The sequence below is a fragment of the Phyllobates terribilis genome, unplaced genomic scaffold, assembly GCF_046119375.1.
Source record: "Phyllobates terribilis strain yellow unplaced genomic scaffold, ASM4611937v1 Scaffold_11__3_contigs__length_659146591, whole genome shotgun sequence".
Lineage (NCBI taxonomy): Eukaryota > Metazoa > Chordata > Amphibia > Anura > Dendrobatidae > Phyllobates > Phyllobates terribilis.
In genome coordinates, this window is record NW_027362771.1 from 503261254 (window position 1) to 503405432 (window position 144179).

A 144179-nucleotide genomic window follows, 5' to 3' on the forward strand; every position below is an offset into this window, starting at 1 on the left:
CTGTAGTAGTGAGAATGTGGACAGAGCAGGAGAAATTGCCGTCCGCACAGCAGGGGAACAGCTGACGTTACTGAACCCCAATAACACGGCAGCAAGTGTTGACTGTGCAGACAGCACTTCCGAGCGCCAACTGGCGGTGTTGGAGCCCAGGGTAAATACTAAAAACGGAGGAGCCAGAGGTGTAATTGGAGCAAGTTTTAAATAAGTAGCACAGTGAATATGGACAGAGCAGGAGAAATTGCCGTGAACACAGCAGGGGAACAGCTGACGTTACTGAACCCCAATAACATGGTAGCAAGTGTTGACTGTGCAGACGGCACTTCCGAGCGCCAACTGGCGGTGCTGGAGCCCAGGGATAAGAATGAAAACAGAGGAGCCAGAGGTGTAATTCGAGCAACTTTAAAATGTGTAGTACAGTGGATGTGGACAAAGCAGGAGAAATTGCCGTCCGCACAGCAGGAGAACAGCTGACGTTACTGAACCCCAATAACACGGCAGCAAGTGTTGACTGTGCAGACGGCACTTCCGAGCGCCAACTGGCGGTGCTGGAGCCCAGGGATAAGAATGAAAACAGAGGAGCCAGAGGTGTAATTCGAGCAACTTTAAAATGTGTAGTACAGTGGATGTGGACAAAGCAGGAGAAATTGCCGTCCGCACAGCAGGAGAACAGCTGACGTTACTGAACCCCAATAACACGGCAGCAAGTGTTGACTGTGCAGACAGCACTTCCGAGCGCCAACTGGCGGTGTTGGAGCCCAGGGTAAATACTAAAAACGGAGGAGCCAGAGGTGTAATTGGAGCAAGTTTTAAATAAGTAGCACAGTGAATATGGACAGAGCAGGAGAAATTGCCGTGAACACAGCAGGGGAACAGCTGACGTTACCGAACCCCAATAACACCGCAGCAAGTGTTGACTGTGCAGACGGCACTTCCGAGCGCCAACTGGCGGTGCTGGAGCCCAGGGATAAGAATGAAAACAGAGGAGCCAGAGGTGTAATTGGAGCAACTTTAAAATCTGTAGTAGTGAGAATGTGGACAGAGCAGGAGAAATTGCCGTCCGCACAGCAGGGGAACAGCTGACGTTACTGAACCCCAATAACATGGTAGCAAGTGTTGACTGTGCAGACAGCACTTCCGAGCGCCAACTGGCGGTGCTGGAGCCCAGGGATAAGAATGAAAACAGAGGAGCCAGAGGAGTAATTGGAGCAACTTTAAAATGTGTAGTACAGTGGATGTGGACAAATCAGGAGAAATTGCCGTCCGCACAGCAGGAGAACAGCTGACGTTACTGAACCCCAATAACACGGCAGCAAGTGTTGACTGTGCAGACGGCACTTCCGAGCGCCAACTGGCGGTGCTGGAGCCCAGGGATAAGAATGAAAACAGAGGAGCCAGAGGTGTAATTCGAGCAACTTTAAAATCTGTAGTAGTGAGAATGTGGACAGAGCAGGAGAAATTGCCGTCCGCACAGCAGGGGAACAGCTGACGTTACTGAACCCCAATAACATGGTAGCAAGTGTTGACTGTGCAGACAGCACTTCCGAGCGCCAACTGGCGGTGCTGGAGCCCAGGGATAAGAATGAAAACAGAGGAGCCAGAGGTGTAATTGGAGCAACTTTAAAATCTGTAGTAGTGAGAATGTGGACAGAGCAGGAGAAATTGCCGTCCGCACAGCAGGGGAACAGCTGACGTTACTGAACCCCAATAACACGGCAGCAAGTGTTGACTGTGCAGACAGCACTTCCGAGCGCCAACTGGCGGTGTTGGAGCCCAGGGTAAATACTAAAAACGGAGGAGCCAGAGGTGTAATTGGAGCAAGTTTTAAATAAGTAGCACAGTGAATATGGACAGAGCAGGAGAAATTGCCGTGAACACAGCAGGGGAACAGCTGACGTTACTGAACCCCAATAACATGGTAGCAAGTGTTGACTGTGCAGACGGCACTTCCGAGCGCCAACTGGCGGTGCTGGAGCCCAGGGATAAGAATGAAAACAGAGGAGCCAGAGGTGTAATTCGAGCAACTTTAAAATGTGTAGTACAGTGGATGTGGACAAAGCAGGAGAAATTGCCGTCCGCACAGCAGGAGAACAGCTGACGTTACTGAACCCCAATAACACCGCAGCAAGTGTTGACTGTGCAGACGGCACTTCCGAGCGCCAACTGGCGGTGCTGGAGCCCAGGGATAAGAATGAAAACAGAGGAGCCAGAGGTGTAATTCGAGCAACTTTAAAATGTGTAGTACAGTGGATGTGGACAAAGCAGGAGAAATTGCCGTCCGCACAGCAGGAGAACAGCTGACGTTACTGAACCCCAATAACACGGCAGCAAGTGTTGACTGTGCAGACAGCACTTCCGAGCGCCAACTGGCGGTGTTGGAGCCCAGGGTAAATACTAAAAACGGAGGAGCCAGAGGTGTAATTGGAGCAAGTTTTAAATAAGTAGCACAGTGAATATGGACAGAGCAGGAGAAATTGCCGTGAACACAGCAGGGGAACAGCTGACGTTACCGAACCCCAATAACACCGCAGCAAGTGTTGACTGTGCAGACGGCACTTCCGAGCGCCAACTGGCGGTGCTGGAGCCCAGGGATAAGAATGAAAACAGAGGAGCCAGAGGTGTAATTGGAGCAACTTTAAAATCTGTAGTAGTGAGAATGTGGACAGAGCAGGAGAAATTGCCGTCCGCACAGCAGGGGAACAGCTGACGTTACTGAACCCCAATAACATGGTAGCAAGTGTTGACTGTGCAGACAGCACTTCCGAGCGCCAACTGGCGGTGCTGGAGCCCAGGGATAAGAATGAAAACAGAGGAGCCAGAGGAGTAATTGGAGCAACTTTAAAATGTGTAGTACAGTGGATGTTGACAAATCAGGAGAAATTGCCGTCCGCACAGCAGGAGAACAGCTGACGTTACTGAACCCCAATAACACGGCAGCAAGTGTTGACTGTGCAGACGGCACTTCCGAGCGCCAACTGGCGGTGTTGGAGCTCAGGGATTACAGTTCAGGTGGTAGAAACATGAACAGAACAGGAGACCTGGATACTGTTGCCAACCAATTATTTATTCTGGAAGAGGACTGGCAAATTCATGAGAGATCCAGGCCTTGTTCATTTTGAGAAAAGTAAGCCGGTCAACGTTATCGGAGGATAGTCGCATGCGACGGTCTGTTAGTACACCACCTGCGGCACTAAAGACGCGTTCCGATAATACACTAGCAGCAGGGCAAGCTAGCACCTCCAGTGCATACTGACTAAGCTCTGGCCATGTATCCAGCTTACAGACCCAAAACTTGAAGGGAGAAGAGCCGTCTGGGAGTACACTAAGAGGGCAAGACATGTAGTCTGTCACCATCTGACGGAAACGTTGCCTCCTGCTGACTGGAGCTGTCTGTGATGGTGTAGACATTTGTGGCGGCGGGGACACAAAACTTTGCCACATTTCGGCCATACTGGTCTTGCCTTGTGCTGAGGCGCTGCTTCTGCTCCCTCTTTGTGCAGAGCTTCCTCCACTGCCTCGACGCACTGAGCTGCTTTGTAAAGCACTAGCAGCACTGCTCTCGGTTGGAATGGAGAACATGATGGAATGCACCAGTGCGTCTTGGTACTCCCGCATTTTACGCTCCCGGTTCAATGGTGTTATGAGGCTTTGTAAGTTGTCCCGGTAGCGAGGATCTAGGAGGGTGGACACCCAATAATCAGCCGTGTTGAGAATGTGGGCGATGCGGCGGTCGTTTCTGAGGCACTGCAGCATGAAATCAACCATGTGCTGCAGACTGCCAACTGGCCAAGAAACGCTGTCCCCTGCTTGAGGCGTGATCTCTGCCTGCTCTGCATCACCCCACCCTCGCTCTAGATACTGACTACTAGAGCATTGTGTACCTCCCTCCTCTGGACAGATGTCTTCCTCATCCATTGACTCCTCCTCATCCTCCTCACAAAGTGTCCCCTGCCTAGGCCTTTGTGAGGAACCACGTTGCGCAGACTGTAGAGAAGCAGATGGCATTTGTGACTCCTCATCCTCCACCTCTTCCAAAACCTCGTCCCTTAGTGCTTGCAGTGTTTTTTCAAGCAGGCAGATAAGGGGGATAGTCATGCTGACTAGTGCATCATCTGCACTCGCCATCCGCGTGGAATAATCGAAGGCACGCAAAACGTGGCAAATGTCCTTCATAGAGGCCCACTCAGTGGTGGTGAAGTGTGAACGGCGCGCACTGCGACTTGTTTGCGCCTGCTGCAGCTGGTACTCCATTACTGCTGCCTGCTGCTCACACAACCTCTCCAACATATGTAACGTTGAATTCCACCTGGTGGGTAGGTCACATATGATGCGATGTTCCGGAAGACATAATCGGCGCTGCAGAGCTGCAATGCGTGATCTTGCATTGCTGGAACGCCGCAAGTGAGCGCACTCTATGCGGACCTTGTGAAGCAGTGCATCAAGATCCGGATAGTCCCTCAAAAAACTCTGCACGACCAAGTTGAGCACATGTGCCAGACATGGGATGTGAGTGAGGTTGCCTAGGCCCAGAGCTGCCACCAGATTTCGGCCATTGTCACACACTACCATGCCTGGCTGGAGATTCGCTGGCACAAACCACACGTCACTCTGCTGCTTGATGGCATTCCAGAGCTCCTGCGCTGTGTGGCTTCGATTCCCCAAAGAAATTAATTTTAATACGGCCTGTTGACGTTTGGCCACGGCTGTGCTCATATCGGTCATCATAACAGGTAACCGTTCACGGGTCGATGTGGAGGTAGACCGTGACGGCTCCTGCAGCGCTGATTCAGAGGAACTGGAGTATGAGGAGGAGTCAATGTGTACAGACTGGATTCCTGCAATCCTTGGAGTTGGCAGAACACGTACAGCGCCACTCTCAAGATCTGTACCCGGCTCCACAACATTTACCCAATGGGCAGTGAGGGAAAGGTATCGTCCCTGTCCATGCTTACTGGTCCACGCATCAGTGGTCAGGTGGACCTTGCTACTGACGGCGTTTTGTAGCGCATGTTTAATTTTTCCCTCCACATGATGTTGCAGGGCAGGGACGGCTTGCCTGCTGAAATAAAAGCGGCTGGGCACGTTGTATTGTGGGACTGCCAATGCCATAAAGTTACGGAATGTGTCAGTCTCCACCAGCCTGAATGATAGCATTTCAAGGGCCAGTAGTTTAGCAATGCCAGCATTCAGAGCCTGTGCTCGGCGGTGGTTTGCCGAGTATGGGCGCCTTTTCTCCCATGCCTGTGCTAACGATGGCTGTAGACTGGCCTGGGAGTGTGAGGATGACTGGGAAAGTGGTGCTGTGGGTGGAATTACACTGTGTCTCTGTACAACAGTGCCAGAGATTCTTCCATGGCGATCCTGTGAGGAAGCCGAACCAGCTGTGTGTGAGCTGGAGGAAGAGGCTACAACACGAGCTGAAGAGGTGGTAGGTGGCGCTGTAGGTTGGCCTAGGTCTTCAGTGTGTTTGTGTAACTCCACCACGTGCTTGGTCCGCACATGTTTCCACATATTTGTGGTATTGAGGTTGCTGACACTTTTCCCTCTTTTCACCTTCTGATTACACAGCTTGCATTTGACAAAGCAAATGTCATCTGCAACTGTGTCAAAAAAGGACCAGGCACTGCAAGTCTTGGGAGCGCCCGCTTTGGATTTTGGAAGAGCCATGCTCCTAATGGGTGCCGAAGTGGAGGCTACAGGCAACCAAGTCTGCCCCCTCCCTCTCCCTCCTTTTTGGGCCGTTCGGGGAATCTCTTCCTCAGAGCTGCTCCCACCACCTTCCTGTCCCTCACGCCATGATGGGTCAAGGACCTCATCATCTACACCACCCTCTTCAAACAACTGCTTCTCCTGGGTAGTCTCGACAGCACAGTACGCACCAGAAAGTGGCACCTGAGTCTCATCATCAGATGCGTACTGAGGTGTGCTGCTGACCATAGGCACTGGCCCACCCGCCTCTTCAGATTCAGAGAGACAAAACGGTTGCGCATCACTGCATACTACCTCTTCTTCAAATTCTCGAATTCTGCTTGGCTGGCCCCCTCTTTCCAAGCCAAGAGATTCAGAGAACAGAAGTAGAGATGGCTCCTGTCCAGGGCTCTCTGACTGCCTGGGCAATTTGGCAGGTGGTGAAGAGACAGATGGGTGCTCTTCAGTGCTCAGGACCTGAGAGGATCTGGAACTAATTGAAGTCGATGCGTTAGCTGCCATCCATCCGACAACGGCTTCAATTTGGTCCTCGCGCAGCAGTGGGGTACGGCTAGCTCCTACAAAGCTGCGCATAAAGGACTGTTCCCTGGTAAAACTGGGGGATGCTGAGTCACTGGTGCCCGCAGCAGGCACAGAATCCCCACGTCCTCTCCCTGCAGGCACAGAATCCTCACGTCCTCTCCCTGCAGAAACTCCACGCCCACGCCCACGACCACGACCACATGCCTTACTCCCTGCCTTCTTCATCTTGGTAGACTGATAAAGATAGGCAGAAAAGTACTAAGGGCTTAGTGTGCTTATTCCTGAACAGCTGCTAACAGGTATAAGAAACACTAATTTTATAAAGTGTGGACTAGACTTTAATATGAGCTAATGTGGCCTACACAACTGTAAAGTGGAGTGTTTGGTGAACTTTATTTAGGTTTTTTTTGTCACAAAAAGACACTGGATGTGCCTAAAGATGTAATAACGATAGTATCACAAACTTTTTGTAGCTATTACAATGTAGGAAGGTAACCTACAATGCAATAGATGAGGCTGCAAAAAATAGGCTAATACTAATCTGGCTGGGGCTGCAGGGCCCAATGCTGCAGAAAGGCTCCTCTATCTACTCCTATATAGTGTGTTTGGAATCAATTTAGCTGAATATGGATGGAACCACCACACTAATAGGAGATATCAGGAAAAATTATGAATTGGCAATAAAGGACAATGTATGAGGCAGTGACACACACTGAGTGCACTACAACCAGACGGGGTTGAAGCACACACTACAGGGTGAGCTGCACTCACACACCAGACCTTGCAGACAGCGGTGAACAGTACAGATGCAGAGCACTGTGCACTAGTGCTGCAAGACGGAAAAAAAATTCTCTATCTACTCCTATATAGTGTGTTTGGAACCAATTTAGCTGAATACAGATGGAACCACCACACTAATAGGAGATATCAGGAAAAATTATGAATTGGCAATAAAGGACAATGTATGAGGCAGTGACACACACTGAGTGCACTACAACCAGACGGGGTTGAAGCACACACTACAGGGTGAGCTGCACTCACACACCAGACCTTGCAGACAGCGGTGAACAGTACAGATGCAGAGCACTGTGCACTAGTGCTGCAAGACGGAAAAAAATTTCTCTATCTACTCCTATATAGTGTGTTTGGAACCAATTTAGCTGAATACAGATGGAACCACCACACTAATAGGAGATATCAGGAAAAATTATGAATTGGCAATAAAGGACAATGTATGAGGCAGTGACACACACTGAGTGCACTACAACCAGACGGGGTTGAAGCACACACTACAGGGTGAGCTGCACTCACACACCAGACCTTGCAGACAGCGGTGAACAGTACAGATGCAGAGCACTGTGCACTAGTGCTGCAAGACGGAAAAAAATTTCTCTATCTACTCCTATATAGTGTGTTTGGAACCAATTTAGCTGAATACAGATGGAACCACCACACTAATAGGAGATATCAGGAAAAATTATGAATTGGCAAAAAAGGACAATGTATGAGGCAGTGACACACACTGAGTGCACTACAACCAGACTTGGCTGAAGCACACACTACAGGGTGAGCTGCACTCACACACACAGACCTTGCAGATAGCGGTGAACAGCACAGGGAACTGTGCACTAGCACTGCAAGGCACAGTGATTTAGAAAGTAGCTTGGGTAAAGCAGTATAGAGCAAATAGGTAGCTAAAACTGTCCCTCAGAACAACAGCGTCCTATCCCTAACTGAATTCACAGCAGAGTGAGCTCAAAATGGCGGCGGTGGCTTTTATAGTGCATCATGACATCATTTCAGCAGCCAATCACAGCCATGCCATTAGTTAAGATGCCTACATGCCTAACAGGATGTGCCCACACTTCTTAGGATCCTCATTGGCTGAATAAAATGAAAATGTCTCATTGCATTATGGGAACTTCCGATTCCGGTATACGATATTGCAATAGTATCGGAATTAAGTATCGGAATTCCGATACCGCGAATATCGGCCGATACCCGATATTTCAGTATCGGAATGCTCAACACTAGTTACTACATAAAGAGCTTAATGTTGAGGTGAGTCTGAGAAAAACATCAGCTGCAATTACTTTAGTAGGCCAGAGGGGCAGCATACAGAGAGATTTCCATGCGATCTTCCCCGGGCAATTCACTTTTTGAATTGGCGAACATCTCTGTAATCTTCTAAATTTTATTTTTGTTTTTCATAATGCCATTTACTAATTTATTAATTATGACAACTTTGTTGTTTATCGTGTAAAAAGGCTGAAAGTAGACAGACATGGGTAATTTGAGTTCGTTTTTATTATGTAGAGCACACTTTTCTAGCTTCCGAAACGTATTTGTTTCGGAACTCGGCCAGCTAGTTAGGTAATGACTCTGGAACGCTTCAACATATCCCAGTGATTCTCAGACTGTTTTTTTTTCGTGACACGTTCACTTCATTTTAGAGATACATTTTGGTCAATATGATTTGTGTTTATTTATGAAAATTATTGTAAATTTGATGAAAAATTTGAAAATTTAGAAATTTTCAAAGTTCGAATTTTTATTGTCTTTAAACCAGATAGTTATATCACAGAAAATGGTTAATAAATAACATTTACCACATGTCTACTTTACATCAGACATGCTATTCAATAACTAGGCCAGCCACAAGCTCCACAGGCACTTTATTTATTCACCACATGCACACCTTCTTTTTGGTACCAAACCCTGCCCTTTTATTTACCCTCTTCTTCCTCTTCATGCCGTCGTTGTAGTGCCAGGGCGGCTCTTCCTGGAAGTCACCTCTTTTTTTGCAATCTGGCAGCAAGGGAAAGTGTCTTTCCTGGTTCCCAATTAAACCAATCAGTATGAATTACAAATCTGCTAAAATGCTGTCCCACTACAATGAGAAAAAGGTGTCATTTGGGGAAGAATGCTCATCTCTCCTTGTGGGGGCTTCATGTCTGCATATCAGCAACTATCATTACTCTGTGGATGCTATAACAATGTTTTTGTTGACTTTCCTTTGAAAAAAAATGTACAGGAGCTGTCATATCTGATCACCTTGGGCAAGAGCCACTATGTTTTACATCTAGTGTGCAATGCGTGAGTATGCAATTACGTTAAAGATGTTTTGTTTATTTCTAAGAAAATAAAAAAATCTCAAGAACAAAAAAATATTTTGTACATGTAAAAGAGCTAAAGGAGATGTCCCAAAAAAGGACTTTTAGAATTAATTATATGGGATCTTCACTTTCCCCCTGAATGGTCGTGTCAGGTCCATGTCTGATCACCACTGAACATGTAGACATACTTACCAACAGTTACAGCACAAAATCTGGGACATTTAAAGGGTTTATCCAAGACTATTCTTTTTACTGTGGTCCTAAAAACTAGACGTCGGCAGTCCAGAAGAGGAAGAGCTGCTCTGTTGATATTGAGCAGTTGAATTACCAGCAGGAGCGGTCAATGACTGCTGTGTGCCGGCACCGGTTAGTTCGCAAGTACCTGCCTAATTTTTTTTTTGCTTGTTTATTTTTATTATGGGCTTAACAACTAATTCCTGGATAATCCTTTAGGTTTTCCTTTCCCCTCCAGCCCTTAAGGTCTTCTTAAAGGTGACATGTCCCCAAAATGTCCAAGAAAGTGAGTTAAACCTCTGTGGGCATCAATAGTAATGGCTGGCACCTCTCTGTTCCCAAGATCAGTCGAGATTATGTCACTAGTTCTCCCTTCTATTACAAAAAGTGGGCACGTGTTATTGTCAACCATCATTGAGGTATTTTCAAAATAATTCTGCATCGAAATTAAAGGAGTTGTTCTGCAAGTGACTGATGAATGGGCCGTGCTGGTGGTCTCTGCGTGAGCTGAATAGTTATGAAGAGGCAAGACAGGTGAAGTGCGGGTGTGGATTTTGAGAAAGAACGAGACAGTAGACAAAGGAGCTAGATAATTAGAATATAGCTAATTATCAAGATCCCGCTGTCCCCAGAGAAACCCAGGTGGAGATAAGTATTAACCCAGCATGAGAGGCAGTGGATCTAATGCATAAAAGTAATAAAACATAAATAACACAATATTAAATTTGGCATTGCCATAATCACACTGACCTACAAAATGATAAGACCGTATATGTGCAGCATGGTGAACAGCGTAAATTTTGGAAATGTAAAAAAAAAAAATTGTGCCATCATCCAAAAAACAAGCCCTCATAGGGTTACATTGAAGCAGAAAAAAAAATGTTAGGGCTCTTTGAATGCAACAATGAAAAGGCGAAAAAGAAAAAATGATTCATCCTTAATGCCAAAAGTTGCTCAGCCCTGAAGGGGTTAAATTATATTTCCGTGGTCTTTTGTGACCATAAACAGAAATGTAAAAAAAAAAAATGTGAAAAACATTCTTTCCTTTAATTTTTCACTGATATTGAACATAAAAGAATAGAAGAATTGACGTAAAAATTAGGGTCCCACATATCATCAAAAAATAGGCAAAAATTATTTCATTATCCGAACATAAAAAAAATCTTAAAACCGCATATATGAATAAACCCGAAAGTGTGCCTCGTCATAAATGAGCTGGTTAAGAAGAACAGTTTCAAGTGTGTGTTTTGTTGTGGGAGCCCAGAACCCTCCAGGCAGTAGGGGGTATGTGTCGTTGGGCCCTGCCCCTGCAGATTTACATGCCTACATGAAGAGAGGGAGACGTTGCCTTTCTTTGTTGGGATCACCATGAAAGTGGAGCTGTCACATATACAATAGGACATATATTTGTGGTGCTGGACAGCCTGCTCATTGGGGGTTAGAGGCACCAACTCCTACTCATACTGCCAACTCCACTGTAGAATGTTTTTAGAATTTCACAACTTTTTCTCATTTGCTTTATGCATTTTATAATAAATGGAAACTGACTATTTCTTCCCTACAGGCTGCTTATGACTCCAGACTTCAAAGTGTTCTCGTATAATAAGAGTCACTTATTTTCTGAGAATCCTCACATTTCTGTAAGTGCTTTTGGTGATTACATAGAATTGGTGATTACATAATACCTATGACATGATCTAGAAATGGCAGAATAGCTCATCTATGAGATTACAAAAATAAGGCCTCATTTATCAAGCAACGAATAGGAGTTCGGCTTTTATTTCTTAAACTGCTTTGGCAAAATAAAAGCTGCACTCTGATTGCAATGGACAAAGAAGCCAGTTTTTCTTGTAGACACGTTTGATGCATCTTTTTTCTCCAGAAATAGTGCCACTTTTGGGAATGGATTGTGTCTGGTATTGCAGCTCAGACACATTTACTTGAAAGGGACTTAGCTGCAATACCAGACAGAACTCATGGACAAAGATGGCACTGTTTCTGGAAAATAGACTCTTTTTTTCTAAGCTCATAATATTCCTTTGAACTCAGGCTGTGCTCAGATTAGTGTTGGTGGCTCTGTCACAAATACTCTAACAATTGACTGGACGTATAAAATAGAAAGCACAAAGAGTTTCTTAACATGGTCTATGGTAAATTTCGATCCTTAAGAGAAGATTTTAGGAACTATGCCTGTGGGGTCAATGTTTGATATGGGCGATGATTCACTAAGCAGTTTTTACCACTTTTCCATTGTAAAACTGCCTGATGTGTTGCAAATCTTGATGCAATTCAAATTTTACAATTTTTCTCGTTTTTATGTCAGTCGTGACAAGCTGCGCCTACTTTTCGAAAAGTGGACGAAGCTTGGCTGATACATCATAATTTACGCTACAGAAGTGAAATGTACTCCAGTCCCTGATTAGAGTATGTTTCTTCTGGTGAGGCATGGCAGCTGAAGGGTGCGCTAAAGTCATTAAGAGGTGCACACTGCTTAGTGAATTTGCCGTATCTACAGTTGTGCTCAAAAGTTTACATACCCCGGCAGAATTTTTCCTTTCTTGGCCTTGTTTCATAGAATATGAATGATAACTCATGGTTGTTGGTTGGGTGAAGCCATTTATCGTCAAACTACTGTGTTTTCTCTTTTTAAATCTTAATGACAACCAAAAACATCCAAATGACCCTGATCAAAAGTTCACATACCCTGGTGATTTTGGCCTGATAACATGCACAGAATTTGACACAAATGGGTTTTAATGGCTACTAAAGGTAACAGAAACAATCAGAGAAGAGGTATAATAGTTATAAGTGCACAAATTCTGCATTTATCACCCAATCCTGGTTTTGCCTCCCACTCCTGAGAAAAAATACAGACCGAATACTGATAGTGGGCCCGTGGCCTAACAATTCAACTCTGCTATGCAAATAAATGTACAATTACTGTAAGTATTGATGTCTCGATCTAATACCCTGATCTATGATGCGTCAGAGTCTGCCCTATGGTCACTACCGTCGTTGCTTAGTCACTATCTCCGCAATAATATGCACAGCAAAGGCCCTAACGGAAGACAATGATGCCACTCCGGTAGGCCGCATGTCTCTTGATGATGAGTCACTTTAGCAATGCGTTACGCTGACCGCCTCTGAAGCAAGGCCCCGGTCCCCACTATATTATACGCCTCAGGTCACAGCTCAAACAACTGTCCGAGTTCCTCTGTCTGGTCTCGCGATCATCTGGGTCCCGTTTGTCTGCCCTCAGAGTTCTGGTTCTGCTCGCATGGTTCTGGCTCTGCTCAAACCGTTCTGGTTCTCCCAGCCACTCTTCCTCAATCCAGACTGAGGTATCGCTTCATTGATATCTCTAGCACTTGTAATTGCTCCATACATCTTTCCTGATATGGCTTCAGCCGTCAACGCCTCCCCCTCTCTGCCCTCCTGGGCCTTTTATAACTCTTAACTGTGACACAGCTATCACATGACCTTCTGTGTCTTCTTATCTCTTCCCCTCAGGAAACACAAGATTTGCTTTACAGTTCCTGCTTGCTCTTTTTTTGTTCCTATTTTGAGAATCTCTGGCCGATGTTTACTTATTTATGCTTCACTGTACATTCAGCTTCAGAAACCCCCAGTTCCCTTACACAGATTCCCAGGACTTAAAAATGGTACATAAGGAACCATGCACTCAGCGCATGTCAAGGAAGTATTTTTTTTTTGCCTGGAAAATTGCTCAAAAAAACGATTCAAAGACTAGTTCTATTCATTACTATTGAAAATTACTTTGCTGTTCATAAGCTCAGGCTTTTGATCATTTTTTCTTAGCTTCAGGTTTCCAAAAATGCAATGGCTCCAATTCATCAAAGCTTTTTTGACAAAATTTTGGCATAAAAAGGTTTGAAAAGTTTCTCAAACACTTTGTGATTTCTGGCATTTTCACACCATTTTTGCCCAGCTTTGACAAAGTGGGAAACATGGAGTAAAATTTATTCTGAGGCACAAACGTACAGTATGTGCACATTACTTCGCTTCTGGCCTGATTCATTAAGAGGTGTATTCCTCTTAATGAATCAGGAACATCGTTCTCCACCCTGTGAAAAATTCCAGTCTTGATGAATTGAAGTACAAATGTTTAAAAGAAGTGACCAAACCATTTTTCGGGCGTTTTCTGCTACGAAGCAGCTCCATAGTTTAGAATGGAAAACAATGGGAATACTTTAGAATTGCCACAAAAGTACCTGGGCATCTGTTTGAGTGTTTTGTAAGCATTTTTGAGACATATTTATCTTGTAAAACGCTGACATTTTACTAATTCCTTAATGGATTTTAAAAAAATATTAGAAAATCGGCCACAAAAAAAAGGTTTCAAAAACACTAAGAAAAGTTAACAAATGATTAAGGTTATGTTCGCACATGTTGGGTTTTTTTACATCACAAATCTGCAGCAAAACTGATCTCTGGCAGGAAATCAGCTGCGTCAAAAATGCAGGTTTTGATGCGTTTTTTCAGCGTTTTTTTCACTGTCCTTCTGTCTCTATTTATGCATGTACATAATGTTCTGTGAAAAAAAAAAGAACCCCATTCTATTTTGCCATCAAAAACGCTGAAAAAACGCTGAAAGAAGTGACATGCTCTATTTTCCAAAAACCCAACTAAGGCGCAAAATACGCAACAACAAAAAAAAACATGATGTGTGAACAGAGAATTCTGGTTTCTCATAGACTTTGCTGGAACTGCAAAAGGAAGCTGAAAATTTGCATAAAAATCTGCAGCCAAAAACGCTGAACATAGCCTTACAGATAAAGCGCCAAGAAAATGTTAAAAAATGCTTTAAGAAAAAGTAAGAAACCACTGAGAAAAAAAAACAACAAACAATTCAGTACAAAAATGCCTCCAAATCGCCCCATAGAAGGAACGTTTCCTGAAGTTGTTTCATCTTGAAAAACTCATAGTTTTTTACTGTCTCAAAATAGTTATGTATAATGTAGAGAAAACAAGAATCCAATGGTTTGGAAATCTGTAATATCCTTTTGTATTCACAACAGAACATGGAACACATGACTCAGTAGTTGAACATTAGACATTTGTCCATTTAATTTGTAAACATTAACTAACTTAAAAAATGATGGCAGTAACATATCTCAAAATAGTTGTGCCTGGGTCATGTCTACCAGTGTGTAGGATCCTCTCTTCTTTTTACAACAATCTGTAAACATCTGGGAAGTGAGGAGAACAATTCCTGGAGTGTTTGGAGAGGAAAGTTGTCTCATTCTTGTCTGATGTAGGATTCTCGCTGCTCAACAGACCTGGGTCTTCTCTACTGGATTTTTCCTTTTAGAATGAGCCAAATGTTTTCTATTGGTGAAAGGTCTGGACTGCAGGCCCAAACTCTCCAGTTGTGATGGATGCAGTATATGATTTAGCATTGTCTTGCTGAAATATGCCTGGCCTTCTCTGAAATAGACATTGTCTGGATGGGAGCATATATTTTTCTAGTCTGCAAGACACGGCATCTGTGGTTTCCATAAAGAATTTCATATTTTGATTCATCTGCCCCAGAACAGTTTTCCATTTTGCTTCATTTTAAATTACTTTTTAACCTAGAGAAGACAGCAACGTTTCTGGACTGTGTTCATATAAAGCTTCTATGTTACATGATAGAGCTTTAATTTACATTTGTGGATTGCACGGAGGACTGTGTCCACAATGATTTCTTGAAATATTCCTAAGCCAATGCAGTGATTTTCAAGACTGATTGATGCCTGTTTTTAATTCAATGCTGCCTGAAGGCCCATAGATTACGAGCATCCAATATGGACAGTCAGCTTCATCCCTTGTGTACACTGATTTCTCCAGAATCTCTGAATCTTTTGATGATATTGTGTACTGTAGATGGTGGAATATTCAAAGTCCTTGCAATTTTACATTGAGGAACATTTTTTAGACGCTATTTTTCACAGATTGTTGAACCTCTGACCATATTTGCTCCTTAGAGACTCTGCCTCTCTAGCCTGCTCTTTTTATACCTGGAGGGAATGGGGATCAATCATGTGACTTAGTAGAAAATTGACCCTTCAGTTGTTTTTCATTAGTACCACTTACTTTTCCAGCTTTTTGTTAACCCTGTACCAACTTTTTTGAGATGTGTTGCTGCCATCAATTTCTAAATGTTTATTTATAGATTTTTTTTAATCAAATGGAAGAATGTCTCATTTTCAACTTCTGATCTGCGTTCTATTGTGAAGAAAATATGGCTATAGGAGATTTCCAAATCATTTCATTCTTGTTTTCTTTACACAGCGTCCCAACTTTTTTAGAATTGGTGTTGAATATTCTGTTAACGGATGAGGTAAAAAATGTATACTGTAATATAATATTAATATACTATAAATATATAGCTAGAGTGCTCCTTAAAGAATTATCTCAATACTGTTTAAAGGGAACCTGCTGTGAATCAGAGCCTGGTGCATGATTGCCGCCAGGTATGTTTTTCACTAAAGTGCTGTGGCATTTCAGAGTAAGCATGGCTTGAAGAGCTGCTCGGTGAACATAGGAATAGATGTGCCTAGTCTACAGCAGTCACGACTGGCTTCTCCCCGTACCGCTCTAGTAGATTGACAGGTCTCTCCCTATGTACAGAGATAGAAGAGACCTGTCAATCCACTAGAGCGGGGCAGGGAGAGACCAGACGCGGGCAGCGCAGGACTAGTGGCAGCTATGGGTTTGGTTTCCAGCTGACTCTTCCAACTATGTTTAATGTGAAATGCCAGAGTGTTTTAGAGAAAAAAGATACTGGGCTGAAATTGAACAGACAGGCTTTAATTCATGTTGTACGTTGTTTGGGCAGCATGAATCGAATGACAAGTTCCCTTTAACTCACTGCTTGTCACTTGCTTTACTGCAGTTCCGTTTTTATAAAACGTATCCTCAAACTGCATGTTCTGTCATGGATGTGCCAACACAGTCCTTACTGGTTTCATATGTGAAGCTGATATGAACTAATCCTCATTTAGTCCATAGGATAAGTGATAAATGTTTGGTCATTAGGGGCCCCACCGATGGGATTTGCACCAATTGCAAGAACTAAGGTTCCCAAGATCTCACTTTCCCTAACTGCACAGCTGGGTTGGAAATGAGAGGCGATAGGTCCTGTGCAATCTCTCTCCAATTAATGTAAAAGGGGAAAAAGTGAAACTCTATTTTCGGCTGGTTCCATCAACCCCATAGATAATGAGTAGTAGCAGGGTTCTTGCTTGACCAGGGCTCCATTTAAGCTCCTCCTGCTTACTGACATAAGGAGGAGTGGGAGGTGGGCCCACCTTTTAATGATCTTGGACATCTCAGCTGTGGCCTCCAGCAACCAGCCTATATCACCTATCCTGGCGAATATCTCATTGGGACAACCCCTTTAATGTACATGTTGGTTGTAGTTATACAGTATGTAATCCTGTCTCTACTTCCTTTAGACCACGTGCTATTATCAAGGATACATAAAAAATCACCCACACTCAGCAGTGGCTATCAACATATGCTCCGGACTCAGGTAACCAAACTTCCCTTGTTGGACAGTTCCGATAGAGAGGGATAGGCTCAATAATCAGAAGATATACCGCTGACTAACAAAGGGAAAACCTAGAAAATGTATCAATAATGTACCTTCATATTGATTAACTTTTTCATTAATTTATATGTTGTATGAAAATTCTCCATGGAAACCATCAACAAGCAGATGAGCTGAGCAAAATGTATTATGTTAAAGTGAACCTGACAGCTGATAGATGCTGCCCGATCCACAAGCAGCAGGAATCAGACTGTGGCTGCACAATTTCAGCCATATATACTTAAAGGATACCTGTCACGTCCCAAAACGCTATTAACCTGCACATATTCGGTTAATCGTTAATAGCATTCTAAAGCTGTGCGGCTGCCGCACTGAAAGCCTGGCTGACAGGAGGCAGGGCCGGTTTTGGACAAACTGGGGTCCTGGAAAAAAGTTAAAAGTGAGGCCCCAAATGCTAACATATTGCACCATCACACAGAAACATTTACATTGCATTTACATGAGCTGAGTTCAGGCCATAAAACAATTGCGATTGACAATATTGAAGTCGTTCGGCACTTGTTTCCTGGCCTCTTTACATAGGCTGATGAAAAATGATGGGCACAGAACAGAGCATATACAAACATGTATACATAGAGCACATACATACAGACACATGTATACAAAGAGCACATACATATATGTATACACAAAGCAAATACATGCTTCTATGCTTACACAACACATACATGCAAACACATAGACACATACATTCACACATGCTATAGAGAATTTACCAGTCTGTCTCCTCTTCTTTAGGTCTTTTAGACTCCCACAGGGTACAGGACCTGTGGTGACATCACAGGCACATGACCATGATTTCACCAAAGATCTTGCTCTTCTCTGAACATGAGAAACTACTCTGGTAATGCAAACTGCTATTATCAATGTAGTTTCTGCTGTAAATGCCAGTGGGTGCCCTGGGCAATTGCCCAATTTTTCACCCACTATTGAACTTTATTCCTCCCGGCAAACTTGAGCTTTCAGTCATGGAGGTGCTGCTTCAGTCATCACTTAGTACATAGTGAACGGTGGCTGTAACCAAGCCCCTGCCCTGCTGACAAACGGCTCTGTACTTATGGATCTGCTTCAAGAGCCACATAAAAAATCTCCATAAGATACCTTATAAGGAGTTTTCTCCTAAATACAATCATTACCAAGTGATATCTCTATCAGTTCCATAAAAATTAATGGAGCGGTATACATACTCTCTATGAACTACCTCTCCATTCACACAGAAGACGTTGGGACCCAGTTCTTGGGATCAGTGGGGGACTCACCAGTCGGACTCCCAATTATCATACATTTATCAGCTATCCTGTAAATAAGTGATGTAGTAGGAAAACCCATGGTTAAAGGTAATCTGTCACCTAATCTGAGAGCAGCATAACGTAGAGAAAGAGACTCTGATTCTAGCGATGTGTCACTTACTGGGCTGCTTGCTGTAGTTTTTATAAAATCACTGATTTATCAGCAGGAGATTAGCACTAGAGGGCTAGTAAACCTGTAGTTCTACGTATCCATGAGCTCTGCATAACTCCACCCCTGATTGGCAGCTTTCTGTGTACACTGTATATGGCCAGAAAGCTGCCAATCAGTGGTGTGGGCGGGGTTATACAGAGCTCAGAATTCAGAGAACTGCTAGATCTGCAGCAGATAAAATACTGATTTCATCAAAATTACAGCAAGCAGCCCAGTAAGTAACACATCGCTGCAATCAGGGTCTCTATCCCTACATCATGCTGCTCTCAGATGGGGGAGTAAAAATCTGGCTTAAAAGTACTTAAAATGTTTTATGGGCTTTTATGTTAAAGATGAGACCCTCACTGTGTGTTTTCTATAGGGGTACCATCTACACAGGTGAGGTTATGTACATTATTGAGCCAGACGGACCTCTGCTGGATTTCAGACACATCATGTACAATATACAACCATCTGGAGATGATATAAAATGTGACCAAAACGTATCCAGTCTGGAAACTGAGGGAGCAAACACCGACAATGCAATGGTATAGTACATAAACTATCTTATCCTCATTCACAGAGCATTTCATAACATTTATGGACATAGACAAAGTCTGAGGCACAAGAAATAGAGTAAAGACGTTTTAACTATTTTAATTGGCGAACTACATAACCAACAACACACCTCCAAATATATTATTGAACCATCATTTGAATGAATTTTTAAATACAATCTTAATAATGACCCTTTTAACGCTTGATGTAATAACCTCAGAGACAAAATGGCTCCAAGCTAGAGCTTTTAAAAACAGGTTGTATATTTTTGGCCAGGCCCGGAGCAAGGGGGATACTGCTCAGGTGAAGGTCGCAGAAAAAGTTGAGATGTTGAATTCTGGACATGCTGCCAACCTCCTGGGTCAGCAGGACAGTTTCCCAATTTTAGGAAAGCCCTGTAGTATCTGGGATGGTTGTGAAGTATGCATGTACAAACATATCGTATTTTTCGGACTATAAGACGCACCGGACCATAAGACGCACCTAGGTTTTAGAGGAGGAAAATAGGGAAAAAAAATTTAAGCAAAAATGTGGTCATGATGCACTGTTATGGGGGAGGGGGTCTGCTGCTGACACCGTCATCCTGGTATACGTGGCCCTCATCCCCATCCTGGTATGCATGGCACCCCTTGATCCCCCATCCTGGTATGCATGGCACCCCTTGATCCCCCATCCTGCCATGCATGGCACCCCTTGATCCCCCATCCTAGCAAGCATGGCACCCCTTGAGCCCCCATCCTGGTATGAATGGCACCCCTTGATCCCCCTTCCTGCTATTCATGGCACCCCTTGAGCCCCCATCCTGGTATGTATGGCACCCCTTAATCCCCCATCCTGGTATGCATGGCACCTCTTGATCCCCCATCCTGGCATGCATGGCACCCCTTGAGCCCACATCCTGGCATGTATGGCACCCCTTGATCCCCCTTCCTGCTATTCATGGCACCCCTTGAGCCCCCACCCCCATCCTGGTATGTATGCCACCCCTTGATCTCCCATCCTGGTATGCATGGCACCCATTGATCCCCCATCCTGGCATGCATGGCACCCCTTGAGCCCCCATCCTGGTATGCATGGCACCCCTTGAGTCCCCATCCTGGTATGCATGGCACCCCTTGATCCCCCATCCTGGTATGCATGGCACCCCTTGATCCCCCATCCTGGTATGCATGGTGACGCGCCCCCTGGGCCATATTCTTTAGGGGGAATATCCGGAGCCGGATCAGATGGGAGTTGTAGTCTTCCGAGTGGCTGTGACCCGGTCCGTGCCCAGGGTGTCAAACTCAGTTGTATGTGGCAGTCCTACAGATGTTAAGTTCTTAATGTCGACTACGCCACCCGTTGTATTGCGGTCACTATGGCCGCCGCTGCAGCAGGGTCCGCTGAGGCTGATGGTGTAGGTGCAGCTTTTGGTGGTATAACCCCCAACGGGTGGGGTATAGCCTCAGGGGGTCAGGTGCAGAGGATGGGGGTTGTGGTGGTGCAGCATAGATGTTAAAGGAAGACAGAGTCGGGTTGTGCAGTTTAGGGTATTTACTCACTGCTGATGTTCCGGTCACTCCAGCTTCAAGTGACCTCCCGAGCCGTGCTGCATCCACCAGGTCCTGGATCCAGCCAACCCCCAAGCGAGTCCGGAGCGTGACCCTGAGCTCTCCTTCTGTCCTTTCTCTGGCCGTCCCCACTATTGATCCACCCAGGTCCAGCTCCCTCGGGCCTTCTGTTGGGAGACCCTTGGCCTTGGGTTCCCTGACCCTCCACGTGGTATGCCTTCGGGGTGGATGTGGTGGGTGGCCGTGGCAGACGCTGCCCACGGCCTCCGGTCTCTGGCTAGGGTGTGTTTTTGCCCCCACCAGCTTGGGTTCCGGTACCCTAATGCCAACTCTTCACCCGCTGATGGACTTTGGGTTCTCAGAGTTCCTTTTCTGTTTCCCCCTCTGGGTCTTTCTTTCTCTGCTCCACTCTCTCTCTCTGGGACTTCTCTGCTCCTCTTCCTGACTCTGACAGACTGACTCCTCTGCAAAGACTGACTGACCCTGTTCTTTGATGGTGCCCACCTTATATACACCCTCTATGTGTGAGCTCAGGCGACCAGCACCCAATGAGCTCCTATCTTTACCCAGGCTGCTCCCCCTATCTGCCCCTACACTACTTGGGATGTACCACCCCCCTCCCACTCCAGCCAGGAACAGACTCGGTCGTACCTGCACATTTCTAAGTGGGAGTACCGTCGGTCTGCTCCTCGGAAATGGGATGTGTGTAGTGCATGCAGCCTACCGAGCTCAGATCCACACTCCATCCTTACCCGGGAGTGGAATATCACACCTCTGGGTTGAGGTGCAATACCCCTGTAGCAGCCGAATCCTCAGGGTGCTACACATGGCACCCCTTGATCCCCCATCCTGGTATGCATGGCACCCCTTGAGCCCCCATCCTGGTATGCATGGCACCCCTTGATCCCCCATCCTGGTATGCATGGCACCCCTTGATCCCCCATCCTGGTATGCATGGCACCCCTTGATCCCCCATCCTGGTATGCATGGCACCCCTTGATCCCCCATCCTGGTATGCATGGCACCCCTTGAGTCCCCATCCTGGTATGCATGGCACCCCTTGATCCCCCATCCTGGTATGCATGGCACCCCTTGAGGCCCCATCACGCTGCCCACGAAAAAAATAAACAATCATACTCACCTCCTCTCTCCCCCAGCGTAGTCCCGCTCTGCTGCCGACACTCTCACTGTGTGAGCCGCGCATGGCATCCCTGCCATGCGCTCTCACACAGTGAAGTGCTGGAATAGTCACTGCTCCCCGCGCTGGGACTGTGTGCGTGGGGAACAGTGACCATTCAGTCTCTTCAATAGCGCACACACTATAGCCGCAGCGCGTCTCCTGCTGCGCTCTGCGGTCAGTGTGCCTGCTATTAAAGACCATGGATATTCACTACAACCCATGGGAGTGAGTTATAGGGAATATTCAGGAGCTTTAATATCGGGCACACTGACCGTAGAGCACAACAGGAGCCGTGCTGTGGCTACAGTGTGCCGTCTATTAAGGAAAATGAATATTCATTGCTCTCCACGCTCATGGGTGTGGGGAGCAGGAAATATTCATTTTCCTTAGTAGCGGGCACAGCGAAGGCTGCAGCGGGCAGCTGCTGCCTCCTGTGCCACGCTGATCCCCTGCTGACGCTCCCTCACAGCCCCACCACGCACAGCCATAGTATATAGTATTCGGACTATAAGACGCACCCCCAACTTTCCTCCAAAATTTTGGCGGAAAAAAGTGCGTCTTATAGTCCGAAAAATATGGTAATATGCATGCTTATCAGCCAATCAACAACTACAATGCTAAATGTTTGGGTGGGTGCAAGAGGGCATAAAGATGGCTTGTCTCACCCGTGTTTGTGACAAAAGAGATAGCAAATTTAATTTGTCAGGTTTGAGTTTTACAGCAAATAAGTAATTTTCCTTTTGGAAACTCAGTGGAAAATAATTTTCTTATCTCACATTGTTATATGATCTGTATTGGTTCTGCAGGAAACAAGTGAACGAAGAACAGCATACTTGGAGCTGTTTATGGTGGTTTCCTACTTACAGGTAGGTGACTGTCAGAAGTGAATGTTTTCTACACAGTATGATATTGATGTGAAATAAACAGTATTACAAGGTGGAAAACACGGGCAAATATGGTTGGAAATATTATTTCAGTAATCGCTAATATCAATAAAGAGTTGCTGATGCTCTCACTCACAGTTTTCTAATAGATTTTGGAACATTACAGGGGGATTCCCACACCCATCCTAAATAGCGTTCGAGAGGTTCAGCGCTGATATTTGGCAATGAGATTCTCATACTGCTGTTCAAGTATTAATTTTAAATCCACCCAAGCTCCTAATAAACAGTTTCTGTGCTGACATCGCTTTTAGCATTAGTTACTAACCCAAGAATTATGAATGAATCCATCTAAATGATTATTTAGAGGCAATCTGCCCCCACTACATTTTTTATTCCCAGCTGTTTAATCCTCTTCTCGGAAGCACTGGCACCAACTGTAGATACCCCATCTTAGAGCAGCATGATGTAGAGGCAGAGACCCTCATTCTAGCGATGTGTCACTTACTGACCTGTTTACTGCACTTTTGATAAAATCATTGATTTCTCTGTTGCAGATCCCCTGAAAAAAAAAATCTTTATTGATGCATGATTAAAACCCCTGAAACAGAGCAAAAAACTCTAGTGATAATCTCCGGCTCTTAAAACAATTATATTATAAAACTACACTAAGCAGCCCAGTAAGTGACACATCATTGGAATAAACATCTCTGTTTCTATATTGTGATGCTCTCACATTAGGTAGTAAAAACTTGATGACAGATTCCCTTTACCAAGCCCAACTAAAATTTGCCACATAATTTAAGGCCAAACATTACAATTTAGTGGATGCATACTCAAAATTTTAAAAGGAATCTGCCAGCAGGCTTTTGCTATGTAATCTGTGATATGCATGATATAGGCGCCGAGAGCCCGATTCCAGTGATGTATCACTTACTGGACTGCTTGATGTAGTTTTGATAAGATCACTGTTTTATCTGCTGTAGATGTAGCTGATCTCTGAATGCTGAGCTATGTATAACCCCGACCACACCGTTGATTCGCAGCTGTCAGGATTCCTGTTATCCTTCTACAGTTTGAGCATCAGTGGCTGCTATTGTTCACCTTAATAATTGTGCTGCAATTCCACTCGTTGCCACTGGAGGCTGCTGCTGTGTTCTGCAATTGCCCTTTACTAAGATTGCAGATTCTGAACTTGTGGAATCCATCTTGTTTTTCCTTTTTGGGCCTACTTAAAGCCGCATGGATCTCTCACTCATTGCTTGAGTATTGTGTCTAGCTGTTAGTCTAGTTCCAGTCTCCAGTTACTGAACATTCTTACCCAGACTGTTCTCACCTATCTATGAATTGTTTCCTACAACTCCTTTCCTAACTCCAAGAACTTCTACTACCACTTGCTGTTCCTGCTTGTGCTTCTTAAGCCACTAGATTCCAGCAGTGCTACGCCAGTATCGTAACAGCAGTTTTCTGTGTACACTCTGCATTTTCAGCAAGCTGACAATCAGTGGTGAGGGGCAAGATTACACTGATTAGCTGGACTGTGGCTGTGCGTTGATGGGGCCATAGACTATAATGGTGCCGGCAGAGCGAACGTGCTCTCTGCTGTGCATCATTTTCAGGCGTATACACCTTCTGAAATCGGACATCCGGACATAGTAGACTGCATCTGAGTGTCCGTCTCCAGTAGGCGTATACGCCCGAAAATTATGCACGAAACAGCGTTTTACATACCATTTACATGTTGCACAGCATTCAAACATAAGCTCCGACGGAGCCACCAAAGGGTGCCGGAACGCGATGTGAAAGCCCCCTTAGTCAGGCAGCTATAATCTCCTGATAAAACACTGACTGTATTGAAACTATAGCACACCGCCTAGTAAGTCAGGGTCTCTTGCTCTGTATTATGTCAGATTAAATAGCAATAACCTGCTGACAGATTCCCTTTGACATGACTGACCTCCAAAACTGCCCGCTTGCCAGTAGCTATAATAAAAAAAGAAGAATCCCAGACAACCACCACAAAGAAGAATCTCAACACCATCTAGGAAAAAAATACATTTTGGAAGTCTAAAAACAAAAGGGAGGGATGTGTGAGAATGTTCTTCTCCTAGTTGGTCCCCTGCACAAAAAAACTTTCATTTGACAGATTTTTCACCAAAAAATGTAGTTCAGTATGAGCCATTGTATTGCTTTGAACATTATATGATGAGATGTGGCAAAATTTACTTTTACAGCTTACAATGAACGGATTTTGTACAGTCCTGCAAAGTATAAAGTGTAATGTTGTTATACCACAAAATCTCCACTTGGAGGCAGTAGATACATGGGAAATGGTTTACGCCGTTCCCAGTACATATTTTTCCTTCCCAAGCTGCATTCCAGTATACAGCATCATTATTTTGCACATGTATAAGTATAGTAATATTTGTCTCTCCAGTTCAAATTCCATGATGAAAATGCCACATCTCTGACTGAGAGCATGCTGGAACTCATTAACCATGTCAATACCGTAAGTACATCAAGAACCTATTGTAGGTGTGCAGAATTCAGTTGTGCTCAAAAGTTTACATACTCCGGCAGAATTTTTCCTTTCTTGGCCTTGTTTCAGAGAATATGAATTATAACAAAAAAAACTTTTTCTCCACTCATGGTTATTGGTTGGGTGAAGCCATTTATTGTCAAACTACTGTGTTTTCTCTTTTTAAATCTTAATGACAACCAAAAACATCCAAATATCCCTGATCAAAAGTTCACATACCCCAGTTCTTAATATCGTGTATTGCCCCCTCTAACATCAATGACAGCTTGAAGTCTTTTGTGGTAGTTGTGGATGAGGTTCTTTATTTTCTCAGATGGTAAAGCGGCCCATTCTTCTTGGCAAAAAGCCTCCAGTTCCTGTAAATTCCTGGGCTGTCTAGCATGAACTGCGCGCTTGAGATCTCCCCAGAGTGGCTCAATGATATTGAGGTCAGGAGACTGAGATGGCCACTCCAGAACCTTCACTTTGTTCTGCTGTAGCCAATGACAGGTCGACTTGGCCTTGTGTTTTGGATCGTTGTCATGTTGGAACATCCAAGTACGTCCCATGCGCAGCTTCCAGGCTGATGAGTGCAAATTTGCCTCCAGTATTTGCTGATAACTTTCTGCATTCAACTTTTACCAAGTTTCCTGTGCATTTGTAGCTCACACATCCCCAAAACATCAGCGATCCACCTCCGTGCTTTACTGTAGGAATGGTGTTCCTTTCATCATAGGCTTTGTTGACCTCTCTCCAAATGTAACGTTAAGGCTGTGTGCCCACGATGCAGATTTAATGCGTTTCTGTGGCGTCATTTCCGCTGCGAAAACGCATTAAAAATGCTTGTTAAGTTGTCTGCCATGTTTCCCAATGATAATCCGCATGTGCTGTGCACATGCTGCCGAAATTTCCGCTGCGGATTATCATTGCGGAAAAATCCGCAGCACAACCATTTCTTGTGCTAAAAGGCGGCGCCATTGACTTGCATTGAACCGCATAACATCCGCATGTATATATGTATGCATGCGGATGTTATGCGGTTCAATGTGAGGATGGTACCCCACTCCATCACTCCAAATTACCTTGTTCCAAAAGTTTTGAGGCTTGTCTCTGTGCTGTTTGGTGTATTGTAGGCGAGATACTATGTGGCATTTGCGCAGTAATGGCTTTCTTCTGGCGACTCGACCATGCAGCCCACATTTTTCTTCAAGTGCCTCCTTACTGTGCATCTTGAAACAGCCACACTGCTAGTTTTCGGAGAGTCCTGAATTTCAGCTGATGTTATTTGTGGGTCTTTATTTGCATCCCGAACAATTTTCCTGGCAGTTGTGGTCAAAATTTTTGTTGGTCTATCTGACCGTGGTTTGGTTTTTACAGAGCCCCTGATTTTCCATTTGTTAATCACAGTTTGTATGCTGCTGACTGGCATTATCAATTCCTTGGATATTTTGTTGTATCCTTTTCCTGTGTTATACAGTTCAACTACCTTTTCCCGTAGATCAGTTGACAATTCTTTTGCTTTTCCCATAACTCACAATCCAGAAACGTCAGTGGCTGGATGAAAGATGCAAGAGTCTGTCTGGATCCCAGAAACTCACTCAGCTTTTATGCACACACACTGATTACAAGCAAACAGGTCACAGGTGAGGATGTTACCTTTAGTAGCCATTCAAACCCATTTGTGTCAAATTCTGTGCATGTTATCAGGACAAAATCACCAGGGTATGTGATCTTTTGATCAGGGTCATTTGGATGTTTTTGGCTGTCATTAAAATTTAAAAAGAGAAAACACAGTAGTTTGACAATAAATGGCTTCACCCAACCAATAACCATGAGTGGAGAAAAAGTTTTTTTGTTATCATTCATATTCTCTGAAACAAGGCCAAGAAAGGAAAAATTCTGCCGGGGTATGTAAACTTTTGAGCACAACTGTATATGCAGAATATAATATTATACTTCACAACGTCCACACTTCAACTGTATCATCTGTAACATACATGTAGAATCTTTATAAAATATAGAGTAACTTTGTCTTATACTTCAGAGTTGTATTCATAATTCTGGTGTTATTTTTTATTAATCTACACATATTGTACAGAAATCATTAACAGGTCAACTTTTTTGCTATACAATACTGCTTCACTACATACAGTGGGTACGGAAAGTATTCAGACTCCTTTAAATTTTTCACTCTTTCTTTCATTGCAGCCATTTGGTAAATTCTAAAAAGTTCATTTTTTTCTCATTAAGGTACACTCTGCACCCCATCTTAACTGAAAACAAAACAGAAATGTAGAAATTTTTGCAAATTTATTAAAAAAGAAAAACTGAAATATCACATGGTCATAAGTATTCAGACCTTTTCAAAGCCCTGCAATTGTCAGTAGAGGTGACAGATTCCCTTCACAAAGTATAGTATAGTAACACACAGTATACATATATACTTTCCATACCCACTGTAGTATTATCATTTATTGAATACTTACCTTCTCTCCACGAATGTCCCTGAGGCTCCTAGAAACAGCAAGATTTCATGGACTCTCGGAACAGAAGGCAAATCTCCAGACCCTGAGAAATATATGCCTAGGTTACGTCTCATTGAGTCCCAAGACTAACTTGTTTCAATGGTTGCAGTTATAGCATTCAGATACAGTATTTTAATATTTTAGTATGGCATGAATATAATATTATACTTGATCCAATTATTATGTTATTGCTTTGTGATATTTCCTTCCCCCTTTTCCCGTTTTTTTCCTTGTTTCCCCATATCTCTCTCCTTTTTGTTATTTAAACCCATTTCATATAATAATTAGAAAATTTTCAATAAAAACAGCTTGAACAAAAGTGGCCAGTATTTGCTATTATTTTTTTCTGCTGTTTACCTGAATATTCAGATTTTTTTTTTTTATTAAATCCGCCATACAGTTCCACAGATATGGGCCTTTCTATTTGGTGCTAATTTTTATGATCTTTACCAAGTGAGTGGTGCTTACGGGATAACTGTTACCCCCTTAGGACCATAAACATTAGCACTAAATAAATAGGGCCATATCTCTGGAACTGTACGGCAGATTGAAAAAAATGTAATACTCGAGAGCAGCCGGAATAAAATAGGAGCAAGAATTGGCCACTTTTGACTCCTGGGATGAGGGGATGTATGCTTAGGTCTGTGTCGGGATTGGTTTGAAATCTGTCTTAAAGGATGTGTAGGTCTACAATCTTCGGATGTGTGGTCGATCGATATGTTTTTAGCGTTTCTGGTGAAGCATCTTTATTTTATGATGTGCTAAAGGGGGGTCATATGTGCTATTTATATTTTAAATACCATAGGTTGGGGTATGCCTTATATAAATGATTGGGGCACGGATTAAAATTTTACCTGATGTACTAAGTGTGCCACTTGTTTATTCCTCTCTTCGGAATATCTCTGACTTCTCTCAAAGTTGGCAAGTATTCATTAATGCCGAGGGACATGAAAATTTTACTTATATATAAAATGAGGTGCGGCAAACTTGCGTGGTAAGCCACAACCTCAGTGTAGGGGTACGCTAACACACTGGCGTAGATTCTCTCATGTGAGAGAATCGGGCCGATTATGCTAATGACACTCAAAGTGAGAGAATCGCATCACAGGTGCAGAGGAGATGGAGAACTTAATTTCTCCATCTTCGCCATTCTCTGAGTCTGCGGATGCCAGACTGCACTAGGATGTCATCGGCATGAGAAAAAAATCACAGATCTGCACTGCCCCATAGTATAATATTGGATGGAGTGCTATCTGATAAAACATTGCATAGCACTCGGCTGTGTTATACGCTCATGTGAGCGAGCCCTGAAACTTGTGACTGTCCAATCCTCCAGACCTCTCACTCTGGACTGGTTCCTCTGCTGGCAGTGAAACCCTTTCTCTCACACGTTTTTGTACAAACACTATTACCCCTCAGGCCCTCAACCATGCAGAAACATACTCCTCATTCACAGTATGGTCATTCCTGGGCTGCAACTCTCCTCATCAGGACTTTCAGTCATCAGATCCTTCAGCCACCAGACACTCGCCACTCCCTCCAGGCAACTACACCTCCTCAGCTGTCAGCTTCTTCTAGCCCTCCCTCGCATCTCGGTCTCTACTACCGAGACACCACATCAGGCCTCTATTCTTCCACAGATATGGATGGCAACAAGGGCAGCTACCAGTAGCGTAACTTGAAGCTTGTGGGCCCCAATGCAAAATCTCCAATGGGGCCCTCAACTAATACAGGTCTACTCAACTAACACATAGTCATAGTCTTTTTATGTGAGGCAAAAGACCTTTGGGGCTCCACTAATCTCCAGGTCCCGGGTGTAATGGTAACCCCTGCACCTATTATAGTTAGGCTACTGGCAGCTACCTATACCTTCTTTCCTCCTCCAGTCACAGAAGCAATTTGTCTTCGGTAACATGGGCCGACAGACAACTTCAGACCTGTCCTCTTCCTATTAACAAGTCACAGCCTCTAGCAGACAGCACAGTTCCTACCCTTTCCACATGCCCCCTGTAACTGACCCAGATTGAAGCAAAGCCAGCCCTTACATTACTACTGTCCCTCCCAGTCTCACTCAGACATGGAGCTTAACTCCTAAATAACTGGGCTGCTGCAGTGTCTGCATGACCCAGCATTCTCCACAGCCACATAACATACACAAAATACAAAGATGGAAAAACATAAACAAGTGCAACGAGCATAAGTTCATGTGCGAATCGGAAAGCGCATAAATTAAAAGATGTGTCTTGTAGGAGAGCTAGCAGAGCAGTGATTCTCACCGCTCTTACTCATTCACCATGTACATAAAAGGCATGACCAGAACCAACAGGTAGGGTGCGTACACCTGAAAACATTTGCATATGTTACCCTGGCATTTGTTTTTTTTTACATATATTCTTTCCTAGGTCTTCCAGGCTTTGAACACACAGATAGTGTTGGTGGGTCTAGAAATCTGGTCCAACGGGAACCTTATTAACACAGAAAGAGGTTCAGGCAATGAGATCCTTTCTGATTTTTTGGAGTGGAAGAATGCATCCTTGGATAATCGGATAACTTATGATGCTGTCGGTTTGTCTTTGTAAGTCAGAAGAAGAGGAATTGTGTAGACTGAGAATAATAAAACTGAATGTAGGCAATATTCAGGTGGGGAGTACATACAGTTTCAATCAAAATTATTCAATCCCCTTTGTAAATTAGGTTTATTATCTGAATTTACAAACTTTCTGCTGTTTGCAATAAACCAATGAAACAAGAACAATTGGGCTGTCTCAACACAACTAATCTAACAAGTGATTTCTCCAAATTCAATGCAAAATGCCACTCAATCATAGAGACCTTCAGCATATAGTATGCCCATTACTGTGCACACTGAAGCCCAAAGTGTCTGCTGCTGCTAAATCTTACTACTACATCCATGGATTGCGGTCTGATTACAGACCACAATGTACAGGCCGGCTGTCGGTCTCCTGACCCGAGTGTGACAGCCTCATAGAAATATATTAAGCTGTAATGTAATGCTCCCGTCGGGAGACCCAGACTAAGATCCAAGGATGTCTGCATCAGCCCTTACTTGAGGGCTTTTGACCACCTGCCTCTTTTACAGTGTTCAGGACATGATCAGATATCAAAGTCTAACATCAGAATAATGCCAATTTGAGGCTAAATACCCTGTCTGAGAAATGACTTTGACAAGTGACTTTGATATCTGACTTTTACAACTGATAATAATAAAAAAAAAAGTTCACCGCACGTTGCTGGGACTTGAACCCAAAACGCTATGTTCAGAAGCCAATGCACTTACCATTGAGCTACACGCTCAGTTGAAGAATTTAGGCATTCTATTTGATTATGTGATTTTCAGTGCAAACCTGTCTGAAACTCATTGGGACTCACGCAGACCTCCTCCATGCTAAATTCAAATGATGTGTGACTTTGATATGTGACTCTGATATCTGACTTTTTTCAAACATCAGAATCAGAATCACAATGACTTTTAGACACCTGAGTATTTTCATGGTAGACCTCATAAGCCAAGAAAAACTACCACCAGCTATCACTTGACCCAATGGCTGACTGGTAAAGCTTCAGCCTCATGTAGTAGAGCTTTGATGTTCAAATCCCAGAAGCAGAAGAACTTTTTTTTTTTAATTATGCTGGTTAGCACACAAACTACAGTGATGTTTTACTTTTAATATCTGACATTCTGATTGTCATCCTGCCATGTTAAGAAAGAGTTTCAGACACGCTGTCTATCTACATGGTAAATCACATAGCCAAAGTAAATTGGGAGGCACTGATTTACTAGATAGCAATTTCCAATTGACTGTACATTTGCATAATGTCTTAGGGAGGGTCTAATGATCAAATTTCTTTATTGTAATTTTTTCTTTCCATCCACCCAAGAAGTGGTTGCAAACTCCAGACCACTAAGAGGAATTCATAGTGACTGCAGACTTATCGGTTTGGCCTGGACAACCCCTTAACATGCCTGTTTTTGCTGCTAGAGAAGGACCATGCCTAGCAAGCAGTGGACTAGTGAGACCCCCTAGTGGTCTGGAGTTTGCAGTCAGTTCTTGGGTGGATAGAAATAAAAATTTACAATAAAGAAATTTGACAATAAACCCCTTCCTAAGAAATTAAGCAAATGTACAGTCACTTGGAAATGGATATATAGTAAATTAGTGCCTCACAATTTACTTTGGCTATGTGATCTACCATGTAAGTAGACAGCGTGTCTGAAACTTTAACACGCCAGGATGCCAATCAGAATGTCATATATTAAAAGTAAAATATCACTGTAGTTTCTGTGCTAACCAGCATAATTAAAAAAAAAAATCTTATGCTCCTGGGATTTGAGCCCCAAAGTTCCACTCTATGAGGCTAAAGCTTTACCATTCAGCCACAGAGTGGATGGAAGTTTTTCTTGGCTTATGAGATTAACCATGAAAATACTTAGGGTGTCAAAAAGTCATTGTGATTCTGATTCTGATGTTTGAAGAAAGTCAAATATCAGAGTCACATATCAAAGTCGCACATCATTTGAATTTGGCTTGGAGGAGGTCTGTGTGAAAGTCCCAATGAGTTTCAGACAGGTTTGCACTGAAAATCACATAATCAAATATAATGCCTAAGATTATTCAATTGAGCGTATAGCTCAATGGTAAGAGTACTGGTTTCTGAATATAGAGTTTTTGGTTCAAGTCCCAGCAGCATGCAGTGAACTTTTTTTTTATTATAACTATCAGTTGTAAAAGTCAGATGTCAAAGTCAGTTGTTAGGGTATTTATCCTCAAACTGACATTATTATGATGTTTGACTTTCATATCTGATCATGTCCTAAAATGGACACTGTACTCTAGAGGATCAGGTGGCAATCAGTGCTAGCCTCCTCTGTCTACCCCTTCCAGGTTTTGTAGCCAATGTCCATATAACTTTCAACTTGTGAACTCTGCTTCTAACTGTATCTTTAGGAACATTTAATACCTTTGTATCCATTTGTAAACTTTTCCTTGCTTAAACAAGGAAATCATCTCTTCTCATAACATTTTTGGACCACTCTCTTATGGAAGCACTTGTATCAAAATTGTTATCCTCTTAATATATTGCAGTCATATTATATCACACTGTGTACTTACAATTAATCATTTTCCATTAGGTCTATGACCTCACACGATTAAAAGCTGAGTAGCTGAATCCTTCTAAGCTATATGTAGAAACAAGTCACTTTTTCCTGCATGACTCATGAGTCACTGCAAACATCCATGGTAGAGGGGAGGAGTGGAACAGCTGGGTCAGCAATGAAAAGGGGGAAGATAAATGCAGGGACAAGAGACTTCCTGTTTCTACATAGAGGAGAGAAAAAAGAAGAATTATCTGGGTAGAAAGGCAAAATGAGAAATTGTAAGTACACAGTGCTATATAATATGATGGCTACAATATATTAAGAGGATAAAAACTTTCATGGGTGTGCTTCTTTAATAATCCAAGAATATAAATGACCTGGACGCCATTGCCCTTGAGGAATAGGCTAAGACTGCCAGAGGCTGGTGTCTGGGTATGCATCACATGTGCAACAGGTCATAACAGCCAGAAGTGCTCTACCAAGTGCTAAACACGCTTGTCATGATGAGTCAGTAAAATTGGCATGTTGTATTCATTTATATTAGTTGCATTGAGCTATATGAATTGTTCTTGTTTCATTAGTTCATTGCAAACAGCAGAAAGTTTGTAAATTTTTCGAATAAACTTAGTTTGCGGTAGGGGTTGAATAATTTTGACTGAAACCGTATGTATGTAAAGGCAACATGAAGGCCAGTGCAAGGCCTGACATGAAAAAGTTCACAGCTGGTGGCTGAGAAGTCGATAGCAGGGGAGCTGTATACATTTTACTATAAGACCTACCCTGCACACTCTGCACCACTCAAATCCATGATTGTATACATGGGATGCTCAGGAAAATATATTCTGGAGAGTGCGATACACATGGAAAGAGAGTAATAAAATATATTGTGTCCATTATAGGAGAGAGAACCAAATGTCATCCTCTGGACTGGCACGTTGGCGTGGGGCCTGTGATCCAGATAACTCGGCATTCATTTCTGTGGTAGGAAATATTAGGACCTGAGACTGGATTTCTCCTTTATTAGCTCATTATGCTTTATATCAGTCATTATTTCCTTCCTGCAGATGAATCAAGATAAACTATTAGTAAGCGCTGCCACTTTTATACATGATTTAGGTCATGTCCTTGGAATGAAGCATGATACATTGGGATGCAGCTGTCAGTCTGGGAAATTAGCTTGTGCTATGGCTGAGGAAGGCATGTAAGTATTCATTTTGGTCAGGGACCTGTACTGTTCATTATAAATTGTTGGAATGTGTTTAGTGCAGCAACTCCATTCCTGTGTATGTAAATGTTCTATTGCTAGGTTTGTGTATTGTCAATAAAGTTAAAAAAAAAAAAACTCCCAGAGGCTCACACACAGAAAAGACCATGTGACTGTGTTCAGTTTCCTGTGTCTGTGCATGAGAGGAGAAGCAGCCTGCTGATGCTGCACAGAGACACTTAAGATATGTGTATTCCTGATTCCACAAAGCCGATCATATCTGTACCTGTTTATAGCTAATCAAAGCTTTGTTCTGTTGTCAACACGCTTTGAGAGTATCCTGAATGATCCGCTGCCAACAGGTTATGTGCCCAGCGTGACACAGAACCCCAGGAGTGACACTGAAGAGTAATACAGCAACAGAAGTCCAAAGCAAAAGCAGCACAGAGCAACAGAGAAGATGTCCACAAGCAGGGATCACTGCAAGTTCTCAGAGCAAAGTCTCACCAATCAGAATTATCAATCTTGGAAATTTAAGGTGAAAAAGCTGCTCATAAGAGAAGGTACGTGGAAATATATGCAGGAACAAGTGCCTCATCCATTACCAGATGATTGGCTAGAGAAGGATCAGAAAGCACAAAGCACTATCTCCCTCAGTGTAGATGATGATCAGATTGTGCATATATGCAAGTGTGCAACTGCAAAAGAGATGTGGGATGAATTACAGAAAGTGCATGAAAGATCAAATCTCAGCAATAAGCTTTATCTCATGAGAAAACTGTATCAGTCTAAGCTAAGTGATGGGCAGAATATGCAGGACTATATAAGAAACACCCTAGAGATTGTGGAGCGTCTCAGGGGCATTGGAGAAGAAATTAAAGACTTTCTTGTTGCTGTACTACTATTAAGTGGTCTTCCAGAAAGTTATGACACACTTGTCACTGCACTAGATGCACAGTCAGATGATGAGCTCACACTAGAATATGTCAAAGGCAAGCTTGTAGATGAATTCAAGTGAAAAACACACAATGTAAGCAGCAGTAATGAATCTAGAGCAGAAACAACATTAAAGACACAGGACTTTCCTAAAAATAAGAGCAATCTAAGGGAAACTCGTGAATGTTTTGTCTGTAGAAAGCCCGACCACCTTAAAGCAGACTGCATAATTTGGAAAGCAAGAATGAGACAGCTTAAAAAGCAGAACAGTGATCAAAAGGTGAAAACAGCTGTAGAGGAAAAGTCTGCATGTGTTGAAACTGCATTTAATACCAGTACAGGCTCATCTGCAAAGCATATGTGGTGTACAGACTCTGGTGCTAGCAGCCATATGACGAATAATAAGGATTTCTTCACTGACCTTGATGAAAGCAAGTTAGAAAAGGTCATCTTAGCTAATGGTCAATATATGACTTTAGAAGGAGTAGGAGATGACTACCACCACTGTCCAGTTTCCTCAGCACAAAGCAGAAAGACCCAGTAAAGGATGTTCTCTATGGTCTCAGTCTTGAAAGCAATCTTCTGTCAGTAAAGAAGCTTATGCAAAAAGGGAATGTAGTTACTTTTAAAGATAACAGCTGTATTATATCAAAGAAGGGTCACACTCTTGCAGAAGGAAAAATCCAAAATGCACTTTATCAGCTAAAATGTAAAGAGTGTACAGTGCTAGACAAGATCTGCATAAGAACTGTATCCATATATGGCACAGACGTCTTGGGCACAGAGACCCAGAAGCAATAAGGAAGCTCGGTCAACTTGCAAATAGTGTGGAAATCAAGCAATGTACTCAAATGATGAAGTGCACTAGCTGTCTTAAAGGGAAAATGTCCAGAAAATCCTTTCCTAAAGTAAGCACCACAAGATCTGCACAGCCACTGGATTTGATACACACAGATGTTTGCGGTCCAATGAGTGTTCAAACTCCAAGCAAGAAAAGATATTTTCTCACATTTATTGATGACTACTCCAGATTTACAGTCGCCTACCTGCTTCACAGTAAGGATGAAGTTCCACAGAAACTTGAAGAATATCTTGCCGTAGTATTTAACAAATTTGGAAGAATGCCAAAAGCCCTGCGTGCAGATAATGGGACTGGATACAAATGGTAAGGTGCAAACCATTTTGAAAAAAGAATGGAATCGTGTTCCAGACTACCATCCCATACAACCCAGAACAGAATGGAATTGCAGAGAGAAATAACTGCACTCTCTGTGAAAGTGGAAGAAGTATATTGTTTGATGCGAATCTACCTACATCGTAATGGGGAGAAGCCATCACGACCGCTTGCTATCTTCAAAACAGACTGCCAGGTAAAGTCACAAATAAAACTTCATATGAGCTATGGAAATGTGAGAAGCCTAACCTGAAGCACCTAAGGATATTTGGAAGCAAAATGATTGTGTATGTTCCCAAAGAAAAACGTTCCAAGTGGGAATCACATGCAAAGCAAGGAGTCCTGGTTGGCTATAGCGAAACTCAAAAGGGATACAGAATCTTGCACCCAGAGACCAACACAGTAACAATCAGCAGAGACATAGTGATTGATGTGGGGAAAGGTGGGTGAAGCTTTGGAGTCATGTTGAGTGTATAGTTTAAAAAATTTCTGGGAATATCTAAGTCTTAGCTCCAACATGTCCCGCCAGGGAAAGCTCACATAAACCCATCGGTTTTTCCAGTAGCAAGTCCTGTTGGCAAGTCTCTGGGTGCAACTTATATATTAAAGAATTCCAACACTTTTATTAGAAAAGTCACATAGTCTCTATATTACCGGCAAATAATAGCTTATAAAATATCATGTGCCATTACATGCTTTATAATCCATACCATTTTACAATTTATTGCGTCTGAGGCTATTCACTTCTGGTTTCATTTACGCAGTATGGTTTAAAAAAGCCACAATCAAGTGCAACCGGGGATGGTGGAGGATGTGGATGAAGGCAAAGAGTAGGGCTATATTTTAGAAGTTTATTTCCCTCTATTGATTTAGAGGACAGATACAGAAGAATATGATAAGGTATTAGCCAATCTGCTCTAAAAGGGAAAAATGTCTTCCTGCTTCTGTCAGTCCGAATCTAATCTATAAAGGGTTGTCCCATAACCAGAATGTAAGGGAAGGAGATAAGAAGGGGGAAAGGAGTGTGTATAAAATAAATCTTTATTATGAAAAATACTAAAATCCACTATAAAAACATATCATAATCACATACGTACTTTGCGGAGGTATATAAGATCACAGTTGTTGAGGCTTATGTGTAATATAAACACACCCGTGATCCAAAATTTAGATGAAGTCTAGTATAAATTATAAATAAATAATTTAGTATGAAATGTGTTGCCTCTAAAATGTGGTAGTAGAATGATCTTCGAAAATAATATTGTTGGATTTATTCCCAAGTCCCTAAGTAGTCATTTTTTGAACATTTTATGTGATTGGTTGACCCACCTGTCAATCATGACAGGGTGTATAAATATCCTGTGGAATGGGCCTATCTCGCCCTTAGAAAAAGCCAGTATCCCGGCGAAACGCACGTCAGGGACACATGTTAGATGAAAGTCAAAGTATAATTTAATAATATAGAAGTCATCCGGAGCCCATGTAACACATCAAATCAGTTTAATTGCAGAACGGTGTGGCAGGCATGCCAACTCTGTCCTAGATACAATTACATGCTGACCTGCTGGCGGCCTTTGAATCACAGGCTTGATCAGCTGTGACATATACTGGGCCAGTGCGGCATACCCTACCCCCACTTTAATAGCTGGCTTGATACCTCTGTGAGGGACCACACCAGTGATGGCCGTGCGGACCGCACTTACATATATGGCTTGCGCGACAAATCCTGGTAGACTTCATCTAAATTTTGGATCACAGGTGTGTTTATATTACACATAAGCCTCAACAACTGTGATCTTATATACCTCCGCAAAGTACATATGTGATTATGATATGTTTTTATAGTGGATTTTAGTATTTTTCATAATAAAGATTTCTTTATACACACTCCTTTCCCCCTTCTTACCCCCTTCCCTTACATTCTAATTGTTAATGGTGGTGTACACTAGTGTCTCTAAACGTCTGATGAGATGTGACAATATTGTTACTTTGTCCCATAACCAACATTACCACCTACTAAAGTGCTATTCGCAAGATACTAAATTGAGAACCTACAGATCGTTGTTCCTGGGACCCTTAGTTATACCGAGAATGGGGCTCTTCAATTGTTGCCTTTGGGACTGCCAGAGAAAGTTGAGTACAGAGTTCAGCTACTTAGGGCAGTCCCATAGACAATGAATGTAGTGGAGGTTGAGCATACACAGAGTTCGGGTCTCAGGATCACTGTGGTTCCCAGAGTTCAGGGCCCCCATCAATCTGTAGTTTATGAATAGGGGATGTTGCCATTTTGGGAGTAACCCTTTAAAAAGATAGCTAGAAAATGATTGTTTGCTAGGTGTCCAGATAACAATCACGAAATCGGGGGACCAAAAATCCTCTGTTTATGGAGCAGTAATGTGCATACATGACCACCAGCGAATGGAGAGGTGGTCATAAATGCACACTACCTCTCTTTTAACACAGTTGAATAAGTTGGACCTTACTAGCATTCCTCTTCTTCACCCATGTACAATTTCCTCTTTCGGCTGGACACCTGTCTGCAAGGCCAGTTTAATAACGGTTACATTATCCCAGGAATCCTCATACAAATCATATCCTTGTGCCCATACACTACCACAATTTATGATGGTCAGCCTCTTTGATTCTCTGTTCTCACCTGATAATGCGCCATTTTCTTTTTTGAACCCGGCACTTGAAGGGGAAGGACTTCTGTGAGATAAAGACAACTTTTCCTAATTTAAACTGAAATCATTCTCCCTTCATTAGGATTTAGTTAAAAAAAACATGGCTATTAGTGGCTCTTGCTCCATAAGCTGCCTATAAACAGAACTCTGATTGTTGTTTTCCTACAGGCTGTCATCTACTTTTAGTGATTGCAGTGTGATAGATATGGAGAAGTTCTATGCAAGTGACAAATCCTCTTGTCTGTGGAATGCTCCCCACTCTGATGTGAGGGTTCAGTGTGGAAACAACATGGTAGAAACTGGGGAAAAGTGCAGCAGTGGCTCAGTAGAGGTTTGTGTCTTTAAAATTGTTGAGACATTTAAAAATGTTGACCCTTGATCGTTCTTCAGGAGTGCACCGCTCCACTGGCTCCTGCTTGCTGTGGGGTGGTGTAGAGAGTTGACACTCGATCGTTCTTTGGGCGTGCACTGCTTCCCTGGCTCCTGCTTGCTGTGGGGCGGTGTAGAGAGTTGACCCTTGATCGTTCTTCAGGAGCACACCCTGACTCCTGCTTGCAGTGTGGTGGTGTAGAGAGTTGACACTTGATCGTTCTTCAGGAGAACACCCTGACTCCTGCTTGCTGTGGGGTGGTGTAGAGAGTTGACCCTTGATCATTCTTCAGGTGCACACCCTGACTCCTGCTTGCTGTGGGGTGGTGTAGAGAGTTGACCCTTGATCGTTCTTCAGGAGCACACCCTGACTCCTGCTTGCTGTGGGGTGGTGTAGAGAGTTGACCCTTGATCTTGATCGTTCTTCAGGAGCACACCCTGACTCCTACTTGCTGTGGGGTGGTGCAGATCTGAAGAGTGAAAGCTCTGGAAGGTGACATGGTTGTGCTGCTGGTCTATATTGTCTACTCTCATATTACAAGCAGAGGCAGTTTGGCTTCTGCACGTTGAGAGGAGCGCAGTGTCAGCGATCTGGCCAGCTACTGAGCAGCACTCACAGGCTTGAGAGCTAAGAGCTGCATGCATAGAAAACCGGTAACCGCTGATAGACTGCAGAGGCGGCCAGTAACCAAGGTATTGAGCAGTAAACTATAGAATTAAAAATCCATCTATTCTTGAGAATAGAGAAATTTTTTTAATAAGAACTAAATTGCAATTTTTTTCCTTTATAAGATAGAAATAACCCCGTCAGCACTTTTAACATTTCTATTTTGCCTGTATTTTCCATAAAATACATAATCTGGAACATCTGTATGTCTGCGCCATTCCAAATTATTCCTCCTAAAAATGTATTAAGAAATCGACTACTGGGTGTCACCATTCTCCTTGTCAATGAGGCGTGTCTTTATAGTCAGCTCTGATTGGACAATGTCAGTCTGTGTAAGTATCACCCAGTTGTCAATTTATTCATAAATTTCAAGGAGAAATATCATGGAGCCGACACAACACAGACTTGTAGGAAACAAAGCTCCAGAATTGTTATTTTATGGGTAATACAAGTCATTTCTAAAACAGTCAAGTCTAAAGTGGCAAGAGAGTCTCTTCTAAGGGAAACTGACCTGACGCCTTGTGTTATTTCACTGTGAGTGAAGTCAGGAGTCTATGAACTGGCACTTGGATTTGTGCTTATAGGAGTATCCCCATCTTGTAATATTAAGGCCTATTGCTATGATATGACATAACGTTACTGACAGTAGGGATATGATCTCTCAGACCCCTGCATATCATGAGCATCAGTATTTTACCTGCACAAAACCACTTTAAACCCCTTATATGCACTAATGACATTTCCATTGGAGATTCTAAAGATCACTGCAAAATGCCTGGGGAGCATTCACCAAGCATCGGGGTCTTTTTGGTCTCACAATCTATGGGTCTCCCATTAATGAGGTCTTTAGAAATGTCAGAATATTCAGAAATATCACTAGCCTGCATGTCACTATTATATTTAAAACATAACTCTTTCTATTGAGACTTTGCATGTTTTTCATTGATTTACCTATACATGTCTAATACTTTACTGTTATTTACAGATATGTCAAAATAATGTGTGCTGTAATCCAGTCACTTGTGAATTGAAGGAGAATGCCACGTGCTCATCAGGGCCATGCTGCCACAAGTGTAAGGTAAGGTTCAGATGGGAGCCTTGAAGACTATGGCACTTTAAAGGGATCATTATAATAACGCACTATCCATATCCCCTGTATGGGCATATGGAATATCACATTCCAAGAACAATAACTTTTTTCATTTTTTTTGTTGAAGTAGCTGTATAAGCCGTTGCTTTTTTGTAGGATGAGTTCTGTTTATCGCAAAAAAAATACCTTTAGCATTAAATTAATGCACAGGTGCACAAATCCGCTATCTGGCCAATATACTTACATATACATGCACAGTTCATCAGCACACTGCGACTAATGAATAAATGAACTCCAATATTGCTGCAAAACTGTAAAACTGTAAGATACTTAGTTTTATTGATCAAAGAGTGCAAAAGCCATCCAACCACGTCGAGGTGACCTTTTAATATGGGTAATCCCTAGCCACTATATGTCTTACCTTTTTATGTGTCAAAACAGTCTCATGTGAATGGGGAGTTAGAAGGAAACCAGGCATGGCTCGCAATTAAAACCTGGGAAAGATGGGTGGGTAAGGGTGCTGAGTAGTGTTGAGTAGAGATGAGCGGTGTTCGACTAGAACTGTTCGCCAATCTCAAATTCGAGCTGTTTTGGGCGGTGTTCGAGTTGTTCGACGAACCCGAACGATTTGCAAAAAATTCGGCTGTTCGAGGTTATGTTCGATAACTGTTCGTGCACCAAAAGCGTGTCCTGCATGTCTGGCGCTATTTAGAGCACCAATCATGCAGGGATTGTCTGCCACTCACTGTAATGCCACAGCCATGGTGGTTGTGGCATTACAGTGATTGCCCAAATCGATGGGAACAGTGCCAACAGTGAAACATGAAAAGCCGGCAATTCAGCAGCGGCATACACCGGTACCCGACAATTTAGAACTGAAAGAATAGAGCTTCACACATAGATTAGATAGATATAAACATGTCAGCCACATATATACGAAGTACAGTGAAAGTGCTGCTTACTGTACTTGTTATTTAGCGTAAAGGATTTATCAAAAAAAATAATAGTGTTTTCATGCACCGTCTCTTTAAAAAAGCCGGCCGGCAATTCAGCATCTGTACCCGACAATTTAGAATAGAAGGAATAGAGAATCACACATAGATTAGATAGATAGAAACATGTCAGTCACATATATATGAAGTATAGTGACAGTGTTGCTTACTGTACTTGTCATTTAGTGTAAAGGATTTATTAAAAAAAATAATAGTGTTTTCATGCACCGTCTCTTTAAGAAAGCCGGCCGGCAATTCAGCATCTGTACCCGACAATTTATAACAGACAGAATAGAGCTTCACACATAGATTAGATAGATAGAAACATGTCAGTCACATATATATGAAGTACAGTGATAGTGTTGGTTACTGTACTTGTCATTTAGTATTAAAATAAAGGATTTATTATTAAAAAAATTGGCGTGGGGTTCCCCTTAATTTTAGGCTCTAGCGGAGGTTAAGCAGACAGCTGGGGCAGATGTTTGAAGCCTGGGAAGGGGGTAATACCCACGAAGCTTCCCAGGCTACTAATATCAGCCCCCAGCTGAATACATAGCCTTTACTAGCTATTAAAATGGGGGACCCCCCCAAAAAAATGACGTGGGGTCCCCCCTAATTTAATAGCTAGCAAAGGCTAGGCAGACAGCTGGGGGCTGATATTAATAGCCCAGGAAGGGAGCCATGAATATTGGCCCCCTCCCAGGCTAGAAACACCAGCCGTCAGCCGCCCCAGAAATGGCGCATTCATAGGATGCGCCAATTCTGGCACTTAGCCTCGCTCTTCCACGCTGCCCTGGTGCGGTGGCAGGGGGTAATAGGGCTGGGGTTGATGTCAGCTTATAATGCCAGCTGACATCAAGCCCAGGTTAGTAATGGAGAGGCATCTATAAGCCACCCCCATTACTAACCCCATAGTCAAAGTTAAAAAAAAACACAAACACCCAGAATAAAGTCCTTTAATTGAAATAAAGACACAATTCTTTATTGCTCTAAATTAAACCATACTTACCATCACGCCCATTCCAGCTGAAGCCAACGATCCCCTGCAATAAAAGAAAAATAATAAAGCAACATCATCCTTACCTTTCCATGGTTCCCACGACAGCTTCAGCTCTGCTACATCGAGATGACAGGCTGGACCACAGCAGAACGCCGCCATCTAGCCTGTCATCCCGCAGACACTGAGAAGCGCAGGCATGCTTGCGCTCCACATTGTCTCTCTGTGACGGCATAAAGATGAGCCGAGGTCATGTCCAATGAACTCGGCTCACCTCATGCACGTCACTTACAGCGTGGGAGAATTCTCACGATGAAGCGCTGAGTGCAGTAGAATTTTCCCACGCTGTCAGTGAGGTGCATGAGGTGAGCTGAGTTCATTGGACATGAGCTCACCTCATGCACGTCACTGACAGCGTGGGAGAATTCTCCTGCACTCAGCACTTCAGCGTGAGAATTTTCCCACGCTGTCAGTGACGTGCATGAGGTGAGCCGAGTTCATTGGACATGACCTCGGCTCATCTTTATGCCGTCACAGCGAGACACTGAGGAGCGCAAGCATGCCTGCGCTTCTCAGTGTCTGCGGGATGACAGGCTGGATGGCAGCGTTCTGCTGCGGTCCAGCCTGTCATCTCGATGTAGCAGAGCTGAAGCTGTCGTGGGAACCATGGAAAGGTAAGGATGAGGTTGGTTTATTATTTTTCTTTTATTGCAGGAGATCGTTGGCTTCAGCTGGAATGGGCGTGATGGTAAGTATAGTTTAATTTAGAACAATAAAGAATTGTGTGTTTATTTCAATTAAAGGACTTTATTCTGGGTGTTGTGTTTTTTTTAAATACTTTACTAGAAATTCATGGCGGTCATGTCTAATACTGGCGTGACCCCATGAATTTTGGGCTTGGGGCCAGCTGATAATACCAAGCTGGCCCTAACCCCTTTATTACCCAGTGAGCCACCGCACCAGGGCCCTGGATGAGTTGGGTACAGCGCCAGAAGATGGCGCTTCTATGAACGCGCCATTTTCCGGGGTGGCTGCGGACTGCAATTTGCAGCGGGGGGGGGGCCCAGAAAGCTTGGGCCTCCCTGCGCTGCAGATTCCAGCCCCCAGCTGCCTAGTTGTACCTGGCTGGACACAAAAACAGGGCGAAGCCCCACGTCAATTTTCTTTAAATTATTTCATGAAATAATTAAGAAAAAAAGGGCTTCCCTATATTGTTGTGTCCGGCCAGGTACAAATAGGCAGCTGGTGGTTGGGGGCAGCCCATTCCTGCCTGCTGTACCTGGCTGGACACAAATATAGTGCGAAGCCCCACTTCAATTTTTTTAAATTATTTCAGGAAATTCATGAAATAATTTAAAAAAAATTGACGTGGGGCTTCGCACTATATTTGTGTCCAGTCAGGTGCAGCAGGCAGGAATGGGCTGCCCCCAACCACCAGCTGCCTATTTGTACCTGGCCGGACACAACAATATAGGGAAGCCCTTTTTTTCTTAATTATTTCATGAAATAATTTAAAGAAAATTGACGTGGGGCTTCGCCCTGTTTTTGTGTCCAGCCAGGTACAACTAGGCAGCTGGGGGCTGGAATCCGCAGCGCAGGGAGGCCCAAGCTTTCTGGGCCCCCCCCGCTGCAAATTGCAGTCCGCAGCCACCCCGGAAAATGGCGCGTTCATAGAAGCGCCATCTTCTGGCGCTGTACCCAACTCATCCAGGGCCCTGATGTGGTGGCTCATTGGGTAATAAAGGGGTTAGGGCCAGCTTGGCATTATCAGCTGGCCCTAAGCCCAAAATTCATGGGGTCACGCCAATATTAGACATGACCACCATGAATTTCTAGTAAAGTATTTAAAAAAAACACAACACCCAGAAAAAAGTCCTTTAATTGAAATAAACACACAATTCTTTATTGTTCTAAATTAAACCATACTTACCATCACGCCCATTTCAGCTGAAGCCAACGATCTCCTGCAATAAAAGAAAAATAATAAAGCAACATCATCCTTACCTTTCCATGGTTCCCACGACAGCTTCAGCTCTGCTACATCGAGATGACAGGCTGGACCGCAGCAGAACGCTGCCATCCAGCCTGTCATCCCGCAGACACTGAGAAGCGCAGGCTTGCTTGCGCTCCACAGTGTCTCTCTGTGAGGGCATCCAGATGAGCCGAGTTAATGTCCAATGAACTCAGCTCACCTCCTGCACGTCACTGACAGCGTGGGAAAATTCTCCTGCACTCAGCGCTTCAGCGTGGGAGAATTCTCACACTGAAGCGCTGAGTGCAGGAGAATTCTCCCACGCTGTCAGTGACGTGCAGGAGGTGAGCTGAGTTCATTGGACATGAGCTCACCTTATGCACGTCACTGACAGCGTGGGAGAATTCTCCTGCACTCAGCGCTTCAGCGTGAGAATTTTCCCACGCTGTCAGTGACGTGCATGAGGTGCGCCGAGTTCATTGGACATGAACTCGTCTCATCTTTATGCCGTCACAGCCAGACACTGCAGAGCGCAAGCATGCCTGCGCTTCTCAGTGTCTGCGGGATGACAGGCTGGATGGCAGCGTTCTGCTGCGGTCCAGCCTGTCATCTCGATGTAGCAGAGCTGAAGCTGTCGTGGGAACCATGGAAAGGTAAGGATGATGTTGCTTTATTATTTTTCTTTTATTGCAGGAGATCGTTGGCTTCAGCTGGAATGGGCGTGATGGTAAGTATGGTTTAATTTAGAACAATAAAGGATTGTGTCTTTATTTCAATTAAAGGACTTTATTCTGGGTGTTTGTGTTTTCTTTTAACTTTGACTATGGGGTTAGTAATGGGGGTGTCTTATAGACGCCTCTCCATTACTAACCTGGGCTTGATGTCAGCTGGCATTATAAGCTGGCATCAACCCCAGCCCTATTACCCCCTGCCACCGCTACAGGGCAGCGTGGAAGAGCGAGGCTAAGTGCCAGAATTGGCGCATCCTATGAATGCGCCATTTCTGGGGCGGCTGACGGCTGGTGTTTCTAGCCTGGGAGGGGGCCAATATTCATGGCTCCCTTCCTGGGCTATTAATATCAGCCCCCAGCTGTCTGCCTAGCCTTTGCTAGCTATTAAATTAGGGGGGACCCCACGTCATTTTTTTGGGGGGGTCCCCCATTTTAATAGCTAGTAAAGGCTATGTATTCAGCTGGGGGCTCATATTAGTAGCCTGGGAAGCTCCGCGGGTATTACCCCCTTCCCAGGCTTCAAACATCTGCCCCAGCTGTCTGCTTAACCTCCGCTAGAGACTAAAATTAAGGGGAACCCCACGCCAATTTTTTTTAATAATAAATCCTTTATTTCAATACTAAATGACAAGTACAGTAACCAACACTATCACTGTACTTCATATATATGTGACTGACATGTTTCTATCTATCTAATCTATGTGTGAGGCTCTATTCCTTCTTGTCTAAATTGTCGGGTACCGGTGTATGCCGCTGCTGAATTGCCGGCCGGCTTTTTTAAAGAAAGCGTCTTCTGAGCAGTTTGTCAGCTTTTGGACACCTTTGAAGGTGTTTTCTATGTGTTTCTATGTGTTTTTGTTTGCCTGCCATTGGTTTTAACGGTGTTCGACGGTGTTCTAAGGTGTTCGACGAACAGTTCGACGAACAGTTCCTCGAACATCCCGGTGTTCGACGAACCGAACCCGAACACTACGGGGGTGGCTCAACACTAGTGTTGAGCGCAAGTGCTCGTTACTCGAGTTTGCCGAGGGTGCTCAGATATGTACAGAGTATCACGGGTGCTCGAGTGACATGTTCGAGTCCCCGCCGCCACTTGTTTCGCAGCTGTTAGACAGCCACAAAACATACAGGATTGCCTGACAAATACGGATACATTGCCAATTTTACTTAGGAAACTGTTGATGTATAAATTATGATGCCTTATACTAACAGGCAGCCTAACAGTCTATTAGGCCATGAGCTATGGCAGACCAGAAGACCATTGCTATGCCTCTGGTTAGGGCATCGTTAGGCCTCTGGTGGCTATAGCAACCATCAGTACCCTCTGTTCACGCTGCAGAAAGTCAATGGAGTGACAGAGGAAGCGATCTCCCTCTGTCACACTCCTTACATGCAGCGGTCGCTATTGATCAGTGCATGTGAAGAGTCTGACAACACACAATTACCTTTGCTAGCAGGGGAAATTAAACACTGTTAAGCTGAGCCCAAAAATCATAATTCTTGTGTAAAGATTCACTGGCTTTTCACGTCTTAATGGAAAGTGGCATATCCATTAGAACGTCAAAGCCAATGAGATGATGGGATGTGGATAATGAAAACAGATATGTTAGCTCAGATGGCAGATTTTCTGAATTGAAGTAGTAGTAGAACCTGTTCCTTGCTATATAAAGTGTATGTATTTTTTTGATGGTGTATATACAGATTAGAAGTCTGGCATTGTTTTTCATTTGTTCCTGCGCCTCTCCGTTGAGGAGATAGGGCCCCATCTTCCTTGTATGTAAATCTAGTTTTCTTATCCAACTGGCCGTGGTCCTCAATGCTTTTTTTTTACAAGAATCTTCATGAAGATCACACCCCCTTCGCTAAAAAAACCCCCTATATTTACATACAGGGAAGAGGAGGTCATATCTCAGTAATAGAGAGGTGCCAGAACAAAAGAAAAACAACTTCAGATTCAGGGGAATAGCACCAATTACACCAGGTAAAATAATAACATATTAATGACAATTGACAGGCCCTTATTAAATAAAGAAACATGAAGCTGGGGCCGTTGACAAACATAAAAGTAATATTAAAAGATGAAATCCAGGAGTCTATTAGAAGCGAGGATAGCAATGTAATGGTAATGGATAGATTATTTTTTTTATAGCTGTGTTTTTTTTAGCTTGCCCCTAAAGGGACAGTATGCAGATCACCCAGAACAGAGTGTGACCTTGCAGAGTATTGTGACGGTAAATCCAGCACCTGTCCTGCAGACGTATACACCCAGGATGGTTCCCCTTGTAATGATGGACAGTCTGTATGCTACAAGAAAAACTGCTATGATTACAATGAACACTGTGAAAGGTTGTTTGGGAAAGGTATGCTAATTCTATCTAACTACCTTATGATATTGCTACTTCTGTCCCTTTCCAGTTGGCACAAGTGGTATCCCAAGAAACAATGGTAAAGTTTAAAAAATACCTTTCCCTGGATACCTTTCCTTCCTTTAGCTGGCGCTGCTCCAATGAGTCAGGAACAGCTTTTCTTTTTCTTCTGTGCCCATGCGTTCCAAACTTAAGCCCCCACGGAAATAAAGATGGGGGCAGGCTCAGAGGCTCTATACACCCGCTCCCGACTTGCGCCATACATGTGTAGTGAATATCAGAAGGGGTTAAAGCTTAAAAATCCAGTGAAAGGTCCTCATTAATTAAGATGTCAGTTTCAATTATGCTAAATGCCTTACACCAGGGGTGGGAAACTAATTTTCTTAAGGGTCCAAATGAGAAACCGTGACTGTTGTTGAGGGCCGAACCAATAGGCTGAAATTAATTCTGCTTAATATTAATTCTAATTATTTTATATCAATTGTATCACTTAATATTGAGCAGAATTAGGTATGCTGATAGCCCCCTTAAATACCATATGCTCACACACATCCCCCCTATATAGAGACCGGACTGGAACAGCCACAGGGCCAGATGTGGCCTGCGGCCCCACTTTGCCCAGGTCTGCCTTATACATTTTATGTCATATTTCTGCAGAGAAGTAGTAAAGCTATAGCCAAAATACATAGGGAGTACTTTCTATCAATGACTGCTAATAACTTTCATAACAGCGTACCCCACCCATATATAATGGACCTGAGACTGTTATAAGTGAATATAGATGATTTTAAAAACAAATCTGTGGTTAATTTGCATTATATTAATACTGTTGAGTAATAAATGTTATTTTCCCTCTTGTAGGTGCCAGTGTGGCTCCTTTTCCCTGCTTTCAGGCAGTGAACACTGCTGGCGACAGGTTTGGAAACTGTGGCATAAATGGCGAGGTGCTTCGGTGCAACATTGAGTATGTTATCATTGCTCATGAGATAAATGCATATTTGCCTAGCTTCCATTATGTGGTCAAGGACAGATCAAGGTTGTTGAACACACCTGAACAAGAAATATGTGTTGGTGGACCCCATCTTAATGGGAATCTTCCAGAAAACACCAATCTGCAGGTTAATAGCATTACTAACCTGCCCGGCGCCTGCACTTAGCCTAACGCTGTGGGGAGAAAATTAACTTTATTCTACTCTGCAGCAGGTGGGTTTCGGTCACGGGGGCGGCACCGGTGCAGGTTCGGTGCTGGCTGTAACCGCGCTCCTGGCCCTGACTGACACTGGCTCTGCATTGGGGTCGCCTGTCAGTCTGTGCCGGGGGTACCCCTGGCATCTACAGTATTATATCAGATACACTGGGCGGACAGCAATGTGAGCAGCCTATTCTTACTTCAGCACTCATGGTAACTTCAGTATTAGATCAGCAGCCTCCTTTTACTTCAGCAACCCTGGTATCTCGAGTATTAGATCAGATACACAGGGCAGGGCAGACAGCAGAGTGAACAGCCTCTTCTTACCTCAGCACCCCTGGAATTTACAGCATTAGATGAGACACACAGGGTGGACAGCAGTGTGAGCAGACTCCTCTTACCTTAGTAAGCCTGGTATCTCCAGTATTAGATTTGATACACAGTGCGGACAGCAGTGTGAACAGCCTTTTCTTACCTCATCACTCATAGTATATCCAGTATTAGATCAGATACACAGGGTGGACAGCAGTGTGAGCAGCCTCTCTTACCTCAGCACCCCTGGTATCTACAGTATTAGATTTGATACACAGGGTGGACAGCAGTGTGAACAGCCTCTTCTTATCTCATTACTCATGGTATCTTCAGTATTAGATCAGATACACAGGGTGGACAGCAGTGTGAACACCCTCTTCTCACCTCAGCACTTGTGGTATCTTCAGTATTAGATCAGATACACACACAGGGTGGACAGCAGTGTGAGCAACCTCCTCTTACCTAAGCAACCCTGTTATCTCCAGTATTAGATCAGAATATCCTCTGCCAGCACATCTTCCTACACATAAAGTGGGCAGAGTTTCCTACTGCAAATGCTCACAGACATCTGTCCTATTAACATGCTAAACAGGTTTCTGTAAGTGTAAAAAGACAGCCGCCATTTGATGTAGTAGTAACATCCATAAGTAAAATGAGTGTTATTTGCTAATTTTCTTTATTAATTTACCATTCCAGAAGAACCACTTTAAATTGTACTTCCTGTGAAACAGCTTTCATTTACATTGATAAAGTGAAGCTAGAATATAATGTGAACATATACAGTGCTGGCCAAAAGTATTGGCACCCCTGCAATTCTGTCAGATAATACTCAGTTTCTTCCTGAAAATGATTGCAATCACAAATTCTTTGGTATTATTCTCTTCATTTAATTTGTCTTTAATGAAAAACACACAAAAAGAATTGTCCTAAAGCCAAATTGGATATAATTCCACACCAAACCTAAAAATGGGGGTGGACAAAAGTATTGGCACCCTTTGAAAAATCATGTGATGCTTTTCTAATTCGTGTAATTAACAGCACCTGTAACTTACCTGTGGCACCTAACAGGTGTTGGCAATAACTAAATCACACTTGCAGCCAGTTAACATGGATTAAAGTTGACTCAACCTCTGTCCTGTGTCCTTGTGTGTACCACATTGAGCATGGCGAAAAGAAAGAAGACCAAAGAACTGTCTGAGGACTTGAGAAACCAAATTGTGAGGAAGCATGAGCAATCTCAAGGCTACAAGTCCATCTCCAAATACCTGAATGTTCCTGTGTCTTCCGTGCGCAGTGTCATCAAGAAGTTTAAAGCCCATGGCACTGTGGCTAACCTCCCTAGATGTGGACGGAAAAGAGAAATTGACGAGAGATTTCAACGCAAGATTGTGCGGATGGTGGATAAAGAACCTCGACTAACATCCAAACAAGTTCAAGCTGCCCTGCAGTCCGAGGGTACAACAGTGTCAACCCGTACTATCCGTCGACGTCTGAATGAAAAGGGACTGTATGGTAGGATACCCAGGAAGACCCCACTTCTTACCCCAAGACATAAAAAAGCCAGGCTGGAGTTTGCCAAAACTTACCTGAGAAAGCCTAAAACGTTTTGGAAGAATGTTCTCTAGTCAGATGAGACAAAAGTAGAGCTTTTTGGGAAAAAGCATCAACATAGAGTGTACAGGAAAAAAAAAGAGGCATTCAAAGAAAAGAACACGGTCCCTACAGTCAAACATGGCGGAGGTTCCCTGATGTTTTGGGGTTGCTTTGCTGCCTCTGGCACTGGACTGCTTGACCGTGTGCATGGCATTATGAAGTCTGAAGACTACCAACAAATTTTACAGCATAATGTAGGGCCCAGTGTGAGAAAGCTGGGTCTCCCTCAGAGGTCATGGGTCTTAGAGCAGGACAATGACCCAAAACACACTTCCAAAAGCACTATAAAATGGTTTTAGAGAAAGCACTGGAGACTTCTAAGGTGGCCAGCAATGAGTCCAGACCTAAATCCCATAGAACACCTGTGGAGAGATCTCAAAATGGCAGTTTGGAGAAGGCACCCTTCAAATATCAGGGACCTGGAGCAGTTTGCCAAGGAAGAATGGTCTACAATTCCAGCAGAGCATTGTAAGAAACTCATTGATGGTTACCGGAAGCGGTTGTTCACAGTTATTTTGGCTAAAGGTTGTGCAACCAAGTATTAGGCTGAGGGTGCCAATACTTTTGTCCGGCACTTTTTTGGAGTTTTGTGTGAAATGATCAATGATTTGTTTTTTGCTTCATTCTCTTTTGTGTTTTTTCCTTGCAAGCAAATTAAATGAAGAGAATAATACCAAAGAATTTGTGATTGCAATCATTTTCAGGAAGAAACTGAGTATTATCTGACAGAATTGCAGGGATGCCAATACTTTTGGCCAGCACTGTATGACCCTAATTTTAGATTGTTTTTGCTCGCAGGGATGTAATGTGTGGACAGATTCAGTGCTACAATGTGAGCAATAACCTCAATCATCACAAACTGGCCTCCTATGTGACTACCCCTGTTGGAGACTTACTGTGCTGGGGTCTCGAATTCCACCATAAAGGATTCTATGACAAAAGTGCTGTGCCAAATGGGGCATTATGTGACAAAGGAAAGGTACTTTTAAAGAAGCCACATTAGTGACCATCTAAAGATCCAGTATGTCTGAAAAAGTTATTTGAAAATGAAAATTGAAAACTAGACAAATTATTAAAAATTGAATTAACTCTTTTTGTTTGGCCAAAGCTTGTTGACTCATAAAAGAGTAACTAAACTTTTATATGGTTTTTCATATTTCAGTGCCCTTATAATTACAATCAGATCGGTGGGAGTCAGGGTGCTGAGACCCTCCCTGATCACTGAAATCCCATCCTCCAGGTGCACATGTCAGCAGATTGGAGCTCACAGCTCGGCCCTGAGCGCCAACAGAGAGCGCTGTACAGATTCAATCGAAAGCACAGGCTCCGTAGCACGTGTGCAGGGAGGAGGGTTTCAGCGATTGTGCCATTAGTGTTAGTAATTGAGATTAAATTAGATATTTTTGTTTAATATTTGTTATTACCTAAATAATTATTTGCACCACACCTTATCCTGAAAGACATTGTGGCCGATTCATCTAAGCTTTTATGGCCAGAAAACTGGAGTAAAAGCTTTGAAAATTTGCTAACTTTTTGCAGAATGTGGAGTTGTGCAAGTTTTGCGACTTTTAGCGTTTTCACAACCGAGTTGGGGCGGGGCAGGACAGTGGATGTGACCAAGCCGCCTGTCAAATTAATCAAATGAAATGCTACTCTTTGCTTGGAGTAGCATTTCTTCTATAGCGCACAGAGGCGTATGCCTCTTAATGAATTCGGCGCCTCCTGTACGCCTTCAAGACTGGCATAGTGCGACTTTGCACTATGCCACTCTTGATGAATCAGTCCCTTTATCCTTATTTCATCTCAAATATTTTTCTTCAGGATACACTTTAGGCCACGTTCACAAATTGAGAATTTGCTTAGTATTTTACCTCCGTATTTGTAAGCCACAGGAATAGTGTAAGGAGGTGGACAGTTGAGAGATTCCCACTGGGGTGTATGCAGGCAGGCACCGCCATCTACTGGTCAAATATCGAAGGATAAAAGAAAATAGCAAGAGCTGCATAAGCAGGAACTTCAAAATTAAATACACGGTTGCTGAGGGGGAGAGATTGGAGGAGACACAAGGTCAGGTGACAGCTGTGGTGCATTTAATAATTAGAGGGAGGGAAGTCAAGAGGAGGTATCAACACCTGGACCTGGAGTTGGAAGTGACCAGGCCTGAGCAAAAAGAACTGAGACACCCGATCCGAGTGAAGGAATTGAGAGACCAGATCCAAGTGAAGGAACCAGGAGATTGGAGCCAGGTGACAAGAAACGGAGGCAAGAGGCAGGAGCTGGGAGATCCAAGCCGAGTGAGCAAGGTCAGGGCCCAGAGAGAGATGACCAGACACAGCAGAGGGGCATTCGTGTGAGCCGACACTTCCAGTGTAGACGTTCGATACAAAGTGGGGACCGGGGCCGTGCTTCAGGGAACGAAGGCAGCCAACAGGGCGGGAGTGAAATGTGACTCATCAATCTGGGACTTACGGCCTAACGGGTAGTATTGTCGACCCCTGTTAGGGCCTGTGTGACGTCTTGTGTTGCCTAGAGAGTGAAGACAGTCATGGACCCAATAGTGACAGTGACGCCCCTTTTGTTAGGGTATTAGGACTAAGACATCACTGACGATAACAGTACAAAGAATCAGAGGAAAATTTTAATAGAAACACGTGCACCACTTTTGCATTTTTTGTCCACTCCTGGTTTTGGCTTACAAATACTGATGTAAAATACTGACCAAATGCTGAACATGTGAATGTGGGTTAAGGATATCAATCCAAAAAAGCCTAGAGGCAGCTCCACAGATTGCATGCCTTTTATTGTGGTCCAGCTGGAAGAGTGGCCAACACATCACCATGGATGACTGGTTAGTGAACAACCTATTTAACATTAGTTCTCTAGTCAGCAAATGTAACTTCTAAAAAAATATATATATTTTATCATGAACTGTTTTGGTGTTTTGACATATTTTTCCGCCCCTGTTAACTTTGTGCCTCCCTAGATAAAGCGAGCGTTATTTGCTAATTAGGAATTGATTTCTAATATTATCTTTATTATGTTTCCATTCTTGCAAAATGTGCTTCTATAATATTAACCCCTTTCTGACGCGGGGCATATTAGTACGTATCTGTGCCCTGGGCCTTTTGGGCCAGATATGTAATAATACGCCCTGGTGATTGTGCCCACACACAAGCTGTGCGGGCGCGATCGCCACCGGGTGTCAGCTGATTGTCACAGCTGACACCCGGTACTATGTGCTAGGAGCGGTCCCGCACTGCTCCCGGCACATTAACCCCCGAAATGCTAAGATTGAAGTCGAACGCAGCATTTCGAGGGCAAGCACCAGTGAGAGCGCCCCCTCTTACCTCTACCCGGCATCCCGTGATGTGTATGCCGGGTCCGGATAGTTGCCATGGTGATGATGACATCCGGGTCACCAGGCATCAGCAAGATAGGTACAGATGCATCTCACAAAATTAGAATATCATCAAAAAGTTAATTAATTTCAGTTCTTCAATCCAAAAAGTGAAACTGATATATTATATAGAGTCATTACAAACAGAGTGATCTATTTCAAGTGTTTCTTTCTGTTAATGTTGATGATTATGGCTTACAGCCAATGAAAACACAAAAGTCATTATCTCAGTAAATTAGAATAATTAACAAAAACACCTGCAAAGGCTTTCTAAGCATTTAAAAAGGTCCCTTAGTCTGTTTCAGTAGGCTCCACAATCATGGGGAAGACTGCTGACTTGACAGATGTCCAGAAGGCAGTCATTGACATACTACACAAGGTCCCAGAGTTCCAATTTTCATTTGGAAATCAAGGTCCCAGAGTCTGGAGGAAGAGTGGAGAAGACACAATCCAAGCTGCTTGAAGTGTAGTGTGAAGTTTCCACAATCAGTGATGGTTTGGGGAGCCATGTCATCTGCTGGTGTAGGTCCACTGTGTTTTATCAAGACCAAAGTCAGCGCAGCCGTCTACCAGGAAATTTTAGAGCACTTAATGCTTCCCTCTGCCGACAAGCTTTTTGGAGATGGAAATTTCAATCTCCAGCAGGACTTGGCCCCTGTCCACAAAGCCAAAAGTACCAATACCTGGTTTGAAAACAACAGTATCACTGTGCTTGATTGGCCAGCAAACTCGCCTGACCTTAACCCCATAGAGAATCTATGGGGTATTGTCAAGAGGAAGATGAGAGACTCCAGACCCAACAATGCAGAGAGCTGAAGGCTGCTATCAAAGCAACCTGGGCTTCCATAAAACCTCAGCAGTGCCACAGGCTGATCGCCTCCATGCCACGCCGCATTGATGCAGTAATTGATGCAAAAGGAGCCCCGACCAAGTATTGAGTGCATTTACTGAACATACATTTCAGTAGGCCAATATTTCGGATTTTAACCCCTTAACAACATTAGACGTACTAATACGCGTCTGTGCCCTGGGACTTAAGAGCCAGACCCGTATTAGTACGTCATCGCGATCGCGTGCGCACACAGGCTGTGCGGGCGCGATCGCCGCCGGGTGTCAGCTGATTGTCACAGCTGACACCCAGGGTTATGTGCAGGGAGCGGTCCCGCACCTCTCCTGGCACATTAACCCCCGCAATGCTGCGATCGAAGTCGATCGCAGCATTGCGGTGGCAAGGGGAGGTGATCGCAGATACCTCCTCTTCCGGTCTCCAGCGCTGTCTGCCGTGGCTTCCAGGATGTTGCCATGACGACCCGATGTCGTCATGACAACATCCGGGTCACCAGACAGCAGGAAGATTTTTTGGACATGCGCAGTGCATCTCCAAACTATCTTCTCCCTGTCCAGCGCTGACAGCCTGCATGGCACAGGGATGGTGCTCCATTCCTATGCCATGCAGGCGATCAGAATAAAAAAAGTGAAAGTCCCATAGTGGGACAAAGTAAAAAAGTATAAAAACTGTCAGAAAGTGAAAAAAAAAAATAAAAAAAATAATACACCAAAAATAAAAATATAATGTACCCATCAATAAATATTATTATAAAAAAAACAATAAAAGTACACATATTTGGTATTGCCACGTCCAGAACGACCTGACCTATAAAACTGTCCCACTAGTTAACCCCTTCAGTGAACACGGTAAAAAAAAAAAAAAACGAAGCGAAAAACAATGCTTTATCACCATACCGCCAAACAAAAAATGGAATAACACGCGATCAAAAAGACGAATATAAATAAAAATGGTACCGCTGAAAACGTCATCTCGTCCCGCAAAAAACAAGCCACCATACAGCTCCATCAGCCGAAAAATAAAAAAGTTATAGCTCTCAGAATAAAGCTATGCTAAAAAATATTTTTTTCTATAAAATTGGTTTTATTATGTAAAAGTGCAAAACATAGAAAAACGATATAAATGTGGTACCGCTGTAAACGTACTGACCCGAAGAATAAAGCTGCCTTATCAATTTTACCACACGCGGAACAGAATAAAAAAAAACAAAAAAAACAATTCCTGAATTGTTGGTTTTTGTTTATTCTGCCTCCCAAAAATCGGAATAGAAAGCGATCAAAAAATGTCACATGCCTGAAAATGGCACCAATAACAACGTCAACTCATCCCGCAAAAAACAAGCCGTCACATGACTGTCTGCCAAAATCTGGAAAAATTATAGCTCTCAAAATATGGCGATGCAAAAACTAGATTTTACAAAAAATGCGTCTTTTAGTGTGTGACAGCTGTCAGTCATAAAAACCCCATATGATTCTGGTATCGCTGTAGTCTCACCGACCCGAAGAATAAGGTCGTCTAATCACTTATACTGCACGAGGAACGGCGTAAAAAATAAACTCTCGGGTTAGGGTTGGGCTAGGGTTAGGGCTAGGGTTGGGGATGGGTTTGGGGTTAGGGTTGTGATGGGGTTGGGATTTTTTTCAAAAGTAAGAAAAAAAGATGACGATATGGCGACTAGTGTTGAGCAAGTGCTCGCTACTTGAGTTTGCATCGGGTGCTCTGGTATGCATTGAGTATCGTGGGTATTTGAGCGACATGCTCGAGTCTCCGCCCCATACGCTTCGCGGCCAAAAAAACTTTGTGGGGATTGCCTGCCATGCACGAGCGATCCCCGCATGTTTTTTTTTTTTGGGTGTCTAATAACCGTGAAACATGCGGGGCAGGGACTCGAGCATGTCACTCGAGCACACGCAGTACATGGTGCATACCTGAGTACCCGATGCAAACTCAAGTAGCGAGCACTTGCACTCAAGACTAATGACAACTTATTCAATATGATGACCTAATTTTATCAAATTCTGTGTCATACCTCTGGGTTCAAAATGTTCACTACACCCCTTAATAAAATCCTTGAGGGGTATAGTTTCCAAAATGGGGTCACTTGTGGGGGAGCTCCACTGTTTAGGCACATCAGGGGCTCTCCAAACGCGACATGGTGTCCGCTAACAAATTGAATGGAAAATCGGCTCAAATTGTTAGCGGATGCCATGTCGCGTTTGGAGAGCCCCTGTGTGCCTAAACATTGGAGCTCCCCCACAAGTGACACCATTTTGGAAACTAGACCACCCAAGGCACCTATCTAGATGCATAGTGAGCACTTTGAACCCTCAGGTGCTTCACAAATTGATTCGTAAAAATGAAAAAGTGAAAAAAAAAAACACTTTTTCATTTTTACTAATCAATTTGTGAAGCACCTGGGGGTTCCAAGTGCTCACTATGCATCTAGATAGGTGCCTTGGGGGGTCTAGTTTCCAAAATGGGGTCACTTGTGGGGGAGCTCCAATGTTTAGGCACACAGGAGCTCTCCAAATGCAACATGGTGTCCGATTACAATTTGAGCCGATTTTCCATTCAATTTGTTAGCGGACACCATGTTGCATTTGGAGAGCCCTGTGTGCCTAAACATTGGAGCTCCCCCACAAGTGACCCCATTTTGGAAACTAGACCCCCCAAGGCACCTATCTAGATGCATAGTGAGCACTTGGAACCCCCAGGTGCTTCACAAATTGATTCGTAAAAATGAAAAGTGGAGAAAAAAAATACTTTTTCATTTTTACGAATCAATTTGTGAAGCACCTGGGGGTTCCAAGTGCTCACTATGCATCTAGATAGATGCCTTGGGGGGTCTAGTTTCCAAAATGGGGTCACTTGTGGGGAGCTCCAATGTTTAGGCACATCAGGAGCTCTCCAAACGCAACATGGCGTCTGCTAATTATTCAAGCAAATTTTACAATCAAAAAGTCAAATGGCGCTCCTTCCCTTCCGAGCCCTGCCGTGCGCCCAAACAGTGATTTTTCCCCACATATGGGGTATCTGCGTGCCCAGGGGAAATTGCACAACAAATTTTGGGGTCCATTTTTTCTTGTTACCCCTGTGAAAATAAAAAAAATTGGGTCTAAAGTAACATTTTTGTGAAAAAAGTTAAATGTTCATTTTTTTCTTCCACATTCAAAAACTTCCTGTGAAGCACCTGAAGGGTTAATAAAGTTCTTGAATGTGGTTTTGAGCACCTTGAGGGGTGCATATTTTAGAATGGTGTCACTTTTGGGTATTTTCTGTCAGCAAGACCTCTCAAAGTGACTTCAAATGTGATGTGGTCCCTAAAAAAATGGTTTTGTAAATTTTGTTGGAAAAATGAGAAATCGCTGGTCAACTTTTAACCCTTATAGCTCCCTAACAAAAAAAAATTTTGGTTCTAAAATTGTGCTGATGAAAAGTACACATGTGGGAAATGTTATTTATTAAGTATTTTGTGTAACATATCTCTCTGATTTAAGGGCATAAAAATTCAAATTTTGAAAATTGCAAAATTTTCAAAATTTTCGCCAACTTTCCATTTTTTTCACAAATAAACGCAAGTGATATCAAAGAAATTTTACCACAATCATGAAGTACAATATGTCACGAAAAAACAATCTCAGAATCAGAGGGATCCGTTGAAGCGTTCCAGAGTAATTACCTCATAAAGTGACAGTGGTCAGAATTGTAAAAATTGGCCTGGTCATTAACGTGCAAACCACCCTCGGGGTTTAAGGGGTTAAAATAATTTTTCAAGCTGTTGTTATAAAGTATTCTAATTTACTGAGATAATGGCTTTTGTGTTTTCATTGGCTGTAAGCCATAATCATCAACATTAACAGAAATAAACACTTGAAATAGATCACTCTGTTTGTAATGACTCTATATAATATATGAGATTCACTTTTTGTATTGAAGAACTGAAATAAATTAACGTTTTGATGATATTCTAATTTAGTGAGATGCACCTGTAGATCGTGCTCAGTGCACAATCTAGTTAGCTTGTGTGTGCAGGGGCTGCAACCTGCACAGCATAGGTTATGATGCTTCATCCTTATGCTGTGCAAGCGATCAGACTCCAAAAAATGAAAGTCACATAGTGGGACAAAGTGTAAAAGTTAAAAAAAAGTCTCAGAAAGTGAACAAAAAAAATTGTAAAAATATAAAAAAAAAAATGAAAAAATAATCCAAAAAAATAAAAATATACTGTACCCATAAATAAATATTATAATGAAAAAAAAACAATAAAAGTACACATATTTGGTATCGCCGCGTCCGTAACGACCTGACCTATAAAAATGTCCCACTAGTTAACCCCTTTAGTGAAAACGGTAAAAAATAAAAAACTAAACAAAAAACATCATACCGCCGAACAAAAAATGGAATAAAACGCGATGAAAAAGACAAAAGTAAATACAAATGGTACCGCAAAAAACGTCATCTTGTCCCGCAAAAAAACAAGCCACCATACAGCTGTATCAGCTGAAAAATAAAAAAGTTATAGCTCTCAGAATAAAGCGATGCAAAAAAAAATTATTTTTTCTATAAAGTAGTTTTTATTGTGTAAAAGTGCCAAAACATAAAAAAAATATAAATATTGTACCGCTGTAAACGTACTGACCCAAAGAATAACACTGCCTTAATTAATTTTACGACACGTGGAGCGGCATAAAAAAAAACCCAAAGACGCAATTCCTGAATTGTTGATTTTTGTTTATTCTGCCTCCCAAAAATCGGAATAGAAAAGGATGAAAAAATGTCACGTGCCTGAAAATGGTACCAATAAAAACGTCAACTTGTCCCGCAAAAAACAAGCCGTCACATGACTCTGTCGGCCGAAATATGGAAAAATTATAGCTCTCAAAATATGGCGATGCAAAAACTAGTCTTTGCAAAAAAAAGGGTTTTTTTAGTGTGTGACAGCTGTCAAACATAAAAAAACTATATGAATCTGGTAACGCTGTAATCGCACCGACCCGAAGAATAAAGTCGTCTAATCACTTCTACTGCACGAAGAAAGGCGTAAAAAATAAACTCTAGGGTTAGGGTTGCTCTAGGGTTAGGGTTGTGCTAGGGTTAGGGTTGTGCTAGGGTTAGGATTGGGCGAGGGTTAGGGTTGGGCTAGAGTCAGGGTTTGGCTAGAGTTAGGGTTGGGCAAGGGTTAGGCCAGGTTTAGGGTAGGGCTAGGGTTGTGCTAGGGTTAGGGTTGTGCTAGGGTTGGCGTTAAGGTTGTGTTGTGGCTGGGATTTTTTCAAAAGTAAAGAAAAAAAATGACGAAGATATGGCGAATAGTGTTGAGCGTAAGTGCTCGCTACTTGAGTTTGCATCGGGTGTCTGGGTATGCACGGAGTATCGAGGGTGCTCGAGTGACATGCTCGAGTCTCCGCCCCATATGTTTTGCAGCTGTTATACAGCCAAAAAAAACCTCGCAGGGATTGCCTGCCATGCACGAGCGATCCCCGCATGTTTTTTTTGGGTGTCTAATAACCGTGAAACATGCTGGGCAGGGACTCGAGCATGTCATTTGAGCACCTGCAATACTTGGTGCATACCTGAGTACCCGATGCAAACTCAAGTAGCGAGCACTTGCACGCAAGACTAATGACAACTTATTCAATATGATGACCTAATGTTATCAAATTCTGTGTCGTACCTCTGAGTTCAAAATGTTCACTACACCCCTTGATAAAATCCTTGAGGGGTCTATTTTCTAAAATGGGGTCACTTGTGGGGGGTTTCCACTATTTAGGCACATCAAGGACTCTCCAAACGCGACATGGCGTCCGCTCTCAATTCCAGCCAATTTTGCGTTCAAAAATTCACACAGTGCTCGTTCCCTTCTGAACCTTGCCGTGCGCCCAAACACTGTATTTTGCCCACATATGGAGTATCGGCGTACTCAGGAGAAATTGCACAAAAGTTTTTGGGGTCCATTTTCTCCTCTTACCCTTGTGAAAATAAAAAATTTGGGGCTAAAACATAATTTTTGTGGAAAAAGTTAGATTTTTCTTATTTTCACGGCACCATGTTATAAACTTCTGTGAAGCACTTGGGGGTTCAGGGTGCTCACCACACATCTACATAAGTTCCCTGAGGTGTCTAGTTTCCAAAATGGTGTCACTTGTGGGGGGTTTCCACTGTTTAGGCACATCAGGGGCTCCCCAAACACAACATGGCATCCGCTAATTATTCAAGCAAATTTTACATTAAAAAAGTGAAATGGCGCTCCTTCCCTTCCGAACCCTGCCGTGCGCCCAAACAGCGGTTTTCCCCCACATATGGGGTATCGGCTTACTCAGGAGAAATTGCAAAACAAATTGCATGGTGCAATTTCTTCTGTTACCCTTATGAAAATGCAAAATTGGGGGCTGAAAAACATTTGTGGGAAAAATGTGAAAATTTTATTTATACGGCTCAATGTTATAAACTTCATTGAAGTACCTGGGGGTTCAAGGTGCTCATCACACATATAGATAAATTCCCTGAGGGGTCTAATTCCAAAATGGTGTCACTTGTGGGGGTTTTCCACTGTTTAGGCACATCAGGGGCTCTCCAAACGCAGCATGGCGTCCGCTAATTATTCAAGCAAATTTTACATTCAAAAAGTCAAATGGTACTCCTTTCCTTCCGAACCCTGACGTGTGTCCAAACAGTGGTTTTCCCCCACATATGGGGTATCTGCATGCTCAGGAGGAATTGCACAACAAATTTTGGGGTCCATTTTTTCCTGATACACTTGCGAAAATAAAAAAATTGGGGTCTAAAGTAACATTTTTGTGAAAAAAGTAAAATGTTCATTTTTTTCTTCTACATTCCAAAAATTCCTGTGAAGCACCTAAAGGGTTAATAAACTTCTTGAGTGTGATTCTGAGCACCTTGGGGGGTGCATTTTTTATAATGGTGTGACTTTTGGGTATTTTCTATCATAAAGGCCCCTCAAAGTGGCTTCAAATGTGATGTGGTCCCTAAAAAATGTATTTTGTTGGAAATATGAGAAATCGCTGGTCAACTTTTAACCCTTATAGCTTCCTAACAAAAAAAAATGTTGGTTCCAAAATTGTGCTGATGTAAAGCAGACATGTGGGAAATGTTATTTTTAACTATTTTGTGTGACATAACTCTCTGATTTAAGGGGATGAAAATTCAAAGTTTGAAAATTGCCAAATTTTCGCCAAATTTCCGTATTTTTTCACAAATAAACGCAATTCATATCGAATAAATGTTACCAATATCATGAAGTACAATATGTCACGAAAAAACTATCTCAGAATCAGTGGGATTCATTGAAGCGTTCCAGAGTAACTACCTCATAGTGACTGTGGTCAGAATTGTAAAAATTGGCCCCGGTCCTTAATGTGCAAACCACCCTCGGGGGTAAAGGGGTTAAACTCAGTGACCTTTTTTTTTTTATTTTTAAGATTTGCATGGATAGAAAATGTGTGGATTTATCAATACTAGAATACGACTGTGACAAACAGAAGTGTGACGGAAAAGGGGTGAGTACAGAGCCCGTGTGTACCAGCAGACCATGTGGCTGCTATTGCTCCTTTACAGAAATCAGGCCATTCTTGTCTGGGCAAATCTTCTTTGAGTCTCAGACCTCATTCAGATGACAGTTTTTCCCATATTTGTTCTATCTGTGTTTTTTCACGGATAAAACGTGTATCCATTACATTCTATGGGGCTGTTCACATGTCCATGTTTTGTGGACCAATAGTCCAAAAAAAAACAGAGATATTCCTGATTTTGATCTGATTCATGGATCAAAATTGACCATTCAGGTCAATGGGTCCGAGAACAAACTGCTGTCATGTGTGTTTTATCTGAGTGCTGTCTGTTTTTTAACATTTTATGGGTAGGAGCAGTTTGGAAAATATATTTGTTTATTTTTTTCATATGAGAAAATCACATATCCCATTGATGGTAACAGCTACACAAACCAGACAATGATGAACATCTGATCCAGGACACTGATAAAAAATAGTACATTTTTTCTTGTATGCTAAAGAGAAAAGGTTCCAAACCAGAGCCTTGTACACCTGATGAAGGCTCAGGTCCGGAGCCGAAATCCGGTTTGTGATTTTGAATCCTAAATAAAAGGTTTACATTTTTTCAACTACCGTATCCTCACCAACGTCATTGGCAGTGCACCAACGTAACCTTTATGTTTTTAATGGAAAAAGGCGGTCTGAATAAGGCCTTAGTGGTGAGAACTTGTGCAGAATTCCCCTCTTCACCACACTGTAAGGAAACGAGAAGTATTTTTATATGCACTTTCCAAATGTAATCATTTACGATGAGACAACCTATTTAATGAAATAGACTTATGTTAAAAGGATTTTGCTGCTTTAACATATTCGCACTTAAAAGAAATGCCTCACTTGTCAGATCGGTGGGCAAGGCAAGGTGTTTGGTTGTTTCTTTAAAGGGGTTGTTCCACAAACAAACTACAATTAGATGTCCGCACGGTCAGACACAGCCATTACACAGTACACAGCAGGGGCACATTTATAAGATTATCTCAGCACAGGAACATTTTATTTAAATACATCCAATTGTGGAAAATTATTATTATTCCAAGATCTATTGATTAAAGTGAACTTTGTTAGTGGAAAACCCCCTTAACGCTCATTGACTTGAATTGAAAGGGTCTTGTTCATGTAAGGTCACATCTCCATTTAGTCATCTCCTAGATGCCTCTTCGTGGAAAGGTAGGAGCCAGGAAGATATCCTTACAGGTGTCTGATATAGTCAAAATATTTCAGGAGATGACAATGACAGTCAAGATAAGGTTAAGCATATTAGGTTTAATAGATTACATAACATGTTGGTTCAGGTGTGCAATAACATGAAGAATTGTCACTGTGATGTGAACTGGGCCCCACCGTACTGCAACCAGAGCGGCTATGGAGGAAGTGTAGATAGTGGACCAGTGACCAAGAACTCCTTTATCAGATATATCGCACCAAAGCAAGCAAGGTCTGCAGGTAAGTACACGCTGTATGTGTTGTGCCAAATAGATTTTCTGCTAAAACAATGAATTAAAGGATTATTTCCATAGAAAACAAATTATCCCCTAATGATAGAATTTCTCTATAATAAGGATTGCAGATATCAAGGTATCATTGTATTCAGCTTCCCATGACCTACACACGTGGTAAAAATTGTTGGTACCCCTCGTTTAATGAAAGAAAACTCACAATGGTCACAGAAATAACTTGAATCTGACAAAAGTAATAATAAATTAAAAATCTATGAAAATGAACAAATGAAAGTCAGCCATTGCTTTTCAACCCTGCTTCCACAGAATTTAAAAAAAATTAAACTCATGAAATAGGCCTGGACAGAAATGATGGTACTCCTGAAAATAATGTGACAAAAGGGACATGTTTAATCAAGTTGTGTCCACTAATTAGCATCACAGGTGTCTACAATCTTTTAATCAGTCAGTGGGCCTGTATATAGGGCTACAGATACTCACTGTGCTGTTTGGTGACATGATGTGTACCACACTCAACATGGACCAGAGAAAACAAAGGAAAGAGTTGTCTCAGGAGATTAGAAAGAAAATTATAGACAAGCATGTTAAAGGTAAAGGTTATAAGACCATCTCCAAGCAGCTTGATGTTCCTGTGACTACAGTTGCACATACTATTCAGAAATTTAAGATCCATGGGACTGTAGCCAACCTCCCTGGACGTGGCCGCAGGAGGAAAATTGATGACAAATTAAAAGAGATGGAAAATACGAATGGTAACAAAAGGGCCCAGGAAAACTTCTAAAGAGATTAAAAGTGAACTTCAAGCTCAAGGAACATCAGTGTCAGATCGCACCATCCGTCGTTGTTTGATCCAAAGTGGACTTCATGGGAGACAACTAAGGAGAGCACCATTGTTGAAAAAAATCATAAAAAAGCCAGACCAGAATTTGCCAAACTCTATGTTGACAAGCCACAAAGCTTCTGGGAGAATATCCTATGAACAGATGAGACAAAAATGGAAGTTTTTGGCAAGGCACATCAGCTCTATGTTCACTGACAGAAAATTTAAGCATATCAAGAAAAGAACACTGTCCCTACTGTGAAACATGGAGGAGGCTCTGTTATGTTCTGGGGCTGCTTTGTTGCATCTGCCACAGGGTAGCTTGAATATGTGCAGGGTACAATGAAATTTTAAGACTATCAAGAGATTCTAGAGAGAAATGTGCTGCCCATTGTCAGAAAGCTTGGTCTCAGTAGCAGGTCATGGGACTTGCAACAGGATAATGACCCAAAACACACAGCTAAAAACACCCGAGAATGGCTAAGAGGAAAACATTGGAATATTCTGAAGTGGCATTCTATGAGCCCTGACCTATTGAGCATCTTTGGAAAGAGCTGAAACATGCCGTCTGGAAAGGGCAACCTTCAAACACAAGAAAACTGGAGCAGTTTGCTCATGAGGAGTCGGCCAGAATACCTGTCGAGAGGTGCAGAAGTCTCATTGACAGTTACATGAATCGTTTGATTGCAGTGATTGCCTCAAAAGGTTGTTCAACAAAATATTAAGAGTACCATCATTTCTGTCCAGGCCTATTTCATGAGTTTTTTTTTTTTTTTTAATTCTGTGGAAGCAGGGTTGAAAAGCAATGTCTGACTTTCATTTGTTCATTTTCAAATATTTTTACTTTATTATTCCTTTTGTCAGATTCAAGTTATCTCTGTGACCATTGTGGTTTTTCTTTCATTAAACGAGGGGTGCCAACAATTTTGATCACGTGTGTACATCCCATATAGACTCTTAGAGGGGTTGATCCTACTCACAGATTCAGATTCAGAGTACTATATCAACTTGGGCTGAAAGGCCACTCTGCCAGGAAGAAGCCATTACTCCAAAAAGAAACATAAAAAAGCCAGATTAATGTTTGCAAATGCACGCAGGAACACAGACCTTAATTTTTGGAGACATGTCCTGTGGTCTGATGAAACTAAAATTTAACTTTGTGGGCATAATGACCAAAGTTAGGTTTGGAGGAAAAAGGGCGAAGCTTGGAAGCCTAAGAACACCATCCCAATTGTGAAACACGGGGGTGGCAGCTTCATGTTGTGGGGTTGTTTTGCTGCACGAGGGACTGGTGCATTCACAAAATAGATGGCATCATGAGAAAATAAGATTATGTGACAATACTGAAGCAACATCTCAAGACATCAGCCAGGAAGTTAAAGCTTGGGCGGAAATGGGTCTTTCAAATGGACAATGACCCAAAGCATACTGCCAAAATGGTAACAAAGTGGCTTAAGGATAACAAAGTCAATGTTTTGGAGTGGCCATCACAAAGCCATGATCTCAATCCTATTGAAAATTTATGGGAAAAGCTGAAAGGGCAGGTGCGAGCAAGGCGACCTACAAACCTGGATCAGTTACACCAGTTTTGTCATAAGTATTCAGACCCTTTCCTCAGACACTCATATTTAAGTCACATGCTATCCAATTCCTTGTGATCCTCCTTGAGATAGTTCTACTCATTCATTGGAGTCTAGCTGTGTTTAATTAAACTGATAGTTGATTTGGAAAGGCACACACATGTCTATATAAGACCTCACAACTCACAGTGCATGTCAGACCAAATGAGAATCATGAGCTCAAAGGAACTGCCCAAGGAGCTCAGAGACAGAATTGTGGCAAGGCACAAATCTGTCCAAAGTTACAAAAGAATTTCTGCATTACTCAAGGTTCCTAAGAGCACAGTGGCCTCCATAATCCTTAAATGGAAGAAGTTTGGGACCACATGAAGTCTTCCTAGACCTGGCCATCCAGTCAAACTGAGCAATCGTGGGAGAAGAGCCTTGGTGAGAGAGGCAAATAAGAACCCCAAGATCACTGTGGCTGAGCTCCAGAGATGTAGTAGGGAGATGGGAGAAAGTTCCACAAAGTCAACTATCACTGCAGCCCTCCACCTGTCAGGCCTTTGTGCCAGAGTGGCCCAACGGAAGCCTCTCCTCAGTGCAAGACATATGAAAGCATGCATAGAGTTTGCTCAAAAACACATGAAGGACTCCCAGACTATGAGAAATAAGATTCTCTGGTCTGATGAGATGAAGATAGAACTTTTTGGTGATAATTCTAAGCGGTATGTGTGGAGAAAACCAGGCACTGCTCATCACCTGCCCAATACAATCCCAACAGTGAAACATGGTGGTGGCAGCATCATGCTATGGGGGTGTTTTTCAGCTGTAGGGACAGGACGACTGGTTGCAATTGAAGGAAACATGAATGCGGCCAAGTACAGAGATATCCTGGATGAAAACCTCTTCCAGAGTGCTCTTGACCTCAGACTTGCCCGAAGGTTCACCTTCCAACAAGACAATGACCCCAAGCACACAGCTAAAATATCAAAGGAGTGGCTTCAGAACAACTCAGTGACCATTCTTGACTGGCCCAGCCAGAGCCCTGGCCTAAACCCAATTGGGCATCTCTGGAGAGACCTGAAAATGGCTGTCCACCAACGTTCACCATCCAACCTGACGGAACTGGTGAGGATCTGCAAGGAAGAATGGCAGAGGATCCCCAAATCCAGGTGTGAAAAACTTGTTGCATCATTTCCAAGAAGACTCATGGCTGTACTAGCTCAAAAGGGTGCTTCTACTCAATACTGAGAGCAAAGGGTCTGAATACTTATGACCATGTGATATTTCAGTTTTTCTTTTTTAATAAATTTGCAAAAATTTCTACATTTCTGTTTTTTTACAGTCAAGATGGGGTGCAGAGTGTACTTTAATGAGAAAAAAATGAACTTTTTAGAATTTACCAAATGGCTGCAATGAAACAAAGAGTGAAAAATTTAAAGAGGTCTGAATACTTTCTGTACCCTCTGTAATTCTGAAACACCACCTGAAATGACAGCTACACTTTTTATTGATATTTTTCCCTAAAGTAAAAAAAACACCTGTTAATATAGGCTGCTTTATTCTCCAGGATTTCTGATTGGGTAATATAACGCTGCATAATGTAAACAGATTTTCTATCCAGACTATAATATGCTATCAATGAGGCAGTAAAGATTACATTAGTACTGTATATAAATCTCACTAGTTAGAATAAAGAACTTTCAGGAATGGAGCACAAAATAAAATGTTTATATATATATATATATATATATATATATATATATATATTTTGGTCTGTACTGTGTGTATATATATATATATATATATATATAATATATATATTATATATGTGTATATATATTATTATTTATTATTATAGCGCCATTTATTCCATGGCGCTTTACATGTGATAGGGATATACATAACAAAAGCATTTACATAATCTTAACAAAACGAGTCAGCGACTGGTACAGGAGGAGCGAGGACCCTGCCCGCGAGGGCTCACAGTCTGCAAGGGATGGGTGAGGATACAGTAGGTGAGGGTAGAGCTGGTCGTGCAGTGGTGTTTACTGCAGGTTGTAGACTTGTCGGAAGAGGTGGGTCTTCAGGTTCCTTTTGAAGGTTTCCACGGTTGGCGAGAGTCTGATATGTTGGGGTAGAGAGTTCCAGAGAAGGGGGGAAGCACGGGAGAAATCTTGTATATGATTGTGGGAGGAGGAGATAAGAGGGCAGTAGAGAAGGAGATCTTGTGAGGATCGGAGGTTGCGTGCAGGTAAGTACCGGGAGACTAGGTCACAGATGTATGGGGGAGACAGGTTGTGGATGGCTTTGTATGCCATGGTTAGAGTTTTGAACTGAATTCTCTGGGCAATGGGGAGCCAGTGAAGGGATTGACAGAGAGGAGAGGCCGGGGAATAGCGGGGGGACAGGTGGATTAGTCGAGCAGCAGAGTTTAGGATAGATTGGAGAGGTGCAAGAGTGTTGGAAGGGAGGCCACGGAGCAGGAGGTTGCAGTAGTCGAGGCGGGATATGATGAGGGCATGCACTAGTGTTTTTGCAGAGTCTTTGCTGAGGAATGCACGGATCCGGGAGATGTTTTTGAGTTGGAGTCGGCAGGAGGTGGAAAGGGCTTGGATATGTGGCTTGAAGGAGAGATCAGAGTCCAGGGTTACCCCAAGGCAGCGAGCTTGTGGGACTGGGGAGAGTGAACAGCCATTGACGTTGATGGATAGGTCGGATGGGGGATGTGAATGAGAGGGTGGAAAGATGATGAACTCTGTTTTATCCATGTTGAGTTTTAGAAATCTGTCGGAGAAGAAGGATGAGATGGCGGACAGACATTGTGGGATTCTGGTTAGTAGGGAGGAGATATCGGGTCCAGAGAGGTAGATCTGTGTGTCGTCAGCATAGAGGTGATACTGAAAGCCGTGAGAGTCTATGAGCTGTCCCAGGCCGAAGGTGTAGATGGAGAAGAGCAGAGGTCCTAGAACTGAACCTTGGGGGACACCGACAGAGAGGGGGCGAGATGAGGAGGTGGTGCGTGAGTGGGAGACGCTGAATGTCCTGTCTGTTAAGTATGAGGAGATCCAAGATAGAGCCAAGTCCGTGATGCCAAGAGATGAGAGAATCTGGAGTAAGAGGGAATGGTCCACTGTGTCAAAGGCAGATGACAGGTCCAGAAGGAGGAGGATGGAGTAGTGTTGCTTGGATTTGGCATTTAGTAGGTCGTTGGTGACTTTGGTCAGGGCAGTTTCAGTCGAGTGATGCGGTCGGAAGCCAGACAGTAGACGGTCGAAGAGGGAGCAGGAGGAGAGGTGGGAGGACAGTTCAAGGTGGACATGTTGTTCTAGAAGTTTTGAGGCAAAGGGGAGGAGTGATATGGGGCGGTAGCTGGTCAGAGAGGAAGGGTCAAGGGAGGGCTTTTTGAGGATGGGTGTGATTGCGGCATGTTTGAAACATGAGGGGAAGACTCCGGTTGTTAGTGATAGATTGAAAAGGTGGGTTAGGGTTGGGATGAAGACTGTGGTGAGGTTAGTGATGAGGTGGGATGGGATTGGGTCAAGTTCGCAGGTGGTGAGGTGTGATTTGGAGAGTAAAAAGGAGACTTGACCTTCTGTAATGGTGGAGAAGTGGGGTTTGGAGGAGGAGGGTTGAGTAGATATGTGGAGGGGTTGTGTTGACTTTAGGCCAAAGTTTTGTCTGATGGTGTCAATCTTCTGTTTGAAGAATGAGGCAAAGTCGTCGGCTGAGATGAGAGAAGAGGGAGGAGGTGCTGGGGGACGAAGGAGAGAGTTGAAAGTGTTAAATAGCTGTTTAGGGTTGTGAGATAGGGAGGATATGAGAGATGAGAAGTAGGTTTGTTTTGCTGTAGTGAGTGCGGACTTGAAATTAGTGAGGGATTGCTTGAATGCGATGAAGTGCTCGATGGAGTGAGACCTTTTCCATCTCCGCTCCGCAACCCTGGAGGCCCGGCGCAGTTCTTTGGTAAGTTTAGTGTGCCAGGGTTGCCTGTTGAATGTGCGAGGTGTGGTGTGTGTGAGAGGGGCGATCGACTCTAGAGCTGAAGCTATTGTGGTGTTATATGAAGCAGCAGCAACGTCTGCATCGTGTAAGGAATTTATGTCTGTGAGAGGAAGGAGGGATTCAGAGAGAGAGTGTAGGTCAAGGTGTTTGAGATTTCTGCGAGGGTGTGTGAGTTTGTGGAGTGGGGATTGTGCACCCGGAGAGGAGAGGGTAGAGAATGTGAGGAGGTTATGGTCAGAGAGAGGGAGTGGTAAGTCAGAGAGGTTAGATAGGGAACAGAGGCGGGTGAAGATGAGGTCCAGTGTGTGGCCATCTTTGTGGGTGGGTGTGGAAGACCATTGAGTGAGTCCAAAGGAGGAAGTGAGGGATAGGAGCTTAGAGACAGACGAGTGGGAAGTGTCAATGGGGATGTTGAAGTCACCCATTATGATAGTGGGGATGTCAGTGGAAAGGAAGTGAAGCAGCCAGGTAGTGAAATGGTCTAAGAAGGTGGTGGCTTGCCCTGGGGGTCGGTAAACGATGGCCAGTTGGAGGTTGGAGGGGGAATAGATGCGCACACAGTGCACCTCAAAAGAGGTGCACTGTGCACTGTATATATATATATATATGTATATATATATATATATATATATATATATATATATATACACACATACATACATACAGTACAGACCTGAATTTTGGACCCACCTTCTCATGTAAAGATTTTTCTGTATATTCATGACTATGAAAATTGTACATTCACACTGAAGGCATCAAAACTATGAATTAACTCATGTGGAATTATATACTTAACAAAAAAGTGTGAAACAACTGAAAATATGTCTTATATTCTAGGTTCTTCAAAGTAGCCACCTTTTGCTTTGATGACTGCTTTGCACACTCTTGGCATTCTCTTGATGAGCTTCAAAAGGTAGTCACCGGAAATGGTCTTCCAACAATCTTGAAGGAGTTCCCAGAGATGCTTAGCACTTGTTGGTCCTTTTGCCTTCACTCTGCGGTCCAGCTCACCCCAAACCATCTCGATTGGGTCCAGGTCTGGTGACTGTGGAGGCCAGGTCATCTGGCGTAGCACCTCATCACTCTCCTTCTTGGTCAAATAGCCCTTACACAGCCTGGAGGTGTGTTTGGGGTCATTGTCCTGTTGAAAAATAAATGATGGTCCAACTAAATGCAAACCGGATGGAATAGCATGCCGCTGCAAGATGCTGTAGTAGCCATGCTGGTTCAGTATGCTTTCAATTTTGAATAAATCAGCAACAGTGTCACCAGCAAAGCACCCCCACACCATCACACCTCTTCCTCCATGCTTCACGGTGGGAACCAGGCATGTAGAGTCCATCCGTTCTCCTTTTCTGCGTCACACAAAGACACGGTGGTTGGAACCAAAGATCTCAAATTTGGACTCATCAGACCAAAGCACAGATTTCCACTGGTCTAATGTCCATTCCTTGTGTTCTTTAGCCCAAACTTGTCTCTTCTGCTTGTTGCCTGTCCTTAGCAGTGGTTTCCTAGCAGCTATTTTACCATGAAGGCCTGCTGCACAAAGTCTCCTCTTAACAGTTGTTGTAGAGATGTGTCAGCTGCTAGAACTCTGTGTGGCATTGACCTGGTCTCTAATCTGAGCTGCTGTTAACCTGCGATTTCTGAGGCTGGTGATTCGGATAAACTTATCCTCAGAAGCAGCGGTGACTCTTGGTCTTCCTTTCCTTTGTAGCGCTTGATGGTTTTTGCAACTGCACTTGGGGACACTTTCAAAGTTTGCCCAATTTTTCGGACTCACTGATCTTCATTTCTTAAAGTAATGATGGGCACTCGTTTTTCTTTACTTAGCTGCTTTTTTATTGCCATAATACAAATTCTAACAGTCTATTCAGTAGGACTATCAGCTGTGTATCCACCTGACTTCTGCACAACAAAACTGATGGTCCCAACCCCATTTATAAGGCAAGAAATCCCACTTATTAAACCTGACAGGGCACACCTGTGAAGTAAAAAACATTTCCGGTGACTACCTCTTGAAGCTCATCAAGAGAATGCCAAGAGTGTGCAAAGCAGTCATCAAAGCAAAAGGTGGCTACTTTGAAGAACCTAGAATATAAGACATATTTTCAGTTGTTTCACACTTTTTTGTTAAGTATATAATTCCACATGTGTTAATTCATAGTTTTGATGCTTCAGTGTGGATGTACAATTTTCAAAGGGAATCTGTCACCTCTACTGACAATTGCAGGGCTGTGGAGTCGGTAAGCCAAACCTCTAACTCAGACTCCTCAATTTCCCAACTCAGACTCCACAGCCCTACCTCACTACTGAGCATGTACATAAAGTGCAGCACAGATTGATTTATTTTAACTAAAAGCCGAAATCCTTAGATCAGGAACAGAACAGACATTTATAGGACATTTCATTACTTTCCCAAATTCTTATGAAAACATTTACAGCACATCCTGCATTGTACTACTGTACCCAATATATTATATATTTTAGGAGTTGAGTCAGTCCATTTTATATCGAATCCACCAAAATGGACACAGACTCCACAACTCCGACTCCACAGCACTGCCTCACGACTGAGTATGTACATAAAGTGCAGCACAGATTTATCTCAACTAAAAGCAGAGATCCTTAGAGATCAGGAACAGAACAGACATTTATAGGACATTTCATAACTTTCCCAAATTCTTAGGAAAACATTTACAGCACATTCTGCATTGAACTACTGAACTCAATTTATTATATATTTTCAGAGTCGGTCCAACTCCACCAAAATGGACACTGACTCCACATGCTGAACACATGTGGGCATCTTTTCTTCAGCTGGGCTCACATCAGCATTCTGAATTCCAGTATTAGTATCCACTAGAGAGTGAAGTAAAAAGATTTGCGGGAACCTGGTTCAGTGGCTGCGTTGTTGGTCCATGTCAGTCCCCTGCAAACCTCCTGCTATTTGGTATCAACGGCACATCTTCTGATGAGTAGGCACAGCAGCGACATCATGCATGTGTCGTTTCACAGCTATGACATTGAACAGGTTCTTCTAATCACGAGGTAGAGGGGATGTTGACAGGAAAGAAAAGGTTTGTAGGGTTATGGTCTGGTGGCCAAAGGCTACCATGGTGGGCTGCTGGACCACAGTACTGTGAATCTTTTTGCCCATCTCTTGTGTTCACCTGTCTACTGTAGAAACTACAGAGACTCCAACACAGATATGAACCTAGCCATAGAACTCTTCATGGTGCCATTCGTCTTGTATTACTTCTGGAATATAGCAATAAACTGCCATGTGTCCTACACACGTGTCCATAGCCTGCACCACTATCCTTGAATATCACCGGAATATAACGAGTAGATGACTGTAGGGAGGCCACTGCCCTGGAGACTGCACCCTTGTAAAACCAAATCTGTTTCCTAGTGCTGTGCCTTTGTGCAACCAGACCAGCTGAGCATGACAGCTATTTTCTGCTGTTGTCCACCACCTCATTGTTTTGAACATACATACTTTCCTATGGTGCGTTCTGCATTCTTTTTGTCTCTTTAGTTCACGCTGAACATGTCACTTGATTCATGCTGCTTAAACCACTGACAACATGTACAAAAGACTGGCAGCACAATTGCAGCCTAGTATGTATTCCTCTGAAATACTCCGACACTTCATAGTTTGAAGATCTGGCCAGTGACCATAGGGAGAGACTTGACTAGTCCAAAGATGTCTCCAATCAGCTTCTCCCCTCATCACTCTTGTTGATTGATAAGTCTTTTGCATATGTGTACATAGGGGGAGAACTGTCCAGTGGCATACTGCAAATGGTGGCATACCACGCGGCCCCTATGGGGCCCGTGAGTCGGGGGAGCCTGACGCAAGCATCGGCAGTTGGTCTCCCTCCCCCGCCTAGCATCGCACTTTCAACTGTATCCAGCATCCTGGATCCCAATACAGTTGAAAGCAATGATGGAAGAGGGAGCTGTCTGCTCCTTCCGCCATCATTCTCCTTCTGCGTCTTAGTTCTGACGTCTCAGAGCAGCGGGCGCGATGACGTCACTACAACTTGCCCACTGTGCCGAGCAGTGAGAAGCTTCAAAAGACAGGCTGAAGAGACCGGAGCAGCAGGGGAACAAGGAGAGGTATTTTATTATTTATAATCAATGAGTACATTGTGGGGAACATTATATTATATGGAAGGCCATGTGGTAGCCATTATAATATATAATGGACTATGTGGAGAACATTATATTAATTAGAAAGCTATGTGGGGCCCATTATACTATATGGAAAGCTATGTGGGGTCCATTATACTATATGGAAAGCTATGTGGGGGCCATTATACTATATGGAAAGCTATGAGGGGGACATTTTTCTGTTTAGAGGGCTGTGTGAGGCCATTAAACTGTTTGGAGGGCTATCTGGGGCTGCTATACTGTTTGGAGGGCTAGTTGGGGCCATTATACAATGTGAGGGTTTGTTTGGGGTCCATCATACTGTGTGGGGGCTGTGAGGCCATTATACTGTATGGAAGGTCATTATACTGCATGGAGAGCTGTGTGGAGGCCATCACATTGTGTGTAGGGCTATATTCAGCTCACAGTTAGGGCATCTGACTGTGTTGGAGTCACCATATTTTGCCGGCAAGAAGGTAGGGTCATCTCACTGTGAGTGTAGAGGGTACTGAGGAGGAATTCTCTGTGTGGGTATCATACTGAGTTTGGAGGACACTTTTGTTGGCATCATACTTTATGGGGGGCAATCTAGGGGCTTGAATAGGAGGAAATTTACTTTGTAAGAGCTGCAAAGTTGTGTAATATGCTCTTCTGTGTCCTCTCCTAATATTATTTTTTTTGTGTGTGTGTGTGTGTGGTGGGGGAAGCCCGATTAGAACTTCTGGTATGGGGCCCCATGATTTCTATGTACGCCTCTAGATCTGCCAATCAACTAGAACAAGGCAGGGAGAAGCTGACTGGGGGCCGCACCGGACCAGTCAGGCCTCTCCCTATGATCACTGGTGGGATCTTCAAAGTATGTTTTCTCTGAAACGCTTCAGATCTGGCTGCAATCGTGTTGCCAGGCTCTGATGCATGCTGCTGCCTATAGTTTGGGCAGCATCAATTTAGTGACAGGATCCCTTTGAGCAGGGTGACACACAATTGTCAATTTTGTCATACATTTCCAGAAGGAATAACCAAGGAATATTGCAACACAATTTTAAGGAACAATGCTTCAGAATTTTTATTATCCCGGTAAAGCACATTAGGGAGGTTTTTATTGCTTATTTCTGCTCATACTTTTTACTAGTTTGGTGAAATTCCGTATTATATTTCAGATCTGCGCTGAGGAACTGCAGGAGTATTAGACTACAGGAATATCTCAGTAGCTGATTAATTACTGATTTTTTGTTTCTATTTTACAGGATTCAATGTAGTAAAGCACTGGGATGGATCGATGTTAACCCTCGCTTGCCTTCCTATCCTGGCTCCGGTATATGTTATAGCATCGGAAATCTGAGGATTCAAACTTCGACATCATCAGTTCTGTTAGAATTTGTATTTTTAAGTTGCTACAAATTATTATTATAAAAAATAGTTAGACATTTGTCCATGAATGGACATCTCAGGGCCTTTTAGCGTTTTTTAATTTTTAATTTTTTTTATTTTAGCAAAAGATGTACAAATCACTCCTCGTGTGCCACCCACTTGAGGTCTGTGGCATCGTGAGGTTCTCCATGCTATACAACCGGTGCCTGGTTATGCCACCCACCGTGCAGCATTAGTCACCCGACTGGTTCCAGATTACTCTGTACCTGCTGGTACTTTCCAGGACATGTTCTGGTTTTGGATTGCTCTTACTCATGTGCATCCTGATTAACATTTCATTAAAACAAGTCATACTTGTTATATCATGTTTTGCATTTCTCTTTCTTATTGGTTTTTCTAAAACAGAAGTGATTGTTTAGCAGACATTAATGGCAGATCCAATAAAGATATGATAGATGCAGGTGCCACCTCTGACCATGCTTGTTCATCAATTTTTGGAACTTCTGTAGAGGTGAATGGAGAGAGTCACGTTTGTGTGATCCCCCTAACCTACAAAGAAGATGAAGCCTGTTCTTCAGATAAGTGCGGGTCCTAGAGGAGGAGGTGGTACCTTGCATACAGAAATATATGGCATTTTCTTGTGGATAAAACCTCTGCAACGCTGCACTCATATATCCGAGTGTCATCGTCCATGAATCACAGAGATATCCTGGATGAAAACCTCTTCCAGAGTGCTCTGGACCTCAGACTTAGCTGAAGGTTCACCTTCCAACAAGACAATGACCCTAAGCACACAGCTAAAATAACAAAGGAGTGGCTTCAGAACAACTCTGTGACCATTCTTGATTGACCCAGCCAGAGCCCTGACCTAAACCCAACTGAGCATCTCTGGAGAGACCTGAAAACGGCTGTCCACCAACGTTCACCATCCAACCTGACGGAACTGGAGAGGATCTTCAACTAAGAATGGCAGAGGATCCCCTAATCCAGGTGTGAAAAACTTGTTGCATCATTCCCAAGACTCATGGCTGTACTTGCTCAAAAGGGTGCTTCTACTCAATACTGAGCTAAGGGTCTGAATACTTATGACCATGTGATTTTTTTTCTTTTTTAATAAATTTGCAAAAATCTCTACATTTCTGATTTTTTTCAGTCAAGATGGGGTGCAGAGTGTACTTTCATGAGAAAAAAATGAACTTTTTAGAATTTACCAAATGGCTGCAATGAAACAAAGAGTGAAAAATTCAAAGAGGTCTGAATACTTTCCGTACCCACTGTATACCTTTAAAGAGGTTATCTAAGGCCACAATCCCGCAGAAACTCCTCTATGAGCCAGAGCGGCGAGCCTCTAACAGACAGCCTTCGTCACTCAGGCAGACCTGTAATATCTACTTTACCTCGAATGAGTAACACACAGTAGTACATTTAGGCTGCAGATAAAATGTATGGCCAAACAAGGCTTACCTTAGGGATAACAGCTAAACAGCGGACCAGCTGCTGGAGTCATACTGAGACTTAGGCCTGGGTTCCGACTGGTGTATTTCATGGTCCACATACGGATTGCAATGCCCAGACTGACCGAGGGTCGCCTGACCTGAACTTACAGCCTCATAGACACATATAAGGTTGTAAGTTCGGGTTGGAAGATCCGCGCCCAGTGCAGGCATTGCAATCCATATATGGACCATGAAATATGCCAGTCTGAACCCGACCTTCAAAGGGTATTGCCGTATACAAATTGTGACTTCTTAATGGTATGCACTACAAAGTTAAAATCCTGTATATACAGTGGCTTGCAAAAATATTCACCCCCTCTTGGCTTTTTTCGTGTTTTGCCATCTCACAACCTAGAATTTCATAGTTTTTTTTGGAGGGTTTGCACCAGTTCATTTGAAGAACATGCCGACAACTGTGAACATAAGGTTTTTCTTTTATTGTGAAGGAAACAACAAATAGGACAAAATAACTGAAAGCTTCAGTGTACATAACTATTCACCCCCCTAAAGTCAGTACTTTGTAGAGCCTCCTTTTACCGCAATTACAGCTGCAAGTCGCTTTGGATAAGTCTCTAGGAGTTTTCCACATCTTACCACTGGGATTTTTGCCCTTTCCTCACGGAAAAACTGCTTCAAGTTTGATGGTTAGATGGTTCCTCGGGTGAACAGCAATCTTCAAGTCTGACCACAGATTCTCAGTTGGATTAAGGTCTGGGCTTTGACTAGGCCACACCAAAACATTTACACGTTTCCCCTTAAACCACTCGAGTGTTGCTTTAGCAGTATGATTTCGGTTATTGTCTTGTTGGAAGGTGAACCTCCCTCCCAGTCTCAAATCACTGACAGACTGAAACAGGATTTGCTCAAGAATATCTCTGTATGTCGCACCATCTATCTTCTCCTCAACTTGGACCATTCTCCATGTCTCTGCTGCCTTGGTCCATTTTCTTTGTCCCTTGTGTTCTTGCGGTGATGAGCTGTGTTGATTTGGCACCAGACACAGCGTTTACCTTTGTGGCCAAAATGTTCAATTTTGGTCTCATCTGACCACAGCACCTTCTTCCGCTTGTCTTTTCGCAAACTCAAAACGAGCCTTACAATTTTTGTGTGTAAATACTTTTTCTGCCCACTCTTCCATAAAGGCCACCTCTATGGAGTGTATGGCTTATTGTGGTCCTATAAACAGATACTCCAGTCTCTGCTTGGGAACTCTGCAGCGCCTTCAGGGTTACCTTTGGTCTCTGTGCTGCCGCTCTGATTAATGCCCTCCTTGCCCGGGCTGAGAGTTTTGGTGCGCGGCCCTCTCTTGGCAGGTTTGTTGTGATACCATGTTCTTCCCATTTAATGATCATGGACTTGATGGTGCTCAGGGAGATCATCAGATTTATTTATTTAGTTTATAACCCAACCCTGACTTGTACTTCTCAACAACTTTGTCCCTGACTTGTTTAGAGATCTCCTTGGTCTTCATGGTGTTTTTTGGTTAGTGGTGCCTCTTGCTTAATGGTGTTGCAGTCTCTGTGGCCTGTCAGAAAACAGGTGTATGTATATACTGACAGACCATGTAACACTTAGATTGCACACAGGTGGACTTCATTTCACTAAGCATGTGACTTTTGAAGGTAATTGCTTGCACCAGAAATTTTTAGTGGTGAATGCATACAGTACAGACCAAAAGTTTGGGCACACCTTCTCATTTAAAGATTTTTCTGTATTTTCATGACTATGAAAATTGTACATTCACACTGAAGGCATCAAAACTATGAATTAACACATGTGGAATTATATATTTAACAAAAAAGTGTGTAACAACTGAAAATATGTCTTATATTCTAGGTTCTTTAAAGTAGCCACCTTTTGCTTTGATGACTGCTTTGCACATTCTTGGCATTCTCTTGATGAGCTTCAAGAGGTAGTCACCGGAAATGGTTTTCACTTCACAGGTGTGCCCTGTCAGGTTTAATAAGTGGGATTTCTTGCCTTATAAATGGGGTTGGGACCATCAGTTGTGTTGTGCAGAAGTCAGGTGGATACACAGCTGATAGTCCTACTAAATAGACTGTTAGCTGCTTTTTTCTTGCCATAATACAAATTCCAAAGTAAAGAAAAATGAGTGGCCATCATTACTTTAAGAAATGAAGGTCAGTCAGTCTGAAAAATTGAGAAAACTTTGAAAGGGTCCCCAAGTGCAGTTGCAAAAACCATCAAGCGCTACAAAGAAACTGGCTCACATGAGGACCGATCCAGGAAAGGAAGATCAAGAGTCATCTCTGCTTCTGAGGATAAGTTTATCCGAGTCACCAGCCTCAGAAATCGCAGGTTAACAGCAGCTCAGATTAGAGACCAGGTCAATGCCACACAGAGTTCTAGCAGCAGACACATCTCTACAACAACTGTTAAGAGGAGACTTTGTGCAACAGGCCTTCATGGTAAAATAGCTGCTAGGAAACCACTGCTAAGGACAGGCAACAAGCAGAAGAGACTTGTTTGGGCTAAAGAACACAAGGAATGGACATTAGACCAGTGGAAATCTGTGCTTTGGTCTGATGAGTCCAAATTTGAGATCTTTGGTTCCAACCACCGTGTCTTTGTGCGACGCAGAAAAGGTGAACGGATGTACTTTACATGCCTGGTTCCCACCGTGAAGCATGGAGGAGGAGGTGTGATGGTGTGGGGGTGCTTTGCTGGTGACACTGTTGGGGATTTATTCAAAATTGAAGGCATACTGAACCAGCATGGCTACCACAGCATCTTGCAGCGGCATGCTATTCCATCCGGTTTGCGTTTAGTTGGACCATCATTTATTTTTCAACAGGACAATGACCGACCCCAAACACACCTCCAGGCTGTGTAAGGGCTATTTGACCAAGAGGGAGAGAAATGGGGTGCTACGCCAGATGACCTGGCCTCCACAGTCACCAGACCTGAACCCAATCGAGATGGTTAGGGGTGAGCTGGACCACAGAGTGAAGGCAAAAGGGCCAACAAGTGCTAAGCATCTCTGGGAACTCCTTCAAGATTGTTGGAAGACCATTTCCGGTGACTACCTCTTGAAGCTCATCAAGAGAATGCCAAGAGTATGCAAAGCAGTCATCAAAGCAAAAGGTGGCTACTTTGAAGAACCTATAATATCAGACATATTTTCAGTTGTTTCACACTTTTTTGTTAAGTATATAATTCCACATGTGTTAATTCATAGTTTTGATGCCTTCAGTGTGAATGTACAATTTTCATAGTCATGAAAATACAGAAAAATCTTTAAATGAGAAGGTGTGTCCAAACTTTTGGTCGGTACTCTACGTACATGCCAATTTTTAGTTATTTGATCCCATAAATTTAATTTATGCTTATATTTTTCTCACTTCACTTCACCAGTTTTAGACTACTTAGTGCTGATGCATCACACACAACTCGGATTACAAAAATATTTAAACACAAGTTGTAATGTTACAAAATAGCTAAATAGTCAAAGGGGGGGGGAATACTATCGCAAGCCACTGTATAATTACATTTTTCAGTAGATTCCCACATAATCGCTATAGTATAGTAGTGTGGAGACCTCAATCTCCACAGGGGTCGGCTCTGGCGGACATTTTCCCAGAGTCCACCGCATACAGAACATGGAAGTGCGGGGGGCTCCGGTTTCTCGCAAAATGCCGGCGGAGCCCCCCGCACCACTGAGGACCGTCCAACACCCCCTCTTACTACCCTGGGACACGAAGAATCGCACCTCAGACATCCCCCTACTCCAAGCGCAGACCCGCAGCATCGCCCACAGTATTGCCCGACTCCTTCCACCAAGCACCGCTGAGCAGCCCCTTCTTCCAGCCTGGTATGGGACTCCTAGCATCACCCCGCAACGTCGCACCTCCAAACACCTCCTGTGTCCCCGCTCCACAATCGCCGCCAAGCTGAATTCGGCATGTAAAACGGACCACCAATTGACGCATTCAGTTTTTTTCCCCTATTTTCCTCCTGAAAATTTGGGTTGCGTCTTATGGTCCGGTGCGTCTTATAGTCCGAAAAGTATGGTACATAAGGTCCCAGAAAATGTAAGCTATGCATGCACTTAGCAAATCTCATATTGTTGGAGGCAGCTACCCCACCCAACGATGTACATTGTTTTTCAGCTTTGGAGCATTGGCATTATACACTGGTGCGACAACATCTATGGACCCCCAGCTCCTTACATGTTCTATTATGGGCCACCTAGCAATGCACCAAGCCATGATTAGGCAACCAAATCCAGGTGCCTCTTATACCACTTTTCATCCTCCATTCATCCATCAAATCTCTTACCACATGACCCTGCATTCTACATATGGTGGGCCTTCAACTTTACAAACACATCAAGCCCCTGAAAGATCTAGCTCACCCAACAGACCAAACTCTTCTCCCCTCCTAGATATTATCATTATTAGTTGTCTGGGTATTTGGCCTAGTTGTTTTATAGTTAGATATAGTAAAGGACTGTGTTCATTGTTGGCCAAACAGCAACAATACAAAATGGACCTTTTATTTTGTTGTGGATTTTTGGGTAAAGTGGGGTACTTTGTTTGAAGACCTTAATAAAAACATAAACAGATGGTTGCAGTTTTTTCCATGTAACACAAGTCTTGCTCAACGGTGTAAACCAAAAAAAATACTCATTATGGAAATAACATGTGCATATGTTCAAAAAAAACAAAAACAAAACGTAATTATGCATGCATGCCTACATCGTCATCCTGCCATGGCACTCTGCCTTCAGGGGACACAAAATAATCAGCATACTGGTTTCGAACCTTTAAAGCAGAGTCTTTCGGTCTAGCTGAGCGATCCCCAATTACATTAGGCAATGTGAATGACTCAGGAACCTCCATGACTTGGTCCAAGGATGTGTCATTCATCCGTACAAAGTTGTGGAGAATGACACAGGCTTGGATAACAGAAGTGACATTAGGCTCGTCAAGCTGAATCGCACTCAACAATACCTGCCATTTGGCAAAAAGAAGCCCAAAGCCATATTCCACATATCTTCTGGCTTTTCTCAGTCTACAGTTATAAATGCGCCTTGGGTAGTCCAGGCCTCTACAGGGAAAAGGCCGCAGAACATGATTTGACATTCCAAACGCCTCATCCGCCACTATAACAAATGGGACAGGAGGTCCAGAGGATCCGGGCAGAACCCGCAGTTGGGGGATTGCCCATTGGTTGTTAAGAAGCTGCTGACTTATTATGGAAGTTGTGGAGACTTGTGAAGCAGCAGAGCTTCCACAAGACCCGATATCGACAGTTATAAACCGGTAGTTGCTATCCACCAAGCCCAACACCACTACCGAAAAAAATTGTTCAGAATTGTCATAGTGGGACACAGAGAGTGGCGGCCACTTAACCCGAATGTGCTTCCCACCCAAAGCACCCAGGCAGTTGGGAAACTGTGAACTAGCGTAGAACCCCTCCACTATCTGCAACCACTGCTGTTCAGTTGGCTCAGGCATAACGGTGTTCTTCAGCCGGGCCCAGATTTGCTGACAAGTGCCATGGACAATGGTTGAGATTGTGCTTGTCCCCACCAAGAAATGTAAATGTAGGTCCGAAAACGACATCCCCGTTGCCAGAAACCTGCGAGGAAGACATATAATACATGAGAACATTGCAAATGAACTTACTTTTCAACATAGCCACTGTTCACACACATGCACCCACACACGGTTGATTTAATGTCTGGACAATCTCCAGTCCAAAATGTGAGGGACATACCATTCACATTTGCAACAAACACAGGGCTACTTTTGACAATATTTGCTCTGAAACACCCCAAAATTAACAATAATACGCTATACTTATTAATGACAAATAATAAAATGGGTGGAAACTGGGCTGACTTACAATGCACTGGTCCATATCAAAGAGTTTTCAGTCCAAACACAAATAGACACCCATGTAGACAACACAAAAACAGAGTCTACAGAAAGGGGTAATGAAGAAACACTATGCAAACATTAGCTTACCTTAGTGTGATAATAAGACGTTCCTCGGCAGAGATGCAAAGCCTCATATTTGTGTCCATGAACGTCAATCCAGGGCGCAACGCCTCCAGGAGTTTGTCAAATGTCTGGATTGACATCCGACAGAAGGCGACAAACTTCTCCGGGTGCTGGCGAAGGTCCATGTAGAGAGAGTTAAAGTGCCTCTTGGTAGGAATTTGGGACACTGTAGGATGAACCCAGAATCGTCTCCTCCTCCTCCTTCTCCTCTCTTCTTCATCCCTATATCGTTCCCCAAACCGTCGGGACACCAGCCATAACAGGAGGACACGCTCAACAGAATTCATGGTGTAATTAGGTATTTCTAGGTAACAGAAAAGCACAATTTTGGAACAAAAAACACGATCAGGCAGGTTTTTATATGTTTCTGACCAAATGTGGTTATTTCTTTAAAATCGTATTTAAGAACTGGATTGCCCACGGATGTTACTTGGACGTAAAAAAACGAACACACAGATGAAAATTAGTTTAAAACCGTCTGAGTTTATGAAATGATTGACAAGATGCTCGTCTGCAGCCGGCCTAAGGCCACCATCAGTATTTGGTCAGTATTTTACATCAGTATTTATAAGCCTAAACCAGGAGTGGGTGAAAAATACAGAAGTGGTGATGTGTTTCTACTAGGCTACGTTCAGACAATGAGTTTTTCACACTGCGCATTTTTTTAAAAAAAATGCAAGTAACCTATTTTACGTAATAGGTGCAGAAAATCTGCAACATCAAAAAGTCACTAAAAGCTCATCTGGGAACGTAGCCTTAGGCCACTAACCCACTATCAGTATTCGGTCAGTAATTTTTCTCAGGAGTGGGAGACAAAACCAGGAGCGGGTGATAAATGCAGAATTGATGACTTGTTTCTTTATAACCTTTTCTAAGATTGTTCCTCACCTGGTTTTGTCTCCCACTCCTGAGAAAAAATACTGACCGAATACTGACCAAATACTGATAGTGGGACCGTCGCCTAATGGTTTTCCTCTGATTGTTCCACTTCTGATTTTGGCTTACAAATACTGATGTAGAAAACTGACCAAATACTGAACATGTGAACATGGTGATAGTCTCCATATCACTCAGATGCATCTTTTTTTATGTTTTTTTTTTCAGCATGGTTTTTGATGCAATTTTAATTATACTTTGGGGTGTAACAATAACGTACAGTCCTGCTCATGGTTATTGGCATACATGAAGTTTAAGTACATAATGTGGAATATCTCCTGAAAAAAATGAATCAAGTGGAACAGTTTTTTTGTATAGAGCACTCGTGTTAAATACAAAAGAGCAAATGATAAACAATAATGTAAAACCAAAAACAATGGGGGGAAAAAATATAAAAACCTAAAGCTTACTGTGTCACTGGTATTGGCTCCCTTTACATTAATTTAGTATGGAAACACATTTTGACTCACCTGTGGTAAATCACAAAAGAGATTCACCTGTGATTAATTGTCGGTGCCCATGTGTCATGAATTAGCCAATGAATGATGACTTCAGTGTTTTAAAAAGCCACATGGTAGGCCCTGTTCCTTTGTCACAATGGTGAAGACAAAGGAGCTGTCTGAGGACATCAGAACTGCTATTATTAGCAAACACAAGTCTTCCAAATGGTATAAGGCCATCTCCAAAGACCTTGGTATCCCAGTTTCAACAGTGCGCAATGTTATTAAGAAGTTTGCCAAGCAGGAAACCTGACCTGAAGGCCAACCTTGAACAGTCCTGGTTTCAACAAGTACCATACACCGCACACTAAACCAAGCAGAGCTTTATAGGCGGAGGCCAAGGAAGAAACTATTGCTGAAGAAAAGACATAAAAAGGAACGACTGATCTTTGCCAAACAATACCTTCACAAACCACAATCCTTCTGGGAAAATGTTCTATCAACAGATGAAAAAAAAAATAGAGCTTTTTGGCAATGTAAAGCAAGAGTTTGTTTACAGACAGCACAATGAAGCTCATAAGGAAAAGAACACCTTACCAACATTTAAGCATGGTGGAGGATCCATAATGCTGTGGGGTTGCTTTGCTGCATCTGGTACTGGAGGCCTTGACTGTATCACAGGAATCATGAAATCAGAGAATTATCAAGAGATTTTAGAGCGAAATGTCCTACCCAGTGTAATAAAACTTGGTTTGAGTCCAAGATTATGGGTCTTCCAGCAAGACAATGACTCAAAGCACACTTCCAAAAGTACACAAGTATGGTTGAAAAAGAAAACTGTTTTAACCCTACAATGCGTATTGGGTGCCTTTTAGGCCCCGGTGCTTACTTTTTTGCTATTATCTGCAAAATTACTTTAGTTAGAATTTTGAAACTCTAGGTATTCCTCAAGTATGTCGTTGTTGGTAATATCCAGTTGTTCATAGAATTTTTTTGCTAGGCACTTTGGTGTAACAATGCTTTTTTGGGGAAAACCACATCTGTACGGAAAAGGGGGCTTTTAGGCCCCTGCTATTTTTAGCATGTACACAGCAGTGTTTGTGTCTCAAGTTACTATATTTGTAGTCAGGGTTGCTGGTGGAGGGGCCAGGGGGTGGATCAAGCCATGTGAGGATGTCATCCTGTATTACAATAAAACTAAAGGAGGTGTAGACAAAATGGATGAAATGGTGGGAGAATATTCATGCAAGAGGCAAACAAGACATTGGCCTGTAGTAATTTTTTCAAATATGCTTGATGTAGCCCTGAATTCATTCATTATTTATACAGAAACTCATCCAGAATACCATGCAAGGAGGAAGGACAGGAGACGCCTATTCTTGAAGGACCTTTGCCATGAACTTATAATGCCTCACATGATGGAGCGAAGGAGCTTGAAATGCTTGCCAAATAAGCAATGAAACGGTGTGGCGTACAGTTTCAGGATATTCCAGAGAAAGAAAACAAAAGCGTTATTTCATTTGTCCAAGAAACTTAGAGAAGAAAACTGAGCGATATTGTACCACTTGTGGGGAAAATGTCTGTAAAGAACATTCTTCAGAAAAGATAATGAAAATTGTTTGGAAGACCAATAAAATTGAAAAGAAAAAGTTAGAAAAGAAATGTAGCTGCAGCTAGTTTACTCTAGATTTATATACCTTTGTGTGTTTTTCATTTTGTTTGAAATTTGGAAAAAAAAATGTTTTTTGTTTTTTTCTACAAAAAAATATAATTAAAATGTTGTGCATTATTCATATCTTATTTTGCAATTTTGAAATAAACTTGTAAAAGTTATTTATGTGAGTTTCTCCATATGATTTGCCTAAAGGGCCCCCGTTACGTAAAAGTGTAGATTTGTGACGTCACGCATGCTAGGGTTAAAATGGCCAGCAATGAGTCCTGACCTCAATCCCATTGAAAATCTTTGGGGTGAGCTGAAATCTGCCATTGGGAAAAGAACCCTGCAATCATTCAAGAGCTTCAACAAACTGCAAAGGAAGAGTGGGAGAAAATTCAAGCTGAGAAGTGCAAGAAGCTTATAGATGGCTACAAGAAATGTTTGGAGGCTGTCAGCAATGCCAAAAGGCGTGCAACCAAGTATTAAAGGGGTTGTCCGGTCAAAATTGATAAGTCTGCTGTCATTCTGTGTGACTGCTGACTTAGGCACTGTGCGCTGCGGGGATTCGCCGGTTTCAGACCTGGGACCGGAGGGTATGTATGTGTTAGACATACCCCCAGCCAGTTGGTGCTACCTTGCTCCATAAACTTGTATATAGCGAGGCCACGCCCCATCTAGTGACATGGATGGCCAGTGGGCGTGTCCGACTAGAAGGCGAGGCCTCGCTCAATACAAGTGTATGGAGAGTGAGGCCACGCCCACTTGCCGGGGTATGTATAACACACACATACCCTCCCTTACCGGGTCAGAAACCGGCGAATCCCACAGAGCACAGTGCGTGTGCTGGGGGGATTCATAAATCTGCAGTCACACAGAATGACAGCATACTTATCACATTTGACCGGATTACCCCTTTAAAGTGCACCTGTCAGCAGAATTATGCTTAGTAAAACACATACACTGTCAGGTGGGTGCCTTTGAGTAAAATGATACCTTCGTTGATGAAATCCGTCCAGTGGTTATTTTATAATCTTTATTTTCACTTGTGCTACTGCGCATGCGCAGTAGCATCTCTCGGCAACCAAAAGATGCTACTGCGCATGCGCGGGCCGCCATATTGGGGGATGTAAATTTTCACTTTTGAAAAGAAATTACACAGGCAATATTTAAAACAGTAGGAAGGTGACTGAAAGCACAGTGACCTGTCAGAGGCCAGAGATAGGCATACATAATGAGAGCACCAGCTACAGCCCCACCCTAAAGTCCCGCCCCAGAGCACGAGCATATCATTATGGCAGAACTGAAAATAAAGATTATAAAAGAATCACTGGACAGATTTCATCAACAAAGGTATCATTTTACTCAGTGTAATGGCACCCACCTGACACTGTATGTAGTTTACTAAGCACAATCCTGCTGACAGGTGCGCTTTAATTAGGGGTGCCTTTATTGATGCACATTGTAACGGGTCTGGGAGGCGGAACCTCTGAGCAACTTATACAAGGGGGCGGTCCTTGTAAGGAAGCGGGTGGCGACCAGTGAAGACAGGCAGGTAGTCACAGCAGGTGACCGGGACAGTCTCTGGGTAAACGGGCAGGAGGCCACGGCAAGTGACCGGGACAGTCTCTGGGTAAACGGGCAGGAGGTCACAGAAAGTGACCGGAGCAGTCTCTGGGTGAACGGGCAGGAGGTCACGGCAAGTGACCGGGACAGTCTCTGGGTAAAGGGTAGGTACGAACTGTGACGGCTGAGCCTCCAGGTAGGCTAGAAGGCAGATGGCAGATGTGTGCTCCCAGGTGAGCAGGCGAGAGTCTCTGGATAAGCAGGTGGTCACAGCATGTGACGGCTGAGCCTCCAGGTAGGCTAACAGGCAGGTAGCAGATGAGCGCTCCCAGGTGAGCGGGCAAGAGTCTCTGGACTGGCAGGTGGTCACAGCACGTGACGGCGGAGCCTCCAGATAGGCTAACAGGCAGGTAGCAGATGAGCGCTCCCAGGTGAGCGGGCAAGAGTCTCTGGACTGGCAGGTGGTCACAGCACGTGACGGCAGAGCCTCCAGGTAGGCTAGCAGACAGGTAGCAGGTGAGCGCTCCCAGGTGAGCGGGCAAGCTGGTCCATAGACAGACTGACAGATGTCGGAAGGCAGACCGTCGGACCTCAGGCTAGCAAGCAGGTAAGCGGAAAACAGGCAGGAATCAGACAGCAAACTGGCAGGAAACTGGCAGGTAACTGGAAACGGGACCTGAGGGCTGAAGCAGAGTAGTGAACAGTGCAACAACATTGCTCGGGCACCTCCATTTTGGAGGAGGTGCCTTATATATGGTGAAGTCCTCCGGCCATTGGCCGGGGACTCCTTAGGACGGCGCGCGCGGCCCCTTTAAGAGGGGGGGGGCACGCGCGCGCGCGCCCTAAGCACCGTGGCCGGGAAGGAGCGTGCGCTGCCAGCAAAGCGGGAGGAGGACGCCGGGCTCGGAGCGGAGAGGTGAGGGGAACAGCGTCCCTGCCTAGCAGAGGGCAGGGACGCCGACGCTACAGTACCCCCCCCTTTAGGCCCCACTTTTTTAGGCCAGACAGAAATTTAGCAAGGATGAGAGGGGCATGGATGTTCTTCCAGGGCTCCCACGTTCTCTCTTCAGGACCAAACCCCTTCCAATCTACTAGAAAAAAGGTCTTTCCTCTTACCCTTTTTGTGGCCAGAATGTTCTCTACCTCAAACTCGTTTTCAGCGGAAACCGGAGCAGGAGGCGTACCTGTAGACTTGGAAAAAGAGTTAAGTACCACGGGTTTGAGGAGAGATACATGGAAGGAGTTAGGGATCCGCAAGTTGGCCGGGAGTTTCAATTTATAGGCCACCGGGTTGATCTGACTGATGACCTCCAGAGGACCGATGAACCGAGGCCCTAACTTATAGGAAGGAATCTTGAGCCGGACATACTTGGACGAGAGCCAGACCTTATCCCCTGGACGGAATTGAGGAGGATCCAGACGTTTTTTGTCAACATGTCTTTTCATACGCTCGGACGACTGAAGGAGTGCGGACCGGGTACTCTCCCACATGGAGGAAAATTTGTTAACAAGAGATTCCGCAGCCGGATTATCCACCGAGGTGGAGACGGGAAATGGGATCCGAGGATGCTGACCGAAGACTACAAAAAACGGGGATTTGGAGGAAGATTCGCTCTCGTGATTGTTGTAAGAGAATTCGGCCCATGGCAGGAGATCCACCCAGTCAGAATGGTGGGCATTAACGAAGTGCCGGAGGTAACTGGTCAGGATCTGATTGATCCGCTCCACTTGACCATTAGACTGTGGGTGGTAAGCGGAGGAGAAGTCCAGGGTGACGTCTAGCAATTTACAAGTGGCTCTCCAGAAACGTGAGGTGAACTGAACCCCACGATCCGACACAATGTGGAGGGGCAGGCCATGGAGACGGAAGATGTGGTGGATAAAGTCTTTAGCCAGCTCGGGTGCAGACGGGAGGCCTGGCAGGGGAATAAAGTGAGCCATCTTGGAAAAGCGGTCAGCGACCACCCAAATGACTGTACAACCGGCAGAGACGGGGAGATCAGTTATGAAGTCCATAGCAATATGCTGCCAGGGGGCAGCAGGCACAGGAAGCGGAAGGAGGCGACTGGCTGGCAGGTGTCTCGGGACTTTGTTGCGGGCGCAGGACACACAGGCAGAAACAAAGTCTATTACGTCCTTGTGCAGGGTAGGCCACCAGTAGTGCCGGGTAATAAGCTGGAGGGTCTTTTTCTGACCGGCGTGGCCAGCTAGTTTAGACGAATGGCCCCAGTGTAGGATCTTCTCCCGATCAGGTACTGAAACGAACGTCTTACCGGGAGGGAGACGATTTAGACTCACGGGAGCCACTTGCATTACTCTGGCGGGATCGATGATATGTTTGGGTTCTTCCTCGAGATCGGACACCAGAAAGGATCGGGACAAGGCGTCTGCTTTGATGTTTTTGTCAGCTGGGCGAAAATGAAGAACAAAATCAAAGCGAGCAAAAAACAAGGACCACCGGGCTTGGCGCGGGTTAAGTCTCTGGGCATGCTGGAGGTAAGCCAAGTTCTTGTGGTCAGTGTAAATTATTACCGGGTGAAGAGCCCCCTCGAGTAGGTAACGCCACTCCTCCAATGCCAGCTTGATGGCCAATAACTCTCGGTCTCCTATGGAATAGTTGCGCTCAGAAGAGGAGAAGAGTTTGGAGAAGAAGCCACAAGTTACCATTCTCCCGGAAGACGATTTTTGGGTAAGTACCGCTCCGGCTCCAGAGGAGGAGGCGTCAACTTCCAGGAAGAACTGCTTGCTGCCGTCCGGGCGATGCAGCACCGGGGCGGAAGAGAAGGCCTGTTTTAAGGAAAGAAAGGCCTCCTCTGCTTCGGGCGGCCACTCTCTGGGATTAGTGCCTTTACGGGTGAGCGCGGAAATTGGGGCAGTCCGGGAAGAGAAGTGCGGTATGAAGAGGCGGTAGTAGTTGGCGAAGCCCAGGAACCGCTGAATAGCCTTCAACCCCTCCGGTCGAGGCCATTTCTCAATGGCAGACAGTTTGTCTGGATCCATTCGGAGGCCGGTCTGAGAAATAATGTAGCCCAAAAACGGAAGCGAGGTCTGCTCAAAGAGGCACTTCTCATATTTAGCGAAGAGGTGATTCTGCCTGAGCCTGAGCAGGACCTGACGAACATCCCTCCGGTGAGTCTGGAGATCCGGAGAGAAGACCAAGATGTCGTCCAGGTACACCACTACGCAGGAGTAGAGAAGGTCCCGGAAGATGTCATTGACCAACTCTTGAAAGACGGCAGGAGCATTACAGAGACCAAAGGGCATTACCAGATATTCATAGGGGCCGTCCCGGGTGTTGAATGCAGTCTTCCATTCATCCCCCTGACGGATACGGACCAGGTTGTACGCCCCACGGAGGTCCAGTTTGGTGAAGATTCTAGCCCCCCTCAGACGATCAAATAACTCCGGAATGAGCGGAAGGGGGTACTTATTCTTCACCGTGATCTGGTTAAGGCCTCTATAGTCTATACAGGGACGGAGAGAGCCGTCCTTCTTTTTAACTAAAAAGAAGCCTGCTCCCGCCGGGGAGGTAGATTTCCGGATGAATCCCCGGGCCAGATTCTCCTCAATATATTCGGACATCGACCGGGTCTCAGCAGCGGACAATGGGTAAATACACCCACTGGGAGGCGTAGTACCGGGTAACAGGTCGATAGGACAGTCGTATGGTCTATGAGGGGGTAATGTCTCTGCCTCCTTTTTATTAAAGACATCAGCAAATGACCAATAAGGAATTGGAAGTCCAGGTAGATTAGTTGGGGTAGGAGAAGGACGGACGGGATGAACGGGAACCAAACAAGTCTTATGGCAGTCCTGTCCCCAACGAAGGACTTCTCCGGTCTTCCAGTCAAGCACGGGTGCATGTCTCTGGAGCCAAGGTAGGCCTAGTAAGAGGGCGTGAGAGAGTCCAGGCAGAACATGAAAAGAGATGCTCTCAGAATGCAGCATTCCCACCTGCAGAGTAATGGATTCGGTGATGAGTTGGATGGGACGTGGTAAGAGGCCCCCATCCACGGCAGCGACAGATAAGGGTACAGCCAGAGGTTTGGTGGGAATGCAGTGTTTTTCTACCAGGGACTGTGAAATAAGATTCCCGGCTGCTCCAGAGTCAAGTTGGGCTAGTTCGAAAAAACGGTTCTCCCCGCAGATAATTGAGACTGACAGCAGCAGAGATGGAGAGGATTTATTCTTGCCTAGGTCGACCTCTCTGAGCGAGCCTAGACACAGGCGTTTCCCGACCTCTCCGGGCAGGTACGGATCCGGTGCTCCTTGCTGCCACAGTAGAAGCAGCTCCCCTCGGCACGGCGTAAGTCCTGACGGGTTTTGACCATCTTGGTCTGGTCGACCAGCATAGGCTCAGGAGAGTGTACCTGGGGAGAAAAGGAGGGAGTGACAGGTTTCTGGAAGGTAGGAGCTAGACGTGGAAACCTCCTCTCACGGGTGACCTCTTTGGCACGCTCCTGGAACCGTAGGTCAATCCGTGTGGCAAGAGTTATTAAGTCATCGAGAGTGGTAGGAATGTCCCGACCGGCGAGTTCATCTTTAATACGGCCGGACAGACCCTCCCAGAAGACAGACACCAGAGCGTCGTTATCCCAGGCCAGCTCCGAGGCAAGGGTACGGAACCGTATGGCATATTGGCCCACGGTGAGACTTCCCTGACGGAGGCGTAGCAGAGACGATGCGGATGAGGTCTTCCGTCCGGGTTCGTCGAAGACTTTCCGGAAAGCCGTGAGAAAGGCCGGCAAGTCGGACACTAGGGGGTCTCCTCTCTCCCATAGAGGATTTAGCCAAGCCAGTGCCTCCCCCGTGAGATGGGACATGTTGAAGGCTACTTTGGCCCGGTCGGAGTTAAACTGGTGGGACAGGAGTTCAAAGTGCAGGGTGCACTGGTTTATGAAGCCCCGAGCCAGAGCGGAGTCGCCTCCGAAGCGAGGAGGTGCAGAAAGCCGGGGTCCGGAGCAGGATACCATGGTATTGGTGGGCAGCGGAGCTGCCGGGTTGCGAGTCAAGACACTAGCGGTGGTTGCTGGTGGAGCAGTCAGAGTGTCCAGGCGAGAATTGACATTCCGCAGGTGACTCAGGATGGACTCCTGTTGGGACCTCTGACGGGACAGTTCATGACAAAGGTCCGAGAGCGAGGGAGCTTGGGTGCCACCGGGTTCCATGGCCCGAGCAAACTGTAACGGGTCTGGGAGGCGGAACCTCTGAGCAACTTATACAAGGGGGCGGTCCTTATAAGGAAGCGGGTGGCGACTAGGGAAGACAGGCAGGTAGTCACAGCAGGTGACCGGGACAGTCTCTGGGTAAACGGGCAGGAGGTCACGGCAAGTGACCAGGACAGTCTCTGGGTAAACGGGCAGGAGGTCACAGCAAGTGACCGGGGCAGTCTCTGGGTGAACGGGCAGGAGGTCACGGCAAGTGACCGGGACAGTCTCTGGGTAAAGGGTAGGTACGACCTGTGACGGCTGAGCCTCCAGGTAGGCTAGCAGGCAGATGGCAGATGTGTGCTCCCAGGTGAGCAGGCGAGAGTCTCTGGATAAGCAGGTGGTCACAGCATGTGACGGCGGAGCCTCCAGGTAGGCTAACAGGCAGGTAGCAGATGAGCGCTCCCAGGTGAGCGAGCAAGAGTCTCTGGACTGGCAGGTGGTCACAGCACGTGACGGCGGAGCCTCCAGGTAGGCTAACAGGCAGGTAGCAGATGAGCGCTCCCAGGTGAGCGGGCAAGAGTCTCTGGACTGGCAGGTGGTCACAGCACATGACGGCGGAGCCTCCAGGTAGGCTAGCAGACAGGTAGCAGGTGAGCGCTCCCAGGTGAGCGGGCAAGCTGGTCCATAGACAGACTGACAGATGTCGGAAGGCAGACCGTCGGACCTCAGGCTAGCAAGCAGGTAAGCGGAAAACAGGCAGGAATCAGACAGCAAACTGGCAGGAAACTGGCAGGTAACTGGCAGGTAACTGGAAACGGGACCTGAGGGCTGAGGCAGAGTAGTGAACAGTGCAACAACATTGCTCGGGCACCTCCATTTTGGAGGAGGTGCCTTATATATGGTGAAGTCCTCCGGCCATTGGCCGGGGACTCCTTAGGACGGCGCGCGCGGCCCCTTTAAGAGGGGGGGAGCGCGCGCGCGCCCTAAGCACCGTGGCCGGGAAGGAGCGCACGCTGCCAGCAGAGCGGGAGGAGGACGCCGGGCTCGGAGCGGAGAGGTGAGGGGAACAGCGTCCCTGCCTAGCAGAGGGCAGGGACGCCGACGCTACACACATGCTGTTTATTCGGTTTCTTCTTTGAAATTGCAACATAGAAGTTGAAAAACAATGTTTTATTGTTGTATTACTTTGGACTATTAATTAAAAAATCCTTTGGATATAACTATGGTACCTTTCCATTTATTTCTGAAGATATTGTACAGTCTATGAAAAAAATGAAGGGGTGCCAATAACAATGAGCAGGACTGTATATTTTTGGTGCAAAAACCTTGGTAAAAAAAATTGACTTAAACATATTGGTCAAAACATGCCTTTTGCCGTAATTTACATTTAACAGAGGCTGGACAGACATCTGTCTGAGATGGTTTAGTGAATCCTGCATTGAGCAGGGGGTTGGACACGATGACCCTGGAGGTCCCCTCCAACTCTAACATTCTAGGATTCTACATGCTTTAATCAAGCTAAAAATTGATTTTATGCTTTTCTTACTATGCAATAAAAAACATACAAAAACACCATATGTGCAGTACAGACAACATTTTCCTATATAAACCCATAGGAAGTGTAACATACCTGGTGGCGGGCTTGCATAGTGCACCATCTCCACTATGCAAGATCGCAAACTTGATCTTCAGTCCAGTCTGCTAGCCTGGCTTCTATTCATGCTGTCTGCTTGTCTCTGTTCTGACTGCTTAGGGCGGTGGCCCGGTTACTTCCTGTTTCTTGTAGCTGCTGTGGGCACACCTCTAATGCGTCCCCAGCCTATTGCTGTCTGTCACTTGATATTTAAACCAGCTCCACCTTGAAGCTGGGGCCTGAGCAACTTCACCCTCAGAGGGCTCCTTGCCTCTGATGTGCCAGGTCCCGTTCTGTTTTTCCTGCCTGTCCGCCTTCCTGGAGGCTGTATTCCCAGGCCTGTCTGAACACGCTCCTAGCCTGTTCATCCCGCCTTCTGGGGGCCACATACCCAGACCTGTTATCTGTGTCTTCTAGCCTGTTTGTCCGCCATGAGCCATTCCATTGCTCACCGCTCCGGCGGTTTCCCTTTGCTCTGCCTTGCTCACCACTCCGGCAGGTTCGCCCTGCTCTGTCTTGCTCACCGCTCCGGCGGCTCCTGCCTGCTCTGCCTTGCTCACCGCTCCGGCGGCTCCTGCCTACTCTGCCTTGCTCACCGCTCCGGCGGTTCCTCTCTGCTCTGCCTTGCTCACCGCTCTGGCGGTCTCGCCCTGCTCTGCTTGCTCCACGCTCCGGCGGTATCTCTCTGCTCTGCCTTGCTCACCGCTCCAGCGGTCTCGCCCTGCTCTGCCATGCTCACCGCTCCGGCGGTCTCGCCCTGCTCTGCTTACTCCACGCTCCGGCGGTATCTCTCTGCTCTGCCTTGCTCACCGCTCCAGCGGTCTCGCCCTGCTCTGCCATGCTCACCGCTCCGGCGGTATCTCTCTGCTCTGTCTTGCCCACCGCTCCAGCAGTTCCTCTCTGCTCTGATTGTCTACCGCATCTGCGGTTCTGTTCCTGAGTCCCAGTCTGTACTGGACCCTATCCAGCCTGCACTCCAGCCGTGCTTGCCAGTACCTCCCCGTCTGTACGCCAGCCGTGCCTACCTATACCCACCAGTCTGTGTGCCAGCCTAACCTGCCTGTTCCTGTATTCCCCGGTGTGGGTCAACAGCCGTGTCCGGGGTCTGACCTGGAGTAGCACCTGGTCCCTCTGCTCGGTTCCTCCCTGGTGCACGGCGTCGTTAGCCGTCGTGCGACCTTGGTCAGATCGGGTGGATACTTAGTTACGCCCCTCCAGGCACTCTCCGGTTCATGGCACAGTGGAATCACTAAATCACGCACACGCCAGTCAGTCCGAGCGTGTGCATAACAGTTTGCTCAGGCCATGGTTCCCGTTGAGCCCCACGGCCCTTCGCTCTCAGAGACATTTGAATCCTTGTCTGGCGAATACGTGCACCAAGAAATTTTTTTTTCGCAAGCTGATGTCCAGGCGATGTACGTACCAGTCCAAATGGAGCTATCAGCACTCGTTCCTGCGGATCCGCCACGGTACTATGGGGATCCAAAACGAAGTCGTGAGTTCGTAGAGCAATGCCTGCTGCATTTCAAGTTCTATCCTCACTATTTTCCTACCGATCAGGTTAAAGTAGCATATATGATGTCTTATCTAGCGGGTGATGCCTTGAAATGGATCACCCCCCTATGGGAAGCATGGGACCCTATCGTCTTTGACCTGCAGGCCTTCCTGGTGGCCTTTCTAATGGTCTTCGATGACCCCCAATCCTGAAGCCTCTGCTAAAGCTTCCCTTCCCAATATCACGGAGCAGCCCCGGTGGGTAATGTGTGTGGGTAACTCACCAGTTCTCCAGCCTGAAGAGACTGCTGCCCACCCGGAGTCCACACAGGATGACTATGCTCCACTGAATACTTCTCTTCCCAACCTCAAGAGGCAGTCCAGACGTGCAAGGCGTAGAGGCAAGCCATCACGCCAGGTTCTGTCCTCCCAAAGACCTCCTGTTCCCCAGCCTGTAGAAGCAGCTACCCACATTGAATCCATGAAGGTTGACCATGTTCGTCAGGCAAAGCAGAGGCCGGAACTCAGTCACAAGATCGGATTGCGGTCCCGCTGCGGTTGTTTGGGACCCCCTGACGGTCTTTGTCCAGCGAGGGTTGGAGAATCCCAAGACATTAGGCCTGTAGCAGAGGCTGCCCTTGGCATTAGTGTTTCCTCTCCACAGATGACCATGACTGTCTCCGTGGCAAGTGAAAGCCTCGGATTAACCGGAAGTTTCAGACATAAAGCCTTGAAGAGTCAGTGTTTGATTCCCGTCCGAAAACTCCAGAAACCGGTTTGGGCATTGTCTGCGGAAGGACGGGCCCTACTCAGAAACAGTCAAAATATGTCTGTACAAATTAAGCTCCAGATTGGAGCATTACAGTTGAAGAAGCTTTCATTCCAGGTGCTGACTGGTTTACCCACAAGTCGTCCAGAGCCGAGAGATCTAGTGCCCGCTCAGGTCTGGAGACCTTGCATGGCGTATCCTGGGGGACTGTTAGGCTGCGTGCCCACGTTGCGTATTACAAACGTATATGCTGCGGAATTTCCGCAGCGTAAACGCTTGTAAAACGCATGTATATCCGCACCCCATGGTCCCCAATGGCATTCCGCAATGTCAATGCCCATGCTGCGGATTTTTCCGCAGCGTATATGCTGCGGTCAAAAATCCGCAGCATGTTCATTAATTTTGCGTTTCCGCATGCGGATGGTACCCAAGTCTGGAGCAGAGGAGACTCTCATCCAGACCTGGGTACCAAAGAACCTGTAAAAAAAAGAATAAAATAAAGTTTATACTTATCTTCTGATGTCTTCCCGGTGTTTTCCCGCCGTCGCGAGGTGTGTGAAGGACCTGCCACGTCATTGAGTCATGTGACCCATCACATGACTCAATGACGTCACCGAAGGTCCTGCACACAACAGCGTGAGCCGCTCAAGAGTCCGGACGGGGCACAGAATGCATCGGTAGGTGAGTATAAACTTTATTTTTTTATTTTTTACCATTCTGATTCTTTTTTTTTAACTATTACTTGGTCACACTATATAAATCCATGCCGGTTGCATGGATTTATATAGTGTGAACAAGTTGTCAAGCACTTTTCCAAGTGATGCTTGAATCACTTGGAGAAGTGCTTGATAACCCGCATGCGGAAATGCATGCAAAGAAGCTGCAAAGACGCCTCACATACGCTTCTACCTGGCGGGAAAACCGCATGTAAAATCCGCATACGATTTTCCCGCCAGGGAGAAGCGTAAAAAATATGCTTCATTTCCGCAACGTGGGCACATAGCCTTAAGGTACAAGGGGTGTCCAGTTCCCATATCTTCAGGACAGCCAGCAATGTTTTCTTCTTCTTCACCAGATCTGCTAGTCGCTGACTCGCTGTGCGCTGAAGTCTCGGAAGGAAGAGAAGCGGAGGCAATGTCCCCACACAGTCTCGACGATTGTACCAATGATCTGGCTTCAGGTACCGTCCCGCCTCACAGACATGTCATCTCTGAAACCAGCTTGAAGATGGTCCCAAAGCAAGGACCCTCCTTCTCTAATAAACCTGGCCTTACGTCCATCAAGGCGGTGGATACCCCCAAGTCTCTGCACCCCTCCAACCAGGAGGACCTCCAGTTGCCTCCTGAATCCTCCGGGGTGCTACCTGATAACAAATGGAGAGAGACTTTCCTTCACCCTGTACCTGATACCTCGCCCACTTCATCCAGTGACCTTGGCCAGGTGTACTCCGAAGCAGTGGTTACCCCCGAGTCTCAGCACCCCTCCAACCAGGCGGAGGACCCCCAGTTGTCTCCTGAATTCCCCGGGGTGCTACCTGGTAACAATTGGAGTGAGACTTTCCTACACCCTGTACCTGATACCTCGCCCACTTCATCCAGTGAGCTTTGCCAGGTGTACTCCGAAGCAGTGGTTACCCCTGAGTCTCTGCACCCCTCCAACCATGCGGAGGACCTCCAGTTGTCTCCTGAATCCACCGGAGTGCTATCTGATAATAAATGGAGAGAGACTTTCCTGTGTGCTGTTCCTGGTACTTCACCCACTTCATCTGTAACTGAGGATGGCTTGATGGGAGGAAGAATCCTAGTTACCAAGATGATGAGACCAGTTTCGTTTCCTCTAGTGGACAGAAGAGGTAATCCTCTTGAAGAGAAGGATTGGCCTCCAAATTCTCTGCGGAACACTCTTGCAGGCTTGAAGAAGAGGGGGCGTAAAGGGGGGGGTACTGTAACATACCTGGTGGCGGGCTTGCATAGTGCACCATCTCCCACTATGCAAGATCGCAAACTTGATCTTCAGTCCAGTCTGCTAGCCTGGCTTCTATTCATGCTGTCTGCTTGTCTCTGTTCTGACTGCTTAGGGCGGCGGCCCGGTTACTTCCTGTTTCTTGTAGCTGCTGTGGGCACACCCCTAATGCGTCCCCAGCCTATTGCGGTCTGTCACTTGATATTTAAACCAGCTCCACCTTGAAGCTGGGGCCTGAGCAACTTTACCCTCAGAGGGCTTTTTGCCTCTGATGTGCCAGGTCCCGTTCTGTTTTTCCTGCCTGTCCGCCTTCCTGGAGGCTGTATTCCCAGGCCTGTCTGAACACGCTCCTAGCCTGTTCGTTCCGCCTTCTGGGGGCTACATACCCAGACCTCTTATCTATGTCTTCTAGCCTGTTTGTCCGCCATTCTGGGGGCCGTATACCCAGACTCGCTCCTGTATCTCGCTGTGCAGTGTCAGTTATAATAATAATAATAATAAGTTTTCATTTTTATAGCGCCAACATATTCCGCAGCACTTTACAAATTTTAGGGGGGACATATACAGACAATACAGAATAAGCATATCTCATATCGAAAGGAGTGAGGGCCCTGCTCGCGAGCTTACAGTCTATGAGGAAGTGGGGGAGACACAAAAGGTAAAAAGTACATATATTGTATAATGCAGCCTTGATATACTGAATAGGATAAATAATAATACATGGACTGGTCGTCAGCCAGTATGTGTGCAGTCCTGACAGAGGCTATTATGTGCATGGTTGGTATGAACCCGAAGTTGAATTAGATTTTAATATGGGGGAAAACTGGGACGGACAGAGTGTGTTTAGGCGATACGCCAGTCTAAAGAAATGTGTTTTTAGGGTTCGCTTGAAACTGTGGGTATTGGGAATTAATCGAACTGTCCTGGGTAGTGCATTCCAAAGAACTGGCGCAGCACGCGAGAAATCTTGGAGACGGGAGTGGGAAGTTCGGATTATAGAGGATTTTAGTTTTAAGTCATTTGCAGAACGGAGGGCACGTGTAGGGTGGTAGACTGAGACAAGGGAGGAGATGTAGGGGGGTACTGAAGCATGGAGCGCTTTGTGGGTAAGCGTGATAAGTTTAAATTGAATTCTATATTGGATGGGTAACCAGTGCAATGACTGGCACAGGGAAGAGGCATCGGTGTAGCGGTTGGCGAGGAATATGATCCTGGCTGCTGCGTTCAGAACGGATTGGAGAGGGGAGAGTTTAGTAAGAGGGAGACCGATTAGTAGAGCGTTGCAATAGTCAAGACGAGAATGAATAAGGGCTACAGTAAGAGTTTTTGCTGAGTCAAAGGTGAGAAAAGTCCTGATTCTTGAGATGTTTTTGAGGTGTAAATGACATGAACGAGCGAGTGATTTGATGTGAGGAGTGAAAGAAAGATCTGAATCAAAAATGACCCCAAGACAGCGGGCTTGTTGCTGGGGAGTAATGGTTGAGCCACAAACGGAAATGGCAATATTGGGCACAGGTAGGTTAGTGGAGGGAGGAAAGACGAGTAGTTCAGTTTTTGACAGATTCAGTTTTAGGCAGAGGAAGGACATAATGTTAGACACAGCAGAAAGACAATCACTGGTCTTTTGTAGTAATGCAGGGGTGATGTCCGGAGCAGAGGTGTATAATTGGGTGTCATCAGCATAGAGATGGTACTGAAAACCGAATCTATTGATTGTTTGTCCAATAGGAGCGGTGTATAAGGAGAAAAGAAGGGGGCCTAGGACTGATCCTTGAGGAACCCCGACAGTAAGAGGAAGTAGGGAGGAGGAGGAGCCAGCAAAAGACACAGAGAAGGAGCGGTCAGAGAGATAAGAGGAGAACCAGGAGAGAACAGTGTCCTTGAGGCCAATAGTGCGGAGCATAGTGAGGAGGAGCTGGTGATCCACAGTGTCGAATGCTGCAGAGAGATCCAGGAGAATCAGCAGGGAGTAGTGACCATTAGATTTAGCTGTTAGTAAATCATTAGAGACTTTAGTGAGGGCAGTTTCAGTAGAATGTAAAGAGCGGAAACCAGATTGTAAAGGGTCAAGAAGAGAGTTGTCTGAGAGATAGCGGATTAGACGGGAATGGACCAGGCGTTCCAGGAGTTTAGAGATAAAGGGAAGATTGGAAACAGGTCTGTAGTTGGCCGTGCAGTTCTGGTCGAGGGATGGTTTTTTAAGTAATGTTTGTATGCTGGCGTGTTTAAAAGAAGAGGGAAAGATACCAGATGAGAGGGAAAGGTTGAAAATTTTAGTTAGGTGAGTGGTGACAGCTGGAGCAAGGGACTGAAAGAGATGTGAGGGAATAGGGTCACTGGTGCAGGTGGTAGGGCGAGAAGATGCAAGGAGCCTGATCACTTCATCTTCCGTGACTGGTTCGAAGTCAGAAAATGAGCAAGATACAATGTGGCGGGGGAGAGCATGCATAACATTTGGGGATTGGGAGAAAATTTCTTGTCGGATATGGTCAATTTTTTCTTTGAAATAATTGGACAGATCGTCAGCGCTGAGGTCGGTGGTCGGGGCCTGTGTTGTTTGATTGAGGAGAGAATGAAACGTGTCAAAGAGTCGTTTAGGATTATTGGAAAGTGAGATGATGAGGTTGTTAAAGTAGGTTTGTTTGGAGAGGTGAAGGGCAGAGTTATATGTTTTCAGCATAAATTTATAGTGGAGGAAATCTTCGGGCAGATTTGATTTTCTCCACAGCCGTTCAGCGCACCTGGAGTACCTCTGGAGAAGACGTGTTTGAGGCGTGTGCCAGGGTTGTCGCCGTCTATGCCAAATTTTTCTTTGTGTAGGAGGTGCGGCTTCATCCAGAGCGCATAGCATTATTTTGTTATAATGCTTCAATGCAGAGTCGGGACATGAGAGGGAGGAGATTGGGGCCAATGATGATTGCAACCTTTTTATAAATTTCTGGGTGTTAACGGCGCGTAAATTTCTATAAGTGTGGACGGTGGGAGTGTCTTGAGTAGAGTCACAGTTCTTGACAGAGAATGAAAGAAGATTATGGTCAGAGAGTGGAAGGGGAGAGTTAGTAAAGTCATGTACTGAGCAAAGCCGGGAGAAGATCAGGTCCAATGTGTTCCCGTCCTCATGTGTAGGAGAATTAGCAAGCTGTGAAAGGCCGAAGGAGGAGGTTAGTGATAAAAGATGCGTGGCAGATGGGGAAAGAGGATCGCCAATTGGGATGTTAAAGTCTCCCATGATTATTGTGGGGATGTCGCAGGATAGAAAATTTGGAAGCCAGGCAGCAAAGTGATCCAGGAATTGACGGGGGGGACCTGGAGGGCGATAGACAACCGCCACTCGCAGGGAGAAGGGCCGGTAGAGTCTGACTGTGTGGGCCTCAAAAGAAGGGAAGATAAGGGAAGGTACAGGGGGGATAACCTGAAAAGTACATTTTGTTGAAAGAAGCAGACCAACACCTCCACCTGATCGGTTGTCAGGTCGCGGAGTATGAGAGAAATGTAGGCCACCATAGGAGAGAGCTGCAGCGGCGGTGGTGTCCGACTGCTGGATCCAGGTTTCAGTGAGAGCCAGAAGGTTGAGGGAATTAGAGAGGAAAAAGTCATGGATGTAAGAGAGTTTATTACATGCTGAGCGTGCATTCCAAAGGGCACAGTTGAATGAGACAGAAGATATGCAGGGAATATTAATGAGATTAGCAGGGTTTCTGAATGTAACAGGGAAAGAGTTAGTGTTATTATTACTGGAGGGTCCTGGGTTGGGAGAAATATCACCTGCGACTAATAGAAGGAAGATACAGAGAGTGAGCAGATGATTGAGTGATTTGTGAGAGCGTTTCCTGCGTTGTATGGTGGGAATGAATGGATCTGCGTGGTATAACATTGTGAAGAGAGCATGACAACTGTACATAGGAGAAGAGAGGAGTGAGGGATTAATATGGATGAAGTGTGCCGCATTTCCTGTCTGAACACTCAGTTCCTGTCTGAACACTCTCCTAGCCTGTTTGTCCGCCATTTCGGGGGCCGCATACCCGGACTCGCTCCTGTATCTCGCTGCAGTGTCAGTTCCTGCCTGAACACTCAGTTCCTGTCTGAACACTCTCCTAGCCTGTTACCTGTTTTGCTCTATGTTCGTACCTTCCCTTTTTCTGCAGAGTCTGAACCTGCACCTAACTCCTACTCGTTGTCACTGTACTTCCGTTTGTGAGTTTAGAGTCCACTCGCTACTTCATTGCAAGTAGCTTGTGTGTATCTGGTTCTGCTTTTCCCTTCCAGTCTGTTCCGTGTGAACAGAGCCCTGTCCCCTCTGCTCTGCCATTGCTCACCACTCCGGCGGTTTCCCTTTGCTCTGCCTTGCTCACCGCTCCGGTGGTTTCGCCCTGCTCTGTCTTGCTCACCGCTCCGGCGGCTCCTGCCTGCTCTGCCTTGCTCACCGCTCCGGCGGCTCCTGCCTGCTCTGCCTTGGTCACCGCTCCGGCGGTTCCTCTCTGCTCTGCCTTGCTCACCGCTCCGGCGGTCTCGCCCTGCTCTGCTTGCTCACGCTCCGGCGGTATCTCTCTGCTCTGCCTTGCTCACCGCTCCAGCGGTCTCGCCCTGCTCTGCCTTGCTCGCCGCTCCGGCGGTATCTCTCTGCTTTGTCTTGCCCACCGCTCCAGCGGTTCCTCTCTGCTCTGCTTTTCTACCGCATCTGCGGTTCTGTTCCTGAGTCCCAGTCTGTACTGGACCCTATCCAGCCTGCACTCCAGCCGTGCTTGCCAGTACCTCCCCGTCTGTACGCCAGCCGTGCCTACCTATACCCACCGGTCTGTGTGCCAGCCTAACCTGCCTGTTCCTGTATTCCCTGGTGTGGATCAACAGCCGTGTCTGGGATCTGACCTGGAGTAGCACCTGGTCCCTCTGCTCGGTTCCTCCCTGGTGCACGGCGTCGTTAGCCGTCGTGCGACCTTGGTTGGATCGGGTGGATACTTAGTTACGCCCCTCCAGGCACTCTCCGGTTCATGGCACAGTGGAATCACTAAATCACGCACACGCCAGTCAGTCCGTGTGTGTGCATAACAGGAAGCTGTATGCAGGCAGAGTTAAAGCACTTTATGTGGACTTGGGTCCAAAATTCTATGTCAAAACCATCAAACACTGTATGAACCTACTCTTATAAGCAGATAGGTATATTTATGTTAAAAAAACAACAACAAAAACCACATATATATTTGGTATCACCGTGTCTGAAACGACCCAACCTATGCAACTGTCACACTATTTAACACCTTTAGTGAACTTCGTAAAAAAAAAAAATTAAAGACGTTGCAAAAAAACTGTTTTTTCATCACCCCGCCAAAAAAAGTGGAATAAAACATGATCAAAAACACAAATGTAAATGCAAATAATATAGCTGAAAACGTCATCTTGTCACACAAAAAACAAGCCACCATACAGCTCCATCAGCGGAGAAATAAAAAAATTATAGCTCTCAGAATAAAGAAAGAATTATTTTTTCTATAAAATAATTTTTATTGTATAAAAGCGTCAAAACATACAAAAACTATATAAATATGTGGCATCGCTGTAAACGTACTGACCAGAAGAATAAAGCTGTCTTATCAATTTTACCACACGCGGAATGGCATAAAAAACAACAAAACAATTCCTGAATTGTTGGTTTTTGTTTATTCTGCTTCCCAAAAATTGGAATAGTAAACGATCAAAAAATGTCACGTACCCGAAAATGGTACCAATAAAAACGTCAACTCGTCCCGCAAAAAACAAGCCCTTATATGACTCTGTCGGCAGAAATAAGGAAAAATTATAGCTCTCAAAATATGATGATGCAAAAACTTTATTTTGCAAATAAAAAGTGTTTTTTAGTGTGTGACAGCTGCCAAACATAAAAACCCGATATGAATCTGGTATCCCTGTAATCGCACCGACCCGAAGAATAAAGTCGACTAATCACTTATACCGCACGAGGCACGACGTAAAAAAAAAAAAATTCTTCACCAGCTGCTTTGTTCATTCTGCCTCCCAAAGATCGCAGTATGGCTCGGCTCACATTTATCCTGTGCTCTACGCTGAGCACTTACACCGGGCTCTCCGTGTAAATCTCTGAAATACGTGGTTTAAACAGAACCACCGGCCAAAGATTCCCTATAGTGAGGCAGATGGAGAAACTGTGGACGCCACCTGGCATGTTATCCAGCGGTGTCCGTGTTTTTAAGAGTGCATAAAAGTGCAATTCGACACAGTTTTGTGCACCTCTGAAAAGAAGGAAGACGATGCACAGAGGCCAGACGGAGTCCAGAGTAACTCTGCTGCCTCATTAGGCCACGTTCACACGTTCAGTATTTTACATCAGTATTTGGTGAGTTTTTTTACCCAAGCCAAAACCAGTCGTTGGTAAAGAATGCAAAAGTGGTGACGTGTTTCTATTATACTTTTCCTCCAATTGTTCCATCCCTGGTTTTGGCTTACAAATGCTGATGTAAAAAACTCCCCAAATACTGAACATGTGCATGTGGCCTTATAGTGAATGGGGTTCATCTGAATCACGTCATTCGGAGATTAGAGGGAAACCCCGGTATAAGTGCTCAGAGTAGAGCGCAGGATAAATGCAATCTCAAATGTTATGTAAAATGTTCCCATTAAATACTCAATCCACAAAAAAACAAGTCCCCACTCAGGTCCATCATCTGTCAATGGAAATATAGGGGGTTTCCACATTACTGGTAGTACAAAGGCTCTGGAAACGTGCTATGGCTCCTCACCCCCCAAAAGAAATCCAGAGAATTCTGCGCTCCCAAATCCAAATGCCCCTCTCTTCTGAGCCCCACAGTGTGCCTAAACCACATTTAGCGTCCACATGTTTGGCATTTCTGTAGCGATGAGAGCCCGCCTAATTTACTGGTACGTGTCTTCAGAAGCACGAGCTGGGCATAATGTACTGGGCACTACAACGTACTGGGCACTACAACGGCAGATTTACATTTTCACTCAGCAACATCCACTGCTGCTTGTTTCTGGAAAACACCAATGGAGTCAAATCATCACTACACCTGTAGATAAATTCCCAGTGGGGTGTAAATTCCAAAATGGGGTCACTTGAGGGGGGATTCTGCTCTTCTGGCACTTAGGGGCTCTGTATATGGAGTCTGCAAACTATTCTACGATAATTTGTTCTCCAAGAGTCAAATAACGCGCCGTCCCTCCCAAGTCTCACCGTGTGGCTAAGCAGTACTCCTAAGGGGCTCTCCCAGTGGGTCATGGTACCCTCAAACCAGTCTAGCAAAATCTGAAGTCCAATATGGCGCTTCTTCCCTTCTGAGCTTTGCACTGTGCCTCAAAAGTAGTTTTTGACCTCATATGGGGCACTGACATACTCAGGAGACATTGTGTAACAAATTGTACTGTTCATTTTCTCCTATTATCCCTTTTGAAAATTAAAAACTTGGGACCAAAACAACATTTTAGTGGAAAAAAAACTAATTTTCTCTTTACTCAACCTAATGTTATACAATTCTGTGAATCGTCTGGTCGTTAAAAATGCACACTACCCCCCTAGATGAATTCCTCAAGAAGTGTAGTTTCCAAAATGGTGTCACTTGTGGGGGTTTCTGATGTTTTGGCATGTCAGGGGCTCATCAAATGTGAAATGGCATCCTCAACCTATTCCAGACAAAATTGTGCTTCAGAATTCAGTTGGTGCTCCTTCCCTTCCGAGCCCTGCCGTGCGCCCTAACAGTAGTTTTCCCCAACATATGGGGTATCAGCATACTCAGAAGAAATTTCACAATATATTTTGGCGTCCATTTTTTACTGTTACCCCCGTGAAAATTAAAAATTTGGAGCAAAACAAACATTTTTGCTGGAAAAATGTATTGTTTTATTTTCACGGCTCAACGTTATAAAATTCTGTGAAGCACTTGTGGGTTCAAGGGGCTCACCACACATCTATATAAGTTTCTTGAGGAATCTAGTTTCCAAAATGGTGTCACTTGTGGGGGATTTCCACTGTTTAGGCACATCAGGGGCCCAGACAATTTTGCACTCCAAAAGTCAAACGGTGCTCCTTTTCTTCCGAGCCCTGCTGTGCTCGCAAATAGTAGTTTTCCCCCACATATGGGGTATCCCTGTACTCAGGAGAAATTGCACAACAAACTGTATGATCCGTTTTCTCCTGTTACCCTCACTTGTGAAAATGAAAAATTTGGGGCTAAATCAAAAGAAAAAAAGTAAAATTTTAATTTTTTCCTTCCACGTTGCTTCAGTTCCAGTGAAGCACCTGAAGGGTTAATAAACTTCTTGAATGTGGTTTTGAGCACCTTGAGGGGTGCAGTTTTTAGAATGGTGTCACTTTTGAGTATTTTCTGTCATATAGACACATCAAAGTGACTTCAAATGTGATGTGGTCCCTAAAAAAATGGTTCTGTAAATGTTGTTGTAAAAATGAGAAATCGCTGGTCAATTTTTAACCCTTAGAACTTCCTAAAAAAAAACATTTTTTTTTTAAATTACACTGATGTAAAGTAGACATGTGGGAAATGTTATTTAACTATATTATGTGACATATCTCTCTGATTTAAGGACATAAAAAGTTTGAATATTGCAAAATTTTCGAAATTTTCGCCATAATTCCGATATTTTCACAAATAAACGTAAAAATATTGACCTAAATTTACCACTAAACATAAAGTACAATGTGTCACAAGAAAACAATCTCAGAATCACTGGGATCCGTTGAAGCGTTCCAGAGTTATTACCACATAAAGTGACACAGGTCAGAATTGTAAAATTTGTGCTGGTCAGGAAGGTGAAAACAGGCTTGGGGGGTGAAGGGGTTAAATAGTGGCATTTAAAGGGATTTTATAAAATTCACCCAAATCTTTGAAACCCCCTTCCTCTTATCTCACCTCTCCTGCAGGTGCATAGATCACGTTTTCTTGCTTTTAAAGTCCCTCTGATGAACGTATGCCGATGCACGTCACCACCATGAGAAAAAAAGCCTTCATGTCCACTCAGGACCCTGCAGTCAGACGTGTATCGCCCCCTTATGGATAGGTGACCACAGCAGCCGTATAACCCGATATAAGGAAAAGACCTCTCTGCCCACATCAAACATGGCGCCTCCGGGCCGGCGCGATCCATACGTCATCACCCTGCGCGCCGGCTGTGACGTGGCCTCTGGAGCGGCGTGGCCCGGATGGCTCTGGGCTCCAGGCTGAAGTTTCGAGTTTCGTTTGTCCGCCTCCCGGTCTCCGGTCACATCCACCTGCAGTCCGCAGCCATGAAGAACTTCATACCGGAGCGGTGAGGGTGACGGGCTGCATCCTGGTGCTGGGGGCTGTACACAGGGGGCAGTGTGCTGGGGGGGCTGTACACAGGGGGCAGTGTGCTGGGGGGGCTGTACACAGGGGGCAGTGTGCCGGGGGGGGCTGTACACAGGGGGCAGTGTGCTGGGGGAGCTGTACAGAGGGGGGCAGTGTGCTGGGGGAGCTGTACAGAGGGGGGCAGTGTGCTGGGGGAGCTGTACAGAGGGGGGCAGTGTGCTGGGGGAGCTGTACAGAGGGGGGCAGTGTGCTGGGGGAGCTGTACAGAGGGGGGCAGTGTGCCGGGGGAGCTGTACAGAGGGGGGCAGTGTGCCGGGGGAGCTGTACAGAGGGGGGCAGTGTGCCGGGGGGGCTGTACAGAGGGGGGCAGTGTGCCGGGGGGGCTGTACACAGGGGGCAGTGTGCCGGGGGGGGCTGTACACAGGGGGCAGTGTGCCGGGGGGGCTGTACAGAGGGGGCAGTGTGCCGGGGGGGCTGTACAGAGGGGGCAGTGTGCCGGGGGGGCTGTACAGAGGGGGCAGTATGCTGGGGGGGCTGTACAGAGGGGGGCAGTGTGCCGGGGGGGCTGTACAGAGGGGGGCAGTGTGCCGGGGGGGGCTGTACAGAGGGGGGCAGTGTGCCGGGGGGGCTGTACACAGGGGGGCAGTGTGCCCGGGGGGGGGGCTGTACAGAGGGGGGCAGTGTGCCGGGGGGGGCTGTACAGAGGGGGGCAGTGTGCCGGGGGGGCTGTACACAGGGGGGCAGTGTGCCCGGGGGGGGGGCTGTACAGAGGGGGGCAGTGTGCCGGGGGGGCTGTACACAGGGGGGCAGTGTGCCCGGGGGGGGGGCTGTACACAGGGGGGCAGTGTGCCGGGGGGGCTGTACACAGGGGGGCAGTGTGCCATTTTTTTCAGCACATTGTATGGTACATAAAGAGGTGGTCTGCACCTGATTATATGGATGGCCTGTCCCCAGGCTGGGGTCACGCTGCCGTGTATTCTCTCACCCGAGAATATCGGTCTGATTATGCTGATCTTCTTGGATGTGGGGAAAAGTCTCCATCTTCCCATTGTATCAGTCTGTGAAAATTGGACTGCACTCAGATGTCATCCAAGCTTGGTCTGAATCTTTTTTTATTTTTTTTTCCCCATGGACTCACTGACTAGCATGGCTGAGTGTGATCTGATTCCTGGATGTAACTCCTGCATGCTGCGTGGAGTGTTTTGTCGTTCCCCCCCCCCCTTCCTTGGACAGACTCGTGCGCACGGCCCCATAGCATACCATTGGTCCGTGGGTGATCCAATGTTTTGTCAGATCAAATATATGTTCATCTGCGCAAGCCCTCAGGATAAGTCATCCATATCAGATCAGTGGGGGTCTGATACCTAGCACACCCACCTAATAATGACTTCTGTGTTTTTATTGGCTGTAAGCCATAATCATCAACATTAACAGAAATAAACATTTGAAATAGATCACTCTGTGTGTAATGACTCTATATAATATATCAGTTTTACTTTTTGTATTGAAGAACTGAAATAAATTAACTTTTTGATGATATTCTAATTTAGTGAGATGCAGCTGTAAGTAGTGTTATTAAAAGGATTTTCTAAAATTCCCCCAAATCTCTGAAACCCCTTCCTCTTATCTTCCTTCTGCAGGTGGATCGATTACATTCCAGTTGGAAAACGCATCCCAGGAACACGTTTTATTGCTTTTAAAGTCCCTCTGAAGAACGTAAGCTTTGCACAGGGAAGACGATGTGCCGCTCTCGTGGCGTTACATAGCTGACACTGTTCTGCTGCTCACTTTCAGATTTACGATAGCAAACTTGCACCCTGGCAGCGATTCTCCCCTTCAGATCTGATCAAGGAAGTGAAGAAGCAAAATGAAGAACTAGGACTGGTTGTGGACTTAACCTGCACCCGACGCTACTATTCCCCGCAGGTAAATCACTAATGGATGAGGGTACAGTGCACAATGGTCCGTGTAGGTACAGGCTGCAATGGTGGCCACAGTCAGGTGTATATGCTCATATGGTACAGTGAATAAATGTCCTTCATCTGTGACTATTTATAATGTATCGGGAAGGCTCTGTGGCAAGATTTTACATTGTTGTTTTTTTTTTTTGTTTCCCATTTCCCCCAAAATAACACTGGGGGAGTCAGTAGGTTTTACCTATGCAGTCTGGCATGACAAGTTGCACCACAATTTGGCGACTTCTTTAAACTGTTTTATGTCATAATTTTGGCAAAAACTATTTGTTGGAATTGGCCCCTTAGATTTTTTTGGGGATTCTATTTTTGATTATTCAACAACTCTACGCCTGACGGTGGCCGTGGCCTGGATGGCAACTTCTGCATCCATCCACCACAGCGAGCTATTGCTAATGTGATGTCCAAGGAGTTTGTGCTCTTCGGTAGCTCTATGCTATACAGATAAATAAGCGTAAGAAGATGCGGACCTGCCAAACAAACTATTAGAACGACAAAGTATACAGAACGCTCCCAGCATATATTTCACGCCAAGTGCATACATGTACTCTGCAATTAACCTCAGAAGCAGCAGAGGTGCGGAGTATTGCGGCATTATCCTATTCCCATTAGTGGCACAGTGATACCGCTGTTGGCTGTATGCAGGAAGAAAGCTTGGCGATGTACTCGAGGCTGCGGTACAGGTGGTGTGGCCTCCTCAGACAGGTGATCTGCAGGTCTGCCAAGGTTTGCCCCCACCACTCTGATATCAATGGCCTATCCCAACAACAAAAAATTGACACCAAATAAAAAAGGTCTGTATCTCTGGAACCGTAGGGCTGATGTAAAAGAAAAAAACGTGAGGTCAATAACTGCACTTTTGACCATGTGACGGCCTTCTTAAAGGTCCCTATGAGCGCTTAATTACAATCTGTACCAGTGGCTGAGGAACTGATGGGGTATCGCTACCAGCACAGGACAAGTCATATATGAAGGATGGGGATTCTCTGTACATAAACCGCATCCTTATTCTCCACGGCTCATGGAATCGCCTATCAGATGATTGGTGTCTGTGATTTATTATACGGGGCGCAGAGCTGAGATTTTCGTTTTCTTTTATAGGAGTTGCCGGAGACAATAATGTATTCCAAGCTCTTCACGGTCGGACATGCGGTGCCCAGTGACGACGTTATCGCTCAGTTTAAAGACATTGTGAACCAGTATCTAAGTGAGAACTCTGGGAATGGTAAGTCATGACCAGCACTGGGCACCGTTATTACTGTATGATTGCTAGAGTGCTTGTTATACAGCGATAACCTCATCATTCTCAAAAAATGACGTAATGTGACGTCCAGATTGCAAGTGCCTTCCTGCAATCAGACATACCGTTTCGTCACAGGGATGGCATGGGCGCTGGAGATGTGCCATCCACAGCAGGAGTCAATGCATGTGCAGACTGGGATCTCGGCGGCCAGCTTCTTGAAGCTGTGGGCTTCAGGGAAATAGCCGCCAAGATCCTAGTCTGCACATGCGCCGGCTCGGGCGGCCATTTCCCTGTAGATCACGGTTTCAGGAAGATGGCCGCCGTAAAAGCCATGCACGCCGCTCTGCCTGACTACCGACACCAGCCCCATAGCTTCTCACTGCTTCTGCGAATTTTTCCGCAGCATTTATGCTGAGCTCAAAAATCCGCAGCATGTCCATTAATTTTCCCGACACGCAGTATAATCGCCGCCATTGACTTGCATTGAAACGCATAATATCCGTGTCAGTACATTTGTACACACGGATATTATGCGTTTCTATGTGCGGATGGTACCCAAGTCTGGAGGAGAGGAGACTCTCCTCCAGACCTGGGTACCATAGTAACTGTAAAAAAATAGAATTTAAAATAAAAAAAAAAAATAAATAAAAAGTTTATACTCCCATTCCGATGTCTTCACGGTGTTTTGTCTGCTCCGTCCAGTGTCTTGCAATGTTCGCGTTGATGTGAAGGACCTGCCATGACGTCACTGAGTCATGTGACCCATCACATGGCTCAATGACTTCACCGCAGGTCCTTCACACCACCGCAAGCAGTGCAAGACACTGGACGGAGCAGACAAAACACCGGGAAGACATCGGAAGGTGAGTATAAACTTTTTATTTATTTTTTTTTTTTTTACCATTCTTTATTTTTTTTTTTTTTTTTTTTTTTTTTTTTTTTTTTTATAACTAACTTGGTCACACTACTATAAATCCATGCCAGTTGCATGAATTTATATAGTGTGAACAAGTTGTCAAGCACTTTTACAAGTGATGCTAAATTCGCTTAGAAAAGCGCTTGATAACCCGCATGCAGAAATGCATGCAAAGACGTTTCACAAACGCTTCTACCTGGCGGGAAAAACGCATGTAAAATCCGCATGCTTTTTTCCTGCCAGGGAGAAGCGTAAAAAATATGCTTCATTTCCGCAACGTGGGCACATAGCCTTAGGTGTATATTATAGCTCATAAACATGTCATGTTTTTTTTTGTTTTTTTCATGCAGAAAAACTTGTTGGTGTCCATTGTACTCATGGGCTGAACAGGACGGGATATTTAGTTTGCAGGTGAGTGGTTCGTTGTTGCGTGTAGTCTGTAGTATCAGTTAGGCCGGGGTCACATTGCTTTTTGCCTGCAAGTTCATGTCTCCATTTGAGGCTTCCGTCTGAATACCCAAAATTTTTTCAGACGTGCTCCCAACAGGACCATTGATGTTAAAGGGGTGGTTCGAAGTCCAAATCTTCATCCTAAATCCCTATTCATTTAGTGTCCTAATCTAAACTAATTTCTAATATAATTGAATGAAAAATTCTCTAACTACACTTTCTAACTGCTTTTTATTTATTTTATTTTTTTTGCACTTTCTTTTTGATGACTCTTCCTTTGAGAATCCCAGTGCATGCTTAGATACTCCAATGCAGCGTTATTAGGTTACTGCTGTAATCGCTGCACCCTCCCTGAAACGAGGCATCATCAGTGAGTGGGCTAGTCCATGCACAATATGCATATTGACAGCGCACTCTCTGTTACTGGCTCAGATCAGCAGTAGCGAGCCGGCAGGACAGCGCGTTGTCAGAATACCCGGTGTGCAGAGACCAGCGTTGCCCTGCAAGTGACATCACTGATCTCTGCGTTCGCTGTCATTATGCACATCACACAGTGCACATCGCTCGGAGACTAGCCCAGCCCTTGACCCCAGCGTCACTGACGACACTTCGTTTGTGTCCCAGCATGAGAAAATATGAGCTGTGGTGTTCCAGGTTTGTACGCTGTGATCTTAGGGAACCTGAAAATCGGTGAAGGGCACGAGCCCTTTAGTGAACTGTCAGAAGTTTTGATGATCATTGGGGCTGAGACTCACTAGTTGTTAGAATGAAACCGGCAAAGACACTTGGTTTTTATGAGCTTTTCTCCAGCTCTCAGATGTGTCCCTGTACCTAGGACTCTCTATTAAAATTGCATATTACACTATGTATTTTCCATGACGCTCTTACTGAATCGTTCTATGGCATTGGGTCCAGTTCATTGTTTTTGCTGTCTCTCTATTCCTAGATATCTGATTGACATGCTCAGCATGGAGCCCTCTGAAGCCGTGGAAAGTAAGTCTAATATCACATGTGCGCTCTTCTAAAGGTGAAAAGAGAATATATGCCCCCATCCAAGCTGTTTCTATGCAGTATTGGGGCATGTCCCCCGCCACCATCAGGATATATCTGCTGTGTATTGCATTACTAGCACCATGTATTAGTTCTTAAGAAATCTCCAAGCACATGCTGCAGAGAATATCCACACAATAAGTTGACCATTGTTGTAGTTTCGCAAAGCAAATGATAATATTGGCGGCTTAATTGTGCCATTCCCACAGCGGTATTTACCATTGCTCTGTTTCAGAATATCCAGTGTGCACAAGCCCTTATAGCTGCTGCATGTGCCCCCGCTCTTCCGCCAGCATTGTATGAAGCCAAAATGCACCCCTTCCCTCGGGCGTCTTCATTTCATCCACACGTATAGGGTCCTGATCAGAAGTTATACAGCCATTGTACAGCTGGATATTACAAGATTGAAGTGGTTTTCCAGTAATTCTCCTCACTGAATAATTATACATAAAGCCACCCAAACGTTGCTTCCATTAGTCCCTTGGGAAGACGTCTATAAAAATGAAGAGCGTTGCAGCCTCTAGCGCTGAAGCTGCTGTAGATTTGGAGAGCGGGTGACTGTCACGTTTCTCTGCTCATCGGTTGTCTGCAGGTGGTCTCTCCTGAACACCACCTAATGGTAACGCATTTCATTAATTTTCTGTTTTGTGTAAGGAACATCATACTTCATCTCTTGCAGAATTTAACAGCAGCCGTGGCCACAGCATAGAAAGAAGCAATTATCTAGAAGACCTTATACATGGTAACGCTAGAAGGTAGGGGACTACCCTAACTGTTTGGGTATGGACACACTACCTCTGTCAGGATTCAGGTCTGAAAACCCTAAAAAAGAATGACCGCATGTACAGCAGCATCAAACCACTATCTGTGAATGTTCTTTTTTCACTTATGTAATTCACCCTGACTTTAAAACTTTTACCACAGCTGGAATATTAAGATTAGAGCTTGGATCTTTGTATTCTATTAAGGGGGTTGTCCAGCAGTAGACAAACCTTTTATTAAATGGGAAAAAATAGGTGAACAAATTTCAATTGCTTATTCCACCCCGTTTGTTCTCGGGCTACATCACATCCGTTGATTGAATGCAGGACTTGTATGACCCCCCCCCCCCCCTCCTCCTTAGACTTGCAGGGGTCTCTATGCTGAGTCTGAAGGAGCGGCATCACGCAGGGAAGTGATTTTTGGGCCTATTAATAAGGAGTGGTCCAGTTGTTTGCTACCCTTTTAAATCCCAGAGCCTCGGTTTTCACGTGATCTCAGGCTACAAAATTCAAGTACTTGGGCTCGGCATCAGCAAACTAAATTTCTATACGCTATGGCCATGAGACTGTGTTAATCCTTAAAGGGACTCTGTCAGTACAGAATGACTGTTCAAACCTAGCACAGGCGCCTTGCCATCTACTTGTTTTCTGGCTCTATAAAACCAGAGCTGTCAATTAAAAAAGATGGGGGGAGTTGAAGTAGGTGGGACGGGACATTTAAATGTTTGGCCACGCTATGATGCTCCGAGCCCCTGTACTTGGTTTGAAAAGTCACTCTGTGCTGACAGTCCCTTTAACATCTACAGTACAGACCAAAAGTTTGGACACACCTTCTCATTTAAAGATTTTTCTGTATTTTCATGACTATGAAAATTGTACATTCACACTGAAGGCATCAAAACTATGAATTGACACATGTGGAATTATATACTTAACAAAAAAGTGTGAACCAACTGAAAATATGTCTTATATTCTAGGTTCTTGAAAGTAGCCACCTTTTGCTTTGATGACTGCTTTGCACACTCTTGGCATTCTCTTGATGAGCTTCAAGAGGTAGTCACCGGAAATGGTTTTCATTTCACAGGTGTGCCCTGTCAGGTTTAATAAGTGGGATTTCTTGCCTTATAAATGGGGTTGGGACCATCAGTTGTGTTGTGCAGAAGTCAGGTGGATACACAGCTGATAGTCCTACTGAATACTGTTAGCTGCTTTTTTTCTTGCCATAATACAAATTCTAAGTAAAGAAAAACAAGTGGTCATCATTACTTTAAGAAATGAAGGTCAGTCAGTGCGAAAAATTGGGAAAACTTTGAATGTGTCCCCAAGTGCGGTTGCAAAAACCATCAAGCGCTACAAAGAAACTGGCTCACATGAGGGCCGCCCCAGGAAAGGAAGACCAAGAGTCTCCTCTGCTTCTGAGGATAAGTTTATCCGAGTCACCAGCCTCAGAAATCGCATGGTTTTTTTTTGTTGTTTTTTTTTCAAACATCATTTTTATTTGTTTTTTTAACAGAACAAATCATAGAAAAACAAATAAAACAAAGCCAGGATGTACAAAATAAGAAATCGCAGGTTAACAGCAGCTCAGATTAGAGACTAGGTCAATGCCACACAGAGTTCTAGCAGCAGACACATCTCTACAACAACTGTTAAGAGGAGACTTTGTGCAGCAGGCCTTCATGGTAAAATAGCTGCTAGGAAACCACTGCTAAGGACAGGCAACAAGAAGAAGAGACTTGTTTGGGCTAAAAAACACACAAGGAATGGACATTAGACCAGTGGAAATCTGTGCTTTGGTCTGATGACCCCAAATTTGAGATATTTGGTTCCGACCACCGTGTCTTTGTGCGACGCAGAAAAGGTGAACGGATGGACTCTACATGCCTGGTTCCCACTGTGAAGCATGGAGGAGGAGGTGTGATGGTGTAGGGGTGCTTTGCTGGTGACACTGTTGGGGATTTATTCAAAATTGAAGGCATACTGAACCAGCATGGCTACCACAGCATCTTGCAGCGGCATGCTATTCCATCCGGTTTGCGTTTAGTTGGACCATCATTTATTTTTCAACAGGACAATGACCCCAAACACACCTCCAGGCTGTGTAAGGGCTATTTGACCAAGAAGTAATGGGGTGCTACGCCTGATGACCTGGCCTCCACAATCACCAGACCTGAACGCAATCGAGATGGTTTGGGGTGAGGTGGACCGCAGAGTGAAGGCAAAAGGGCCAACAAGTGCTAAGCATCTCTGGGAACTCCTTCAAGATTGTTGGAAGACCATTTCCGGTGACTACCTCTTGAAGCTCATCAAGAGAATGCCAAGTGTGTGCAAAGCAGTCATCAAAGCAAAAGGTGGCTACTTTGAAGAACCTAGAATATAAGACATATTTTCAGTTGTTTCACACTTTTTTGTTAAGTATATAATTCCACATGTGTTAATTCATAGTTTTGATGCCTTCAGTGTGAATGTACAATTTTCATAGTCATTAAAATACTGAAAAATATTTAAATGAGAAGGTGTGTCCAAACTTTTGGTCTGTACTGTATGTCTGCACAGACACTGGAAATTTAGGCAGCCAATTATAACACATATATGGCCTCAGTGTCCTGGTGAAGAACCTCCTGCCAAAAAAAATAAAGTTACTGATTGCCTGAATAGCTTCCTATGACATTTGCCCTACTAGGTGCATGATCTATTTAATTAATAATTTATAGTGATGAAGGAAACTAACAAATTCCTTCTCTGTGAATTGCAATCTGCCTGATTTGTCACACCGGGATCCCGATCTTGTGACTGATCAATAAGCTCTTGGCACTCGGACTTCTGCTAATAGTTTATATCACCAGCTGAATAGTTGATAAAACATATGTCGGGCAGAACCGGTCGCCAACTAATGTGAGTCGAGATGTCTTGACTTTGCTCTGATGTCAGGAGACGAAGGATCAGGCAGTTGGATTACAACATGCCCAATCCTTTTGGTACCAGGCTGCAGTCTCCTTGCTCTCACAATTGTGTACTAGGTCGGCATGTATCTGTATGTTTCCAGGCTTACAGCTCAGGTGTGAATAGACGCATGGCTATGACAACCTCTTGGTCTGTGCTACTAGTGGAGGATTTGTTATTGCCAATATGAACTGGACTTTTAGTAATTCAGGAAGTCAATATTGGTTAAGCAAGAAAAGGGGGGATGTATAGACGTTGTGTGTCCAGAATAAGATACACCAAAGTGAATGACACATCACAACAATATATGGAAGAAATACATGTCAAATTTATTGATAAAATAGAACAAAAATAATGAAAACAGGCAAGGAGAGTGCCCAACAAAAAGTGGCACCTAGGGTAAGTATATGGATAATGTTCAATACAAATAAATCCAGAATCAATTTCCAACTCTGTGTGTGACATCCTCGTCACAGCACACAGCGAAACGCGCGTCGGATGAGCGGTGGTGCACTGGGTAAGTATTTGCTTACTTTCAGTCTCTTACCTGCTGCACTCATATACATATGGTCTTGTGAACACGTTATCCATTACTGATACACTTTTATAGATGATTAATAACTATTGAGTAATTAGCACTATGCACTTTATCTATTTATTACTTGCTAGTATTTTCTCCAGCATGTTTACCTTGTGTCACATAGGATGGGTTACCTATAGAGTTGGCAATTGATTCTGGTTTTATGTGTATTGCACACTATCCATATACTTACTCTAGGTGCCACTTTTTGTTGCGCACTCTCCTTGCCTGTTTTATTTAGTTCTATTTTATCAATAAATTTGACATGTAAGTCAATATTGGGTAGCAAAGGATTTTCCCATCACCTAATGTGATTGCATGTAGCCATAAGAGATGCCGCCACTTTGTGAGCAGTGTAGGCCTGATCTTTAGGACTGGGGAGTATGAAGGCTCTGGCTTGCTGGTGTAACCCTGTATCCCTTTCTCATTTTTTACTTCCTGGACTCGGACCCCAGCCGATCATAAAGGCATGACCTATCCTAGCCATAACTAATGCCTTCAGGGTGCTGTGCAGGTGTAGTGGGCTTTATGGTAAAGCAAAGTGTGATTGTCGTGTGGCGCTATTGTATTTGTAGAGCTGCTTCAATTTACAATCTTTTTTTTTTTTCTTATTTATAAAGCAATGCTGGATTTGACGACCATCAAGCGAAGGATCAAAAACATTTGTCAAGAAATAATGCCAATCCAAAGCAACCTCCATGTCCTGAGCAGCACCCCAGGAGTCACGGGTAAGCACTCGATTTAGTACCTGTAATAAAGAATGCACTTTTTTTTTTTAATTGCTAAAAAGTATGTGAATCCCACATCTTCCATATATGCTTAAAAGAAAAAAAAACTGTTTTGAAACTGTGTATCAGTGGGGGTAAATAATTGATTGCTGTCAGTAATGGATACAAAATAATAATCTTGTATATATGATGCATTTTAATAAGTAACAGAAATAAATGTGACAAAGCAAGCTTTCCAGACCATGCCTGATGGAGACCCAAGTTGTATGGAAAGCTTGCTTTGTCACATTTCTTTTTATTACCCATTAGGGTATACCCTGTCTATAAGATTATTTAGTTTCTCTCGCTGAGAACACTCGATCTTCCTTATGTGCTTGGTGAATTTCTTATTCAAAAGGCAAAGATGAAAATGATGGTAAAACCAGAACTCTGCCTGTTAATCCCCAGTGCAGAAAGAAATGGCCTCACATTACAGGAGGGATGAAGCTAGGAGGTACATTAGGGCCATCAGACACATTAGACTATTGCCTGCCAAACTTGCCGATATCGACAGGTTTGGCCGACGGTCTAATGTGTGTGTGTGTGTGTGTGGGGGCGCCAGCCAACTGGTCAGGGGAGATGTCATTGAGTAATGTCCGATGTCTGACAGCCGTTCATACTGTTCTCCCTGTGATCAGCTGTCAGTCGATGGTTCTCTCATAGAGCACACAGGAGCTCTCATCCAAGCAAACGCTCCTGTGGTTGGAAACATGTCACGAGATGACTCTCGGCCAAAGCATCGTTTGTCCAACAGCCAACTAATGTGTATGGCCGTCCTTACACATGTCCACCATCACAAGGAAACTGTAGGTAGGGACTGTTATGAGGAGTTTATGCCAACGTATGAAATGCTATCCAGAGGAAGGTGTATGTATATATTATATAAAAAAAAAATAGATGTCTCTTGTTTTGTACAGCCAGCAGGAATAGATAATGGTAGCCACTAGTGATGAGCAAGTATGTTGTCGAGTGTACGAAATAGACATTCCTCACATGTATTAAAGCTGTCAAACAGTCTCAAATCTGCACATGGGAGCGATTCAAACATGTCACCGAGCAGCTGTAACTACTCGGTGCTCGGCCCGAGCATACTCGCCGAAAGGGTTAACAGAACATACTCGCTCATCACTAGTAGCCACATATAATGCAACGCCTAAGTGGTTTAAATGCTTTTAAAGGTGTTGTCCCCTCTCAGAACATTGTGGGCTCTTACTTTGTTATAACTACCACAGCTATTACTTATCCTCTCTGTATCCAGCGCAGTCTCTCTCCTGCTGGCCCGCTCTCTTGTCTGGCTGCAGCGCTTGTGACGTCAGCACTGCAGACAATCAGTGAGCTCAGTGGCTCTGTTTGTTTAGATGACATGACCCTCTGAGCCGGCTGATTGGCTATTGTCAATGTGACGTCAGTGCTGCAGACCTACAGATGGGGGCAGCGTTGGAGCAGAGCACTACAAAACATAGAACGTTAGTACGCTGCTCTACAGATTGGGGTAGAGGTGCATTTACAAGGGCAGGTTCTGCCCATAGCGAGCATTAATCTGACGAGATGCAGAATATTATTATAGCACCACTTATTTCCTGGCGTTTTACATGTGAACAGATCATTCGACGCTGGATTTAATACATCATTCTTTCCTCATACAGCTTCTTGTCTGCAGCAGACATTTGTACAGGACTGGGTGCTGCCCAGTCGATTGTTTACGTCGGCCGTTAAATTATCGATCTCCCAAAAGACTAATATTTTTCTTGTTTTTGTGCTGATCGGGCGCTTGCTTCCTTATGTCACTAGTGCTCTTCTGGAGAGTCATCGGCCGGTTATCTGCCCAGGCCTTTAGTCAGAACAATTCAGGACTTACAGCTGTTGGGTAACGTTACTGTGCACGGTCCTGTAGGTGGCTGTACACCAGGGCAGGACACACGGTTGTGTGCTTCCACCAGAGCTGAGCCCTCTGCTCCTGGATACTGGACATGGGGACTGGTTTGTGCCACGGTATAACACAGAAGCATTTCACTTTACTATGTCTTAATGTAAATAGTAAATTTATCTAAGGCCACGTTCAGTATTTGATCAGTATTTTACATCTGTATGTGTAAGCCAAGACCAGGAGAGGAACAACCAGAGAAAATATAATAGAAACACGTCACTACTTCTGTTATTCACCCACTCCTAATTTTGGCTTACAAATACGGATGTAAAATACTGAATGTGTGAATGTGACCTTGAAATAATATTCAAAATAAGACCACTCCTTTTTTAGGTTTGGATTCAACTTTTTGTTTCTTTATCAGCTCATCTGGTCCCAGCCTGATGTCTGACACTGCCGCGCACTACGCCATTCAGTCTCACACTTGTACTCGGGGCTCCAATCATTAATCAGTCAGGACTTTCCTGCTGATGTTTTCATGGCTCGGTTCTCATTACTGTCATAATAAAGATCCCCCATTTCTGGATCTAAGGGGTCTGGGTAAAAAAAGACCACCATAAATGCTAGCATCTAGACATCCTATGGTGGCGACCCCTTGTGAATAGTTGTTACTGTTAGAAGTTGTTACAGATTTGAGCACTTACTAGCCTTATTATATATTAGTGTGCCAACTACTTTTGTGGTTGAGGGCTAGTTTCTCCAGGGCCCTCTCCACTACAGGATAAGCTGCAGCCGTGCAATTTCAATTCTTTAAAGGGGTTTCAGCTTCAGCAGGTAAATGTGTTTTTGTTTACATTTTTTTTTCATGGATTTTCCAAATTGCTGCATCCAATAGAATCATTCATTCATTCATTCATTCATTCATTCATTTATTCAGTGTATAAAGATCTGTCCTGGTCGTGTGATCTGTTATTACCTGTGAAGGGTCCTGTGTATCTAAGTGATAGACCTATGTCTGATGGCAGCACCTGTGTCCATCACATGACGAACACCGATTTTTACACTGAGCGTAAATGAGGTTTCTATTGTATGACTGTAAGCTGAGTTCATGAAAGCTGAGCTGATACAGAAATAACTTTTGCAGAAGCCAGAATATTTTTTTAGAGGAAGAATGACTTCTGTATGTGTACAACTAGCCTTAAAGGGTTTGTCTTGTCAAAAGGTGCATGAAATTGGATTCTGTAAAAATGGCAATATAACTCATACTCTCAATTTGTCACCCTCTATGGATCCAGCACTGGTGCCAATGACTGCGCCATTCAACCAGCCATAGGACTGATAGACCGCAGCGGTTTGGTAACTTGAACCATGCGTCATAAGTAAAACATTCAATGACGAGTGGTTCATGTTACCTGACCGCTGCTACCCATCACTAGTCGCAGTCTTGTGGCGTCACTGCTGACCATGGAGCTGCCTGCACTGGATCACGGGGGTGACAGCTATTATTATATGGGGACTGGATTCTGTAAAATATATCAGACACCTTTTCCCCAGACAACTTCTTTAACTCTTCTTACAGATTAAGAAATCCAGATTTTTCCCACTTCTTTATCTCACACAAATCTATTAAAGAATTTTTCCATTTTTCTTCAGCCACACTCACAATGCTCCAAGATGGGGTCCGAGAGTCCCTGGGCCACGGTATGCACACCCATCTATGCATCATGGGTTTCCACGTTACAGTGTGAGATATCCTAGGTGAGTGGGTCACCGAGCACACCGCCTCTGTTTAGTTACTGCTTTTCCACATTGAATGCGGTTTTTTTTTTCCCCTTCCTGATGTGGATGTGCTTCTTGCTTTCCCATGTCTTTGTCCCACTGTGGCAGTAAATAATAATTTGGGGTTTTTACCTAATTGTTCATTGTTCTGTCAGTATTGGTCAGATAGTGTTATGGGCATCGGTCAGCGAGCCCCTTACTTGTCCAGGTAATGTTGCAGACTCCATTGCGCCATCATTTAGGGCAGGGATGTCAAACTGAAATACACAGAGGGCCAAAATGAAAAGCTTGGACAAAGTCGCGGGCCAGCCTTAATATTTATTTAAAGAAAAGTGCCTACAATTGAGGACGTTTTTCTTTATCATCAAATATAACGATGAACTTTTTCAAATGAAAACAAACTTAAAGGGGCTGTCCCACCAACAAAGTATATTTTAATAGATCTTACATAACATTATTCCAATATTTTATTCTAAGAGCAGAAGAAGGCATATGGCCCAATGGCCTAATTTTAAATATGTAATAACAAAGGATAAAAAAAACTTTATGATCTGTATTATTCAAGTATGATGCCAACAAAAGTGCTCCCAAACACAATATGATGACCCTACTGTACCCCTCTCCTTCAAACCCCCTGACAAAGAATGGTGATCCCATCACAGTACGATTCTCCAACTGTAATCCCCGCATAGTCCTCCATACAGAGTAATGGGCCCCTCATAGTCCTCCATACAGAGTAATGGGCCCCTCATAGTCCTCCATACAGAGTAATGGGCCCCGCATAGTCCTCCATACAGAGTAATGGGCCCCGCATAGTCCTCCATACAGAGTAATGGGCCCCGCATAGTCCTCCATACAGAGTAATGGGCCCCGCATAAAAAAAAATAAATACTCACCTTCTCATCGTTCCCCTGCTGCTCCGGTCTCTTCAAGTCTTCGGACGCACTGCACATCTGGGTACAGCGGGCACGCTGTAATGACGTCATCTCTCCCGCTGCACTGAGATGTCTGACACAGAGGGGGATTGATGGATGACGCTCCCTCCGCTATCATTACTTTCAAATGTATCGGCATCTAGGATTCCAATATGCTTGATAGTGTGGGCCAAATATACTCGGGGGAACTGCTCGGGGTCGTGGGCCAAATATACTCACCCTGCGGGCCAGTGTGTGACATATGTTCTTTGGGGGTATTTGCATCTTGTCTATTAACATCTCTGCTGGAATGATCCTTCTTTTTAACCCTTTCTGCACAATGTATCAGGCACCCAAACTTTGCTATAACAAGTCTGTCTGTCCTTATGTTCTTCTGCTGCAGTCATGGTCCCATGGTACCACCGCCTGGTTTTCCACATCCACATGTGCCAGGTCCCAGTTTGCAGATGGAAGATGGCCCACCTCACCATTTTAGGTAATGGAACATTTTTCATTGTCCAATGTCCCTTGTATAGAGTCATCGCTGCAGTCTGCTGTCTCCGGCTGCCCCATAGAGAATGATTGGAGCTGCGGCTCGGCGTGCGAATTGCCGCTACATTCAGTAAGGGTACAACAATGCTGCTTTTTAGTGATTGGTGGGAGTCTTAGAGTTTTCCCGTCCTGTGCAGTAAAACCCAATGTCGGTGCTTTTTTTGTCTGCACTGCCCTGTCTCAACACTTATGAAGATTTTGCGCTTTTGTTTTTTCCTGCCATTTTTGCAAGATCCATAACTTCATTTTTCCGTCAGTCTAGCCATGTGAGGACTTGTTTTTGCGGGACAAGTTGTACTTTTGAATGACAACATTCATTTTATCATGTGATGCATTGGAGAGCAGGGAAACATTGCCAAGCGTGGTGAAATAGCGGAAAAAGCGCAGCTCTACAACTGTGTTGGTTTTTTTATACTTGGTGTTCATTATACTGTAAAAAATTACCTGGCAACATGATTCTCCAGGTCATTGTGATTACTGCAATAATGAATATGCATAGGTTTTATTTTTATTTTTTTAAAGAAAGTGGTGGGGAAAAAAATCGTAACTTTGAATTTTTTTTAATTTTATTTTTTAAAATGTTGTAACCATTTTCCAAGGGCCATAATGTTGTGTGAGCGCTTGTTCTTTGCTCCCTGAGACAATGTTTTTATTAATACCATTTTATGATGCTTTGATCGCCTTGTTGCGCTTTTGCAGTGTCTGGAAGAAAAAAAAATGACACCAATTTTGATTCTTTTTCTTGTTACACCTTTTACTGATTTGGGTTAATTAATTTTAGATTTTGATCAAACTTTTACAAACATGAAGATTTTTGCTAATTTTTAATGGTGGGAGGGGTGGATTCAAACTTTTACTTGTATTTTAGTCCCCTTTACTGGACTTGAGCCTGCTACAACAGTAGTGCTGGGTATAGCAAAAGTCACGGTCTCCTATGAATGCCAGCCACGTGGCTGGATGTAACAGGACTTCCATAATGACGGGCACGGGGGTTTTCAGTAGACCGCCTTCTATCATGGCAACATATTGGTATCGCGGGCGTTCCAATGGGCTGTTGCAACTGCGCGTTTCCCGGGATCCTCTCTGTCACAGGTTGACAGCGGCATTTAACAGGTGGAGCTTGGCTCCACGCTTGTCTGTTATAGGCAGATAATGGCTGATCCCTGAGCCTGCATTAAAGTCAGGGAGATGGCATATGATGGAACTGTCAATCACCTGTCAGTAAGGGGTTAAAAATTGTATACTTGCTTCCATGACTGGCATTGTCATGGTCTATATCATGTGACCACCAGGGGGCACAGTACCTAGATCAGAAGTATTCCTTTCTTTTTATTCTTAAGCTGTGCCCTTGGGCTATGGAGAAATGGAGAAGGCTTGTCGAGTAGCAGAAAGCCCTGATATATTTATAACCACATTGCATGCAGATCTTTATGGATTGATTATTGTTGTTCTGTGTCCTTCATAATTAGAGGTCCTATGAGGCATCGGCACTATCAACAGAGACCCTTCCCTCAACAAGGAGCTTTTGAGGTAGGGAATGGCGTACCACCTCAAGATTGCCGACCAGACCCTCCTCCACAGAGTGACCACAACCCTGGCCATAGTTTTCCAGCACATCATCCTCATTCACAACAGAACCAGAGGTATCCAAGACCGGCCCAGAAAAGACATCCCAAGAAACACTGGCAATAACAAGTGTTGCTTTTATTTCATGATGTGCTATAACTTTTTTTTTTTTTTTTTTTTTTTTCTTTGTTTTTAAAACTCTGGAATTGCTGAGATATTTTAACAGTTGAAGGCTGGACTTAGGATAAAAGACTTCATTCAGTGTACAAAAGATTGCTAATATATTTGCTTTGTACTTTAAGGGTAAGGTACTTGCCCATGCCATCTAACCTCATTTTATGTGTAGTGTAAAGGAAGGACTGCCACTTTAGGGTCCCCCCACACTTTAGACGAATGTCAGCCCACATCGACACGTTCGGCCAATGTGTATGGGGGATCCCGTTAGATGATTGGAGAAGTAAAGGATCCAGCATGCCTGACTTCAGGCTGCTGATCCTTTTGTCTTCCCTGAGATTAGCTACCGAAAAAGATGTCTAGCACTGGCGCTCTCATGGCAAACACTGGCGTTATCAGCCTTGCAAGCGCTCATGTTATTGGGAGAGTCGGGTGAGATGGCCATCAGCCAAACAATCATTCGTTCAAAGTGTATGGGGGGCTGTAGATTCTCCAGTGGTTGCGGGGAACCTTCCTTATTTATACCAGGTGGTATGCATGTGTATAGGTCAGTAAATCTTGTAAGTGCGGTATTTTAGTTAGGTCATTGTGCTTCAAGAACTTGTCCACTACTTGGACAACTCCTTGTCATACCTCTCGCTTGGCCCCGATAAAATAATAAAGCTTGTACTCGCTTCCCGTGCTGGCGGTGTCAGCAGTTGCTCTCCTTGGGACTCCAGTTCTGTTGTGACGCCGGCGCCCAATCAGCGCTGCCGTCTTTGTCCCCTCTTCCTACCGAATTGAACATAAAGAGGAAGTCAGAGCGCAGCCGCAGCTTGGACTTCCAGTGATTGGGCATCACGTGTCACAACAGCAGCACGGGAGCCCCGGGGAGAGCGAGTGCTGACACCGTGGGAACGGTGCCAGCACGGTAAGTATAAGCTTTTTTTTATTTTATTGAGGCCAAACATTTAGATCAAGAAGGAGTTGTGGACAACCCCTTTTAAGTACCTTGCACACAAGTAACTATCAGATTTTCATTCAAAACAAGAGTGTTGTCTTCTACATGTCTGTAAGGAGATGTGATTGGGGAAAACCAGCTGCAAGCTAAACCTTCAAGGCCTTTGTAACTAAGCTGTGGTGACCACTTGTAGCCTTACCTTAAAGTTTCTGTTTAATGTAGAAAACCCATTTTTGAGTCAGTCCCTTCTATAAACTCAACCCCAGTCTGTCACATTGAATATGATATCTGATCTGTAGGAAGTATGTCATAGAGCAGGGGAATCGGAGCAGATGTCTAGATTTGTGGCAATTGTATGGTATTAATGTATATCCTTGTTCGCTTTATGTCTTGGAGTCCAGTGGGTGGTCCTAGTTTCTGATTGATAGCTTGTCCTGTATGAGATGCTAAAAGGGGACGTCTGTCAGTCACTTTAGGACCACCCACTGGACTCAAGCATAGAACAGGGATTTAAATTAGTGACACAAGTACAAATGTTTTCCCTCCAAGCTAATATAACAATCTGCTCATCTCCTCCTATGAACATGTGTGTAATCTGCATGAACCCTGTACAATATGATGGGTCCCTCATGATGATACTGCAGAGAAATTAACCACTTAATGGCAGGATTTATCCACCGATAACAGCTGATTGCTAAGGACAGGACAGTTTGTCATTAGCTTCTCGTCAAGTTGCCCTTCTGTTTATGTAGGGACTGTGCAGACTTTTTGTTTTTAAGGAAGATCTCAATCTTGGTGTAAAACAGAGAAATGTCCTGCCAAGTCTAAAAGTCCATTTACACTCCACGATTATTGTGAACGAGCTTTCCTACGAATGCTCCTTTTTATGATCATCTTGAAGTCTAAACCGGCGGTCACTCGTTCGTCGGGTGAAATGATCCTTTGGGCTGCACAAATGATCCCAATTTTAAGCAGCGGATCGTCCTGCAATCAGGACCTGCGCTGCTAAGACAAATGGCAGCCTCTGTCCACTCAGCCATCTTTTACAGATTATTCCACACGGATCTTAAGTGGTGTGAAAACTAGCTATTTTACGACCCCAATGGGTAAACTAGTAACTGATCGGCCGCCAGTCAGCTAGTATAAATGGACCATTACTCTTTTTTTTTTTTTTTTTTTTTTTTTTTTTTTTTTTTTTGCCTACAGTTTAGGAGCAGATGTGCTTTGAGGTAACTGCCTGAGCAATCTGACACAGACTGATTACCATATTCATCTCCTAATAGGAATCCAGTGTACATTAGTTTTCATTTTATACATGTACTGTGGATACATTTTTTGTGTATATTGTCATTAATAGTAATTTCCCTTTTATTGTCATTGGATCTTGAACTATTTATGATTATTATATTTTACTTATGTGGGGGAGACTTTCATCTTGTAAAATTTTGCCCGTGTCATTTGTAATTTTCTTTTCATTTTCTGATGATAAAGTAAGAATTGTGCCTTTTGTGAGTTGAAAATTAAATATTTTCAGCAGATGATATATATATTATATATAATTTTTTTTTTTTTTCTTAAATTTGCTGATGGTGGCATATGTGTTTACTGAAAAATACACGTGGCCGTACCCTGTTTGGGCCACTGTTCTCTGGAGCAGACATGGGAGTGTTCCCACTATGCACACGTATGGTAGAGCAGTTGGCCTTCATTGGGTGTGACTACTTGGATATTGCAACTCCTGAGACGACGTGTTTTGTGTCCCTGCTTAGAGGATGTTGTGCAGTCAAGGTCACTCAATTATAATCCTGTTCTTAAGGATTGAGTTTCCCCCACTAATCGACCAATTTATAAAAAAAAAAAAAAAAAAAAAAATTTCTTTAAAGTAGCTAAACCTCCATTCTGGCATGAGAAACTGCATGGTTCTCTAGAATAAAAGAACATTTACCGGTCATTAGTTGTTTTTTTTTCTTTTTAAATATTTGTAAATGTAAGGCCAATTTCATTCATCTGACGTGCACAGCTTAAGGGTGGATTCAAACGTCTGGATATTTCTGGTACCGGAGATGTCTGTGTGGCACACATACTGGCATTTGGGAATCAGTGGTACAGTTACCGCTGTTTCCAAGCGTCAGGTGCTGAATGCTGCCTTCAACATTGTTCCTTGCTTGCACTGTGATCAGCATGAGCAAGGGACAATGTTGGGAGTAGTAGTCTGCTCCTACAGTGACCATGAGTAAAAATAAGAATAAAATAATAAGATCCTTATACTCACCTGTCTGAAGATGTAATCCGCTGACGCCAAGGAGCCGGGGAGAATGAGCCACTCCAGCGTGTGGGCCCCGGAGCTGAGCTCAGGAGCGGTGTCCTGTCACTCGGTGAACTCCGCTGATCACAGCGCGAGCAAGGGACAATGATGAGGACAGCGTTCAGCACCTGGCGCTTGGGAACAGCAGTTAACTGTACACTGAGTCCCAGGTGCCGGTTCGTGTCACACTGATGACACATGGATGTCATTCATGTTTGTTGAGCGTGAGACGCTTTTGCGGATTGTGCAGTGTGTGTGTAAAAATAAAAAAAAAACATGGACATGTCAGCGTGTTTTGCTCACGGACACATGGTCCGTGGAAACACACTGATGTGCGCAGACCCATAGGTTTGAATGGGTCTACGTGTGTCAGTGTCTCCAGTATGTGTGGAAACTTGTCACCACACGTACCAGACACACTGACTTATAAAAGAGGCCTAACTGTGGACTGCAACGTCCAGGCTCGTTGGAAGTTTTCTGACCCAAACTCGGCAGCCTTCTATGTCCAGGCTGCTTGTTTTGTTGAGATTACAGATGAGTGAACCTGAACAATTAGTGTCCGGTGGTAAACGCTGGACACGGACTTCTCCCAAAAGTCCGTTGCAATGTTTGGCATTCCCGGGAAGTCCGTTGCAGAAAGAGATTGTTTTAAATGGGGTTCTGGTACCTGAACCCGAACTTCAATGGGTTCACTCATACAGCATTCACAATCTGAGTACAGATCCTAACTATGGATATGTGATACCTTGGATATCTTCATGCCACCAGAAATGTAAGCAGTTGAGCTCCGTTCAAACGTTGGTTTTTGGAGCAGTTTTTAGGCCTAAATTCAAACAAAATCTGCACACCTCCACTTCCTGATGACTTAAATGGGACATTTTGCATCTTGTAAATGCTCCAGGCCAAAAAAACGACTAGTTAGCACCCGTGGTTGTATGAAACTGAGAGACCCTAGTGCTACGCTCGACTGTCTCAGTCCGTCTGACAGCAGTGGAACCCTCAAAATCACTGTCCGCTATCGCATTAGCACTTAGATTAGGTTGTATGACATTAAGATCTGACACAGTTTAAACCTGTCTGAAAAAATTTAAGATATTTTATTGATCCACCGGTGAACTGTGTTGCAATCATGCAAAAGTCTTTGTTCTTGTTTTACTCTTTCCTTTTCTTTAGCTCGCCTGCTTAGGAGTCATATTAATAATGAATGCTCAGGAATAAGTGCACTTCTTATTTACTATATTATAAGGTGGAAGTTAACATAACCAAACTGGCAGAACCTCTTATAAAGATAGTTACAGTCTATATTCAGTCTGGACTATTCCTTTTAATTGTCGAAACTATGATTAGAGAATAAATGTTTTAACCACAGACTGTAAAATCTTTCCACGTTACTGCGAAAAAGCATTAAGAGGCTTTTGTGTGTTCATTCAAGAGCCCATGAGGGTGTCCCTCTTTTTATGTATTTGTAGAGAAACCGGATCGGCGCCTTTCTCAAGGTATAAAAACCAAGAGTGACTTGGTTATTACACCTTGAGAAAGGCACAGATACGCATTGGTATTTAATAAAAACTGTTTTTGAATCCCAAGGCTCTTCATTCCCGCAGCGCAGCCCCTAAATGTGCTAGCTTCCATTATCCCTCTAGAACAGTGGTTCTCAACTCCAGTCCTCAAGACCCACCAACAGATCATGTTTCAGGATTTCCTTAGTATTGCACAGATAATAATTCCATCAACTGTGCAAAACTAAGATAATCCTGAAAACCTGATCTGTTGGTGGGTCTTGAGGACTGGAGTTGAGAACCACTGCTCTAGAAGAACCATTTCCTCCAGCCAGGGGGTAGCAGCGGCTTTTCATGCATTTATAGGTGTTTTGCCTGCACACAACACCCTTAGGTGAGTGCCATCGATTTATACCTGTCCCCTACCAAACCGTATTGCCCTATTTTGTGCGCTTCTGTCCCTCTCCAGAGCTTCACAATATATAGATTTTTTTTTTCTTGGTGGCAGTCATTATGTCCTATCTACATTACTGATGTAGCCAGTCCCTGGACTCTGATGTTGTGTTGTACAATGTCAAAGCCTTGTGATTGAGTAATCGGAGACTGATGGTGATCACCCTCCTTACTCTTTGGATGGAATAAGCATCGCACACCCAGACAAAATTATGTTCAAAACTCCATCTTGTCCTGCGTTGTCTGGATTATCAACCACTCCAGGACTTTCCTTTCACTCCCACATCTGACCTTCCTGGACATGTGCTTTAACACATCTCCATGTAGGATTCTCCTGCCAACCGACACACTACTATTGCTCCAAATGTTCAACCGTTCCAGGGACATACCCTTGGTGTAATTTCACCAGTTCATGCAGGTCCACTTTTCCACGTGGCTGTTAAAGTTGCGTTACGGATATTGCACAGCTTGTCTAAGCTGGTATTTTCATAGCATGCTAAAAACTGGAAAACCATCTGCCTCATGGGTTCATCACTAAACATGGAAGTCTTTTTCTTCCTGAGGCAGGGAGAGATGCTTTTGTAAATTACAATTTTTGCAGTCTTTGACATGGGGCTTCACCTTAGCTCACTTCAAGAAGCACTACTCCTCCTCCTATCAATGTTTTTTTCCCTCTTAATATATTGCAGTCATCATATTATATAGCACTGTGTACTTACAATTGCTCATTTTGCCTTTCTACCCAGTTAATTCTTCTGTTTTCCATTAGGTCTATGACATCACGTGATTAAAAACTGACTAGCTGAATCCTTCTAAGCTCTATGTAGAGACAGGAAGTCTCTTTTCCCTGCATGAGTCATCACTAGAACTATAATTCTATGCCATTGACAAAAGGAAACAAGGAAGAGGGATAGAAGCAAGGGGGCGGGAGCAGCTGGGTCAGGAGTTGAAGAGGGGGTGGAGCTGGGGTATCAGGGACTTTGCAGTGATGCAGAATTGTAGTTCTGATGCTGACTCATGCAGAGAAAAGAGACTTCCAGTTTCTACAAAGAGCTTAGAAGAAATCAGCTAGTTGCCTTTTAATCACATGATGGGTAGAGGGTCAAAATTAACAAATGTAAATACACAGTGCCATGTAATATGATTGCACTATATTAAAGGGATAAAAATGTTGCTTCAAGTGCTGCCTTAATGGTCATGTTTTAGCTCTGTACATTGCTTCTCATCACAAACAAGTACACTGTCCCAAGATCGGCCCCATTCAAGTGAATGTGGATAAGCTGCATTAAAAGACACAGCCCGTGGGCAGGAGTAAAGGTATGTGCACACGATCCTTCCTGGCAGTGCTTTGAACGCAGTATACTTTCTGCTGCGTCCAAAGCGCTGCACGCAGGTGACTCCTCATGTGTTCCTTGAACATTGCGTATTTACCGCATTTTATACATTGCTCTGTAGAATTTCTCTTGCAGAGACTAGTATCTCTGCAAGAGAAATTAACATGCTGCGGTCTGTGAAGACCACCGCATGTCCGTCTCCGCGGGTGAGCTGCAGGAGCACGGAGACACATAGTGGGAATGAGATTTCTTGAAATCCCATCCACTATGCTCTAACATCTGGCCACTGCGGATTGCACTCGGCGCAAGTGCGCTGCGTCCAATACGCAGCCATTCCTGACCGTGTGCACATTCCCTAGTACTGTTGTTGTTGGGGTTTAAAAAAAAAACAGGAGTCTTATTGTGACAATGGACGCCTTAACTATGCAACCAGAAAAGTCCACTACCAGAATTTTCTTTTTAAAAGGGACCAGCCTAGCTCTTCCACCCTTGTTTTGTGCATTATATGATAATGCTAGGTCCCTTGATCTATTATGCCAAGCATCTGTTCTCATCGCAGTATGGTGAAATTAAGTAAACTTGTGACAATAAGTTTTTTTTTCATAATTAGACTTATTACTGTTGATGAAGTTAAAGGCTATACAATATGTGGGTCAGTCTCCCTGGTTCACTGTGTAAATCATTCATTACCTGGAAAGCACCTAAAAGTTTAAATAGGGAGTGGTGTCACCGAGGAATGGCAAGTCATATTTTATCTTTTAATTTCTAAGAGCAGTAAATGTTCACACTAATCTTATGAAGTGCCACTGTTAGACTTAGCTTTACCTATTAACCAAGACCATTTTCACTTTTAAGGACCACACACATTTTTTCATCTTTTCCATCCTTATGATTATATATGGCTTTTTAAAAGCTTTGGCCACAAATAATGTACATAATTGTACATAATTCAGGAAGGGGTTAAATATACTGAGAAACAATTGTATTTGTGTATGGTGGTGTGGTTTTTTTTTTTTTATATATTCTTCCTATAATTACCGCTAGAATGCCTTTTCTAATAGCGTGCCCTGATACACGTTATTGCCTGCAACATACCACCTGTAAACATTTTTAAGAAATTCCAGCTGGCAACGGATCGGCTCCTGGTCTACCGTTTTATAGGGGGTTACACCACCACCAACAACATTTACCACCGATCAACAGGTGATAGATGGTAGTGGGAATCCAACCTCAGGGACCCTTTTCGATCATAAGAATGTGGGTCTTGTGTCCTCCAAGTGAATGGATTGGTAGTCACACATACACCCTGGTTATGATACCAAGAACTGTACATAGGCAGTACCCGCTGCTAAATAACCCTTTAGGGTACGTACCCCCGATCAGGAATAGAAGTGTTTTGGACTCAGCGGTTTTTCACTGCGTTCTAATTACGCACTTGTGCTTAGGTAACTATGCGGATTTACCACATCTAATGAATGGCTATTGGGGAAACTGTGCAGCGGAGACTGGCATCTCCACTACAGAAGTTAACCTGCTGCGGTTTGTAAACCCGCTCCACGGGGGAGTTTACACAGTGTTAAATAGAAGTACAGTGGGCATGGGATTTCTATAAATCCATCCACAGTGCTTGCACTGTAGAACACAGCGTTTTGGACGCAGCGAAAGTAAGCTGCATCCAAAATGCTACTGCTCCTGATTGTGGGCACGTACCTTTATTATTTTACTAGCCTATATAGCGTCATTAATTCCACAGCAATTTTACAAAACTCACTCTTGGGGATAACAATATAAATTCCCTTTCATTACATTGTGTATTTGGAATGTGTAAGGAAACCCAGGTAAAAACAGGGAGAACCCATAAACTCCTTGTAGATGTTTTTTTGTGGAATTTGAACCCAGGACCCCAGCGCTGTAAGGGTGGGTTCACATGACCGATTTCTCCACATCCAAGAAAAACGGTCCGATTATTTTGATCAGAGTGGCATCAGTTTTTCTCTGCTGTGGAGAGAAAAAAAAAAAGTTTCTCCACCGTCTCCATTCTTTCAGTTTGTGAAAATGAAACCGATGTTTTCCCCAGACCCATAGACTTGCATTGCGATTTTGATCTGACACTCGGATCAAAATTGGGCATGTCTCTGATTTTTTTTTTTTTTTTTTTTTTTTTGTGTGGACCCCTTGGTCAGAGGAAAAAAATTAGACGTGTGCACAGCCCCATAGGATATCATAGGTAAGAGTACTATTCATCAAAACCTCAGATGGCACTCGTACGAGAAAATCGGTCATGTGCACGAACCCTCAGGCTACAGTGCTAAGCTACTGAAAAATGCTTTTGGTTCATCTCATCACTTCTGCTATTAGGTGAAACAGATCTTGGGCTAAGTTCTGAAATAAAAGCTAAAGGAAAACTCCACTACCCATTATGCTCATGCAAGATACCCCACAGTTGATTCTTCATTCCTTTCTGGTCCCTCAAATGAGTTTCCAAGGTGCTCTGTATATTATGGGGCCTGAACATTACTGGAAATGTCAGAAGATATGTATGTTATACAGGAGAATATGCCAAAACGACGCTCCCTTTTGCTCAGTTGACTTCCTTCAGCGACCTTCTCCTGCATGTCCTCCTATAAATGTGGAAGCCTCCAAAAAGAATATCCTTTGAGACTTCTATGAGAAGACATCCATGGAAACCATACTCCAGTTTTTACCAGCTGCTGTATATTTCCTTAAAGTGATTCCATCTCAACATATATTTTTAGAAAATGTGACAGACTAAGCCTCTATTCACATTTTGCATTAAATGCTTAGCTGCAGATTTTTTCATATGTTAGAAAAAAAATATGTGCACCGAAACTACAAAACAAGTGTGAACATAGCCTAACATGGGAAATGGCATTATCTAGCTACGCAGCCAGACGTTTATGCTATTTTTCCATTATTAGGCGAGTAAAAATTTGAGACAGACCTGGTTCCTATGGAAAAAGTACAGCCGGTAACATGGGATTGTCAAGCAGCACATTCATAGCAGCCAGTCTGTTACGCATTAGGTCTCATTCACACGTCAGTATTTTGCATCACTGTCTGTTCCACTCCTGGTTTTGGCATACAAACAGGGAAAGACTATAATTGAAAGATTGACACCTGTTCTGTATTTTGGAGACACTCCTGGCTTTGGCATAGAAATACTGAAGTGTGAATACACAGATCTTCAGCTCAAGACAGGTTTCCATCGGGACTAAACCCATAGACCTTAGACCACGGCCCCACTATCAGTATTTGATCAGTATTCGGTCAGTATTTTTTCTCAGGAGTGGGAGCCGAAATCAGGTGAGGAACAATCATCAGAGAAAGGGTATAATAGAAACAAGTCACCAATTCTGCATTTATCACCCACTCCTGAGAAAAAATACTGACCGAATACTGACCACATACTTATAGTGGGGCTATGGCCTTATTAATCAAAACTGTCTACCATAAAATGTGGCCTTGTTGCCCATGCAGCTGGGCTCGTTGATTGCTATGGAAAAGGACTACTTTGCTATATGCATAGTTGCCAACAATCCCAAACTTGCCAGGAGTGTTACAAAATGTTCAGAAACAATCCCGGCAAACTCTAAAGAAATGTCCTGGGCCTAAGTGATAGGCTGTGTGCCCACGTTGCGGACCTGAAGCATATTTTTTACGCTTCTCCCTGGCGGGAAAATCGCATGCGGATATTACATGCGGTTTTCCCGCCAGGTAGAAGCGTTTGTGAGGCTTCTTTGCATGCATTTCCGCATGCGGGTTATCAAGCACTTCTCCAAGCATCACTTGGAAAAGTGCTTGACAACTTGTTCAGAATGGTAAAAAATAAAAAAATAAACTTTATACTCACCTTCTGATGCATTCTCTGCCCCGTCCGGAGGCTTCAGCGGCTCACGCTGTTGTGTGCAGGACCTGCGGTGACGTCATTGAGTCATGTGGTGGGTCACATGACTCAATGACGTGGCAGGTCCTTCAGACAACAGCGCGACGGAGGGAAAACATCAGAAGATGAGTATAAACTTTATTTTATTCTTTTTTTTACAGGTTCTTTGGTACCCAGGTCTGGATGAGAGTCTCCTCTCATCCAGACTTGGGTACCATCCGCACATTGATTCCGCTGCGCTTCCGCAAAATTAATGAACATGCTGCGGATTTTTGACCGCAGCATATACGCTGCGGAAAAATCCGCAGCATGGGCATTGACATTGCGGAATGCCATTGGGGACCATGGGGTGCGGATCTACATGCGTTTTTCAAGCGTTTATGCTGCGGAAATTCCGCAGCATATACGCTTGAAAAACGCTACGTGGGCATGCAGCCATACAGGCCTTACTTTTTTCCCCTTTTTTTAGGGAAATCCAAGCGCTGGGACTTACCAGCATTTCCATTGGTAAAAATAGGGACATGTAAGTATATATATTAGGAACATGTCTTTCCTCGACCGCCATAATAGTCTTACTTATGTAACAAAACATTTACGGCCGCATTTATTTAGTCCGGAGTTTTGTACGTCAGTCTTAATGAATGGAGTGCTTGAGTAAGATGTACCAAAGTGGTCCTTACTCTGACTGTGAATGTCAGACGTGTAAAAGCGGGCTGAGGGAGAGACGGTCTGGCACATGGAAACTCCGGCGCCACTCACACCCCAAGTAACAACCCCCCTACACTAAAAATGACAAATAAATTAGTAATAAAAGGCTGTGTTGTATATTAAAGGGTTACATAATAAATACTAGATATTGAACAAATAGATAATCAACAAAATTGCAATAATTTAAAATGAAGAAAATGTCCACCGTGACAACCCAGCTAGCAAACACTGCAAACGCAGGCACTGTTCTCAGGACGCTCCTCAGCGCACACCAAGAACCAGACTGCTGGCTTTATATCCTTCCACCAGCTCCCGCCTTTGGATTTATCCACCAATCGGAATGCTGTTGCTGGAATCTGCCTGGTCACCTGACAACTTGTAAGAAGAATCTAGAAGGTAAGTACCAAAAGGGACTACCACACGGGGGGGGTTCAGAACAGACCAAAATCTGAACCTGAGGTAAATATAGGGGGAATAAGGCTACATTAAAGACTACATATCTGAAAGGGAGGATGCATGGGGGAAGCCATGGACTCGTATGTCCCCCACTCTATAGGGGGGGGGTCTTTACCGTCACTATAACATTTGTTAATCTGCCTCACTATCTGCAGGTTGGTAAATAGAGGGCAGCACATAGGTGAAGCCGACTGTGTCTTAATAACTCACGCTGCTTCGTCGCCTGGTAACCACCGCAATCAATTCTTGCCATAAGAATATTAATCTAGTTTCTTTAGTCCCAGTCATAACGCAGTCATCTGCTTCTCAGCATGGATTACCCTAAGCAAATACAATCTCTGGAGGCCATAATAAGTCAATAAATGATTATTATTCTCCCTCCACACTTCCTAGTCACCAGTACACACAGAATCCCATATGGATGTGATACAACAGTAGTGTAATTACAGGACCATCTGTCAAGAAGGAAGCAGGGGTAATCATGGAGGCAAGAATAGCGTCCCCTTCAGCCCCCATACACATTACACTAATATCGTTGTTCTAAGGCCACGTTCACACATTCAGTATTTGGTGAGTTTTTTACCTCCGTGTAAGCCAAAACCAGGAGAGGAACAATCAGAGGAAAAGTATAATAGAAACACGTCACCACTTCTGGATTTATCACCCACTCCTGGTTTTGGCTTACAGATATGCATGTAAAATGCTGGACGTGTGAACGTTAATATATCCCCGCACACATTATCACCCTAGCAACACAACCTACAAATTACACCCATCTGCAGTTAGGGTTATATTCATACACTGCTTTGTGGTTTTTTTTTTTGCTTTAATAAAAAATCATAAATGAAAAAAATGCAATAATTTTGTCATATTTTGCTGTATTTCACCTGTATGAATGAAAATTTAAGTAAAAAATTTTTTGGAATGCAAGTTTTAGCGTTCCAGAAGGGGGCAGCACTGTGTCTTGCTCTACTTTTTTTCAACAATTCGTACAAAAATGTCCAAATAGCATCACAGAAAGTAGTCACTGACCAGCATAACTTGCGTTGTATAACTTTAAAATTCCTTTCAACCCATAGAAACCCAATTTTTTTGTGTCCGTAGTAGTTGAATATGTCCTGAGAGCTTTATTTCGTGGAGATTTTTGCAAAGAAACAATCGCGCTGCCTTGTAAGGGAATGTTAAAATGATGAAGAATTTTTTTTTTTTTTTTTTAATCAAATAATTTTTATTGAAAAACTCCAAATGCAAATTTTCCATCTTTCAGATAACATAAATGACATAGTAATTCCATAATATAAAACATGAACAAAGTATCTCAACTTCAATTCCCTGACCCACCCTAAACCCAAATACCAACATACCAGAGAGAACCATTTTCAGAGTAGTTCTAGAATAACGGAGTATAACATTCATAGAAGGGGAAGAAGATAAAAAAGTGACTAACAAAGGGATAGGTAGCATCGTTAATATTCTATCTCTAATTGGAAGATTTGTGGGCAACCCTGGAGTATCCAACCAAGGACTCCATATCTTTTTGAGTTTGCGAATAGAGTTACGTTTATGATAGACTCCTCTTTCCAACCAGATTATATTATTTATCTTCCGTTGTAGTTCTCCCATAGATGGAGGTTGTGTGTATAACCAGTGAAATTCAAGAAGTTTACGTGTTTGAAATAACATACGAGAGATAACTATGAATAGGGGCAAGTCGGGATCCACTCCATCCTCAAATATTCCTAATATACATATACGGGGATCTGTTAATAATTTCACTCCAAACACCCTTTCTATCAAGGATATGACCTTATTCCAAAATGGACCTCTGTCTACATTCCCACATCATATGCATCAAATGTGCCTCATCAATCCCACACCCAAGGCATTTTGCATCATGGCGATATCCTATCTTATGTAAAAGGCTTGGAGTTTTGTATACTCTGTGAATTAAATAAAGTTGTGAGCTTTTGGGCCTCACAGGGAGATAATTTGTGAACAGTTTCTAGAATCTCCATTGCTCCATCGATATAGAGCCAACCATTTAGCTTTAACTGTCAGAGGGTGATTATCCAGTTGGGATGACAATAGGCATTTATATTATCATAGGGTGATTATCCAGTTGGGATGACAATAGGCATTTATATATGGTACAAATTAAACCCTTTGTATGACCTGTAGAATCAATGGTATCTATTAGGGGATGATGTATGCTAGGATCTATGAGACCCGATTGAGCATGTTGGATTTGTAAGCATTGGTAAAAAGTGTTACGCGATAAATTGAATTCCTCTTGGAGCTGTTGAAAACTTTTAAGTTTGTAAATAATTGTTCTTCCGACCAGTTCCCTTTTTGTTCTCAATTAGAAAAACCCTTTAACTTTGATACTTCACCCAAATTGTGGTTATGCCATAGTGGTGTGTATTTGGTGAATCACTTAATACCCATAAGTTTCTTTCCTCTGTCCCACACTTTATAGACTAACGCCAGTGTGGGAGTAAGAGTATTCATGTTCCATATTCTTTAGGCTTGGTACTGACAGCTATTCCCAAATATTTAAACTTGTCTACAATTTGTAACAGATTGTTCCACTATTGGAGAATGGGGCAGATGATCTACTGTCATCAGGACAGATTTATGCCAATTAATTGATGAACCTGACAACCTTCCGAAGTCTGTTATGATTGCCATTATTGGAGTAATTGAGGACGTTACGTTATGTATAAAAAGCAGCATATCATCTGCATTGATGAAGAATTTTTAATGAAAATTCTGTTACTGTGATTGCAACAGAAGCGGCCCTCTTCAGAGGTGTGGAATGGATTTTCATTGGGGTGAATTTCTGCATTTGAATGTATGTAAATGCTGGGGTTACACCCATAACGAGTGCCGATCAACAATTTAACAAATTTATCACACTCCTTTAAAGGAAGAAAATGTAACTGTAATGGAGCAAAATGGAAGGCTGGCATGGCTAGCCAAAGGTATGCCCCTGGTAATAAAGATGCCAATTATCCCTTCAACCAACTGGTCATATACCACAAAACTTCTGGGCAAATTCACACAGATACTGGTATATGTCCAGTTGGTTGAAAGGAAAATGTGTACCTTTTTTACAGGTGACAAAACACTGATATTTACAGAAGAAAAAGAAAAACTCTTCTGGAATCAGAGGAACAGCGGCAATAGGAGGAGGTGCTCGGTTTAAGGCGGGGGTCACATGAGCGTACAGCATCCGACGCAAGAGTATCAGATGTAATATGCTAATGACCCTCTACTCAAACTCTACTGCGAGTGTGAGCCGAGTGTCAATGTACTATGCTCCGATCCTCTCGCATGTGAGAATCAGATCACAAGTGAGAAGAAGGGAGATTAATCTCTCCATCTTCTCCATTGCCTGTCTCGGCGTACATCCGAGTGCAGTCTGATGTTTTGCACCCACCCATTGACTCTAATGGGTGCGCGCCATGTGAGATGAGCTGCCAATCGCAGCATGCTGCAAAAAGAATAACAGATCTGCTCTGCCTCATTGAATAACACTGGTCAGAGTGCAATGCAAGATTTTCTCATATTGCACTCCTCCGTAATATGCTCCAGGGTGAGCGAGCCATAAGTGAAAAAATCCACTGACATTTCCATTTTAAACAACAGGTCGTTTTCTGACGCCCCATGCCCTTTATGACCCCATGAGGTTGCATTATGCTGTATCTTTTTACTGTCATTAATTGGTTGCTAGTGAACATGGCCGACAGTGTCTGTGAAATCAAAGGCAGGGAAAAGATTTTTCATTGAAAGTATTCGAGGATAAAGCAGAAATTATCCAAATTTGAAGGTTTTTTTTTTGTCCCGTGGGTCTTATGCTGTATTTTTAGCTTGGGATTGGTATCATCTGTCTTCTGCTGTAAAATATCAGAGTGGACAAACAGCAAAGATTAGTTATGCGTGACAATTTATTTATTTGCTTATATAGCAGATCATATTCCGCAGCACTGTGCAAAGATTGTTTTGTCATGCTTAGGAACGCATCATAGAATGCATCAAAAGGAAAAACGTGATGAAAAAATGCCATATACACAATTCACATAATGTGTGTGTAATATAATAACATAATAGTGTGTTATCAAATGAAATTAGTTGACACTCATTTGCACACTTTTGCGTAAGTAGTCTAATAGGTAGTCAGCGTAAACGTGGACCTGGCACTTACATATTGTAACACAGCAGCGCACCAGGCTTATGAAACTCCATTTTTATTGCATGATATAACTGATTATACCTACCTTGAAGGCATGGTTGATGCCTGGATTGTACTTCCAACTTCAATGAATAAAATTTTTTACTAGATACATTTTACCCTAACTCAGGAGAGTGCCAATCCACTTTTATTATGTGTCATATTTGGCGCAGCTTCTTTCAAAACAGCCCTTGAAACAGCAAGTAGGTGCAACAAGCAGAAGACATTCTAAGAGGCTAGCAGTATGGAGAGCATAGACCTGGGCCTGCTCCTGAAAGGTAAGCACACTAGGATACAAAATAGTGAGAGGCATAGCTAGGGGTTTGCTTCAGGAGGGGAAACTTCTGAGTGGGCCCCTAACCAAGTGACCCTGAGTATAGTTATGGTGGCGCAACCTAATAGTGGATGTAGGAGAACCTCAGCAGATGACGGCGCAGTTACTAAAAGAAAAATTTCTATACAAAGACCAGCACTGATATTACCACCATATTGTGACATATAGTGGTAGATACCAGGGCTGCAGAACATGTAAGAGATGACAGTACAGGTACAGATAGTGACAGCTGACATTCTTTGTGATGGGATCGTTGACTTTTCCTATCTTTTCCATCTGGCCCAGACCAACATGACAACTTCTTCAAGCCAGGACTCGGCTGCAGAGATTACAACAAAGACACATTGACTTCCCACATTTCCAGCACTGTCCCCATCCATTCCCAACCTGCACAAACTCCTTACCCTGATGATACCCCAATGCTGAGTCGCTGCTGTCGTATGTGTCCCTATTACTGCTCCTACTGTGTGGTACTGTGTGCCCTTCAATTTTCCTCCTACTGGAGACCAAGATTCCCCTTTCATTGCATTCAAAGTATGATGTCAATAAAAGTGCATCACAAACACTGTAAGATACCCCACAGGGAATTTCTCCACAGTACCCTCCACACGCACAGTATGATGACCCTACTGTACCCCACCCCTCAACTCCCCCGGAAAAGTATAGTGACCCCAACACAGTATGATCCCCAACTGTGACCCTCACACAGCTTCCATACAGTATAATGGGCCTACACCTCTCCACACTGTGTAATGGCCCCCACACAGATCTCCACACAGTATAATGGACCCCACACAAACCTTCACAATCTATAATTGCTTGCATACAGTGTAAAGGCTCCCACATAGCCTTCCAAACATTATAATAGCCCCCACATAGCCTTCCAGATAGTATAATGCATCCCATAGTCCTCCATATAGTATACTGCACTCCCCATAGTCCTCCATATAATATACTGCACTCCCCATAGTCCTCCGTATGGTATAATACACGCCCCATGGTCCTCCATATAGTATAATGCACTCCCCCATAGTCCTCCATATAGTATAATGCACTCTACATAGTCTTCCATACAGTATTATGCACTCCCCATAATCCTTCATACATTATACTGAACTCCCCATAGTCCTCTATATAGTATAATGCATTCCCCATAGTCCTCCATACATTATAAAGCACTTCACATAATCTGCCATATAGTATAATGCACTCCCCATAGTCCTCCATACAGTATAATGCACAGCCCATAGTCATCCATACAGTATACTGTACTCCCCATAGTCCTCTATATAGTATAATACACTCCCCATAGTCCTGCACTGCCGTGGTCTGCAGCAGTGTAGGGAGATCTGTTTCTGTGAATCTTTTTGATCAACTCTGGTAACAAGTTGTCAAAATGGTCTTTAATAATAATTTGCTCCTGGGAGTAGGCATTATGTGCTATGGTGTGTCCATGTATAGCACTTCAGGACTGATTCGCATGCATGTTGGTACATTTTAGGTTAGGTATGTTTATCATGGTATGCCAGTGTCTAATACTAATGAAGAAAGAGCCATACTTCCC

At 44.0% G+C, this 144179-nt stretch overlaps 2 protein-coding genes across 5 annotated transcripts; both read left to right on the plus strand.

The window, feature by feature from the left end:
* The first annotated feature begins 14698 nt into the window (after positions 1-14698).
* LOC141166659 (disintegrin and metalloproteinase domain-containing protein 9-like) lies at positions 14699-76839 on the plus strand. Of its 3 annotated transcripts, none has more exons than XM_073653561.1 (16): positions 14699-15921; positions 17039-17115; positions 19016-19181; positions 22728-22787; positions 25240-25311; positions 30248-30420; positions 33864-33945; positions 34029-34165; positions 39131-39293; positions 40984-41076; positions 47945-48140; positions 49008-49110; positions 52099-52279; positions 62981-63058; positions 64399-64549; positions 76356-76839. In XM_073653561.1, exons 1-16 carry the CDS (start codon positions 15823-15825, stop codon positions 76448-76450), a joined length of 1926 nt encoding a protein of 641 aa, XP_073509662.1. In that variant the 5' UTR covers positions 14699-15822; the 3' UTR covers positions 76451-76839. The 3 variants fall into 3 exon arrangements, with proteins under 3 accessions (XP_073509662.1, XP_073509663.1, XP_073509664.1); XM_073653562.1 differs by lacking the exon at positions 76356-76839 and adding an exon at positions 68291-68372; XM_073653563.1 differs by lacking the exon at positions 64399-64549.
* Positions 76840-108746: 31907 nt separating this feature from the next.
* On the plus strand, positions 108747-131166 carry DUSP11 (dual specificity phosphatase 11). Of its 2 annotated transcripts, XM_073653565.1 has the most exons (11): positions 108747-108896; positions 110557-110632; positions 110711-110842; positions 111991-112114; positions 113399-113459; positions 114445-114491; positions 115228-115303; positions 119453-119560; positions 123120-123224; positions 124563-124655; positions 126181-131166. In XM_073653565.1, exons 1-11 carry the CDS (start codon positions 108790-108792, stop codon positions 126401-126403), a joined length of 1152 nt encoding a protein of 383 aa, XP_073509666.1. In that variant the 5' UTR covers positions 108747-108789; the 3' UTR covers positions 126404-131166. The 2 variants fall into 2 exon arrangements, with proteins under 2 accessions (XP_073509666.1, XP_073509667.1); XM_073653566.1 differs by lacking the exon at positions 123120-123224.
* The last annotated feature ends 13013 nt before the right edge of the window (positions 131167-144179 follow it).

Coding starts and splice junctions, on each gene's coding strand:
- LOC141166659 (XM_073653561.1), top strand. CDS start 15,823: ATGGCTATAGGAGATTTCCAAATCATTTCATTCTTGTTTTCTTTACAC. Junction 34,166..39,130: donor GCTATGGCTGAGGAAGGCAT/GTAAGTATTCAT, acceptor GTTTTCCTACAG/GCTGTCATCTACTTTTAGTG. Junction 64,550..76,355: donor AAAGCAAGCAAGGTCTGCAG/GTAAGTACACGC, acceptor TCTATTTTACAG/GATTCAATGTAGTAAAGCAC.
- DUSP11 (XM_073653565.1), top strand. CDS start 108,790: ATGGCTCTGGGCTCCAGGCTGAAGTTTCGAGTTTCGTTTGTCCGCCTC. Junction 112,115..113,398: donor AAGTGAGAACTCTGGGAATG/GTAAGTCATGAC, acceptor TTTTTCATGCAG/AAAAACTTGTTGGTGTCCAT. Junction 124,656..126,180: donor GGCCCACCTCACCATTTTAG/GTAATGGAACAT, acceptor CTTCATAATTAG/AGGTCCTATGAGGCATCGGC.